This window comes from Peromyscus eremicus, chromosome 15 (assembly GCF_949786415.1).
Source record: "Peromyscus eremicus chromosome 15, PerEre_H2_v1, whole genome shotgun sequence".
In the NCBI taxonomy this organism is placed as follows: domain Eukaryota; kingdom Metazoa; phylum Chordata; class Mammalia; order Rodentia; family Cricetidae; genus Peromyscus; species Peromyscus eremicus.
This window is the reverse complement of record NC_081431.1, coordinates 57,504,491-57,646,560: the sequence shown is the minus strand read 5'-3', so window position 1 is coordinate 57,646,560 and position 142,070 is coordinate 57,504,491. Positions and strand designations below refer to the sequence as shown.

General features: G+C 48.0%; 4 protein-coding genes across 4 annotated transcripts; 1 reads left to right on the top strand and 3 right to left on the bottom strand.

Annotated features, from left to right (window-relative positions):
- Positions 1-30,150: 30,150 nt before the first annotated feature.
- Positions 30,151-35,040, bottom strand: Elf3 (E74 like ETS transcription factor 3). The gene is made up of 9 exons (XM_059280515.1): positions 34,919-35,040; positions 34,267-34,437; positions 33,632-33,853; positions 33,384-33,479; positions 33,067-33,186; positions 32,844-32,933; positions 32,576-32,692; positions 31,479-31,674; positions 30,151-30,940 (listed from the first exon to the last, which is right to left on the bottom strand). Exons 2-9 carry the CDS (start codon positions 34,427-34,429, stop codon positions 30,826-30,828), a joined length of 1,119 nt encoding a protein of 372 aa, XP_059136498.1. The 5' UTR covers positions 34,430-34,437; positions 34,919-35,040; the 3' UTR covers positions 30,151-30,825.
- Positions 35,041-39,885: 4,845 nt separating this feature from the next.
- Positions 39,886-62,082, bottom strand: Rnpep (arginyl aminopeptidase). Its single transcript, XM_059280446.1, has 11 exons — positions 61,602-62,082; positions 57,937-58,077; positions 56,090-56,238; positions 50,713-50,829; positions 49,944-50,179; positions 45,386-45,499; positions 44,467-44,579; positions 44,183-44,291; positions 42,509-42,733; positions 41,310-41,452; positions 39,886-40,318 (listed from the first exon to the last, which is right to left on the bottom strand). Exons 1-11 carry the CDS (start codon positions 62,046-62,048, stop codon positions 40,160-40,162), a joined length of 1,953 nt encoding a protein of 650 aa, XP_059136429.1. The 5' UTR covers positions 62,049-62,082; the 3' UTR covers positions 39,886-40,159.
- A 14,238-nt stretch (positions 62,083-76,320) lies between these two features.
- Positions 76,321-90,400, bottom strand: Timm17a (translocase of inner mitochondrial membrane 17A). Its single transcript, XM_059280873.1, has 6 exons — positions 90,313-90,400; positions 87,063-87,162; positions 86,419-86,482; positions 82,984-83,112; positions 80,769-80,879; positions 76,321-76,435 (listed from the first exon to the last, which is right to left on the bottom strand). Exons 1-6 carry the CDS (start codon positions 90,336-90,338, stop codon positions 76,350-76,352), a joined length of 516 nt encoding a protein of 171 aa, XP_059136856.1. The 5' UTR covers positions 90,339-90,400; the 3' UTR covers positions 76,321-76,349.
- An 8,522-nt stretch (positions 90,401-98,922) lies between these two features.
- Lmod1 (leiomodin 1) lies at positions 98,923-141,768 on the top strand. The gene is made up of 3 exons (XM_059280911.1): positions 98,923-99,441; positions 138,534-140,042; positions 141,015-141,768. The coding sequence occupies exons 1-3, from the start codon at positions 99,175-99,177 to the stop codon at positions 141,039-141,041; spliced, it is 1,803 nt and encodes a 600-aa protein (XP_059136894.1). The 5' UTR covers positions 98,923-99,174; the 3' UTR covers positions 141,042-141,768.
- The last annotated feature ends 302 nt before the right edge of the window (positions 141,769-142,070 follow it).

Sequence of the window (142,070 nt, the reverse complement as noted above, 5' to 3'; positions counted from 1 at the left end):
CTAGGAAGGCAGTAGCAGGCAGAACCCTGAGTTTGAGACCAGCCTGGTCTACAAAGAAAGTTCTAGAATAGCCAGGGCTACACAGAGAAGCCCTGTCTCGGAGGCAGGGGAGGGGGGAATTAATTAGTAAAACTAAAACAAACATACACACACGTTGTTTTCTCTTTTGAAACAGGGACTGTAGCCCAGGCTTGCCTTGGACTTGCTATGTAGCTGAGATTTACCCTGATTGCTTCTGATTGTCCTGTGTTTATCTTCCGAGTGCTGTATTTATACCGTTATGCGGTGCTGGGGACTGAACCTGAGGCTTTGTGTGTGCTGGGCACTCTACCAGCTAAGCTGCATCCCCAACCCATGTGACACGCCCCACCCCCTTTCTTTTCCCTCTGGTGCAGGGGACCTAACCCAGGTCTGTGTGATTACTAGCCAGGCATTCTACCACTGGGCTGAGTTTCCAGCCTCACCATTGCCTGTTGTTAACTCCTGTATGTGAGCCTCTGAGACTAATGGCGTCTTTGCAGCTGCCTCCCCCTCCCCCGCCTTCTCCCCCCCTCCCCCGCCTCCTCCCCCCTCTCCCACCTCCTCCCTCCCATCCCCTCCGCCCCCTCCTTTGATAGACTTTGGCTTTGTAACCCTGGCTGTTTTCCAGCCTACTGTATAATCCAGGCTGGTTTCAAATTGATGATGTTTCTTCTGCTCCAACCTCCTGAGGTCTGGGATTGGAGGGGGCACGAATCGCCCTACCTGGTGGGGTTTTCACTTCTGTTCTGTGTAGCACTCACATATATAAAATGTAAAACATCAGTTAAAGTGTCTGAGAGTCTGTCTGTCTTTTATGAGTTTAGTGTATGGTCTCCAGTAACATGTAGGGCAGAGGAGAAGCCTTGCAATGGGTCCCCTTATCTTAATGAGCTCCTTGCAGGCAGAGATCCTCCCCGCTACCACCCCCTCAGCCTAGTCCTCTGTCAGCCAGTCAGTGTCTGAGGTGCCTTCTGGAAATCCTGAAGTTCACTCAGTCACTGCCAGGCCACTAGGTGCTAGGGACAGATTCAGGTGGAGGAGGGGAAGGAAGTCTGGCGGCACAAGCCTGGGTACTCAGCAGAGCTGAGAAGAGAGACTTAATGTATGTGGGAGGGGTAGCCGAATGCCCAGTGCGGGTGACACTGTCTTGGGGGAGGGGCTCTAGACAGTGGGCCCTGGATGGAGAGCCTTGCGCAGTACCACATAGAACTGAGAGAGGGGATAGAGAGTCAGCTCAGCAGGTAAGGGTACTTGCAGAGGACTTAGGTTTGAGTCCCAGCACCCACATGGCAGCTCACAATGGTCGGTAACTCCCAGGGATCCAACGTCCCCTTCTGACCTCCAGGAGCACCAAGCTTGCATGTGATGCACATACGTACATGCAAACACTCATACACATAAGATAATAAAGTAAATAATAAAAAAAGTAAAGCTCTGAGAGACTCAAGGAACAAGGATTGTCAATGGACCGTAGGCTGTATGTCTAGGGTATGTAGCCCTGACACAACCTGGGGGTAGGAGTCCTTTCCTAGGGTTGATGGGAAACCACTGACCCAGCTGCCCAGCACCTATCGTTCCATCATAGAAAAGTCCTGTCCAGATGCCTGCTTAGGAAACCCAACATATTAGGACCCGTGGGGGTCTATGGCAAAGAACCAGTGAAGTCCTGTGTCCCCGGACACTCAGAATTGAAGTAGCAACTGCTAGGCTGTGAGAGGATGGACAAAGCCGGCACTTCCCAGCTGAGGGGACCTCAGGTCTCCCATTCCTTCAGTAGAACCCCCTAAAGGAGGCCCTCAAGGACTTTCAGAGCTGAGCCTGTATGTTGACTACCTGTCCCCAAGAGTTGAGCCGGGAAGGGACCCCCTCCTCAGCTCAGAGGTGAGGGTTGGCACTCTTCTTGGAGGGAAAAAGAAATAGGCAGCAGCAGGTGTGTTCTGCAAGGTCATTGGAGGTGTAGATGAACACGATGGACAGACAGGAGGAAAGAAATCAGGGTGTGATGGGGGGCGGGGATAAAGCTGGCCCAGACAGCCTCCACGGAGATGAATGCCAAGTACGAGTAGTCACCAGTGAACACAGACAGCCATGATCTGAGCCTTTACCCAAGGGCTGGGCACATAGTAGGCAGCCAGTACATACTTGGTGACAGAGTGACCTGTCATCACTGTACTGTTGAGAGAAACAGAGAAGAGGCAGGTGGAAAAGTCTGATGTAAGCTGGTCACTTAATCCTCTGACAGGGTGGAAGCCTCTCTTTCCCAGACTGAGTCACGCTTGTCCCGCGCTTTCTACCCTTCCCCGGTTCGGGACTATGCCCACCCCCACCCCCAAAGTAAACCTGGGGGCTGCAGATGCCCTTGATGCAGACACCAACACTTCTCCTCTAGGACAGAGGCTCTGCCCTGGCCTTTGCAGCTCTTCTGTGCCCCTTTCCTGGAGACTGCTTTCTCCCCTGGTCCCTTCCAGAGAGACAGGACAGGGTTCACTCTCAGTCACTCAACTCATCGAAGCAGAGAAGAGCCCCCAAGGATACCTCAGTTACCAAGCAGGCTAGGACCTCCTCCAAGGCAGCCAGCTCTGCCTAGGGTCTCACTTCAAGGAGCCAGGCAACCAAGCATGGGATCTGACTGCCACTCTGTCTTTCTCCAGACCTTAGTTCTCTTCTAGGAAATGCCCACCAAGGACAAAGAGCCTTTGGTCCACCCACCTCTTACTCACTGGTACAGAACTTCCTGGCTTTCTCTAGAGAAGGGAGCTCCCAGGAAGCATCCTGTCATTTTAGAATGAGCCAAGAATCCCTGGCTTAGGGCAGCAGCAAGGCCTGGCTGCCATGGGAAGGGACAGCTTGCACCCCAAGGGCCTGAACCACCTGCCAGTACCGCCACCCACTCTCCACCCACAAGATCTCAGCCCAACCTGTCCTACAGGTGTGTCTGGCTCTGGGCCACCAGGGCCCGGTGCCCAACTCATTTACGGGAAGGGAGGATGTAAACAGAGGACAAGGGGCAGCAGGCGGACAAAGGCAACAAGTCTTTTGTTTGCACCTCGCCAGGCTCAGAGTCTGTTCGCATCAGGCATCACGCTGCAGGGGGGCTGGTGTGCAGTGCAAAGAACCTTCCCTATTTGCCCTCCAAGACTCCTCCACCCCCTGTCGCCTGTTGGCAGGGCTTCCCTTGACCCGCTTGCCCTCCCTCCGAGCCATGGTCCAGGTCTTATGGTCATAGCCAACACCTAGCCTGCTCAGTCCAGGGCCAGGGCTCACTGGAGAGCTGTAGGCACCCTCGTTGGCTAGAGTCTGCGGAGTGACTGGCTGCTCAGAAGGGCAGGGCACTTAGGTTTCGTTTTCCCACTTCAAGGTGTCTGAAGTAGTAGAGGGCAGCAGGCCCTTGTCCTTTGACAGACAGGGCCTCAGTCAGGAGGAACAGAGTAAAGTGAAAACACACTACGGCCAGTCTCTCGGGGATTACCTGTGCAGAAGGCTTCCATTACTTAAGCTCCAGAAGTTCAAAACCCTCCACTGGGTCAACAAATACTCCTTGGCTCTCCACCAGATTCCAGGCACCCTTCATGGTGGGACTGGATTACACCAGAGAAGGAAGCCAACCAGCCCACCTCAGCCTCCATTCTGGGGGGGGCACCAGATGCCAGCCAAGATACATATACAAGTGGCCACGTATTAGACTCTGAGCAATGTTTGAGGAGAGAGCAAGGAGGCTCCAGAGCTTGTGCTCTTGCTTGGGGTATTTCAGTAAAAGCCTAAAGACTGGAGAAAGCCTGGGGAGATCAGGGGAGGGACATTCTGGGCAGGGCACAGACCACCTGAGGCCTGGCCCTGAAAGCATGAGGTCAAGTTAGTTATCTGTAGACCCTGTGGACTCCCCTTGCCCACCACCCACCCCCCACCGCCGTTTTTCCAGATAGGGTTTCTCTGTGTGACCCTGGCTGTCCTGGAACTCACTTTGTAGACCAGGCTGGTCTTGAAGTCACAGAGACCAGCCTGTTCCTGCCTCTTGGGTGCTGAGACTTAAAGGCAGGAACCACCACAGCCCGGCTTTATGTGTAGCCCAGGCTGGCCTCGAATTCGTGGTCCTCTGGCCTTGGCTTCCTTCAGCAAATTCTACTAGCATGCATCACCACAACTGCCTTTTTTTTTTGGTCTTTTGAGACAGGATTTTACTCTGTAGACCAGGCTGGGTGACCTGGAACTCATTATATTACCTAGGCTGACCTCAAGTCACAGCAATCTGTCTGCCTCAGCTTCCCAAGTATAAGGAAGACGGACTCGGGTTAACATCAACATACCAAGCAGATGTCTTTCCAAACTCTTGTACTCGAACCTTTGGACTCCTGCCTGCTAGTAAGCAAAGCCTGTTAGCTTTGGTGCTCACGCTCGTGATGAGAAGCAGCGGAAGCGGCACTCACTTGTGATGCCAGTGCAAGGGCCTGGTGCCGGGCTAGACACCGTATCACTACTGAGTGTTTGCTATTAGTTTGAAACTGTGGCAAAATGTACCTAAAATTATCATTGTTGCCCAGTCCAAGCGTACCCTTCAGTGGCCTTGAGCACAGTGAACACCCCTGCGCATCCACTATCACCATCTATTTCCAGAACTTTTTATCATCTCAAACTGAAATTGTGTTTATTGAACAATGCTTTCCATTCTGCCCTCCATGCTGAGTCCCTTGGAAAAAAAAAAAAACTTTCAGTTTTCTGTCTCGGGGAGTTCAACTACTCTGGGTCCTCGTGGAAGTAAATCTTTTTTCTTGAAGCTTGCTCTGTAGACCAGGCTGGCTTCAATCTCACAGGGATCCGCCTGCCTCTGCCTCCCCAGTGTTTGCATCCAAGGCGTGCGCCACGATGGCCTGCTGGAAGTGAACCTTGTATCACGTGCCTTTCTGACTTCAGCTCACTTCACTGAGGTGCGGGCTTTTTTTCTCCTCTTCTTGTAGGGATAATACTTGCTCTGCCTGCTTCCAAACTGTCACGTGAAGAGCTGACTTGGTGGCACTGGGCGTGTGTTCAGTTGGTAGAGTGCTTGCCTAGCATGCACATGGGTTTGATTCCCAGAAGTGCATAAACTAGACGTGGTAACACAGGCCCTTTAGCTCCAGCCCTTGGAAGCAGAAGCAGGAGGATCAGAAGTTCAAGTGAGGATGTCAGTGAAGACTTTCTGGACCAGGGATGTACCTCGCTCTATGAGGTAACAGCAACAGTGGCAGCACTTAGGGACAGATGCCACGTGGGGCCCTGTGTGCCTCAAGTGCACTGAACTGATACTCATCTTTTCAGTGACCTTACAGAGTGTTACAAAGTGGGGGTTTAACAACCTCAGTTTCCAGCTAAGGAAACAAAGAAGTTCTGCCATTTGCTCAAGGTCGAGCAGCTCCCAAAGGTAATTCCAGGGTGGGATCTGAGGTTTACTAACTTCTACAGTCTTTAGGGTTACCCAGGTTTGGGTAAGGATGGTTCAAGGTCATTCACAAGGTAAGTTTAGGTGATACATGGTCAAACATTTCTAAAAAATTCATAGAGGCTGGGGCATATCTCCGTTGGTAAAGCGCTTGTCTAGCATGCCCAAAGCCCCGGGGTGGCTCTGTAGCACCATATAGAGTCCAGTATTGTAGACATCCCTAGAGTCTCAGCACTCCGAAGGTGGAGGCCGGAGGATCAGAAGTTTACAGTCATCCTCAGCTCCGAAGCCAGCTGGTCTCTACGAACTGTTGTTGTTGGTTTGCTTGCTTTCATTATTTCTGAGACAGGGTCTCACAGCCCAGGCTAATCTTGACCTTCCTGTGTCTTGAACTCCTGCTTCCGGGTCTTCTGGGTCGTCCACGTGCTGAGATGACAAGCGTGTGCCCTGACACTCGGCTGCAAGCGTTTAATAGGAGGAGGAAACCAAAAGGCAGATGTGGTATACCACCTGTGCCACCAGGACTCAGAAGGCAACAGCAAGATGACCGTGAACTGGAGGCCAGCCTGGACTACACAGTGGAATCCTCTTTAAGGAAATAAGTACATGCACAAAAAAAAAAATTTTCAAAAGAAAATTTTAAGTAGCCTACCAAATTCTTTTTTTTGGGGGGGGGGGTGGTTAGAGACAGGGTTTCTCTGTGTAGCCCTGGCTGTCCTGGAACTCACAGGGATCCGCCGCCTCTACCTCTCGAGTGCTGGGATTAAAGGCGTGCGCCGCCGCCGCCGCCGCCGCCGCCGCCGCCGCCGCCACCACCACCACCACCACCGCCACCACCACCACCACCACCACCACCACCACCACCCGGCAGTCTACCAAATTCTTGATGGGACATAGAAATAGGGATTCATTTTTTAATTATATTCAGAGAATAGTTTATTTGTTTGTTTGTTTAGAGACAGGGTATTACTATACAGCCCTGGCTGTTCTAGAACTCCCTAGGTAAACCAGGCTGGCCTGGAACTCACAGAGATCTGCCTGCCTCTGCTTCTTGAGTGCTGGGATCAAAAACACAAGCCATGGGCTGGAGAGATGGCTCAGAGGTTAAGAGCACTGGCTGTTCTTCCAAAGGACCCGGGTTTAATTCCCAGCACCCACATGGCAGCTCACAATTGTCTGTAACTCCAGTTCCAGGGGTTCTGGCATCCTCACACAGATAGATATACATGCAGGCAAAACTCCAATGTACATAATAAATAAATAAATAAAATCTTAAAAAAAAGCCACAATGTCTGGCAAGGTTGTCTTTTAAATTAAACAATTTTTTTGTTGTTGTTTTGATTTTTGAGACAGGATTTCTCTACATAGCCCTGGCTATCCTGGAACTCAGAGACCTGGCTCTGCCTCCCGAGTGCTGGGATTAAATGCATGTGCCACCACCGCCCAGCAAATCAAATAATTAAAAAAAAAAAGCTATTGAGACAGTCTCTTGCTGTGCTGTGCAGGCTAACCCTCAAATGGGTTAGCTTAGATTTGTCCTGCTCAGTCTTTTTAAGACCTGGGACTATGGATAGCTAACACCACACCCAACTGAGAATCTCAAACTGCTTCTATTTGACTTTTTGTTGTTGTTGTTGTTGTTGTTTTGGTTTTTTGTTTTGTTTTGTTTTGTTTTTCTAGACAGGGTTTCTCTGTAGCTTTGAAGCCTGTCCTGGACTAGCTCTGTAGACCAGGCTGGCCTCAAACTCACAGAGATCTACCTGCCTCTGCCTCCGGAGTGCTGGGATTAAAGGTGTGCCGGCTCTGATTGACTTTTCAAGGTATCACAATAAAATAACTTCTTTTGTTTTTTGCGATATAAGGTCTTATTACGTAGCCCTTGCTGACTATGGGACTTGCTATGTAGACTAGCTATATAGTCTTAAACTCACAGAGATCTGCCTGCCTACAGAGTGCTGGAATTAAAAATGTTATTTTTATTACCTAGGTTTTTGTTCATTTGGGGTAAAGTCTTCTATGCAGACACAAACTGGCCCGAACTCAAAATCTTCCTGCCTTCACCTCTTCCTGTTTCTTTCTCTGCAGGAATTATAGGCCTGTACCCACAATGCTCAGCTTTCGCCTGTGTGCGTGCGTGCGTGCGTGCGTGCGTGCATGCATGTGTCTGTGATGCATATCTATGTGTGCAAGCACACGCACTGAGGCCAGAGGCGAGATGTTCAGATCTAGCCGTCTCTATCTGCTTCCTTTGAGACAGCATCTCTTGCTGAGCCTGGAGCTAGGCTGGTGGCCAGCAAGCCCCAGCCGTCTGCCGAGATCTCTCTGCTCCCCACAGCACTGGGGTTACATGTTCCCGTGCAGCCATGCCCAGCTTTTCACATGGGTGCTGAGGATTCCAACTCAGATCTTCATGCTTGCCCAGCAAGCCTTTTTGCCCATTCAACCATTTCTTCCCAACCCCTAACTTTTAAAATCGTGGTAAGGTTGACGCAAACATTGACATTTTAGCTGTGTCGGAGGGGCGCAGTTCTGTGCTATCCTCTACAGTCAGACTCTTGCACCATCTCCACATCCCACCTCCAGAGCTTCCCATGATCCTGTCCTGAAACATCTGGGAAGCAGTAATTCTATACCCCACTGCCCAGCCCTGAGCAACTACCGTCCTAGGGTCTGTTCCTATGCGTTTTCCTCTCTAGAAAATTCATATCCTGCTTATCCTTTTGAGTCACTTACAGTGTGAAAGGGAGCCTATTTAAAGAGAAAACACCACAACAACAGTCTCAGAGGTTGCAATGGTCTGGGGTGACCGGTGGTGGAAAATTCCACAGCTGTGGCCTGACCTGGAGATGCACACCTCTAATCCCAACAGTCAGGAGGCAGATCTCTGAGAGTCTGAGGCCTCCTGGTTGACAGAGTGAGTTGCAGGCCAGTCAGAGCTACAGAGTAAGACTGGTTTGTTGGTTTTTTTTCTAAATAATTTAATTAATAATTAATTTTAAAATGCACAGCTGTAAGAGCAGAGCCCTTCTTCCCTCCTCCTTCCTCTGGTGTCCAAGGACAAACCTAGCACCAGATCTTCCTAAATGCAGGACACGTGTTGGGAGCTGTGGAGAGGAAGGCAGGGAAGGAGGGAAGGGGCCAGGGTGAAAGCTTCCCGTCTGAAAAGTGAACCAGGTGTCACTGAGCTATTTCAGAGTCCGTATTCCTGCATCCTGGGTGCTCTCCTGCCTGCTGTCCACACAGCAAATGCCCACTGGGCTGCTGCAGGATGGTGCTGCCTGTGGGCTATGCCTGCAGAGAGGGATCTGGCTCCACGGCAAGCCTTCTGGTGCCATTTTCTCATAGCTGTTTGGGCAATACCCAAGAAAAGAGTCCAGGGGACTTCGTACAGCTGCCGGCACAGATCTGTCTCTGAGACCTAGTGGCGACCAATGACTACATGGCCCATATCTCAAGGCTCTGAGTCAACAGGTGAGATAATACACAGGGCAGGATCTGAGCAGATAGAAGGCGTGTTGGGAAATCTCCAGAGACCAGGGCTTCTGGGGCTAAAATAAAGGTGTTTGCAGAGTGGGAGGCCAGCTCTTCCCTGGGGCCTGGGGTCTGGGAAAGAACCTGGACTCTGAGCTGAAGGTCGAGGTGAGTAGCTACAGCACAGTGGTCTCTTAGCCCAAGAGCCTGAAATGTCAGGAGGGGCAATTACTTTCCCAGGAGCATATGCATCTCTCTTTTTGCTTTGGTTTGGGTTTTTATAGGGGGCGGATGGTATTTGTTTTGAGACAGAGTGGCCTCAAACTGTCAATAGCCAAGGATAACCTTGGACTTCTGAACCTCTTGCCTCTGTCTCCTTAAGTCCTGAAATTACAGCCTTGCACTGCTGAACCCAGTTTTGTGCCATGCTGGGGTTCACATCCAGGGCTTCTTGCAGAATAGGAAAGTACTCTACAAACAAAGCTATGTCCCTACCCACTCTTATTTATTCATTTTTAATAAAAATAGAGGCACCTTGTTAAGAAAGAAGAGCAGTCGGGCATGATAGCAGATACCTTTAGTTCCAGCACTCAGGAGGGAGAGGCAGGCAGATCTCTGAGTTCCAGGTCAGCCTGGTCTACAGAGTGAGTTCCAGGACATTCAGAGCTACAAAGTGAGACTCTGTCTCAAAAGAGAAAAGAAGGGCAGTCCTGAGATGGGGGAGTGGGCTAGTGAGCCTGGGAAAAACAAATCAGAAAAATCATTGTTTTCTGTTTTGCTTTTATTTCTCTGTGTAGCCCTGGCTGTCCTGAGACTCACTCTGTAGACCAGGCTGGCCTCGAACTCAGAGATCTACCTGCCTCTGCCTCCCGAGTGCTGGGATTAAAGGCGTGCACTGCCACAGCCAGGCAAAACCAGTGCTTTTATTTTTTGCCTGGGTCTCACTCTGCAAACCTCCAACTCTCTAGTTAGGCCTCCAGAATGCTGGGGTTACAGGCATGGACCATGACTTCCAAGCCTGTTTGCTTGTTGGTTAGTTCTATTTTTTAAACAGATTTATTTATTTTACTTATGTGCATGCACACGTGTGGGTGCCCTCAGAGGCCAGAAGAGAGTATTGGGTCTCCAGGCGCTGCCGTTTTCAGGCAGTTAGTTGTGAGCTATTTGATGTGGGTGCTGGAAACCAAACTCTGGTCCTCTAGAGAAAGAGCCATGTGGGGCTGGAGAGATGGCTCAGAGATTAAGAGCACTAACTGCTCTTCCAGAGGTCCTGAGTTCAATTCCCAGCACCCACGTGGTGGCTCACAACCATCTCTAATGAGATCTGGCACCCTCTTCTGTGTACATAATGAATAAATAAATAAATCTTTAAAAAAAAAGAAAAGAAAAAAGAAAAACAGCCATGCTCCTAGCCACTGAGCCATCTCTCCAGCCCAGGTTTTTGTTTTCAATGTTTTACTTTTGTATGTTTCTGTGTGTGATTATATGCCACCTATGTGCAGGTGCCCTTAGAGATGAAAAGAGGACATCAAATGTCCTGGAGCCACTGGAGCTGGAGGTTACTCCTGTTGGGAGCCACGGGCATGGGTGCAGGAACCAAACTCAGATCCTCTGCAACAGCAAATATTCTGAACTGCTGAGCCATCTTCCTGCTTCTTGGTTGCTTGTTTCTGTGTTTTGTTTTGGGGGGTGGTGTGGAGGAGGAGTGTGGAGTGGTTTTTGCTATAGAGCTCTAGCTGGGCTAGAACTCACTGTGTAGGCTAAGATGACCTCAAACTCATGGTAACCCTTCTCCCTCAGGCTCCTTCCTGAGCACTAGAATTATAACATAAGCATTAGCCACCATAGCTAGCCATTCATGAGTCTTAAGTGGCAAAAAATCAAAAAATGATTTTAAATATACATCTTCCTGGAGATGAAAATACATACTCTTTGTGTAGCACAAATCGTTAGAAGGTCTTATCAATAAAAACAAACCCAGGGCCAGGTATTAGGGTGAACACTGAAAGATCAGAGAGACAGAACAGGCCACAGCTACCTCACCTTGCCAATTCCTCAGCTGATCCTGTTTCCTCAGACTGAAAGCCTCTGAGTTCTCATCCAGAATGTATCTCAGCTGAACTGCTGCTCAAAAGCCTAAAAGCTAGTTCCTGGTCCTCATGCCTTATAAACCTTTCTACTTCCTACCATCACTTCCTGGGATTAAAGGCTCTTGTTACCACGCCTGGCTATTTCCAGTGTGGCCTTGAACTCACAGAGATCAGCCTGCTTCTGCCTCCCAAGTACTGGGATTAAAGGCATGTGCCATCAATGTCTGGCTTCTATATTTAGTGGCTGTTCTGTTCTCTGACCTCAGATAAGTTTATTAGGGTGCACAATATTTTGGGGAACACAATATCACCACACTCTTGCTAGGTGTAGTAGCACTTGGGAGGTAGAGGCAGGCCATCTGTGTAAGTTTAAGGCCAGTCTGACCTACATGTGGCATTCCAGGCCAACTGGGGCTACAGAGTAAGACCCTGCCTCAAACAACAATAGAAGAGATATTTTGTGTTTATTTCAGGTTTTTTTAGTTCATTTTTTTGTTTTTGTGTATGTGTGTTCCTTGCATTTAGACACGGTATTCAATATTTGAACAATGTATTAGGGGCTGTCTTTGTTTTTGTTTGCCAGGAGTCTCTTAGCCAACTGGGCTTCAAACTCACAGAAATCCACCTGCCTCTGACTCCCGAACTCTGAGATTAAAGGGGTGTACCATCACAGTTGACTGCTTTCTGTTTTGTTGTTGGTAGTGGGTTTTCTGTGGAGGTTGTTTTTTTTTTTTTTTTTTTTTTTGAGACAAGGGTTCATGTAGCTCAGGCTAGCCTTAAATTTGGTATGTAGCCAAGACTTTTCATCCTTCTGATTGCCCCTGTGGTATACTAGACATGTACTACCATATCTGGCAGTGGTAGAAGTACATACTTTAGACACTGCTAGCAGCCATCCAAACCTGCATTAAAAAACAAATAACCCACCGAAGGAAGACTCTACTGCCTACCACCAGGGAGCCGGCATAGCACGTGTGTATTTATTCATACTACGTTTTATTGTTATTTGGTTTGTTTTCTTTGTTTCTCAGATAATCTCATGTAGCCCAGGCTGGCCTCAAATTTGCTATGTAGCCTAGGATGACCTTAATCTCTGATCCTTCTTCCTTCACCTCTCAAATTCGGGGGTTCTAGGCATGATTCATACGATGGACAAATGTTTTTTGTTCGTTTCCATATTTGTGAGTGATAATGGAAGTAAGGAGGTAGGAGCCAATAGTGGGCCGCCACCCATTCTAACCTAGGTCTGCTCTATTCCCTGCCCTGTGGGTGTACACTCCAGGGCAGACCTGTGAGGCCCATTGCCAGGAGGCTGGTTAACCATTGGCTCTGCCCCCAGGGTGAGATAATTCAGGTCCCCAGGGAACCTGGAGGGAAACCTGCCCAGCCTGCACTATAGGGCTGAGGTCACTCTGACCCCAGTGGGAAGGGGTGAGGACCCTGGATCTGGGAGCTCTCTGCAGCTAAAGTGTATTCCCTGGGTCAGCGGGCTGGAGGAGAGAGCCCATGAGCCTATGGATCTGGTTTGGATATGTGGTGGCAGGGGCAGAGAAGAAACTCTGCAGACCATGAGAACCTGAGAAATGCTGTGGAGAAGGGATGGATCAGGTTAGGAGTCTGCAGTATCGTAGTGCTGGCCCTACTCCAGGCTGGTCAGTGTTCACGCTGCTAATTAAGATACACATAAAATAAATTTCTTGGTACCTCTCTGTTTTTGTTGTTGTTTGTTTGTTTTTTTTTGTTTTTTGTTTTTTTAGACAGGGTTTCTCTCTATAGTTTTGGAGCCTGTCCTGGATCTCACTCTGTATAGCCCAGGCTGGCCTCAAACTCATAGAGATCCGCCTGACTCTGCCTCCCGAGTGCTGGGATTAAAGGTGTGCATCACCACCCGGCTATTTTGTTTTGTTTTGTTTTTCTCCAATAGCAGATGGGATGAAGGCTGGTATACATGCTAGGGAACACACACACACACACACACACACACACACACACACACCACATACACCCCACATACACCACACACACACACCACATACACCTCACATACACCACATATACACCACACACACACACACACACACACACACACACACACATTCCCCACATACACCACATACACACACACACACACACACACACACACACAAACACACAGGACCCCTCTCTGCCTTTAGGTGCTCACCACCTACTAGCTAGGATTTTATATGGATAATCTCTTTTTTGTTGTTGTTGTTTTGTTTTTGTTTTTTCGAGACAGGGTTTCTTTGTGTAGTTTTGGTGCCTGTCCTGGATCTTGCTCTGTAGACCAGGCTGGCCTCGAACTCACAGAGATGCTCCTGGCTCTGCCTCCTGAGTGCTAGATTTAAAGGCATGTGCTACCACCGCCCACTACCACCGCCCGGTGGATAATCTCTTTTTGTTTGTTTGTTTTTCAAGACAGGGTTTCTCTGTGTAGCCCTGACCATGCTGGAGCAGGCAATGTGTTTACCTCTGCCTCCTGAGTGCTGGGGTTAAAGTGTGCACCACCATGTCCAGCTTTCCGTGGATAATCTTATGTAATCTTCAGAGGCTGGTGCTGGGGTTGGAACCCAGGACCTTGGATGTGCTAGGCAAGTGCTCTACCACTAAGCTACACCCCCAGCCCTCTTTCAGATAATCTTCACTGGCCACATTTAGAGATGGGAATCCTGAAGTGGAACAAGCTAGCTCTTCCTGGGGGTGATCTCTAGTGTCACTGTGGGTGTCGGCACAGTCAGGCTGCCCAGTACTTTGAACCACAGAGCCATCTTGCCTAAGGTCCCCCACTACCCACGTCCTTCACCCTCCTCTGCTCTACCCGCCCCCACCATACTCTCTTTCTCCCTCTATTTTTTCACACTGAGTTCCAAACAAAACCAAGGCCCAGGCAAGTCTCAGAGAGCCAATTCACAGTGTACCTATACATTCTTGTCAGCCATCAAAGAAGTCAAGTCTATCCCAGCAAAGATAACCCTTCACCCACTGGTTAGAATTTAAGGTCCCCAGCTTTGCTGAGGGTCACCACATAAGGATTCAAGGTGGTTATTAATGGCTACTGGGTTCTTTATGAAGCATGAAGTGGGCACATTTATTAATTTAACAATTTTTTTTTTTTTTAAGCTAGGCATAGTGGTGAAAGTTTGTGATCCCAGCACTTTGGAGACAGAGTTGGGAAGATGAGGAGTTCAAGGTCATCTTCAACTACATAGCAAGTTAAAAGCCAGCCTGGACTTCCACGAGAATCAAGAACCTAAAACAAATCAAAAATGTAAAATGTTCTTCTCATGTGCAGGTCCTAGCCTGTATGTATGCGTGTGTGTTTGTAAACAGGTGTGACAAAGTGTGGGCAAAGACTAAAAACCTGGAAGGGAGACCAAAAGAAGGTTTATTAGATGATAAGAAAGGATGAAGAGTGGGGAGGAAAAAAAAGGACACATAGAACATAAAAGAAGAGCCGGGAGGTGGTAGACATGCCTTTGATCCCAGAAGGCAGAGGCAGGTGGATCTCTGAGGCCAGCCTGGTCTACGCAGTGAGTAGTAGTACCAGGACAGCCAGGACTACACAGAGAAACTCTGTCTTGAGAAGAACATAGCAAACAAAAAGAACATGACAGAGCAAAGGAGTGGGAGGGGCCACAAGAGAGGATGGGGGTGGTGGGAGGTGGAGCAGAGATGGGGGAAGGAGAACCAGGAAACAAACTTTATGCCGGTGGTGCAGTCTTTTAATCTCAGTACCAGAGAGGCAGAGGCAGGGGGATTTCTGAGTTTGAGGTGAGCTTACTCTACATAGAGAGACTCTATGTCAAACAAAAAAATCATACACACACACACACACACACACACACAAAAAAAAAAAAAAATATAGCCAGGCGGTGGTGGCACACGTCTTTAATCCCAGCACTCGGGAGGCAGAGGCAGGCGGATCTCTGTGAGTTCGAGACCAGCCTGGTCTACAAAAGCGAGTTCCAGGAAAGGCGCAAAGCTACACAGGGAAACCCTGTCCCAGAAAACCAAAAAAAAAAAAAAAAAAAAGATGTGTATGAACAAGAGTGTTTACAAATAATCCCAATCATTTGACAACTCATCAATGCAAGAAACAAATAACAAATTTCACCTTAAGGAAACTTTAGGGCTGGAGAGATGGCTCCCTGGTTAACAGCACTGGCTGCTCTTCCAGAGGACCCAGGTTCAATTCCCAGCACCCATATGGCTGCTTACAACTGTCTGTAACTCCAGTTCCAGGGGATCCCACATCCCACACCCTCACACAGACAGGTGAGACACCAATGCACATAAAATAAAAATAAATCGCCCGGTGGTGGTGACGCAAGCCTTTAATCCCAGCACTCGGGAGGCAGAGCCAGGCGGATCTCTGTGCATTTGCGGCCAGCCTGGTCTACAGAGTGAGATCCACGACAGGCACCAAAACAGAGAAACCCTGTCTCCTGTCTCGAAAAACAAAAAACAAACAAAAAAATCTTAAAAATAAATAAATAAATAAAATTTTAGCTGGGTGGTGGTGGTGGTGGTGCATGCCTTTAATCCCAGTACTCAGAGGCAGAGAGAGGCAGATCTTTTTGAGTTTGAAGCCTGTTCTACAGAGGGAGTTCCAGGATAGCCAAGGCTACAGAAAGAAACCTTATCTCAAAAACAAAAAACAAACAAAAAGAACTTAAATAGGTCAATTTGTTCCTTATGGGAATGAAGACATGTTTAAAAAATAACCTGTCAATAAAATCGGTTTTCATCCTGAAATGACTGTGTATAGCTTGGTGAATGTCTTCCATGGAGAGACACAGTCAACAAAAGAGGCAAAGTGCCACACCCTAGTGGCGCTTACCTGTGGTGGGGACAGAAAGACAATGAACAAAAAGTTAAGCTGGGCATGGTGACACATGCCTGTCATCCCACACTTGGGAGGTTGATGCAGGAGGACCTTGAGTTCAGGTTAGCTTTGAGGCTGGAGACACAGCTCAGTGGTTAAAAGCACTTATTGCTCTTGCAGAGGACCTGGGTTCAGTTCCCAGCACCCACATGGTGGCTCACAGCTATGCATAACTCCAGTTCCAGGGGATCCAATGCCCTCTTCCGATCTCCACAGGCACCGGTAGACACTCACATATAAATAAATCCAAAGAAAAATTTTCTAAAGTTAACCTTGGACTATGTTCCCAGACCCTATTTCAAAAACACATACAAAAATATTCTGTTGAGGGCTGGAGAGATGGCTCAGTGGTTAAGAGCTCTGGCTGCTCTTCCAGAGGTCCTGAGTTCAATTCCCAGCACCCACATGGTAGCTCACACCATCTGTAATGGGATCTGATTCTCTCTTCAGATGTACATGAAGACAGGGTACTCATATACATGAAATAAATCAATCAATCTTTAAAAGAGTTCTGTTGGTCTTGATTAACACTATGAGATAAATAAAACTCCTGGGGAGAGTCCTCGAAGAACAGGGTTCCAATGTCCTTGTTCAGCAGTGAGGACTGCATTTAGAGCCTGGGGCGTGGCTTATGCACCTGCTATGTCCTCAGTCCCTAAGTTCTGGTAGTCCTAAACTTGTGATCCTCCTGCCTCAGCCTCTACGTAACTAGGATAATAGGCCTGGACCATCACGCCCGGCTTCCAATTTTAGTCAAGTAGATGAGGGGACTTCAAAGAGAAAAATGATGCTTAGCAACAGTTCAAAGGAAAGCACTGGGGTCTGGGGAGGACTTTTCACACTGAAGTTGAAAGTCATGGAGACCCCCCACACACACACAGACTACCATGCTACTTAATGCCACCGGGCTAAGGCTGGCCTTGGTAAGGACAGCCGTCAGACAGGTAGCCAAGGACTGAGTTCTGCTGACCTTTAGTGATGGGGGTCTAGGATACACTGAAGAAGAAGTCTAAGAAACAGTGGTTCCTGAAAGCAAGCCAGGGCGATGTGAGCACGGTGCGTATCTGCTGCTGGCTTGAACACTGTTGGACTGAACAGTGCGAAGGTCATTACTACTGTGGACAAGGACACTTTTGGTCGAGTGCTGGTTGCACAGATTGGTTGTGTGCGCTGAAACCATAAACACAGCAAGTCTGATGTAAAGGGAACTGGGGTGGGTGGGGTGGGGGTGGGTGGAGAGGTGGGCAGTGGTGGCGCACGCCTTTAATCCCAGCACTCGGGAGGCAGAGGCAGGTGGATCTTTGTGAGTTCGAGGCCAGCCTGGTCTACAGAGCGAGATCCAGGAAAGGCGCAAAGCTACACAGAGAAACCCTGTCTCGAAAAACAAAAACAAAAAAAAGAGAGAGAGAGAGAGAGAGAGAGAAAGGGGGCCAAGGGAACGTTGTAGCCTGATGCAGTACCATGTGCCTGTCACCAAGCCCTGAAGAAGACGGGGAGTTCCAGGCCAGTCTGGTCTACACAGTGAGTCTGTCACTGTCCATGAAGATTGGAAACAGTCCGCCACGGTGGCATGCCTACTTGTAATCCCAGCTGTAGGAAGGGAGCAAGAAGACAGGTTCAAGGTCACCTTGGGCTACATCAAGCTTTGGAGGCCAGCCTAGGCTATATGATACCTTGTCCCAAAACAAAAACCAAACATGGTGGGTATGATGACTCACGCTTTTGATCCCAGCAGAAGCCTGAGAATCTCTGGGAATTTAAGGCCAGCCAGGTCTACATAGTGAGTTACAGACCAGCCAGAAGTACACTGTGGGACCTTGTCTCAGAACAAAACAAATGACACCCATCAAGGAAGGGAGAGGAAGAGGAGGGAGAGAAAGGGGAGCCGGGAGGCTGGTTCTGGCTTTAGCTCAGTCGGTACAGTGCTGGGATTAAAGGTTTTTGACACCACACCCATCTTAAAAACAAACAAACAAACAAACAAGCAAAAAACCCAGAGTCGCCCTAAATTATCTAGAGGAGCTTTAACTCCCACTCTTCCCAGCTCTGCCGCCCAGCGCTGGGATGAGGAGCGTGAGCTGCCCGCACAGCCAATGATGTGTTGTTAGCACATCATTGTGTTGTTAGCAAGTGGATGGAACAACGCAGGAGAAGGTGAGAGAATCTGAACGGGAGAGAATGGGAGAATGGTTCACTGACCCAGAGGGGGGAGAGAGAACCTGCCATCTCTCCTCTGATCCACAGACCCCTTAGGACCCGAGGAAACATCTCCTGATCTGTGAACCATTCATGCATCTCCCTCTTGGTATCTGCCGTTCTTTCTGCCTGGGTGCCCTGCACCTCTGTGCCCTGGCAAGCGTCTGCCTGTTTTCCCAGCACCTGCCCACACGTGGCTCCAGAATCTGGGCCCTCTTCTGTAGTATCAATATCACTTCTTAGGGTTTTTTTGTTGCTTGTTACAACAACTGAGTTTTGGTTTTATTTATTTATGTATGTATGTATGTATGTATGTATGTATGTATGTATGTATGTATTCATTCATTTTAAGACTTTCTGAGACACGAATTTGGTATATAGCCCAGGCTGGATTCAAACTTTCAATCCTCCTGAGTAGCTGGGATCACAGGCAGGTATCAATATACCCAAGTAGACACAGCATACTAGCAACCCCAGGATCTGTTTACTAGTGTGGCTTTGTGAGGGGAGAGATCTTGGCTTCCTTTGTATTATCAATTCCTGATACAAACAGATTTTTCAATGAATCAATGTTTGAATTATTTTAGTTTTCAGGGTTTTTGTTTGTTTGGTCTTTTGAGACAGGGTTTCTCTGTGTAGTCCTGGCTGTCCTGGAACTCACTCTGGAGACCATGCTGGCCTTGAACTCACAGAGATCGGTCTGCCTCTGCCTTCTGAGATCCCGGATTAAAGGCATGGGCCACCACTGCCCAGCAGTTTTCAGGTTTGGGTTTTTGTATGTTTTTTGTTGTTGTTGATGTTTTTGTTTTTGGCTTTTCGAGACAGGATTTCCCTGTGTAACAGCTCTGGCTGTCCTGGAACTCACTCTGTAGAGCAGGCTAGCCTCAAAATCACACAGATCCACCTGTCCCTGCCTCCTGAGTGCTGGGATCAAAGGCGTGCGCCACCACTGAGGGGCTTTCTTTTTTCTAATGATTTACTGACTTTAATTTCATGTGCACTAATGCTGTACCTACACGTATGTCTGCTCCAAGGCGTCAGATCCCCTGGAGCTGTTACAGACAGTTGTGAGCAGCCATGTGGATGCTGGGAATTGAACCCTGGTCCTCTGGAGGAGCAGCCAGTGCTCTTAACCACTGAGCCATCTCTCCAGCCCCTCATTCTCTCCTTTCACCGTGTGGATCTCTGTGATCTCTGTGAGTTTAAGGTCAGCCTATAGATTATGAGAGCAGTTACATCGGCGGGATTGGTCCACATCAGCTTTCAGCAAGTCCAGGGCTCACAGTCAATTGGAACAGGTTGTAGTCAGCAGCTGACACTTGGATGTGTGAACTTAAAGGAAAATGTGTTATATTTGGAACTTTCAGGCCCATAGTTCTAGTAACTGGGAAGGAGAGGGATTCCAAGACCAGGAGAGAGAGAAATATCACCCTCAGGAATAGACAAGTGGGGAAACTTAGGCTGTATTTATTTATCTGGAGTCCTTTCGACCTGTGAGAAGTGGATCCAAGTTTTATGACTCTCTCGATTTTCTGAAGCTTATATGAATTTTTAGTTCATAAAAAGATATAAAGCCGGGCGGTGGTGGCGCATACCTTTAATTCCAGCACTCGGAAGGCTACAAAGTGAGTTCCAGGAAAGGTGCAAAACTATACAGAGAAACTCTGTCTCAAAAAACCAAAAAAAAAAATAAAAAATAAAAAAATAAAAAAATAAAAGTTTTGGATATATTGGCATTATCAATCTGTATTGAAATCCATTTTGTAGAAAAAGCAGATAACAGGTGTCTATAAAACAGCTGGAGTAGAGTCATCTTTGAGTTCTAGCAAAAGCTATAGAAGTTAAAAAGTATGAACATGTTCTTCTGTCCGGAGAGCCAGATATGGATTGGACTGAAATATTTTTAGCCCAATGAGAAGCACCTTAAAATCTATATTTAGAAGACACCCAAAAGAAATCTCAAATCTTAAGCTTGTGATTGAACAGTAAGTAGTCATTGCTCTCCCAGTTTATCAGAACTCTGTTAATGTTAAGTCCGAACTTTTATACCATAGAGAGGAAAGAAATCTGAAACACTTTTAATAACTTAAATTATTTATTTATATCTTTATAACTTGCATTTAATACATCCTAAATCATTTTTTGAGATCTTTAAAACCTATACATTTTCATATTCTCAGATCTTCATATATCTTTAAACATTCTTAGATCCTCAAAACTTAACTTTATCCCCTTTTCTTTTCTTCTAATCATTTACAGGAGACATAAGCAGTTATGGGAACAATCATTTCAAATCATGTTTCTTTAGTGGAAAGTTCCATCTGAAATCTGTCTATCTTTTAATATGAAGCCCGTTAGCAATGCAAACCTGTCTATCTTTTCTCTACAGGAGACCTAGTAGCTTTAGAAAAAGCAAGGCTCAATTTTTAGATATGAAATAAGCTAACAAGGTGGCTGAGGCCTTGGAAAGAACCTGCTTGCCTGATGTTACTGATCGGACAAAGCGATACAGCTCTATTTCCAGGCTGGCTGAAAGTGGTATGCAACTTTGGCTTTTTGTTTGTTTGTTTTGTTTTATATAAGGCCTTAGATAGGCCAGGCTGGCCTTGAACTCACTATGTAGTGAAGGGTGATCTTGGGCTCCTGATCTTCCCTCCTCTACCTAGCAAATACTGGGGTTACAGGCATGTGCCACCATGCCCAGCTTGCTTTGCTTTTGAAAGGGGATTTTATTCACGTAGTTCAGGCTAGCTTCAGACTTTAACTTGTGATATTCCTGCCTCTGCCTCTAGAGTTCTGGAGTATTCACACCATATGGAGTTCAACTACTTTTATATTGAGACAGTCTCACTCTGTAGCCGAGGCTGGCCTGAAACTGTCTTACCCAGGGTGGCTATGAACTCCCAGCAGTCCTTCTGCCTTTGCTACTGTGTGCTAGGATTACAAGATTGTGTGTGTGTGTGTGTGTGTGTGTGTGTGTGTGTGTGTGTGGTTTTTTTTTTTTTTTTTTTTTTTGTCTTTATTTTTTTGGTTTTTTGAGACAGGGTTTCTCTGTGTAATAGTCTTGTCTGTCCTGGAACTCACTCTGTAGACCAGGCTGGGCTCGCACTCACTGAGATCCACCAGCCTCTGCCTCCCAAGTGTTGAGATTAAAGGTGTGCGCCACCACCGCCAGGCTACAGGCTACAAGACTGGTTTTTTTTTTTTGGTTTTTCGAGACAGGGTTTCTCTGTGTAGCTTTGGTGCCTTTCCTGGGACTCACTTGGTAGCCCAGGCTGGCCTCGAACTCACAGATATCCGCCTGGCTCTGCCTCCCGAGTGCTGGGATTAAAGGCGTGTGCCACCACCGCCCGGCTAAGACTGGTTTTTTTTTGTTTGTTTCAAGACAGGGTCTCACTATTTAGCTGTGGCTGTCCTGGAATTCACTATGTGGACCAGGCTGGTCTTGAACTCACAGAGATCTGTTGGAAATCTCTAGCTCGAGGCCTCATTCCAAACCCCGCCCAAAGAAAGCCCACCTCCCCTGGAGCTGCTCAAAGACCAAGTCTAGAGGGTGTTTAAGGCCCCCCTCCTTGGGAGCAGCCTCGTGGACTCTCCTCTTCCCTTGAGATCACCTGGGGATGCTTTGCTCATTAAATCTGGACTTTTAATTCAGTTTGTTTTCAAAATACTTGTCAAGATCCACATGCCTTTGCCTCCCGAGTGCTGGGATCAAAGGTATGCACCACCACACATGGCTCTGGATTACAAGACTGTAAACCATGATATCCTGCTAACTTTTATTTTCTTACAATTTCATCAGAGCAGTAATAGGAAACACATCTCCTGGAGATGTATGTAGAATTCAGTGGGTAGAGTGCTTGCTCCAGATACGTAGGTGGGAAGCCCTGGATTCAATGCCTGGCACCACGGAAAAACAGTACATGGTAGTGTACACCTATGGTCAAGACCACCCTTTGGGAGGCAGAGGCAGGAGGACTGGTTTGAGTTCAAGGCCAGCTTGGGTTACATTGTGAGTACTGGGCCAGTCAGGACAACAACGGTAGCCACCTTGTCTCAAAATAAGAGTGAACCAAGGCTGAGTTTCTCCTCAGAACGCAGAAAGTTGAAAAGAGCATTGCTCATAACAAAGAAGATAAACTGTAAAATTACAGCTCTTCTTGAACCGGTCAGAGAGGTCAGAGCTGGGGTCAGAGTGCAGCAGGGTAACCTAGAACTCAAGGCAAGACAGGCGCCTGTGAGGAGAGACAGGGTGAACAGGCTCTCCAAGCCGAGCGAGGGGAGAACACAGCCTTGGGCAGGAGGAATCCTGCTAGTATCTTTGACAAAGCCTAAAGGCTTGAGTGGGGGCTGTTGTGCCCGAAGACAGTCTCTGGAACTCCCAGCCTCTTCCCCACAGGCCTCTCTTGGGGCTCAGGAGGAAGACAGCAGACTGTAGGGAACCTTCCTGGATGAGTCAGTCATGAGGAGAAGTGGATGCTAAGGAAGGCTGGAAGCCCCACCTGGACCCTCTCCCTGGAGAAGAGGAAGAGAATGGAGGAGAAGAGGGGAAGCCAGGGAAGGAAGAGTTGGGTGTCACAGGGAGAGGCGGTAACTCTAAGCTGCTGGGAGAAGGGCAGCTGTCTTTCTGTGAGACAGTGAAAAACAGAATCTTTGGCCTCTGAGAGGGCCAGCAAGTCCCGGATTCTTCTGGGATCCTATTGAGACCAGTGGTTCTGGGAGCAGTCTCTTGCCCACAGGAAGCTATTTGACAGTGGCTGGGACATTTTGTTTGGTGTATCTGGGCTGGGGGTTGCTACGCAGAGGGCCTCTGACAGTAGAGGCCTGGGAGGTTGCTATTCGTACTACATGCCCAAGACACCACACGGCCCCTTCCTTTGTAGATAAAGACTCTTCTAGTCAGGAATATCAATAGTTCCCTCGTTGATTGAAAAGGCCTGCCTTCTAGGACTCCTGCTGGGGGAGAGGCAGAAAACTGAGCCCATGACATGAGAAATTGCCACTTTGCCTAGTCTAGGCAAATCACCAAGCTCCTAATTCAGCGAGAAACACTGTTTCAAAAGATAAGGTGGGCCGGGCGGTGGTGGCGCACGCCTTTAATCCCAGCACACTCGGGAGGCAGAGCCAGGCGGATCTCTGTGAGTTCGAGGCCAGCCTGGGCTACCAAGTGAGTTCCAGGAAAGGCGCAAAGCTACACAGAGAAACCCTGTCTCGAAAAACCAAAAAAAAAAAAAAAAAAAAAAAAAGATAAGGTGGGTTGCACAGTGTGGCGGTGCCAGCTTTTAATCATATCACGCCAGAGGCAGAGGCAGGAGGATCTCTGTGAGTTTGAGGCCAGTCTGGTCTACAGAGTGAGTTCCAGGACAGCCGATACTAAATAAAGAGACTTTGTCTCAAAAAACAAAAATAAATAAGTAAACAAAGTAAAGCTCCATAGAGGAAGACATCCAAAGTCTATATCTACACATAGACACACACGTGCATGTACCTGAACACACACACACACACACACACACACACACACACACACACACACACCACAGGAACAAGTATACGTGCATATAGCACATGTGCACAAAATAAAATGCAAAGTGTTACTGGGCGGTGGTGGTGCCTTTAATGCCAGCACTTGGGAGGCAGAGGCAGGAGGATCTTTGTGAGTTGGAGGCCAGCCTGGTCTCTAGAATGAGTTTCAGGACAGACAGGACTGCTATACAGAGAAACCCAGTTTCTTCTTCTTCCCCCTGCCCCCCAAAAAACAACCAACCAAACAACAACAACAAAACCTATAGAAACCTATTCTTTCTCTCCCCTCTTCCCTCCCCCCCCTTCTCTCCTCCTCCTCTTCTTCCTCTCCCCTCCCTCTTCCTCCCCATCCCCAAGGTCTAGCTGTATAACCCTGGCCGGTCTAAAACTCTATGTAGACCTGGCAGCCAGTTTACAATTTGAAGTGATTCTCTTGCCTCTATTCCAAGTGTAGTATTATTATTGGTGTGTGCTATCATACCTGATTTTTTTTTTCTAAGTTTCTAAGCCCAAGCTGGCCTGAAACTTGCTAGGTATCCAAAGATGACCCTGAGCTTCCACCTGCAGGGTGCTGGGATCACAAGTATGTGTCACCATACCCGGCAGCATTTTATCTTGTTTTTTTTTTTTTTTTTAATTTTGTTTATTTTTTATTTTTTGAGACTGGGTCTCACTGGGTAGCTCTGGATGGCTTGCCAGGTAGCCCAGGCTGGCCTTGAATTTATTGCTACCTCCTGAGTGCTGTAATTACAGATGTAGGCCACCACACCCGCTTCAACATTCTTTTTATTCTTTGCCAATTTGATATATGAAAAGGAATATGACTGGGTGTGGTGACTCACACCTGTAGTCCTAGAACTTGGAAAGTGGAGGCAGAAGTATCAGGAGGTGTTCAGGTCATTCCGGGCAACATACTGAGTTCAAGGCCGGCCTCAGCTACACGAGATTGTGAGGCGTTGAGGGGAGGCACCCTGTGAGAGGAAGTTGATTTTCTGGAGTCTTAATCCACTTTCGTCTATTAAAGGGGAGACCTTAGATGACGGTCTGCAGTCTCCATGGTAGTGGTAGTTTTCCACTCCACCCCCCACTCCCCATTGGCCCTTCCTTGCAGGGGCTCTTGGAACCTGGCTTGAGACCGCAAGGACTCTAAATCCCAGCATGCCTTGCATGTTCAGACTTTCCCGTCAGCCCTGTAGAGTGGGTCACAGAGGCCGGCAGGTGTGGGGATGGGCAGGTGAGACTGAGTCACGCGGGGACACTGGGCGTGGCTTCTTGGATCAGCTCCATAGTTCATGTGCTGGTTCCAGTAACGGGCAGCTCTGAGCTGCCCTACTTGCTGCTGCTGCCCCAGCCTAGCTCTGCACGTAGCCGCAGTAGCAGCAGCACCAGCAGTGGGGCTGTAGGGTGAGAAGCAAGCAGCATTCCCCAGGAGCGGCCGCCTTGGGGAGCTCCCTTCATATCCTTCCCATGGGACCTTGGGTCCTTGTATAGAAGCCTTGATTGACCCTTCTGTGTTCTTGGTCTCCATCTCAAACGCGCAGAATAGAAAGAGCTGACCCTACCTCCCTCTGGCCCTCAGCACCATCATCCATGTGTTTACTGACAGCCTCAACAAGCCCATCACTTTGTCAGGTAGAGGGGCATCAAAAACAATCCCAGAGTGCAGAACCAAGTGGAAAGCAGACATGCTCCCAGGCAATGGAAGTACTGTGTACAAGTGATGCTGACAACTTGGGGCGAACAGCATGATTGTGTGTGTGCGCGTGCGTGCGTGCGTGCGTGCGTGCGTGTGTGTGTGTGTGTGTGTGTGTGTGTGTGTGTGTTAAGGCCTCTCTGCTCTATTGCCCCACCTGGGCCTGAAGATCACTCAAGTGATCTTTCTATCCTCTGGTCCTCCAGCTTCTGCCTGGCCCACCATGATTCACTCTACTTGGTCAGACTGAGGTCAGTGGCTGCAGAGGCTCAGCTTGCTGGGTCTTCTGAGCTTTGAAAGGGAAGGCATGGATTCATTTGGTTCCTGTAGTTCTGATCTCCCCCTCCCCCAATTAAAAAAAGTTAACAACTTGCTCAATGTTCGCTGACTGTTGAAAACTTACCTGCAGCAGAAGGCATGATGGGTAGTAGTGCAGTCAACAGGCCACGGGGCAGGGAGACCTGTGCAGGATGGTAGCATGTCTGAGGTCATGCTCTCAATGTGGCCTTTTAGAATTTTTTTAAAATAATGTGTTGTTTGTTTTGAGCCTGGAACTCAACAGCAGTCCATCTGCCTTACCCTCCCATGAGTTGGGGTTACAGGCTGAAGACACTTTGCCCAGCTTTAGAGAGTTTCTAAAAGAAGGCCTACATTTTCAAAAATTCAATTTTGGGTCCAGGCTGTGGTGGCACACACTTTTGATCCTAGCGCTTGGGAAGCAGAGGCAAGAGGATCTCTGTGAGTTCAAGGCCAGCTTGATACACAAAGTGAGTTCCAGGACAGCCAGGGCTACACAGAGAAACTCTGTCTCAAAAAACAAAACAAAACTAAACTAAAACTAAAGAAAACAAAAAAATTCCATTGTCAATGGAGGAAAGGGTAATCCACTTAGAGGGAGAATAGAAAACGCTCCAAAGAAGGGAGCCCTTGACCCAGGGAAGGGAGGAGCTATGTAGTCCAACCACTGAGGTAGACAGTCTGGGAGGCTGATCTCACAGCAGGGGTCTGAGTCTGATTGTGAGTGCGTGTGGCTGTGTAAGTAAAGTGTGAGTGTGTGTGAGTGTGCGTTCCTCAATGTATGGCCTCGGTGAGTGTGACTTGTAGTGCCTGCAGTGCCCGAAAGCATGCATGATGAAGGATTGTTTTGAGTGTGTGACTGTATGTAAGTGGTGTATGGAATTATGTGACGTGTGTATGTGTGCAGTGACTGTATGCTGGTGTAAGTGGTGTATGGAATTATGTGATGTGTGTATGTGTGTTGTCTTTGTGGCATGAGTCCCGTGTGTCTGAGCACCTGTACACAGGGAACTACCAGGGCGGGGACCCTCGCAAGGCAGTTTGATGGTTACCTATGAAGCACCCCTCTGTGCTAGGAGCTGGCATTGTAAGCTTCTTTAGTGGAGCTGGGACCGAAGTGTACAACAGACAGACGGGATAAAAAACAAAAACAAAAAACCACCTAGAAAAGTTCCTACTTTGAGAGAACTGAGATGCACAAGGTGTTGACTAATGCCAAAAGGCCCAGCACAGCAGTCAACAAATTCATCTTTTCTCAGGGGTGAAAATTCAGTGAAGTAGCCATCCTATCATTAATTAATGTAACAACAACAACAACACCCCAAAATCCTCTCACTTCACCTCCCTCCAGGAGTAGCTGCAAAGCCAGAATGGGAGGGTGGGGCTGTGGGATTCTGGGAACCATTCAGAGTAAGTATGACGGCCAGCCCAGCCCCCACCCCCCAGGCCTGGGCCCACTGGGCACACCCAAGCCCTGGAGTGTTGACCTCTCCGTGACCCACCCAGTAACACACATGATCCCACAGAAAGTTGATAAGAGGTGACCAGCTCAGGGCAGAATATAAACAGCCCCACCCAAGACACACCTAGAGGACCCAGGGCAGGTGGCAGAGGACAGGATGGCCCCTGGACTGGTGAGACTTGGGATAAGCGTTCTGGCTTCCACAGAGAGCTGAGAAATGCCAGCCTCCGGGTTTGCAGGACACCACATGTCCTGTTGGGTAGAGGGAAGAGAGAAATACTGAGGGAAAAGATTCGGGTAAGAGATACTTCCCAGAGGCTGGGCATGGCAACCTTCAGAGGCTGGAGCAAGAGGATCAAACAATTTGAGGCTAGCCTGCGCTTCGTGATGAACTTGGGTTGTTAGTCGGTGGGTCTACAGAGTGAGAGCCTATCTCAAATAAATAAATAAATAAATAAATAAATAAATAAATAAATAAATAAGCAAAACAAAACCCTGGAAGAAGAACCCCACCACTTGGGAAGCTGAGGCAGGAGGATCAATGCTTGTTCAAGGCAAACCTGGGCTACAACATGGAATTCTAGACAGGTTTGGTTATGGAGTGAAACTATATCCTAAAAGGCTGTCCCTGAGGACTCTGCGCCAGGCCCAGGCAGGAAGGCCGGGTTTCTGGTCCCTACACTCTCACCTGACCAGTGACAGTGAGGCACCTTTTGCTCCCATCAGTGAAATGGGACACCTGGTCTTCTTGGGGGTGCTGTGGGGTGGACCCCTTGTGATAGTGAGATGAGGGAAGCACCTTCCCAACTGAGGAGAGCAGGACAAAGGACTGGTCCGGCCTCCGGAGCAGCTGCCTCAGCAGGGTTAGAGAGAGGTTCGGCAAGCTTCTCAACCCTCTTGGCCCACACATACCTAAGAGGTGAGGCTCCCCTCAGAGGTCTCCTCTTTGGAGCTGAGAAGACTGATGCCCTAGGGAAGCATGGCAAGGACAGCCCTTCCCCCCACCCCCCCAAACCCCTCTGCTTTTCATTAGGGGAGCTTCGTCAACAAGAGATTGTGTTGTCTCTTTAAGGGAGGAAGGACTCCACAGATAGCTCAGCGGAGACTAGCAGTGTGCCGCACATACAAATGAGGTCATTGTTGGGCCAAGTGGAGCCCAAGCTTCCCCAGCTAGGTGGCCGCCACAGCATGAAGCCTGCCTTGCCAAAATGGAAGGACGTGTTCCAAAATGGCTCCAGAAGATTCTAGAGGCTTTCACCACGCCACTAGACGCTTCAGCCCACCTCCCCCACTGCTTCCCTAGAGCAAGCCCCATTTCCAGACATAACACAAGCGAGCAGACGCTCCTCTTTTCAAGATTCCTTCTTTATCTGCACTCCTCAGGGAATAGAACAGTCTGGCATTTCCAAGGCAACTAGGCATTAATTAGCTCTCTTACGGAATGGCTTGGTGGGTTTTTATGTGTGGGCGTGTGTTGGGGGTGGGGCACAGGAGTATTAAGAAAGAATCTCTCTGCATAACCCTGGCTGGCCTGGAACTTTGTGGTCACAAGGTTGACTGATGTCAAAACTCACCAGTGGCAAGGCAGTGGTGGCACACACCTTTGATCCCAGCACTCAGGCAGGCGGATCTCTATGAGTTCGAGGCCAGCCTGTTTTACGAAGTTCCAGGACAGCCAGGACTGTTAGACAGAGAAACCCTGTCTCAAAAAATGAAACCAAACAAACAAAAACAACCTCACAGCATTGTTCCCCAAGTTCTGGCCTTACAGTCAAGTGAACTACCATGCCCCACCCTCAGCACTTCACTTTGTGTGTGTGTGGCGATAGTTTAGTAGGAGGGTTATTAATGCCCTGGACAGACAGACAACAGCATGCCAGGGCTCTGAGGACAGTTCAGGTGCAAGCACCAGAGATGAGCAGCATGGCAGAGGCTCTGAAGAGATAGGGCCTCACATCGGGGTTTTTTTTTTTTTTTTTTTAGACAGAGCATCTCTGTAGTCCCAGCTGTCCTGGAACTCCCTCTGTAGACAAGACTGGCCTCGAATTCAGAGATCCACCTGCTTCTGCCTCCTCAGTGCTGGGATTAAAGGCCTGTGCCACTTTTTAAACATATAATTTTGTCCTTAACATTTCAATAAAATATTTTCTTTATTGAAAATATCCACTGAAACATTTTCTTTATTGAAATGCTACAAGGAAAAATTACATAACTCAGAGAGATCTAGGTGGTACAGTGCATGCCTTTCATCCTAGCACTGGGATGGAGGGTTGGGGATAGGGGGCCAGACTGCAGACAGATCTCTCAGCTGGAGGCCAGTCTGGTCTGTACCATGAAATCCTGTCTCCTTGTCTCTAAATAAGAACAAAACAACCAAAAACCAAGTTAGAGATGCTCCCAAGTCCAAGATAAAGGGTGGAGCCTAGAAACACCTATGGAATCTAACTCTCTGCGTTAACACTGGGATAATCTCTTTCTGAGAGAGAATGAAATGAGACTAAGTAGGGGGGCGGTGGCCTTAGCCCAGAGTCTGGCTGAAGACTTGGCTGTCAGCAATGATCAGCTCCCATTCTTTCTCATCAAGCACGCAGCTCCATTTTGTTTTGCTTTTTCACTTTACAAGATCCTATCTGTGATTTCATGTCGGTCACAAAAGCTAGGATTCAGATTACAGATCTTTAACATGCAGCCAATTTGGCTAGAACGCAAAGGCATCTGCTCACAAGGCTGGACTTGCAATTCTAGACTTCTTGGAGGACATCAGATCCAAACTCTCGTTGTACAAGAGGAAGCAGCCCTGAAGAAGGCAGATTTGGCCAAGGTCACTGAGCACGTGGTTGGTGACAGCAGGGTTTCGGAACCCATGTCCTTGCCGGTGCGAAGCCTTGGGTGCTCTCTCGGTAGTGAGAAGCCTCAGCCATTTTCTTTGCTCTCTCAGCCTCCAACCAGCCCTCCAGCTACAGAAGTCCATACCCAGCCTCCAAGCACATCTTTCTGCATGTTTATCTCTTCTCCCTCCCATCTCCATGCCGTATCCAATCCATAGCCCCAAATTTCAATACACAGTTCAGACCAAGGTTAGAAAAAGCCTAGAAGGCACTTTATTGGAGGCCTAAGCCTCCATTCACAGGAAAAGGGATCCAGGAACCCCATCTTGGGGGGTCTGGCATCACCCCACTTCTCGCTGGTCCAGTCATAGGAGCCCTAGAACAGTCGATCTGGCCACTGGCATTCAGTGGGAGAAGATCAGGGAGGGGAACGCTTTAGAAAAAATAGCTCTCTATGTACACCTGAAATATTTATAGCACATAAATTAGGGACACTCCAACCCCTGCCTGTGGAGCCCGAGTACTGAGAGGTGGAAGTCAGTTCAGGAAGAAGTGCTGGAGAACACAGCCCTGTCCCTTCTGTACTCTCTCCCTCCCACAGTCTCCCCAGCCTCCTGGGCCGAGTGTGGGCATCTGCAGGTGGCTCTCTTCTGCAGTCAGCGCTGGGACTGGAGGGAGCTGGCCTCACAGCTGTAGAGTCAGCGAGTAAGTCGCTTCAAACCCTGGGGCTTGTCATTCCAAAAGGAGGGCGAGGAGAGGCCACAGGCTGCACTTCAGGATCCAATACACCCGGCGGGTTCCTCCTCTCCACAGCAACACAGGGAACACATCCACATCAAGGGGGCCTTCCGGCCTGCCTGTCCTTCCAGGAAAGTCTCAGTTCTGAGTTCGTGTCTGAGTCAGGTCCTGGGTCCAGTCCTGACCCTTAATTCAGACTCTCGGTCACCTCTTCCTCTTTCCAGCCACTGGAGTTCTTGCCGAACTTGTAGACGAGGCGCCGGCCATCCACCCGTTCCAGGATCTCCCGTTTGTAGTAGTACCTGAGTGGGATGAAGGTGGTCAGAGAGGGCCAGGCAGGAGACGTGCCACGTACGAGGTTTCCCCTGGCTTCGACGCCCTGAGTCTTCCTTCGTCCCACCTGCTGTGGCCACACTGGTCTGTAATTGCGGCCCAGCACCTGTTTCTGCATTAATGTCTCTGTGCCTTCTAGCTATGTCCTGGGGCTTTTCATGAAGGCACAAGAACACAGGGATGGGGGGGACGTTGGTGATGCTGAACTAGCCCACCCTCTGGCAGGCAGGGCAAGGGAGCTGAGGTGCAAATACACTGCCTTTTCTATCACACTCCAAGTGTATCTTTCTTAGAACAAATCTGCAGAAAACACAGAAATGTTAGCTGAAGCGAAGGGGCTCCGATGTTCGACTAACGCTTTCTTCATGCTTCAACTGACCAAGGAACCAACTAGGCCAATCCTGCCCTGTGGGCCTCACACCTGTCATGTGTAACCTAGAAGAAGACAGTGGGGTCCAACTAGAGGCCCTGGCGTCTATCCCCACCAGATGCCAGGCACCAGCTCACCTCATGGCCCGGCTCAGCTTCTCATAGGTCATGTTGCTGTTCTTTTTCTTTTGGCCCCACAGCTGGGCCACGGCCTCTGAGCGGAGGAACTTGAAAACACCCTCATGCCGGTTCTCCCACTTCATGAGGCCTTCGTTGAGCTCAGGGTGGATGAGAATGTCCCGAATGAACTCCCACAGATGAGTACCTCTGGGGGCTACAAGGGAAAGAGCTCCTCAGTTATTAGTCTGGGGTGCCCCTCTCCTCCAGGCCCTCTGGCCTCACCCATCTCAACCATGCTAAGAGCCAAAGCTTTGTCAGCCCTTTGAGAAGCGCTGAGCAATGTCTGCTTAGTGATTGCTATAGTGACTACTTCCTTCTCTGCCCCCAAATGCAGTGTACTAGGCAGACTGCACAGAGCACACGATTCTCTCACCAGATAAGACTCAAACACCTGGTTAAGATGGACAGAGACATTACTTTCTGAGGGGCTCAGGGATCAATGGGACCAACGTTGGGGAGGACTTGGCGCACATGGGGACAGAGAGTTGGCTATAGCCCAGAGGACCAAGGAACAGCTTCGGGGGGGGGGGGGGGGGGAACAACCAACCGGATCCCCTCAGAACAAGAATGAAAACAGGCCATGAGTGCATACATGCAGGCCTGTATGTATGAAAGAGGAGGCAAGCAAGACCTTTGGGGTGACCTCCAGGTGGCTCGGTGCAGCTGGAACACACAAAGCCCGAGGCAAGACCCCTTCAGCAGGCTGTGCCTGGAGTGGCAGCCAGCCCAGCCCACGGGACTCTGAGCACCCACCAGCTGCCTCCTCACCACCAATAAGTTCCATCAGGCAAGACAGGGGCCAAGGACAAAACATTAGAGAGGGGGTATGTAGGAAGCCCGGGCTCTCTCTATGAGCATCCCCCTAGGAGCCTCAGTTTCCCCTCTTCTCTGAGTCCAAGCAGGCCTCTGTAATGGGGTGATTGCTAGTGCCATGGAGCCCCCCCAACTGTTCACAGAGGTAAGAAAGTGACCGAGGAAGCTCCAGTGGCCCCGAGAAGGGGCAGAAGGAATGGAGTCCTCCGCCCACAGGCCCGCCAGCCGCCCCGAGAACGCACCATGCTTGCTCTTCTTGCCCTCTAGGCAGTCCCAGTACTCCTTGCTCAGCTTTCGGGGACGCCCCCGTTTCCTCTTCCCATGCTTGGGTTCCCCCTTCTTACAGTCAGGAAAGCCACCTATGGGAAGGGGTCGGAAGGTCAGCAGAAGGTGAGGGCAGGGCGTCAATGGGGAGCCTTGCTATGGAAACCACAGCAGAGCAGAGGAGGATGGAAGAGAGGGGTTGGGCGGGGTGCAACGGGACCCCCGACAGACCAGCCCTCAACTCACCTCTAGGGAAGACCTTGCTGTCAGTGAGATCCAGGTCCAAGTCGCTTCCACCGGAGTCGCAGGAGTGGGAACTCTGGGGTGTAGCGGTCCCTGGGGGTGGAGAAGTCAGCTTGAGTACTGCCTAACCAGCTACTGTCTGCAGACCCAGGTGCTCGTTCTAGGGTACCTGATGCACTCTGGGGCGTTTGGAGAAGGAAGACTAAGGCAAGAACAGGACTCTTACCTGCAGTAGAGACATCGGAGCTACCAGGGGAGGGCGCTCCAGGGCCATAGCTACCGCCATAGTAGGGGCTGGCCTGGCGGCCATCATCCAACAGCTCCTGGGCAAAAGGGCTTCCTTGATCTGGGAAAAAGAAGTTGGAGCTTAGAGAGGCCCAGGGGACCAGCAAGGGACAGGTGAGACCACCCAGGGGCCCGGAGAACTGGCTATGGAGTGTTTTTCTTTCTAGTTGGGAGAGTATCTTATCTCGCACTTTGGAAAGGTCGCAGGCGGGAAAGAGAAGCTGGAGAAAGAGGGGGAAAGAAAAAATGGGTTCTCACCAAAGGGGCCCGAGTCTCCGACGCCCTCCTGGAAGGCCATGCCATCTTTCTCCAGCAGCTCGATGATCCAACTGAGTTCATCAGAAGAGCTGGAGGCTGGCGGAGGCAGGGAGGGGTCACTCAGCACCTCCGGCCAGCGGCGGGGGCTCGCTGGCTGTGCCCTCCAGCCAGGAGCTCCGAGTCCTTCCCAAGGCCCATCTTCCCTGGTCACTCTCTAGGTTCCCGTGGCTCCCCTGTCCTGGACTTACTGAGGTCCCGAAGCTGGGCATGGAGCTGGTCTCCCAGAGGCCCGAAGACCAGCCGTAGCTCCTCAAGGGCACAGCTGCAGAGGGTGGCCCCATCCATATCACATCGCGAGAAGTCGATGGAACTGGCGTCGTATTTGTTCTTCTCCACTTGGTAGCTGATCCAGTCCAAAACCTGCGTCTTCGACCAGAACTGGGGCTGCTCCCCTGACCAGCTTGCCTTCTCTGAAAGGTGGAGTACAGCCAGAGGGTCAACACAGGACCCGGTTCTGATGTCCCTTTGGGATCTTGTCCGAGGTCCTACCCTACCCCTGGGGTGCGTGTGTGGAGGGGGTAATATTCACACTCATGATACCCCTGGTTTCAGAGTTTTCCTCAGTTTATCACAGTCCCTACCCTCTATTTCCCACCACCTCAGCCACTACAGGATTCTCAGGGGCTGGGAGCACAGTCTAGCATGCATAAGCTTTTGCTTGGTTGGATTCTTTCCCCAGCACTGCTCAAATAACTAAATGAATAAATTCTCCCCAGGCCCCTAGCCCTGGGGGTTCCCTTGGAGACCTTCCTCCCTCCCCATTTATCAAAGAGCTTCTTAGACAAGTGTTCTGTCTCTCAGATACCCATTGCACAGCACTCACCTGGACCGTCCAGCGACATCTGGGGGTTGTTCAGGGTGAACACCAAGTCATCTGTGCCAAAGGTAGTCGACGGAGGAGCGGGAGCCAGGGTGGGGTCTTCTGAACTGTACATGGCGTTGAAGTAGTTACTAAAAACGTTGCTGATCTCACAGGTGGCAGCCATGAGGCCCCCTGGGAAGAGGAGACAGGTTGGTGAGGGTGCAGGTCAAGGAGCATTTCCATTACTCTGTTCTGGCCAAGCCTGGGCAGCAACAGCCAAGAGGCAGGAAGGAGTTCGGGGTTACTGTAGACATTCTCCCTTCAAAAAGCCCCTGAAGAACCAGCTATTTGGGAAGCTGAGGCTGGATGATCTCTTGAGCCTAGAAGCGCCGGGCCGGCCGGCGCCAAACTGGGAAATTCCGCTCCAAAAAAAATCTCAAGCAGGGTGGAACCACGAGACAAACTCTGCTCGGGCTCCCTCCACAAATCACCTGGGCCCTTGAACCAAACAAGCCACCCTGTCCCTCCAAGACACTGATCCGGTCTCCGACCAGTCCCGGAACACCCCCGCAGCCCTAACACTCCCAGCTAGGGAGCTCCAAGCTAAAGTAAGTTCAGAATTGTAAATCCACTGGACGGTTCCCGGGGCCGGAGTTAGGGAAGGTGACCCTACCGAGTGTCAGGGTTCGTTCGATGTGGCAGGCGGATAAGCAGGCTCCTGAGGCCACAGGAAGGGAAGAAATCTAGGTAGCTGAAGCCTCCAGCCAGGTATCAAGTGATGAGTGTGGCTAGAGCGCTCCCCCACCCGCACCTAAATAGAGCAGTGCGCGAGCTCCTCCCCGCCAGGTCTTAGTGTGCGTCCCCAGTTGTAACCTGAGCTGGTGGCTCATTGGATGCAGGGGATTTCCTTCAGACCAGGCTCCCGGTCCCAGGTGATTTGCATATTCCGTGCCACTTGGCCCAGATCCTAGCAGGCGGTGCTGGGAAATCAGGCCCGGCTTGTTTAATGATTGTCAGAGTGTCATTCCGCACCCTCTGGGGTTGGGCCCTGGGTACTGGACTGGGCAGGTGGCGGGAACATTGCTGGGGTGGGCACATGTGCTTTAGGCGGCTCTCTGGCCCGGGAAATTCTTCCTGGGGGGGCCAGGCCAGGGCTGGATTAGGGAGAGGAGAGCAAGGTGAGGAATCTGAACCGGTGTCTGGGTCAGAACTGCCATCTGTCTAGGTCTGGGGACAAAAAGGCCTATAGAACTTACAGAGGGTAAGGGATTTTCTCCACAACATCCAGAAACTGGGGAGCTGGAAGCCTCTAGGCGTTACACTGGGCCATATTCACGGTCCAGGGGTGGTTTGAATCTGCCAGTCTAGCCAGCCGCAGGGCGTTTGGTGGCACTTTGCCTGTCTGGAGCCCACCCAAGCACGAATGGTTGTTCCGCAGCAGGAAAGATCGGGCGCTACTTCAAAGATCTAACATGTTGCCTGTGGCGTTCTAGCTGCCTAGGGTCGGCTGGAGGTGCTGGAGATCACATGGGTAAGCCTTCCTCTCGTCTTCTAGTGATTACCCTTTTCTCGACCCAGTCCATCAGTATCTGCCTGCTGCCCTCTAGTGGTCAAAAGCCCAACACTTGGGTCATTACAGACAAAAAAGGAACTGTGTATGTTAATAGACTGTTGACCAGGTACTTAAAAAACAAAAACCCGGAAAGCGGTGGTACAAGCCTCTAATCTCAGCATTCGGGAGGCAGAGGCTGTCAGAGTTTGAGGTCAGCCTTGGCTACAGAGCAAGTTCCAGAACAGCCAGGGCGACATAGAGAAACCCTGTCTCAAAAACAAATAAACAAAAAAGAGGTGTTGGAAGTTGAGTCCGGAGAATCCTAGGCAAGAACTCTACAAATGGGCTCTGTATCCAGAACAGTTTGTGTTTTGAGACAGTGTCTCACTATGTATGTATAGGAGGCTGGCCTCAAACTCAAGAGATAGGCTGGAATTAAAGGTGTAAGCTGCCCTAACCGGCACAGAACATTTTAAACATAACAACCTCCATATAAAGACATTCAACAAGCAATGTAGGGCTGGAAAAACGGCTCAGTGGGTAAGGGTACCTGCTGCCAAGCCTGATGACCTGTGTCCCATCCATGATAAAGGGAGAGAACTGATTCCTGCAATGTGGCCTTCTGACCTTTATGTGTACATGTGCAAGTGTACATACACACATACACACACACACACATACACATACACTATATATATATTTGGAGACAGGGTCTCTCTACATAGTCCTGGCTATTCTGGAACTATGTAGACCAGGCTAGCTTCCAACTCAGTTCTGGGACTAAAGGCATGTGCCACTACACCTGGCTATAAATATAATTTTTAAAATACTGAAAAGCAAGCAGTGTTGGACATGTGTGGTGGTGGGTGCCTTTAGTCCCAACCCTCCCAGGGTAGGTGAATCTTGTGAGTTCGAGGTCAAGCCTGGTCTACATTAAAAAAAGAAAGAAAGAAAGAAAGAAAGAAAGAAAGAAAGAAAGAAAGAAAGAGAAAAGAAAGAAAAAATTAAAAAAATAAAAGGAAAAGGAAAAAAAATGATGTGTAGTTGTCTTCATAAGTGGTTTGTTCCGGCTACAAATTAGGAAAATGACGAGATGTTGCTAGTGCCTTTTCCCTACACGCAGTGCCTCTGGCCGCAAACATCCCACTCAGTGAGTCCCGTGTTATCAATGGCTCTTGGTTTCCTTAGCCCAAATACAAGGGACCAGCTCCGCAGATCCCTCTAACAATTCCTGAGTAGAAGCACCAGGGCGGCAAGGAGGCGGTAGGAGGTTCATACTTCAGCATCTGCATTCGGGTGGTCAAAGACAGTGGTTTCTGCACGTCAGTAAGAAGGAGGCGTCCCAGTCAGACGCATGTGCCTAGAATTCTAGCTACTCAGGATGCTGAGGCAGGCACACTGAGTTTGAGGGTAGCCTGGGCAACTTAGTGAGACTAAAGAAACGCTGTCTCAAAAACAAAGAGCTGGCGAGATGGTTCAGTGGATGAAAGTATTTGCGGCACAAACCTGACATCCTAAGTTCAATCTCTAGAATCCATGAAGAGACAGGAAAGAAATGATTCCACAAAGTTATTCTGACCTCCACATGCGTGGCTGGTAGAGTGCTTGCCTAGCGTGCACAAAGCCTTGGGTTTAATCTCCAGCACCACATAAAGACATGCGTGGTGGCCTCTGAAGTTCCTAGGCTCAGGGTCAGCCTCAGGTACACATAGAGTGTGAGGCTATCTCAGGCTACAGTAGACTGTCTCAGAAGCAAACATAAACGAGCAAAGAATGAGGGTGTGGAACTCTGTAGTCCCTCAGACCTCTTCCAGCCCCAGCTGTGCCTTGGTTTCTGTTGCCTGAGGAGCCGGCCTAGGACACTGGATGAATTCAGCAAGTTCTCCACAGTAAACCACTTTTTTCTGCATCTAAGATACAGGATCTGGCTAGGCAGTGGCGGCGGCGGCGGCGGCGGCGGCGGCAGCTCACACCTTTAATCCCAGCATGTGGGAGGCAGAGGCAGGCATATCTCTGAGTTCGAGGCCAGCCTGGTCTACAGAGTGAGTTCCAGGATAGCCAATGCTACACAGAAAGTCCCTGTCTGGAAACACACACACACACACACACACACACACACACACACACACACACGATATAGGATCTGTGTCTTCTCTCCTCTCTACCCCATTTATGGACACACAACCCCAGATGGTCTTCAAACAAAAACAAAAGGTGATTCATGTTGCTTCTAGGTATCCCATTGTTGGAGGGCCACAACCCACCCCCAGCCCCACAGGATCCACTCCCCATCTTCAAAACTACAGGCTCCTTTCCACTAGGTCAGGGCTGCTGGAAAGCCAGGGGCTCTGGGTAGGATTTTCACTGGCCCTTCAGGGGACCTCCCCCAAGCAGCCTGAGGCAGACACACCCTCTACCCAGTCACTCACCCTGGAATGTGGGAGAACCAGCTCTTAGCCTCGGGGCTGCTCATGGACTCCTTTCCCCTAAGAACACCTGGCTGGGTCTCCAGAGCAAAATGAGGAGGATTGCCGAGAATGAGGCCATCAGCTAGCAGCACCCTTGCCTTCGCACAGCTTCTTCCCAGAGAAACAGAGCTATGGAAATCTTAGAGCTGGCTCATCCCTCTGAGTGTTCATTCCTTCATCAGCCAAACGGAGAAGTGAGAAAGAATTGGATTTGAGGTCAGTGCTTTGGAAGGTTCCAAGACTACAGTGAGAGCAGCCACAGGGCAGGGGAGGCAAGGGGCCTTCGCAATAGCCTGCCTATATGCTGAACAGGGCAGGAGAGCCTTACTGACGCCTTTCCCCAGAGATCCCTAGTAGAATAGCTTCATCTCCAGGATGGGAGGGTAACAAGCACATTGTCTCCCAGTCCTGTAAGAGCACAAGCAGACCCAACAGGACTCCACAAGACGGTGAGTGAGACAGGACACACAGCTCCTGATGCCCATGCTGTGAAATGTGAGTGGACGCTGGGCAGTGGTGGCGCACATGCACTTGGGAGGCAGAGCCAGGCAGAGCTCAGTGAATTCGAGGCCAGCCTGGTCTACAAGTGAGTTTCAGGACAGCCAGGGCTACATAGAGAAACCCTGTCTCCAAAACAGACAAAACAAAACAAACAAAAAAAGATACTGACAGGTCTCAGGATCGACGGCACAGATGTGAAGGTTGGGGGTGGGGAGGCAACGGGACAGTCCTGAGAGAGATCAGCAGCAGCTTACGAGGGATTGCCAGTACTCCCTCATTCGATCTCCTGGGTCCTCGAATCCCTGTCCTGGAGCTCACAGTTGCCTCTGTTGGGGAGGCTGGACACACTGTGAGTCAGGAGCACTGTCCTGGTTTTTTGGTTGTTTTTTTTTTGTTTGTTTGTTTTTCGAGACAGGGTCTCTCTGTGTAGCCCTGGCTGTCCTTGAACTCACTCTGTAGCCCAGGCTGGCCTCGAACTCACTGAGATCTGTCTGCCTCTGTCTCCCAAGTGCTGGGATTGAAGGCGTTGGGTTTACCACCGGGCTTTGTGAAAGATGGAACCTCAGCTCTTCCCCCACCTCTGTGTAGGGAAGGCAAAGCCAAAGGCGGAGCCACGGATGGAGACACGGGTCCCTGTGCTTAGGGAAGACAACTTCAGTTCACCTTAGCATTCGCTCAGACCCTCTCGTCAGCCATCATCCGACTCTCGAGCCCTGACGCTAACTGCGTCAATCTCCATGTTGAAGCCAGGAAATAGCAGACCCGCCAATCGCAACCATTAAAATAGTGACTGAAGCTGGGGTAGAGGGGCCTAGAACGCCCCAGGGACTTGATGGAGGACACAGAAAGCATGAGGACACCCTGTGCTTGTGGGCAACCAAGCACACATGACACAGAGGGGACCCCAGCAGGAGAAGTTTAACAGTGACTTTGCCTCCTGCCTATAATCCCAGCACTCAGTAGGCAGGAGGATCTCCGCAAGTTTGAGCCTGGTGTATACAGTGAAATCCAGGCCAGAAAGGACTACATAGTGATTATCTCAAACACACACACACACCATTTCTTTAAAAAGACAACAGAAATAAAAACAAATGATCCAGTCTATAACTGCCACGTATCTACTTCTTGCTTAAAAACATTTATTTGAAAAGACAAAGAACGAAATTTTACTCCCTGCAGCCTGGGCTATAGGGAGCATGGAGAGGCCTTCTAGCCTCAGGACTCTCTGGACCAGAAAGAAGTTCCCCACTGGGGCAGAGACCCAAGTGTCCGGACACCTAAGCCCAGAGAAACAGATACTGCAGGACACTGACTTGAGAACTCAATTTTGGGAAAGAACAATTCTTCAGAAAGCCTGTGAGGCCCACGAGGCAGAGACCACCCACATGAGCCTTTAACTGCCCTTGGGCACCAGGATCTGCTTGATGTAGTTGACCACGTTGCTGTGGAGCTGGGAAGCAGTGGCCTCAAAGGTGTCCTTGGCGAGGGTCCGGGCCGTCTCGCTGCCGCTCATCATGGCGTGGTACAGTGGGAGCGTGTACTTCTGCTTCCCCTGTAAGAAGCACAGACACCTCTCCTCAGGAGCTTGCTTAGTGGGTCTGCCCAGCCCTCCTCCCCTGACAGCAGTCATGGTCTGAGGACAAAGGGGATGTGGGGGTCAGAGCTGGAATGAAGTGCCTCTCTGTCAGAAGGACTGATTTTGGCATCTTCTAGGGGGCGGAGAACGATCCTAGGGAAATAAATTTCAGCATGAACCCCAAATCATGGCAACAAGGGACCATTTACAAGAACCAAACAAATGAGCTGGGTGGACACAACGGGACTGCAAACTTTTGGAAAGCTGGAGGCAGTTATAGTCATCAAGGTGGTGACAGCCAAAGCCAGGGTCAGGTAAGGTCCATCGATAATGAAGCCAAGTCCCCACGAGTCAAATTCACATAACTGGACGGCAGCTGCATGGCAAGCTCCCGAGCCCCAGAGGCTTGGCAAGCGGTCAGAGGGCTCAAAGAACCTCCCACAGACTTCTGGTTTCCTCTTCACACAGACTGCACTATAGAGGAAGTCACCTGGGCATTGCTTTGGATCCAGTCAGTCCCTCATTGCTCTGGAGTCGGAGGATGTTCAGTTTATCACGAGAGCCTTGTGCCCTAAAGGGCTGCGCTCACAGGGATCCACTGCTACCAAGTCCCAGAACTCCTCCGGAGAGCAGGGACCTAGCCCTTCACTCACCTAATTTGTTCTTTTGCATGACCAGCCTTCACATTACCCATTTCCCTTTTCCCAGTCTCGGGTTAGCTCTAACTGCCTTCATCCCCTTCGGCTTCACCAGTTCATCTCCAAAGGGCTCCTCAAGCCTGGAAACTTCTCTTCCCCCAGGACACAGCCTCGGGGAACCACACCAACACCGGCACGATCAGGAGGTCCTTCAGAGGCCAGGCCCCACTTCCTCTGAAGGGCAGACCCACAAGCCTCTCGCAGGCCTCAGGTATGATAACAGAGGTCCACAGCCTGTCCATGAGGGGACCAGAGATGTAATTACCCACCTGGCTCTGCAAGAACTCCTTCACTTTCCAGAACTCTTCTTGGTGGTCATTCTTAAGGATGATCTGGCCCCATCGGAGCCGTAACTCAGCATTCCGGGCATTGGAGATCTTTGGGTATGTCTCTCCAAGTGTCTTCACATTCCCTAGAAAAGAGAAAGCAATGGGTTGTTAACGGCCGACTGAGGAGCCCAGAGGGCTCATTGTCAGCGCCACCGAGTGTCAGTCCTCCTGCTCTCCAGAAGCACTGGCAGGAACAGTGAGGTTCCCTTACCACCCACCTTTACCATCCATCCTGCTCCTGCATCTGGCTCAGGGATGCTCTAGCACCACATGCACCTTAATTTCTAAGGCTCTCCCATAAGACACCCCTTAATTTTACTCTGAACTTCCTGCTCTTTCCCTCAGATTCTCTCCTACCATTATGCTAATAAATTTGGATCCAACTTTGAAATGTGAGTATGTTCAGTTAATTTTTCTGAGGATGAAAGCCCCTATGTGCTAAAAGGCAACAATCACGGGGATTTGATGACTATTATTTCTGACCAAACAACAACAAAGCATCCAGTGGGTGAGATGATGGGGCTGGAGAGACGGCCCAGAGGTTCAGAGTGCCTGCTGCTTTTCCAGAGGAGCTGTGTTCAGTTACCAACATCCACACCAGATGGCTCATAACCACCTGTAACCCCAGCTCGAGGGGATCTAACACCTTTTCTGGCCTCTGCAGGTACCCACAGACATAGGACAGATAGACACACATACTCTTAAGTAAAAATACATCTTTAATTTTTAAATGAAAAAGAGTTTGGATGACTAGGCTCCAATCCTAGGCCAATCATTTACTGTTGTGCGGGTTATTGGCGCCTTTCTGATGTAATCTCTATTACCTGGGTTTAAGATCATAGCATCCCAAACACAGAGTAATCCTGAGATTAAAGGGTCCAATAGAAACAGTTTATGGAGTGCCCTGCCGGACCTGGAGCCTGATGAATGCCAGGCTTTGTTAATTTGTTCCAGTGGCACTGGTATGTATAACCTGTGCTGTTCTGATGACGTATTCTTGTGAGGTATCAGCCTCCCTTCTACACTGGAGCCACTTCGAGGCACTATCCCTTCTGAATCTTGCTCTGGCCTCTGACATGAAGCTCTGCACCCAAGAAGCCTGGCTTCAGCGTGGTAAGGAGGTAACCCACGGTCCTTACCGGGTGGGAGAGGGGACTTCTGCAGGATCTTGTCGAGGAAGTAGACAAGCTGGTAGGTCTTCCAGGTAGAGATGGATACAGCTTCAATGGCTTGCATGTCTAGCTCTGAGGTCACCCACAGCTCAGCCAGCTCTTCAGCTGGCTTCATGAGTGAGTCCCCAGGGGAGAGGTCAGGGAGGTAGGGGGGCCAGCCAGGGGTGTTCAGCCATCGATCAAACTCAAAACCTCGTGGGTAAAAGAAAAGAAGACACCATCGTGACTCTCCCACCAGTCAACGCGCTCAAGCAATTCCCGGGGCTTGCGAGCCCCATCCCCCATCCTAAATCACCCCCTACTTGGTGTCACTTGTCCCAGCAGGATGGACAGCATCTGGAGGCTGCCACAGTAAGACTGGACTATGCCTGCTTCTACTGTGAAATGCTGCTTGCTTTAAAAGTAACATTCTGTCACCAGGTGATAGACAGCTCCTAATTGGAGGCCAGTTCACGCTTTCCTCTCCATCACAGTGGCGCGGTGCATTAGCACCAGGGCCCCAAGCCTGAGCTGCCTGGCTTCCCAAACTAGCGCTGCTATAACTATCTGGGAGGCCGTGGGCCTGTATTTTCACTTCTTGGCGCCTCAGTTGTTTGTAAAATGGGGGGTTGCTCGGCCCTACCTTAGTTGACAGTCGTAGATTAAATGAGCAAATACACATTAAAAGCTTAGTGCACGGCCTGGCGCATAGTAAGCACTCAGTAATTATTAACTATTGTTCGTCAGAGTCTCATGACCTTGAAATTTGGGCCTCCAACCAATGACCCGGTGCTACCGAGACAGAAACCGACTTTACCAAACCAACCAGAGTGATTCAGAGTTCACATCCCGACAAGGGGTGTGTCTCACGGCCTGTCTGGGTCACAGCGAGGCCATCCTCTCTGTTCATGGAGGAAGCAGTCAGTGCCTTCCTTGCTGACATCAGAGCAGCTGCCAGGATTCCCCTTTGCTCCCAGGGCCTAAGGAGACCTCACCATGAGCTCAGGGCAGAGGTGACAGCCCCTGTTGCTCTCCTGCTTCTGATTTGGGCAGCAGAGGTCACAGCAACCCTCAGGCAAGAACCAAGAAGTCAGCCTGTCTCTGTTTCTCTTTCTTCCTGAGACAAGGTCTCACGTAGCGCACGCTGGCTGTGGACTCACTGTAGCCAAGGGTGGCTTCTCAACCCTGGTCCTCTTGTCCCTACCTCCCAAATGATGGGGTTACACTCACGCCCCAAATTTTTTTGACTTTCTATGTTTTGACTTAACTCACCATGTAACCCAACCTGGCTTTAAAGTTATGGCTGTCGGCTGCCTCAGGCTCTGAAGTGCTTAAGTTCAGCTTAAAAAAAGGCTTTTCATTTGCTTTTGTGTTTCAGTGCTGGGGGTCAAACCCAGGTCCTCATACATGACAAGCAAGTGCCCTACCAACTGAGCTACATTGCCAACCCCCTCTTTCTGGGGTTGAGCCAGGGCCTTGCATATACTCGGCCTGTGCACGACCATGGAACTCTACGCCAGCCCCACCGCGAGTCATTCTGGGGTCCCGGGCTGTCTCTCCAGATGCTGCTTGAACAGGAACCCATGACTTGATGGCTTCCCATCTCACCTTGCTCATTCTCTGCTGCGTCTTGGAAGCCAGCAGTCCAGTTCCCCTGCTTACCTGGAATGGAATCTACTCCCTTCTCCTTCAGCTCAGGGAAATACTCCAGGTAGAATTCCAGAAAATCTTCAGCCATGATACTTTGGAATTTAAACTCATCTACATAGGCCTGTGAGGAGGGAAGTGGTTTAGCCTCTGTGGCCACCCTGGGGAGCAGACCCCCCCCCCATCTCTCAGGCCCTCCCTGACCCTTACCTCTGGTGCCCCCTGACTCCACCCTCGCACTCTGGCCCAGCGCTTTATCTGCTCCTTGTCTCTCTCCCGTCGTGGAGAGTTGACTGTACCTTGAGAAACTTGTCAAACCGATCCTGATCGCCCACCAAGTGGGCCAGGTACGAGACAAAGCAGTACCCTTTCTCGTAGGGGGTCTCATTGTAGGTGTCATCGGGGTCAACACCTGGCAGAGGAGAGAGCAGACAGGGCTGAGTGTTCGTAAGCACCTCTTGTGTAAGCACCTCTGGCTTCCGATTACAGGCCAACTGTTGGAATTGCTCAGACTACACCTCTCCCAGGTACAGCCAAGGTTTCCTGGTCACTGATGGTCTCCCATAGCACTTCAAAGGTAATAGCGGAAGGCCAGTAACTATGGATCTAAGAAAGGGCCAGGGAGACCAGTGGTTCAAAGGGGCTGGCACATTTCCTCGGACAGGGCCTTCAACTAACTCTTAGGGCTAAACCCGCTCAGACTTTTCAAGTCCTGTTGGTCACCATTTACACAGTCAACCTCTCAGGCATAGTTTTAACAACTGTCCTAGACTAGAGCTAACTACCAGGGTACAAGAAGTTCGTTTTACAGTCAGGTGGCACCAAAGAACACAAGCTTCAGTTGCACAAAAGGGTTTTAGGTTAGTCACACATGAAACTGGAAAAAAAAATGTTAGAAAGCAGGAAGTTCTGAGCTGACAGGTGCATGACCTTGGGCAAGTCACTGGATTTGCCTGGTTCTGGGCCTGTCATCTGTAAAATGAGGCTGACACTCTTTAGAAGCCTCACTTAGGAGACAATATTAAAAGGAACGGGAGAGCTACGGGCTTGTCATTAAGTGGCTGAAATGGTTGGACTCAGCCAGCCTGCAGAACGAACATGGCCAGAGCACTCCAGTGGCCCACTTCTCCAAGAAAGCATTCCAGCATGTGGCCCGGACTAACTTGGGGCTCCAAGCGTAATTTACTGGAGGGGGGGAGACAGAGGAGCCTTCTGGACCTGGTTCGATCTTCACCCGCAGCTTGTTGAGCGGGTTTCCCTCCCCGGAGACGTCCATGTGCTGCCGAAGCAAAGCTCGTCCTGTTGCAGCCTCCAGGCACGTGTAAGCAGCTCCTGGCCAAAGACAAACCACAAACCCCGAGTTCACCATGCCCACGTTCTCCAGACAGAGGCGCTGTGCAGTCTCCTCGGGGTCTCAAAGGCGTTACCTTCCAGGGTGTCAGGGAACAAAGTGACTCAGCCTCTACTCTTGGGCTTTCTGAGCTACAGAGGTTTGGTGAACCTGACCTGTGTGTCTTTCCCACAAACACTAGGGGAGCTTTTCTTTGTCTACAGGAATTTGTTCGTTTGTTTGTTTGGTTTTGGTTTTTCGAGACAGGGTTTCTCTGAGTAGTTTTGGTGCCTGTTCTGGAGCTCGCTCTGTAGACCAGGCTGGCCTTGAACTCACAGAGACCTGCCTGGCTCTGCCTCCCAAGTCAAATGCTGGGATTAAAGGCGTGCATCACCACCGCCTGGAAAGAATGTATTTTTATTTTCAGGTAACAATTTGGTTTCTGTGAAACTTAAAATATTTTTCCTCTGATGATCCTGTCGCAGAAAAGAAACCGTCACCTTCAAAAACCTTAAGCATCTAGGCTGGGTATGGTGGCACAGACCTTTTCTCATCCAGCTCCAGGGAGACAGAGGCAAGTAGCTCTCTGTGAATTTGAGGCCAGCCTGGTCTACATAGTAGTGAGTTCCAGGCCATCCAGGGTTACATAGTGAGACCCTGTCTCAAAAAAAGAAAAGAAGCCGGGTGGTGGTGGCACATGTCTTTAATCCCAGCACTCAGGAGGCAGAGCCAGGCGGATCTCTGTGAGTTCGAGGCCAGCCAGGGCTACCAAGTGAGTTCCAGGAAAAAGCGCAAAGCTACACAGAGAAACCCTGTCTCAAAAAAACAAAAAAAAAAAGAGAGTAACTCCGGAGCCAGGGGCATGGTTCAATGGGTAAGGGTGCCTGTCACCAAACCCTATTACCTGCAATCAGTCACCAAGATTCATGACAGAGAGAACTGACTCCACAAAGCTGTCCTTTGACTTCCACACAAACACTGGGTACGTGCACACGAATGCACACACACACACACACACACACACACACTTCAACTCTGCCACTTACCACATGTTCTGACTCTGAGCCTCCCCGAGCCTCAGTTTTTTCTTCTGCATAATGGGAAAATCAAAGCTGTGCCATTGGATTCTAGTACTTGAGCTCTGGTGAGCTAAAGTCACTGTGTAGCCCATGCTGGCCTTGAAGTCAGAGGTCTGACACCCTGTCCAGATTGGTTTTTTGTTTGTCTCTCTTTCTTTTTTTTTTTAAGTATGTATGGCTACTTCATTTGCATGTAACTCTGCACACCAGAAGAAGGGGGCATCAGACAGCTGGGAGCCACCATGTGGTTGCTGGGAATTGAACTCAGGACCTCTGGAAGAACAGTCAGTGCTCTTAACCACTGAGGTATCTCTCCACCCCTCCTCCCACTTTAAAGACAGGGTCTTGCTAGACGACCCAGGCTGGCCTCAAACTTGTGACCTTCCTGCTTTAATTCCCCAATGCTGAGGGTGCAAAAGTGTGAGTCATCATGTCTGGTTCGCCACAGGATTCTTAGTGGCTGACGAAGACATTCACAAACAAAATCTTGCTCTGTATACTTTGAATAAGAACACAACTCTGTTCAAACTTTTTGGTAAGTAAAAGATAAAACACACTAAAAGTCTTCACGCCTTTAATCCCAGCACTTGGGAGGCAGAGCCAGGCAGATCTCTGTGAGTTCAAGGCCAGCCTGAGCTACAGAGCGAGATCCAGGACAGGCACCAAAACTACACGGAGAAACCCTGTCTCGAAAAACAAAAAATAAGAAAACAACAACAACAAAATACTCCTTTATTCTCTTCTTTTTGAAACAGGGTCTTGTGTAGCCCAGGCTGGCCTCACTCACTAACCTTAGCCTTCTGTCCTACCTTTTGAGTGTGGAGATTGCAGGCATGTACCATAGTGCCTAGTTTTATGCCCGGGACAGAACCCAGAGACTTGTACATATTAGGCAAGGACTCAGCCACTGAGCTATTGAACTTTATTACCTGCCCCTGCGTCCCCCACCCCCCATTGAGTGCTGAGGATCAAACCCAAGGCCTTGTGCATGTTAGGCAATCACTCCACCAAATTTATTACTAGCCCAAACTCAATTAAATTTAATGAATGTATTAAATTCTTTTTTTCTTTAATGTTTTTATTTATTTTTTGTGAATAAAAAGAATTTTTTTTTTCTTCCAAGACAGGGTTTCTCTGTATAACAGCTCTGGCTGTCCTAGAACTTGCTTTGTAGACTGGGCTGGCCTCAGACTCAGAGATCTGCCTGCCTCTGCCTCCCAAGTGCTGAGATTAAAGGCGTGGTCCACTACGCCTGGTGCAAATTAAATTTTTTAAAAATATTATTATGGGAGCTGGAGAGATGGCTCAGCGGTTAAGAGCACTGGCTGTTCTTCCAGAGGTCCTGAGTTCAGTTCCCAGCACCCACATGGTGGCTCACAACCACCTGTAATGAGATCTGGTGCCCTCTTCTGGCCTACAGGGACACATGCAGGCAGAACACTGCATACATAATAAATAAATAAATCTTAAAAAAAATCTTCCTAAAAAATATATTATTATGGTTTAAAACCATAGATGTGACTCAGGAATGATACAGCATTTGTCTTTAATTCCAGACCTCAGGAGGCAGAGGCAGGTAAATCACTGGTCTATATAGTGAGTTCCCAGGCCAGCAAAGGATGCAGAGTGAGACACTGTCCCAAAATAATAACAAACCAACAAAACCCATAGATGTTTGATCTTTCATACTTATATATGGAAAGTGAGCTGGGCATAATGGCACACATCTCTTATCCCAGCATTTAGGAGGTAGAGGCAGGAGGAATGCTGTGATCTGACCTGTTCTACATAGTGAGTTCCAGACCAGAAGAGCCTCACATAGCAAGATCTTACCTAATCTCAACTCCCATCACCACAGTTCTTGAGGTTGAACACAGGGCTTTGTGCATGCCAGGCAAGCACTTCCCCAACTGAACTAATGAACCATGTCCTCAGCCCAAGACCTGTCTCAAAAAAGCCCCAAAGTGCTGGGCATCATGGTTCACACCTTTCATCCCAGAACTCAGGAGGCAACGGCAGGCAGATAGGTGGTCTATGTGAATTCAAGATCAGCCCCCTGTGAGGTCTGTCTCAAATAACCACAACAACAACCAATAAAAACAAAACAAAAATGAAAAGGGGCGGAGAGACGACTCTGCAGTACTTTCTGGTCTTCTAGAGGACTCAGGTTTGGTTCCCAGCACCCACGTCAAGCAGCTCACAACTGACTAACTCCAGATGCCTCTGATCCCCAAGGGCACTTGTTCTTGAGTGCAGGGACCCACGGGCAGACACACATCCCTACATACAATTTTTAAAACATAAGTGAAGAAAAAAGAAAAAGAAAATAGAGAAAATGAAATAGAATCTATTTTGATTGTCCTGAACACTGAAATTACAGATGGATTTTCTTTTCCTTCCTGTGCTTTTCCACACATGCCACACAGATCTTGTTTAAAAATAATAATAAATGTTCTACCGCTTAGAGCATGTAATAGACAGTAGCCTTTTATTAATTCACTAATGAGACAGCAGAAAAGCTTTGGTCTCTTTTCTTTAAGCACATGTATGGATGGGCACATGACTCAGCAGAGGCCCAGGAAGCCTTGGGTTCAAGGCTTGTCTATGGCTACATAGGGAGTTTGAGGTCAGCCTGGAATATATGAGACCCTGTCACTAAAACAAGGAGAGCCAGAGTGCACGTGTAGCATGGCAACCATGCTTTATCATGGCTTTATGTTTCACTCATAAATCAACCAGCCATCTGGGATAAATGACGCTGGGTACTCTCACCTAGGAGCTGTGTCTCTTGGGGACACTTTGGCATCCAGTGTGACCCCAGCGTAGAGAGTATTTTCATTGTCAACTCACCCATTAGTCCAGTCAGGCAGTTTAAACCACAATGCTTGCAGTGGCACACAGTGGAATGGGAATTCTTAATTTAAAAACAGTTTCCAGGCTGGAGAGATGGCTCAGCAGTTAAGAGCACTGGCTGCCCTTCCAGAGATCCTGAGTTCAATTCCCAGCAACCACATGGTGGCTCACAAGCATCTGTAATGGGATCTGATGCCCTCTTCTGGCATAAAGAGTCCCTCCTCCCTTTAATGCCCACCTACACCATGAAATCACAGGAGCAGATGGCACTAAGAAGGGGGCCCAGAGGGGGCTGGAGAGATGGCTCAGCAGTTAAGAGCACTGGTTGTTCTTCCAGAAGACCCGGGTTCAGTTCCCAGTACCCACATGGCAGCTCACCATTGTCTGTCTATAATTCTAAAATCTGACATCCTCACACAGACATACATGCAGGCAAACATTAATGCACATAAAATTAAAAAAAGAAAAAAGAAAAAAAGAATGGGGCCAGGTACTTGGAAGGACGGCGCCTTACCAAACAGGATGGTGGAGATCCTCCTCTGGGCATACATGGTGAAGCCTTCATTGAGCCAGAATTCCCCCCAGTTGGCATTGGTGACCAGGTTCCCAAACCAACTGTGAGAGATCTCATGGATGATGACGTCCGCTAAGGAGCGGTCCCCTGCCAGGAGGCAGGGGGTGACAAAGGTCAGACAAGGGTTCTCCATTCCTCCAAACGGAAAGGACGGTGGCATGAAGAGCAAGTCATACCTGCCAAGAAACTGGAGGTCACAGGAGGCTCTGACTCCAGAGCAGACCTCACCTCCCCGGCCTCAGAGATCCAGGGCTGCGGCCGCTAAAGCGACAGAACCAACCTCAGGCCCAGCCTGGGCCTCCGGGTCCTTCCCGGGAAGCTTCCCTGCCTCCACGTCCGCCTCCATGAGCATGCTGCCTTTAAAAGTGTGAGCATGCTCTCAGCTCCCTCACACTCACCTCACTGGAGGCCAACTTGGGGTCACAAAGCCCAGCCCGTATCTAACCTCCCGCACAGGGGAAGGGCATGGACGCAGAGGTCCTGGGCTTCTCCACTCTCCTACCTCTAGCTCAGCAGCAGTTCAAAAACCATTCCTCCCGGGTCCTTTTTAACAAAGCAGCCACGTGGAGCCTGGCTCGTCCCTCCCTCGCCCTGCGTTTCTGGGATTGGAAAGCCTTGCTCTAGGAGATGGAAGGAAGGGAAGCAGCCCCAGGAATGTGGGAAACAGCTACTCAGTTTCACAAAACACATCTGCTCACTGATACCACACCTTCCCCAAACATAGGGTCCGAAAAGCTTCTCTCCCGTTGCCAGAAATTCTTCTATCACCCCATTGTACTCCTTCTTGGCAGCTTCAAGGAGGCAGGGCTCTGCCCATACCCGGCTCCTAAGCACAGAGAGGCGGAAGAATGCTTAGAGAATGCTGTGGCAGCCACATGAACCACCTGTGGACACTGTCCTTGCTCCCATATCTGAGCCAATGCAATGTGGCCACGTGGCCGGCCAGGCAGACAGGAGAGGTAAGATCACCCTTTGCTTAGCCCCAAAAGGCTGCTCATCATGCCTGGGTATGAGACTCTAAGATCGCCTTGGGGAGGTGCCAGTCAGCCCCTCTAGGCAACAGGACATGAAGTCCATGGCTTCCACGCTGAATTCAATGCTGCAAAAGTGAAGACAAAATAAAACAGAATATATATGAATCAGATCCATAATTTCAGCACTTAAGAAGCTGAAGCAGGAGGATTGCTGAGAGTTCCAAGACAGCTAGGGCTATAGAGTGAGACCCTATTAAAAAATATAGCAACTAAAAAGGGTGGAATATAAGAGGCCTTTATAACATGATACAATTACTTTCCTTCTTATTTATAGGATAGACGAAAGAATTCTGATAATAGTTGGGTGTGGTGGTGGTACACCCTTTCAATCCCAGCACTTGGGAGGCAGAGGGAGGTAGACCTCTGTGAGTTCCAGGCCAGCCTGGTCTACATGGAGAATTCCAGGGAAGCCAGACAGGGCTACACAATAAGACCTTTCTCTCTCTCTCTCTCTCTCTCTCTCTCTCTCTCTCTCTCTCTCTCTCTCTCTCTCTCACACACACACACACACACACACACACACACACACACACACACAAACCTGATAATAGAATCTCTGGAATTAAAATTTGTCTTCTGAGGGGCTGGAGAGATGGCTCAGTGGTTAAGAGCACTGGCTGCTCTTCCAGAGGACCCTGGTTCAATTCCCAGCACCCACAAGGCAGCTCACCACTGTGTGTAACTCCAGTTCAAGGGTATCTGACACCCTCACCCAGAGTATATACAGGCAAAACACCAGTGCACATTAAATAAATAAATAAATAAATAAATAAATAAATAAATAAATAAATAAATCGATCTTTAAAAAAAAAAGTCTTCTGAGAGAAACCTATCAATATTAATGGGAAAGTTGCCAGTTCTTTTAGGTGCCAATGGTATTGTGATTTTACTTCATAGCTAGAATGGGCTTTATTCCTCAGAGGGCACTATGATTTCCTCACCTTTAAAAGGTCTAGAACAGGGCCAGCGAGATGGCTCAGGGGTTAAAAGCACCTGCTGCCAAGCCTGATGAGCTGAGTTCTGAGACTCACATAGTGGAGAGAGAAAAGTGAGTCTGGCTAGTATCCTCTGATCAACACGTACACCACAGTGCTCATGCGTGCATATGTGTGCGAACATACACAAATAAATGTAAATGTAGCAGGGCAGTGGTAGTGCACGTCTTTAATCTTAGCATTCAGGAGGCAGAGGCAGGCGGATCTCTGTGAGCTCAAGGCCAGCCTGGTCTACAGAGCAAGATCCAGGACAGGAACCAAAAAGCTACATGGAGAAACCCTGTTTCGAAAAACAAACAAACAAACAAACAAACAAACAAAAGCCCAAACCAAAACAACAACAAAAGTAAATGTAATTATGTAATTTTAAAAATTAAAAATGAGCCGGGCGGTAGTGGCACACACCTTTAATCCCAGCTTAGGAGGCAGAGCCAGGTGGATCTCTGTGAGTTAGAGGCCAGCCTGGGCTACAGAGTGAGTTCTAGAACAGGCACCAAAACAACACAGAGAAACCCTGCCTCGGAAAAAAAAAAAAAAATTAAAAATGATCCAGGATAAACAAAAACAAGCCCATATATAAATAAAATTAGTATGACAAAGCAGGTGTGTTTACAATGTTCAACATATGGTCCCTTCAAGTTTTTATAATTTGAATTTTTCATAAAAAAATGAGCAATAGTGAGAAAGGTGGTATACATTTATAATACTAGCATTTACATTTTTATTATGTTTATTGACGTGAATGTATGACATGTATGTGTCATGTACACATGTGCTCCGCACAACGCGCGTGGGGGAGTCCTCAAGTTCTACCGTGGAGGTCCCAAGGATTGAGCTCAGATTATCAGGCTTGGTGGCAAGCACCATTACCCAATGAGCTATCTTGCTGGCCCTTTAATCCCAGCATTTGGGAGGCTGAGGCAGGAGGATTGAGAGCTGGAGGCCAGCTGGGCTACACAGGAAGACCCTGTCTTAAGCAACTAACCAAAGTAAAGACAGGAAAACAGGTGAGGAGCGCCATCACCATCGAGAAAACACAGTCGAGCAAAAAGTCAGGGCTGAGAGAGCCAGGGCTGAGGACAGAGCCAGGGCTGAGACCAGTTACGACTCCAAGGATGGGCTGACACCAGGATTCAGGACCCCTGAAGCCAAGGCCTGCGCCTCAACCTTGCATAAGTCTGTACTCATAGCCTCAGTTTGACTGTCCACACATGGATACAAATATTATCAGCCTCACTGAGTCTGGGTAAAGATTAGGAGGGAGCATGCAGAAAAGGGCCATTGGGGTCCACCCTCCACTTTCTTTTTTTTTTTTTTTTTGTTTTGGTTTTTCCAGACAGGGTTTCTCTGTGTAGCTTTGCGCCTTTCCTGGAACTCACTTGGTAGCCCAGGCTGGCCTCGAACTCACAGAGATCCGCCTGGCTCTGCCTCCCGAGTGCTGGGATTAAAGGTGTGCGCCACCACCGCCCGGCTCCACCCTCCACTTTCTACCCAGTATCCTCTTGTGGTGCATGGGCCCACCTGGGGTAGGAGGGATCCTGTGACAAAAGACCCTCGTGTTTAATATAGAGCATGAGATCCCTGGGATGTGAACAATGGCTGTCCACCGGACAGGGGAAGGAGATGTCACCAACATTAGCGTACTTCTTTTTGTTTTGTTTTCTGAGACAGGGTTTCATGGAGCCCAGGCTGCTCTCCAGCTCACTATATGGCTGAGGAGGACCTTGAACTTTGGATTCGCCTGCCTCCACTTTGAAAGTGCTGGGATTACAGGACTGTGCCACCATACCTGGCTTATGTAGTGTTGGGGATCAAACCCAGGGCTTCATGCATGCAAGGCAAGCATTTTATTAGCTGAGCTACATCCCCAAACCATCATCATCACTAGTTAAATGGATCGTATTACCTTGTTTGACATGCTTTTGTGTCGATTATATGATATGCTTAGAACCTGTCATATTCCCATTATGATTCGTTCATATACCTGGTTTTTTTTTTTTTTGTTTTTGTTTTAAGATTTATTTGTTATGTATACAGTGTTCTGTCTGCATGTATGCCTGCAGGCCAGAAGAGGGCACCAGATCTCACTACAGATGGTTGTGAGCCACCATGTGGTTGCTGGGAATTGAACTCAGGACCTCTGGAAGAGCAGTCAGTGTTCTTAACCTCTGAGCCATCTCTCCAGCCCTACCTGGTTTGTTTTTAAGATAGAGTCTCATTGTGTAGCACTGGATGGCCTCAAACTCACAGAGATCCTATTGCCTCTGCCTACTTCATACTTTGGTAAACAGAACATTTGTTAGGGCAAACACATCCTCAAACCACATAGCTTTCCTTATCTTTTCCCCCTGGTTGCAAAGATGACCTCCCTGTCTATTAGGAAGGGGGTAATGCCTTCTCTTTCAAGATTGGCATTGTAGTGCTGGGGCTAGCTCAGGGTTAGAGTGCTGGTCTATCTAGCATGCTCAAGGTCTTGGGTTTGACCCTCAGCACATCAAAACAACAACTATCAGGACTAACTAACACTTTTCTGAATGTGTGTGTTGGATAACCAATGGAATCCTGCTTATTATCCTACCTGACACCTAGGAGCTGATGTAATTCATGATACCACTAGCGGTGCAGAGCCTTGCCATTAAAAAAAAAAAAAAAAATGAGGCTTGTAATGAATCTTATAGAAGACACCATTACCTCCAGAGCTAAGGAACAAGAGAGCCGAAAGGGGCCTGTGCTTTGCAATCCAACCTTTGACCCTTTCACAGCAGGACTAAGCTGCAGAGGTAGATGACATGAAAATTGCGAAAACCTATTTTCTCTGTTTTAGACAGGCTGTATTATTCTATATGGCCCAGGCTGGCTTTGAACTGGAGACTTTCTGTCTCGGCATCACTAGTAGCTGGGATTACAGGTGTGTGCTACTATGCCCAGCTCATGGCCAAAGGTTTTAATCTCAAGAAACAGTACAAAAGCTGGGTGGTGGTGGCAGCGGCACATGCTTTTAATCCCAGCACTCAGGAGGCAGAGGCAGAGGGATCTCTGTGAGTTTGAGGCCAGCCTGGTCTACAGAGCAAGTTCCAGGACAGCCAGGACTACACAGAGAAACCCTGTCTCAAAAAAGAAAGAAACTGTACAAAATACTTTCTTGTCTCCATTAAATCTACCCAGTATCAGGACAACAAAACATACATCTAGACCGAGGCATCAGCAGCAGGCAGAAAGGACAGTCCTTTCCTTCTTTAAAAGAATGCAAGGAGCGGGCTGGAGAGATGGCTCAGCAGTTAAGAGCACTGACTGTTCTTCCAGAGGACCCAGGTTCAATTCCCAGCACCCACATGGTCCCACATGGCTGCTCCCAACTGTCTGTAACTCCAGTTCCAGGGGACCTGACACCCATGGCAAAATACCAATGCTCATAAAATAAAAATAAAAATTTTTTAAAAGATACAGTACAAAAAAAAAAAAAAAAAAAAAAAAAGAAAGATGCAATGAGGCCAGGCAGTGGTGGCGCACGCCTTTAATCCCAGCACTGGGGAGGCAGAGGCAGGCGGATCTCTGTGAGCTCAAGGCCAGCCTGGTCTACAGAGCAAGTTCCAGGACAGCCAGGGCTACACAGAGAAACTCTGTCTCGAAAAACAAAACCAAACAAAAAGGCAAGGAAATCAAAGCTGGAGAAAAATGGGCTTCGGCACAGAGATATAATACCGTGGCTAGAAGGGCACTCAGTACTGAAAGTTACTGGTTGAGATCAGTCTTCTGGAACTACCACGAGCAGCTACGCTCACCCATGAGCCCCTGCTCCAGCTCCAGCAGCTGCGGCTACACTAGCAGGACAGGTGGTCTCCTTGCAGACAACAGGCTTACACATGGAAGGAGGGAAAAAGGAGGAGCAGAGAGGAAGAAGAGAAAAACAAGACTGTCCGCCAGCCTCCTCATGACCAAAGACAACAGACACAGGATTCCACACTGTCCCTAGAGCCACTTCAGCGGGACCACTGGGCCAGAGTCACCCCTGCCTCTGGGGTCAAACTCCACCTTGCCCGCTGGCTGTGTTTCTTACCTGGGTCCAACCTCAGCTGAAGCCAGATCTCCAATGGCCAAAGCTATCAGATAGGAGGGGATGGGCTGGTCCATCTGGAAGAAAAACTTATTTGGACCTCTCTTCTCCCAAGTGCTCGCGCTCATCACAGCTGTGAAGCCATCTGGGACCTGGCAACAGAGAAAGCATAGGAAGCCTCACCTGGAAAGTCTCCTCCGTTCGTTTGTCTATTGCCTTGTTCTTTTTTGAGGCCAAATTTTGCTACACAGCCCTGGCTAGCCTGGAACTCGCTGTGCATACCAGGCTGACCTGGAACTCCTGACGGTTCTGGGTAACTGACCCCCCCTATCCCCACCCTCTGCATTCTGAGTGCTTGAATTAGATATATGTACTACCATGCCTGGCAAAAAGGTCCTTTGGACTGACTTGAAGAATAGTAGGATGAGAAACCTGCACAGTGATGGTAACAACTCTGAGTTCATCCCGGAGAACAGGAAGGCTTCAAAAACCTTACACTGATGGAGCTTGAACTGTGTAGAATTTCTGTCCATGGACCCGGCATGGCAGCACATGTTTTTAATACCAGCACTCAGCAGCCAGGGGTTCTCTGAGAGTCTGAACCAGCCTGGTCTACACAGTGAGCTCCAGGCCAGCCAGGGCTACATGGTGAGATGCTGTCTCAAACAACAAAAATCTGCAGATGGAAAGCTCTACAAGGGAAGAATTTTCCAGATTCTGGATTTCAGATACACTGGATCAATGTAATAACTTATCAACCAAAATGGGACCTGATGGGCCTGAAATTATAGTCTTTGTCTCTATATTTCTCTGAGACAGGGTCTGACTGGGTAGCCTAGTCTGGCATTGAACTCATGATTTTTTTTTTTTTTTTTGAGACAGGTTTCTCTGTTTAGTCCTGGCTATCCTGGAACTCACTCTGTATACCGGGATGGTCTTGAACTCAGAGATTCACCTGCCCTTACCCCATGAATGCTGGGATCAAAGGCATGCGCCACCACCACCTTGCATGAACTCATGATTCTTTTTTTTTTTTTTTTTTTTGGTTTTTCGAGACAGGGTTTCTCTGTGAAGCTTTGCGCCTTTCCTGGAACTCACTTGGTAGTCCAGGCTGGCCTCGAACTCACAGAGATCCGCCTGGCTCTGCCTCCCGAGTGCTGGGATTAAAGGCGTGCGCCACCACCGCCCGGCGAACTCATGATTCTTATGCCTTTGCCTCACAAGGCTAGGATTACAGGCATGTACTTCCATGCCTGGCTTTTTTTTTTTTTTTAAACATTAAAAACCAAAACAAACCATTTATTTTATTATGTTGTTTGGTTTTTTTTTTTGGTTTTTCGAGACAGGGTTTCTCTGTGTAGATTTGCGCCTCTCCTGGAACTCACTTGGTAGCCCAGGCTGGCCTCGAACTCACAGAGATCTGCCTGACTCTGCCTTTGTTTTTTTTTTTTAAGATTTATTTATTTATTTATTTATTTTTTTATGTGTATGGGTATTTTACCTACATGCGAATTGAACCTGGGTCCTCTGGAGGACCTAACCACTGAACCACTTTTCTAGCCCCTATTTTATTATGTTTTAATTATATGTAGATGTGTGTGTGTGTGTGTGTGTGTGTGTGTGTGTGTGTGTGTGTATGTGTGTGGATACGTGCATATAAATGAAGGTGCCTATGGAGGCCAGAGGTGCTGGGTCCTGGAGAAACAGTCATCGACAGTTGTAAGCCACCAGATGTGAGTGCTAAGAACCAAACTGGAGTCCTCTGGAGGAGCAGAAAGTGCTCTTAACTGCTGAGCCACCCCTATTCATGATCCCAAGGGCAAACACACTCAGTCAGTCAGTCATCTTACCTCAATAAGAGCCGAATACTTGCACTTCACTGCAGGAGTGTCGAAGCAAGGGAAGAAGGCTCTGTTTAACACCGCCTGGCCCTGGGTGTAGACAAAGGGTTTCTTCTTTCCCGCTGTCTGCTCAGGAGCCAACCAGCAAACCTGAGAGAACAGAGGGGCGCTTCAGAACAGACAGCTCACGAACAGAGAAAGGAGTGGGCCGACTTGGGACATTTTCAGGTAATCCTTAAGACCTTCCTGCCAGCCAGTCTGTCCCTGGCCAGAATGTCCTCTCCTATTGTGTTTAATCTACCCTGGAATATGCCATGGTCTCGTGCCCACATCACAGGGCAGACACTGCATTCCCCACCGTACCCATGGCATCTCAGGAATCCCATCCTCCTCACTGTTTCCCATCTAACAAGGATTTCGCGCTGCTGACTGAAGAGCAGCACCAGCTAAGAAGAGCTGTCCATTTGTTTTTGTTTCTGACAGAGTCTTCATGTAGCACATGCAAGCCCAGCATTCTTTTTATGAATACTTAGGAGGCAGTTGGTTCATCCGTGGAGTAAGGTGACTCCAATTCTCTCCCATATCTGGGTAGACTGGCTTTCCCCTTTAAGGTATCTCTTCCAGTGGTCCTTTAGAAAGGCCCAGAAGGGGGATGCAGACCTTAGTACAGGTGTGGTGAGGCGTCCTGGTACCTTAGTGTCTGGTCTAGCAGAACAACCCATCGGCAGCGCGAGCATATTCAATCACAAACTGGCATTCTGACCATCAGGAGACAGTTTCTAAGGCACAGCTGTAGTTTTCTTGGTTACTCCAGATCTCCTTTTTGAGTACCCAAGGTTATGATTACTGTGGCTGTCTCTTAGTTAAGAAAGCTAAGGCTTTACCATGAAAAGAGACAAACCTTACTTTCACCCTTAGCAAAAGGAAATCATACACAACATAGGTAAAACTATTCATGTATGTGTGTGTGTGTGTGTCCATTTAAGATTGAAAAATGGATTACACTATTCCAGGAAGGTATCACAGGTGAAGTAAAATTGTCTATTGTCTGCTTAGGCCTTTAAGGACAAGCAAGAGTCAGATGTTGGAAGGGAAGAGAGAAGCCTCTCCAGCAGGTGAGTGGGGAAAGGCAGGTCTGGATGCAGGCTCTGGGAACTGCTTAGGCTCTGAATAGGCTGGTAGGAGGGAGGCCTGAGCAGGAGGGAGGCCTAAGCAGGCAGAAGGGAGGGCTTTGAAAACAAGGATCTGAGACGTTTTAAAGATGCAGAGGAAAGCCACATTGGATGTTGGGTTTTTCTCTGCCTGCTTTTGTCCAAGTACAATAAATTTAACCAGTCTTCCTGTAAACACGGTGCAGCGTGGAAGGCAGGATAGGAGACATGGTAGAAAAGCTGATGTAGGTAACAGAGGCCAGCACAGTCAGTCAGGTGGCACATTAATACTGACCCGATACAATGTGATCCAAGTGGCACTTTGCCTCTGAATTTCCCCTCTACAATGCACAATTCCTACCTAGTCACAGGGAAAACATCGGAAAAATTCCAGTAGAAGGGCATTCTATAACATACCTGAACAGCACCCTTCCAAATTGTTAAGGTCATAAAAAAACAAGGGAAAGCCTGAGAAACTGTCACAGTGCTAAGACAAGCCCAAAGATGCACAGCCGAGCATAGTGGCACAGGCCTGTAATCCCAGCACTGGGGAGGCAGAGACAGGTGGATCTCTGAGTTCGAGTCCAGCCTGGTCTGTAGATCGAGTTCCAGGACAGCCAGGGCTACACAGAATATACAGAAACACTGTCTCAAAACAGGTCAAACCCTACCTCCGCCCCCCCACAACAACAAGAACAAAGATGCACAGCTAGCTACAATGTGCTGCTTTGGCCGAGATCAGGAAGCAGAAAAAGAAGTAGGTTAAAAAACAAAACAAAACAAGAAACTAAGATGCCGGTAAAGCCTGTGGAGCCTGGTTAGTACTGTCAGCTAGTATATATCAGTACTGACTTAACTGAGCTAATGGGGAACGGAAACTGTGGAGGGCATGTATAAGAGCTGTGCACTATCTGCTCAGTTATGCTATTAATCTGCCTTTTATTGTTATTTTGAACTTGCAGTCCTCTTGCCTCAGCTTCCTGAGTACTGGGCCTCCTGGCATGTGCCATCATGCCTGGCTGGTATCAGGCACTTATAAGAAGAAAATTCACCCAGGTTTGTCGAGAATTTATACAAGTGCCTAGCACATCTTTATCATACATATTATAAGCAAAGATGGTGGAGGGATAATGTATGTGTATATATATATATATATATATATATATATATATATATATATCTTAATACACACATATATGAATATATGCATATATATACATATATATAGTTTTGTTTGTTCTTAAATGATGAGAAGAAAACAATGATGTAATGAAGAAACCTGGTGGTGTGCGCACTACAGACCAGGTGAATTCTGGGAGAAGATGCTGCAGTGCTTGGTGAGAACTCTCATCAGAATGGTTGCAAAGGACAGGAACGCCCGCTAACGCCTTAGGTGAAGACCCTCATGTCCGAAGGACAATCCTTTGTAGAGAGCAGCCTCAGCTGTGATGTCTGTTTAACCTTGGGTGCCATCTTTAGAATGGGCAGATTCAGGGAGGGTCTAACTTTCCCATCCTGTGTGATTTCTAGCTCCCAGTGAAAATTAGGAATCAAGATACAGCAGAGGAGCTGAAGATGCGCCCTCCAGGCACCGAAGGAGACTTCCCTTTGTCTTTGGGACTAGGTTGCACCATGCGATTTTGACTTTCAGTTTCCCTAACAAGTTCTAGCACGAGGCTCTTTTATTCCTCCAGCCTTAGAAGGAGGAAGTGGAACTTCTCCTTGGGTCAGTTCTAAGAGGAAAGGGGAACTGCTAGCTGGATAAGCAAGTTCCAACAGTCTGCAGAAAGCTTTGGTGAACTTTGTAACCCAGCCAGAGACTGTCACTCTTACAGATGTCCACTGAGTACTCTTAACCTTACCTTCCAATATCTCTGTCTTACTCCGAAAATCTTAAGACTTAAGAACCGATCAACAGAGAAGATTAAATTATAATAAAGCCTAGACTACTCTAATTACACATTCTCATTCTTGCTCGGATTCTTTTAAGTCCAAGGCAGGATTTCAAAGGAGGAAGCAAAAATAATTCTCTAGGCTTCAGGGCAGTTTGAACTTGTGCAACCTGAACGGCAGGATAATAAAGGACCGTGTCAGCATCTACCTAACTAACCAACATCGTCCAGACTCCATCAAGGATAACTATATATAAAAAACAAACAAACATAAAGTTTGTGTGTGAAGTTTCTCATCCGGGAAAGACACACAGGATAGCGGATGAGTTGGTTTAACACGTGTGTGACAGAGGCACTTTAAGACAAATCCACAGACAGAGGCCAGGAAGGCAAAAGGAGAGGCAGGAGGAACACAGCACCGGCTGGAGAGGTCCGAGCCCAGGGTGGGGATCCGGGGGCCTTGATCCAGAGCGGGCCACCGAGGGAGGAGAGTCGGCGCCTGGGGATCTCCTGCGGAAGCTGCAGAACAGGGCCAGGTTTCCTGCTCTGGGACTCTGGGAGACTCAGGGGCCACAGGCTGGCCAGGAGGGTTGGGAAAGGCCTGTGGCCCCGGCGCACCGCGCGCACTCACCCCGGGTCCCTCCCCGACGCGGTAGGTGAGCTCCAGCTGGAAGCGCTCGGCGGCGCGGCAGGGCTGCGGGAAGGCCACGCACAGGGCCTGGCCATAGTGCGAGAAGGGCTGCGTGTGGAAAGGCACGGGCTCCGCGATCGGCTGTTGGTCTCCGGGCTGCCCCCGCCGCAGCGTCGCCGCCGTCACCTCCAGGCAGCTGTGCGAGTCGAGCCGTAGCTCCGAGGCGCCCTCGGGCAGCAAGCAGCGCAGCTCCAGCACCACCGTGCCGCTCAACCCGCGGCTGCCCGGGCCCGGGCCCGGAGGCCCGAACTCGGCCCGCAGGTCCAGGTGCAGGTGCAGGATCTCGAAGGCGCGGAAGCTGGAGGCCGAGGCCACGTCCACCGCCTGTGCCGAGTGCAGCGGCCGCCGCACCGCGCCGCCGCGGCTGCCGGGTCCACAGCTCTCCATGGCTCCGGAGCGGTTGCTCACCCGCCGGGAAGACAAGCGGCTCCGCGGGCCCCCGCAGGCTCCGCCTCGAGGCGACGCGCCACCGTGGGCCCCGCCCCCCAGGACTGCGGGCGGCCACCGCCCCTGGCAAATCTGAGCCACACCGACTGTCCCCTCCCTTGCAGCGCACAAGCCCTCTTTCACATGAGTTCCTAAGCCACCTGGCCGAGGACGGTGGCGTGGTGGGTCGTCCTTTGCCCAGGTCCCCCTTGCGGATTCCCCCATCCTCTGAACAATCAGTAGGATGCGGAGGACGGAACCTGGATTGGAAGGGTCTGTGTTTGAAATTTCACTCACTCTCTCCACTGGGCCAGTTATTAGGACGATGTGTGACATCTTGGACAAATTGCCTGTAAAACAGGAGTTGCAATGCTATTTCTCTTTCGCCTCGTAAACAGTCATCTGTGACCCGAGGCATGCTGATCTTTACAGTTTTGTGCCAGCACACACACACAAAAACTGTTCTGTTTTACATATAACAGACATAGATATATCTGTCTATACCTACTTTACATTTGTACTTGTTGCTGTTTTTTAAAGATTTATTTATTACGTATACAGTGTTCTGCCTGCATGTATGCCTGCACACCAGAAGAGGGCGCCAGATCTCATTATAGATGGTTGTGAACCACCATGTGGTTGCTGGGAATTGAACTCAGGACCTCTGGAAGAACAATCAGTGCTCTTAACCTCTGAGCCATCTCTCCAGTCCCTCTTTTTTTTAAGTTTGTATGTGTATGGGTGTTTTGCCAGTGTGTATGTGTGCCTAGTACCTGCAGAGGCCAGAAGAGAGAGTTGGGTCTCCTGGAACTGGAGTTATAGGCCTTGTAAATTACCATTTGGGTGCTGGGAACCAAACCAGGTCCTCGCCAAGTGCTCTTAGTGGCCTTATTTTATGTGTATTGGCATCAGAGCCCCTGGAACTGGAGTTACAGGAAGTTGTGAGTCGCCATGTGGGTGCTAGGAATTGAACCTGGGTCCTCTGGAAGAGCAGCCAGTGCTCTTAACCACTGAGCTCATAAAGTTTATATTTTTAAATGAGTTCATTAAGGCGGGGCTAGTTAGTCCTCACTAGCTATTGAAATAATCTGTAACTTTTTTTTTAAATTTATGGTACTATGTAGTCCAGGGTGGTTTCAAACTGACAACCCCTGACTCAGCCTGAGGAGCTCTGAGATTATACCACTCTTTAATAACATTTGTTTATCCATGCTAGATCAAGTCTTACGTATCCCAGCCTGCCATGGAGCTATACCCTCATCCCTGCACTCAAAGCTTAGGGCTCATTACACGTCACTTGTATTCTCCTTGTGTGTCTCAGTGTATTGACCTAGCCGCATCTCCACATTTTCTCTTCTGTGCCGGTGCCTTGCAGGAGCCACATATGAAGAAATGATGCACAGCTATTTCCTAGAGATGGAAACCTTCCGTCCCAGAGGAAGAGAGAAGGTCATACAATTTAGGTAGCTCAGAAAGTAACAAGGTTCACAATGTTATAAAAACAGGAGTCCAGTGGTGGCGCGCACCTTTAATCCCAGCACTCGGGAGGCAGAGGCAGGCGGATCTCTGTGAGTTCCAGGTCAGTCTGCTCTACAAATTGAGTTCCATGACAGCGAGAGCAGTTACACAGAAAAACCCTGTCTTAAAAAACCAAAAAGAAATAGTAACCATGTTAGGGGGAGGATACTGTCTTGTGGAGCTGTGGGTAAGTTTCTTTGGCCAGGCCACGGTGTACTAGCCATACTAAACAGACGCTTGTTTATGTCTCTCCAGGAAAACGAAAACAATGGTTAGAAAGTTGTCTATCTCCGTTATCTACCTGAAGATAAAACTTCCCCCAGTACTTTGCGACGGAGCCTAGAGCTCACACACACTGGGCACATGATTTACCACTGAACGATACTCCCAGGCCCCCTCCTTTCTCCTTTGAGACAAGGCCTCATTAATGCAGCCCTGGCTGACCTAGACCTCTCCATGCAGACCAGCAGGCCTCGATCTCAGAGATGCATCTGCCTCTGCCTCTTGACTGCTGTGACTCAGGTCTTACATGCTTGGATCTTTTTTTCCTAACTTAAGGCAGTGTAAGGTCTGAGTAGCAGGGACACCCCAGTAACAACAGAGCACCTGTGTATTATTTTTTTTTTTCCTTTTTTTCTTTTTTGGTTTTTCGAGACAGGGTTTCTCTGTGTAGCTTTGCGCCTTTTCCTGGAACTCACTTGGTAGTCCAGGCTGGCCTCGAACTCACAGAGATCCGCCTGGCTCTGCCTCCCGAGTGCTGGGATTAAAGGCGTGTGCCACCACCGCCCGGCCTGTGTATTATTATATTGGTAAAGTGTTACATGCTGTTTAAGCTTACCAAAAAGTTGGCTCAAGAAACCTGGCCCCTCCACTTCAAATCCAAATGTGTTAAAATGTCCTCCAGACTTCCTCTGTCCACCACCCCACCCCATCCCCAACTACATAAAGGGGAGAAGGAAAAACATCAAGCAGCCAAGAGTACTGAACATCTAGTCCTTTACTATTGTTTATCCCACCTGATAGGAATTCCTGTGGTAGGGTAGGGAAACTTACCCAGGGAAAGCAGCCAGATCAGGAATTGCAGCTGATTCCTGACCTCCCCAGCCACTTCTGGCTGGATATAAGTCTTCATTTGATGGTATCATTGCTTTCTGACCCCACTACTCCGGTCATCACGGCTGAATTTGTAAAAGCCTGACCTGATGATGATCTGCTGTCCGTCCGCTACTTGCTATCGGTTCTTTTATTTTGCTGTCGACATCAACTCACCCACCCGAAACACAGCATGGCCATCACGACTCTTCAGACTGTACAGAACAACATGTCACCTAGACTTTGGATTCTCTATTTAGTCTCCAATAAAAGGCACTAGTGCTTTTCAAAGTAGAGACAGATTCCAGGGTTTGGGTCAGGGAATATACAAAATGATCCTAGAGCAGTGCTTCTCAACCTGTGGGTCGGGACTCCTCTAGGGGTTGAATGACCTTTTCATAGGGGTCACCTAAGAACATCAGGAAATCACAGAGATTTACATTATGATTCATAACAGTGAATAATTTTATGGTTGGGAGGGTCACCACATGAGGAACTGTATTAAAGGGCCATAGCATTAGTAAGGTTCAGAACCACTGTTCTAGAGCATCTTGTGGTCAAGAAAGTAAGAAAGCTAAAATCCAGAATAATAATAGGAAAAATTGAGGGCTGTGTGGTGGTTTGAATAAAAATGGCTCATATATTCGGATGCTTACTCATCAGGGAGTGGAACTCTTTGAAAAGATTAGAAGGATTAGGAGGTGTATTGTATTGAGTCTTTCTCTGTCCCACCAGCCAGCTCTCAAATAATGACACAGAGACTTACTAATTATGAAAGCTTGGCTTTAACTTAGACTTGTCCCACTAGCTCTTATAACTTAAATTAACCCATTTATTTTAATCTACATTCTGTCACATGGCTTGTTACCTCATCTCTCCATGTTGCTTCCCGAGTCTGACTGGTGTCTCTGCCTTCTTCTTCCCAGAGTTCTCTCTCTGCCCAGAAGTCCCACCCATCCATCCCTCCTGCCTAGCTATTGGCCATTTAGCTTTTTATTTCACCAATCACAGCACATATTTTCACACAGTGTACAAATATCCCACAAGTGTGTCCCGTGTCACTGGGGTGTGCTTCGAGTTATCAACATCTCATGCCAGGCTCAGTGGCTCTCTTTCTGCTGCCTGTGGATCAGGATGTAGAACTCTCAGCTACTTCTCCATGACTGCCGTCTGTGCCACCCTGCGCCCCACCATGATGATAATGGAAGCTGGGAAACCATGAGCAAGTCTCTAGTTAAATGTTTTTTCTTCAAAGAATTGCCTCCTGGTGTCATGGTGTCTCTTCACAGAAGTAGACCAGTGAATGAGACAGCTGGGAATACAGCTAAGTGGTAGAGTGCTTATTTGTTATGTGTGAAGTCCAAAATTCAAATCCCGTCACTAAAAAGGAAAAAAATTATGTTAAGTTAGGCGTGGTGGGGCACTGTCTTTAATCCCAGCACTCAGGATGCAGAGACAGTTTGAAATCAGCCTGGTCTAGAGAGTGAGTCTCAGGACAGCTAGGGCTACACAGAGAAACCCCTTCTTGTTGCAGGATATTTGACCACATTGTGAACCCCAAGACTGCATTATATACCGGGAAAACCTGTTTCTAGTTGTAGTGTGGCTCAGCCCTAGCACACACCTTTAATCCAAGAGCTTTCTGCTGGAATACTGCAAGCAACCAGTTGACAGGAAATGAACATAAGATTATTTAAAAAAAACATAGAGAGTAAGAGGGAGTCAGGAGGATGGATAGAGAGACACAGAGGAAGCAGAAGGGAGTTTGAAGAAGAACTGGTTTGGGACAGGAGGAGAGAGGAGAGGATTCAGGAACAATGGTGACTGGGGAGGAGGAAGGTCAGCTGGGTGCTTTCTCTGCCTTTCTGAGCTAGCAGGCTCTCACCCCAGAATCTGGCTCCCAAGCCTTTATTGGTAAAATCAAATGATTGAGATTCTTTTTCTTTTTCTTTTTCGTGTGTTTGTTTGTTTGTTTGTTTGTTTGTTTGTTTTGGGACAGGGTTTCTCTGTGTAGTTTTGGTGCCTGTCCTGGATCTCACTCTGTATCCCAGGCTGGCCTCGAACTCACAGAGATCTGCCTGGCTCTGCCTCCCAGTGCTGGGTTTAAAGGCGTGTGCCATCACCGCCCGGCTGAGATTTTCTTAAAAACACTTTCTCAAAAACCAAAACAAACAAACAAACAGTCATGTTGAGAGGATGTAAGAGCCGACCAGGGGCAGGTATCGCTGCCAAGCTGCACAACGTAACTCTGGTCCCAGGAACCCGCCTGGAAGCAGAAGAGAACTGACTCCCAGGTTACCCTCTGACCTCCACGCTCACCTCCCCATGCCTATAACCCAGACAGAAACAGATCTAACCATGTTTTTAAAAGAGTCAACCAGGAGTTCCTAACAGCCAAAGTCAGAACAACCTGCACAAATAAATGATAGTATTGGATCACAGCCCCCAATGAAATACATGTCCATTAGCTGATGCAGGTAAAAATGGGAAAGTAAATGGGAACCAACGCTTCCTTAAAAGAGAATTCCAATTAGTACATTAGAAGAAACGAGATAAACAGAAAACTGTATTTATAACAGCACATATCAAAATTAATAGACAAAGGTTAAAAACAATATATTCACATCTCAAATAACCTTCCTCTCATCAGTTACAAGGAAAAGCCAGTGCTTACGAACTATAGGTGGCTGGAAGAGGCCTGTATAAGCAAACAACTACCACAGGTACCACTGCCCCCGATGTGCCCTGAGAAAAGGGGTGTCATCTCTACACTGTCCTTCCCAGTAACCTGAGAACACACCAAGTCCAAGCAGAGTTGCCTTCTAACAACCATTCTTCAGAAGCATAAAGGTCAGGCCTGGAGAGATGGCTCAGTGGTTAAGAGTACTTGCCGTACTTGCGGAGGGTGTGGTGCGGTTCCCAGCACAGATATGGTGACTTCACAACCATCTGTCACTACAGTTTCGAGGGGTCTAATGCCTGCTTCTTACCCCTGATGGCACTAGACAGTAGTGCACACACACATGCGCCTAGGCAAAACACTCATACACATAAAATTAATCTAAGAAAAAGAAACATTTCAAACATAAAGCAGCTGGGCATGGTGCCACATGCCCTTAGCCCCAGCACTTGGGAGGCAGAGGCGGGAGTTCCTGGTCTATACAGTGAGTTCTAGAAGAGCCAGGGTTACACAGATCCTGTCCCAAACAAGCAAACAAATAAACCAAAATAAATAAATCAAGCATAAAGATCAGTGTAGTTGTTTTCTTACTCTTTTGGCTCTTTGCTTCTTTGGGGGGGCCTGCCACCCAGCTCCCCAATAAATACTCATGGAGGCCTATTCTTTCTTATATATATGGCTGGCTTTAGCTTGGCTAATTTCTAGCCAGCTTTTCTTAACTTATCCCGTCTACCTTTTGCCTCTGGGCTTTTACCTTTCTCTGTTTCTGTCTATCTTTTCTTTCCTTCTTATTCTATGTCTGGCTGTGTGGCTGTGCGCGGCTGGCCCCTTCTTGTCTCACTCCTTGATCTTTCTCTCCCCAGATTTCTCTTCCTATTTATCCTCTCTGCCTGCTAGCCCCTCCTATCCTTTCTCCTGCCTTGCTATTGGCTGTTCAGTTCTTTATTAGACCAATCACGTGTTTTAGACAGGCAAAGTATCACAGCTTCACAGAGTTAAACAAACGCAACATAAAATAATGCAACACATCTTTGCATCATTAAAGAAATGTTCCACAGCATACACGAATGTAACACTTCTTAAATTAATATCCCACAACAGGCCAGGGCTGGAGAAATGTTTCACTGGCTAAGAGCGTTTGCTGTTCTTACAGAGGATCTAGGTTTGGTTACCAGCACCCACATGATGAATTATAACTGTTGGTAATTCCAGTTCCAGGGGATCCAATGTCCTTTTCTGGCCTCTGCAGACAGCAGGCACAAACATGGTACATATACATACATGCAAACAAATACACACACATTATTCAAAAAAAAATTGTAAAGCATTGGAGCTGGAGAGATGACTCAGAGGATAGAGCCCTTCCAGAGGACCCAGGTTCAGTTTCCAGGACCCACATGGCAGCTCACAACCATCTCTAACCCCAGTTCTAAGGGGTCACAAATGACGCCCTCTTCTGGCCTCCACAGGCATAGGTGCAGGCTAACACTCACACATATGAAATAAAACAAGTCAGTCATTAAAAACATTTTTTTCAAGGCATCAAGGTCACAAAAGACAAAGAAAGACTAAGAAACAGACTCTAGACTAAGGAACCATGACATGAATTAATTGAATTTGGGGTCCTGTATTTGATCTTGATGAAGGAAAAGACATTATAGGAAAAAGAGAGAGAGAGAGAGAGAGAGAGAGAGAGAGAGAGAGAGAGAGACCCAAAAAAGTCCATAGTTGAATAACTATAATGTGAATTTTGTTTTTGATCATTGCTTTATGGTTACATAAGATATTAACATAACTGAATCTGAATGAAAGACATACTGGAAGCTTTTAGCTTTACAACCTTTTAAGTTTATAGTTATCTAAAATAAAACTATTTTCTTAGAGTTACTGACCTCTTGTCAATTTGACACACAAACTTATCACTCTTCAATTAGAATCTTTCTTGTCTCCGAGATGGCACATTTATTTTAATATCACAATATAAGACATATATAACTTTAAAAGTCCCACAGTCCTCCAAATTCAAACACTCTAAAACTTCCGCCTCTTTAAAATATCCAATCTCCCCCCAAAAAATCCAAAATCTCTTTTAAAAGTTCAGTCTTTCAGCTGTGGGCTCCTATAAAAAACAAAATTAGGGCCAGGTGGTGGTGGTGGTGGTGGTGGTGGTGGTGGTGGTGGCGGCGGCGGCGCACACTTTTAATCCCAGCACTTGGGAGGCAGAGGCAGGCGGATCTCTGTGAGTTCGAGGCCAGCCTGGTCTACAGAGTGAGTTCCAGAAAAGGCTCCAAAGCTACACAGAGAAACCCTGTCTCAAACCCCCCCCCCCAAAAAAAAGAAAGAAATTATTTATTTTATGCCGGGCGGTGGTGGCGCATGCCTTTAATACTAGCACTCGGGAGGCAGAGCCAGAAGGATCTTTGTGAGTTCAAGGCCAGCCTGGTCTACAGAGTGAATTCCAAGAAAGGTGCAAAGCTATACAGAGAAACCCTGTCTCAAAAAAAAAAAAAAAAAAAAAAAAAAAAAAAAAGGCTAGTGGAGGCTGGAGAGACAGCCAGCAGTTAAGAGCACTTGACTGCTCTTTCACAGGTCCTGAATTCAATGCCCAGAAACCACATGGTGACTCACAACCATCTGTAATGGGATCAGAATCCTTCTGGTGTGCATGAAGACAGAGCAGTCATATACATGAAATATATGAATAAATAATTCTTTAAAAAAACAAAAGCTAGTGGGACAAGTCCAAGCTATTGGCCAAGCTTTCATAATTAATAAGTCTCAGTTTTGTCTTTTGTGAGCTGGTGGCCCAGAAGAAAAAATCCATCCAGTGTGCCAACAAACCCAGATTGCTGGGCTCTTCTTACTCAGCACTAACTTCTCAGCTCCAGGCAACCAGCAGTGAGTATCCCAGCCAAGCAAAGGTTTCACTTTAATAGTCTGGTATCTTGTTGATCACGGCTGATTCTTCAGCTCCAGCTACCCAGAACCACAGAATCTTTTTGTTTGTTTGTTTTTGAGACAGGGTTTCTTTGTGTAGCCCTGGCTGTCCTGGAACTCACTTTGTAGACCAAGTTGGCCTCAAACTCACAGAGATCTGCCTGCCTCCCAAGTGCTAGGATTAAAGGAATGTCGTATGCCCCTCCACCCCCACCCTGGAACCACAGAATTTTAATTCAAATTAACAAATGGCCCTGATAAGAATCTTTGAACTTCCTCTGAAACTCCACAAACCAGGCCTCCATTGTCTGCATGACCCTCAACATCCTTATCTCCCAAGCTTCCACAGAACAGCTCACCAAGCATTGAATACTTACTGTCTTTTCTTGCACAAAGTTCCAAAGTCCTTCCACAATCCTTCCCCAAATAACATGGTCAGGTCTGTCACAGCAATACCTCACAATCCCGGTACCAACTTGTCTTAGTTAGGGTTACTATTGCTGTGATGAAACACCATGACCAAAGCAACTTGGGGAGGAAAGGGTTTGTTTGGTTCACACTTCCATTATTGCTGTTCATCCCTGAAGAAAATCAGAACAGGAACTCTAGCAGGGCAGGGACCTGAGGCAGGAGCTGATGCAAAGGCCAGGTGGGTGCTGCTTCCTGGCTAGTTCTCATGGCTTGCTCAGCCTGCTTTTTTTTTATTTTTCCCTTGGTTTTTCCAAGACAACGTTTCTCTGTGTAACAGCCCTGGAACTCGCCTTGTAGACCAGGCTGGCCTTGAACTCACAGAGATCTGACTGCCTCTGGCTCAGCCTGCTTTTTTATAGAAGATAGGACCACCAGCCTCGGATGGCAGCACACACAGTGGGCTGGGCCCTCCTCCATCAATCACTTATTAAAGTGTCCTCCAGGCATTTTCTCAGTTGAGGCCTTCCTCCCATCTGATGACTCTTGCTCATGTCAAGTTAACAAAAATCCAGCCAGTACAACTATTAACAAAAACACAGAAACACATGTGAATGATGAACATCAAATTCAGAATAGTAAACCCTTAAGGAAAGATAAACTCAAAAATTCAAGAAGTTACACGTAAGAAATTCAACTCTATGATGGACTTACATTTTTTTGTTTTTAAATTCATTTGTTGTGTGTGTGTGGAAGTCAAAAGACAACCCACAGGAGTTGGTTCTTTTACCACGTGTGTTCCAGGCATCAAACACTGGTCAAGCTTGGAGGCAGAGTGCTCTCACTTGCTGAGCCGTCTTGCCAGTCCAGAATATTTCATTTTGTATGTTTATATGGATATTTATTATTACATTGTTGACCCAAATATATTTTCTTCTAAAAGCTTCAGACTTTTTCATTCTGTAGTGACATATCTGCCTATATTGTTTACTTAATATTTATCAAATATCTGTTATTAAATGTAGTTCCTGCCAAGAGTGGTGGCTCAGACCTATAATTCCAGCAACTGTAATGCTGAGGCAAGAGAACTGTATACCCTTCCCACTGAAAAATGGCTTCTACTGTCAAGATACTCGATTTCAACACCAACTATTATTAATACTGTCTCCTTTCTGTGTAGCTGTGGGATGGGATTGCTGAGCTCTGTCACGAGAGCAAGAAAACAGTCACTGACCAGAGGTAACCCTGTGTTCCAACATGTTAACACCAAGTCTGCTCCATCCCCTCTGCTGTGACAGATTGACGACTGAAAACGAGTTTATTTTGTTTTTATGTCTGCGTATTTGCGCATAGTTATGTAGATGCCAGAGGTTGATGTCTGGGGCCTTCTATTGCTCTCCACTTGTTTTCTTTTACAGGGTATAATTTTAAGATACTTATTTAGGCAGGGCGGTGGTGGCCCACGCCTTTAATCCCAGCACTTGGGAGGCAGAGGCAGGCGGATCTCTGTGAGTTCGAGGCCAGCCTGGTCTACAGAGCGAGTTCCAGGAAAGGCACAAAGATACACAGAGAAACCCTGTCTCGAAAAAGCCAAAAAAAAAAAAAAAAAAAAAACCTATTTAGTGCATGCATACATGGGTATGGGTATGGGTGCAAGTATCAAGGCCCAAGGCAACTTTGGGGAGTCGGTTCTTGCCTTCCACCTTGTTGAGGCACAGGCACTTTATTATACTGCATATTTCAGGCAAGCTGGTCTGAGGGCGTCTGGATGATTCTCTTGTTGTATCTGTCCTTAGGAGTGCTGAGATTACAGATGTGCACATCTGGCTTTTTATGTGTCATGGAGAGCAGACTAGGATTGTTACATTTGTACGGCTGGCACTTCCCCCTGCTGAGACACCTTTTTTTTGAGGCAGAATCTCTCACCAGCTGGCTAGACTAGCTGGCAGAGCTCCGGGGATCCTGTCTGTGGCTACCAGCAGCATGTCACCATAATGGAGATCTGAACTCAGGCCTCACACCTCCTTGGCACACTTGACCAATTAAGCCATCTCTCCAGCCCTTCAATGAGTTATTACACCACCACACTTGCAGTCTCCATTTGCAATAGCAGGTGAAGCTGTACTTACAGCTTCCAAACTGACTCACAATCCAGTTAAAGGCCAACTCTAGTCAAGACAGGTAGTAGAAAATGGGAAAACAGATGGGCATTTTGACTAGGAATCTAATTCCACTACTCCAGCGAAGACCTAGAGAGACTCCCTGATCATGTGTTTATTTCTGATTTATTAAAATAATTTTTTTTTTTTTTTTTTGGTTTTTCGAGACAGGGTTTCTTTGTGTAGCTTTGCGCCTTTCCTGGATCTCTCTCTGTGGACCAGGCTGGCCTCGAACTCACAAAGATCCACCTGCCTCTGCCTCCCAAGTGCTGGGATTAAAGGCATGCGCCACCACCGCCCGGCTATTAAAATGATTTTATGTCTTAGCTTTTATCTTGGGCTCTACCAACTTTAGCTTTAGAATAGCTACCAAAAGTGTCATAACAGTATTTCGTTTTTGAAAAAGGGCCTCATGTATTCTAGGCTGGACTTGAACTCACTATGTAGTAAAGACCCTGAACTCCTGATCTTCCTGCTTCTTACAGATGCAGGCATCTGTGGTTGGGACTGCAGGCATATGGCCCCACGCCTAGCTTTATGCAGTGCTCAGAAGGAATCTTGAACTTAGTATGCTAGGCAAGTATGCTGCCAGTCTTTATAAAGGTTGGTGGTAAATCTAAGTTACCTGTTCCCCTGTCCATGGGGCACTGGGATGGAAAGCCTTTGTTGACTATAGGATGGAAGAAAAAGGAGGCCATTTTCCAAGCAGAGACAGGAAGCCTTGGAAACACCACTGGCTTCACCCAGTTTCCCATCTCATGCTGGTAGAAGGAAATATAATTTCAAAGAAACCAAAACAAACCGGTTATCTTTCTTTTACCTCTCAACTACCCATAATTCTTTCCAGAAAATTTATTGTAGTCAAGAACTGTCTCAGGGGCTAGGGATGGCTCAGTGATAGAGTGCTGGATCAGGACGAGCAAGGCCCTAGCTAGGCTGGTTCGCCAGTACCACAAAGGAAAGAAAAACAAAGCTTAGCGGGCTAGGCCTCCAATCTCAGGACTCAGGAAGTTGAGGCAGAAGGCTCCCAAGTTCGAGGACAGCCCAGATTACATAGCAAAACTATTTCAAAAAAATAAATAAAAATAAATCAAGTATGCTAGATTGAAGACCCCAGAGTTACCCGATAAAGTGACAAAAATGTCAGCATTACATGTGAATCAACATCAAAGAGCTGGAATTCACATGAAAGGAACTTACTGACACGCCATTTAAAGATGTGCTACCTAAATGCTCTGATACACATTTCCTCATATTAAGATGGAAAGCTTGAAGGCTGTACATCTAACAGATTATGCCCCAAATCCATTTCATTACATTTTTAGGGGAATGCAAATCAAAGCCAATGAACTAGACTCTCAAAAAACCAAACCAAACCAAACCAAACCTAACTTCAAATACAATGGCATATTACTTCACACGTGATGGAGGGCTAGAAAGTCCCTTTAAAGGGAGAGGGGTGGGGATATTGGCTTGGTAGCCAAGAGGGCCTGGGTTTAATCCTAGCATGGGGTGGGGAGGGTAACAGCACTGTTTGGCAAGGAAGCGGAGACAGAGAATCCTCTTGCATTGCTCCTGGGAATAGTAAAATGGTGCAGTCCTGTGGAAAACTGTTTGGCAGCTCCTCAGAGTTAAAGATAGAACGATCACATGACCAGCAATCTTAGCCTTAGGTAAATAGCCAAGAGAACTTAAAGTAGGGACTCAAATAGATACTTGCACTCCAGGGTATAATTCACCATAGCTGGGGATGGTAACAGCTTGTTACCATCAAGAGCTGAATAAGTAAAATCAGTTGGTATATGTACACAAGGAAATATTCAGACACAAAATTAAAGAATTAGAATTCCCAGGATGAATGGACCTGCAAACATTATGCTAAGTGAATTAAGACAGGTGCAAAATGAATCTGTATGATTCCATGCATATGAGGTACCTCAGATAGGAAAATTCAGACAGTGGATTACTGTCTGAATACAGGGGCTAAGGGGAGGGATGAAGGGAAGAAGATATTATTTAATGGTATAGCATTTATATCAGTGATGATAGCTTTCACTGTTTTGAGACAGGCTGGCATTGCACTCACCATCCTCCTGCCTCTGCCTTTCAGGTGCTAAGATTACAACCATCAGGCCAGTAACACTCTGAGCACAGAGAATGCTAGCAGTTAAACATTGTGCTTGTGTTCCCAAGCCACTGAAACACATGTACAAATGTCTACACAGACAAATACTATTTTATATATTGTCACATACACACACACAAAAACCAAAAGAACCCCCCCCCCCCCGGAAAAAAACAAAACAACCCACACATAATCAAAGTACAAGGAGTAGTTAAGCACTTACTATGTGTACACCCTTGAGCTGAAAGGCAGATGTGTTTGTTCACAACATGCCTTCTGAAGGCCACGGCACCCCTAACGCAAGCAGGAAACTGCTCTGCTTTGTGAGACTGAGTGAGTTCTAGCCCCACCAGACCCCACAGCACAGCTTGAAAATCAGCTGCAGGGGACTTGAAACAATCCAAGCAAGCATTTTCTTCTTTCTCTTTGATTTTTTGAGACTGCTGTCAAGTTTGGCCTTAAATTTGGACCCTCCTGCCTCAGCCTCAGCCTCTCAAGTGATGGGATTATATAGGTGTGAACCATCATATCTGTCCTTTATTTTCAAGCACACACTATACCCTAACCCGCCCTTCTAAGAGTTATTCTCATACAGAGTTGGGTATATTGGAAGCAAGTTGTTCTGATGACTAGGAATCCAGAGATGGCAGTCCTAAAAGAGTTTTATATCTAGTATCTTCTTTTTTTGAGACAGGGTCTCTCCATGTAGCCCAGGTGGCCTGGAACTCACAGAGATTCACTTGCCTCTGCCTCTGGTAGCACTACGCCCAGCTACCCAGCATCTGCTAAACCAAGACATCATTTTGTTTTCAAAGCAAAGGATGAACACGTAGGCATATCTTTCAATTCTTTCCCTGTGAAATGATTCATGCTGATTACATAATCCTTCTCATATATAATTCATTTCAAGTAAGATGAGGAGTTGGCATAAACATGCATTATCTGAAGTATGCTCAGTATGAAAGGCAGAACTCTCTAACTTTAAAAGGAAATGTTAAGTCTCAGGAACCTTTTATTGTCTGAATAACTGTACACAAAACACCAGGCAGAGAAGTCCTGAAGGAAATGATGGTCGAGTTTCACTGTTATTTGCCCTTTGGTCCTTCATCTTCTAAGCATATATATGCTCTTTAAATGGTATTAAACATTTATTTGATCACAAATGCAATCCGAGTGTGAATAAATAAACTCAGTATCTTTCTCCCCTGAGTCTCTTTTAAATAGAAAAATGTGCTAAATGTCTCTTCATGGCCCACTGGGCCACCGCTGCCCACCTACGGCTTTAAAGACTGTAACTTCATCTTCTGAAGCCCACCCAGTTAGAGGATCCTGGGAAAGATGTCCTACTGATACTGTCGGTAGTCTCCGAAGGGTGAGGGTGGTAACTGGCTCGAAGGCAGCTGGGAGTGGTCTTCAGCAAACTGAGGGCCTGCAATGGAGACAGAAAAGGAGTTTAAAAGAACGGCATCCCATTAAAAAGCATGCCTCTGTAGAAAAGAAATGAATCAGCTTCAGAGTTACTGCTACACTGCAACTGTGGTTGGAATTTCTTTATAAGGATCTTGTGAGTTCCCACCAGAGGTCTGGAGACCTTTCAGATTTATCACAGGACAGACTGGCTTCCCAGGTGTTCCAGAATGGATAGCCAGGAAATTCAGATGGATTCATAACAGAAAAATTAGTGTTTTGTTTTGTTTGAGACGTGGTCTCCCTCAGATTAGGCTGGCCATGAACTTGCTATATAGAAATGAGCTGGATCTCCTGATCCTCCTGCCTCCACTCCCAAGTGCTAGGATTACAGGTGTGCCTATCACCCTAGTTTATGCGTTGCTGAAGAGTGAACCCAGGGCTTTGTGTATGCTACTCAAACACTCTACCAACTGAGCTATGTCTTCAGCCCCAGAGGCAGCAGTGTTTAAAGCACCTGCTATAGTAAGTTTCCCTGGATCAAGACAGGCAGAAAACAACAACAAAACTCTGCTGTTTCTTAGTACAGTTAGAAAAATTTACGAGTATGTGTGCACATGTATGTGTGCACCAGTGTGCAGAAGCCTACAGAAGTCAGAAAGACTGGAGTTCCAGACAGTTGTGAGCTGCCATGTGTGTACTGAGAACTGAACCTTGGTCTTCTGCAAAAGCAGTAAAGGGCTCTTAATCACTGAGCCTTCAGCTCCTCTGGATACATTTCTAAAAAAGCTTAAAAATGTTAAATGTATCTGCACATGTATCAATGCACGTGCATGCGAGTACCATGGAGGCCAGAAGAGGGTGCTGGATTCCCTGGAGCTGGAATTAGAGAACGTTGTGAGCTCCCCAATGTGAAGGCTAGGAACTGAACCTGGGTCCTCTGAAAGAGCAGCCAGTACTCTTAAGCACGGAACCGTCTCTCCAGCCCCTCTTGACACCTATTTTAGTACCCATTGAAAATTATGTTGCCAAAACTTAAATGACCTTAGGTATGTTTTTGTTCTTTGGCAGTAATAGGGGTAAATCCAGGGCCTCTGCAAAGCTATGAAAGCCCTAAGTTTACCACTAAATTACAACCCCTTAGTTATGTTTAAAATAACTCACTAATCCAACTTAAATAACAACTGTGTGAGGACCATCCTGAAAACCAAATAAAGAAGTTTAAAAAAAGACAAAGAACAAAACCAATAAAACAAGATCTGAAATGGGAAGCTGCCCCATAGCTTGTTATACAATAAAATTTACAGTTTTATTTCCAAAAGAGAGCCCAGGAACAACAATAACAACAAAAAACATTTTTTTGAGACTCCCACATAGCCCTGGCTAGCTTCAAAATTTGCTGTGTAGCTGTCTTGGCTGGTTTTACGTCCACTTGACACAGCCAGAGTCATCTGAAAGGAAGTGTTCTGGTTGAACATCAGGACCAAAAGACACTTGGGGGAGGCAAGGGTTTATGTGGCTTACACTTCCACATCACTGTCATCATCTAAAGATCATCTTCTCAACAGGTCCCTCGGCTTTGCTTATGGTGTTCCATCACATCAATGTAACCTTAACTAAGACAGTAGCCAAAGAAAGATGACCTTGAACTTTAAATTATTTACTTATTTATTATTATGAGTGTTTTGCCTGTATGTATGTCTGTGTATTATATGTATGCCTCACACCCTCCAAGGCTAGAAGAGGGCACTGGATTCCCTGGAACAGGAGTTACAGACAGTTGTGCACTGCCATGTGGTGCTAGGAATCGAACTCTGATCCTCTGGAAGAGCAGTCAATGCTCTTAAGAGCTAAACCATGTCTCCAGTGCCCCTTGTTCAATTCTTAAAAGCACCCCCCCACACACACATCTCTTAAAGTCTCACGTAGCCCTAGTTGGTTTTGAATTTGTTATGTAGCAGAGGCTAGCCTTGAGTCTTTATCCCTCTACCTCCACCTCCTAAGTGTGAGATTACTGGCTTGTGTCATTCCTGGCCAAAAGTCCATCTCTCGTCTAAAAATAACATGCACCATGTTTAGGGGAAGTCTCTATAAATGGTGAGATTTGATTATTAGAAAGGCGACTCTCAGTGGAATAAAACTAAGTTTTTGTTACATATAGTTCTGAATGTCTAAAACTATGAAACTCTGTTTTATACTAAATCAAAAACTGAACAGCAAAATTAGAACGTGACCAGTGTAAGAGTGCAAACTCAGAACAAAGTACTATAAAACAGGATGTAACATGAGTAGGGCATCTAGATCAATCCACTAACATCTACTGAGCAGTGTGCTCAGAAATCGTGCCAAGATCATAGCTCTCCCTTGGTGCCTCAGGGAAATCAAATCAAGAACGGTCTGTTTCGAACTCTATGCTGAGTTTTATCCAAGCTCCAAATAATTTTCAACATGTCTTATCCCTCCTATTCTCTTCCTCAAATGCCAGGTCAAGTTTTTTTTTGTTTTGTTTTGTGTGTGTGTGTGTGTGTGTGTGTGTGTGTGTGTGTGTGTGTGTGTGTGTGTATGCATGTGTGACATTGCATACATGTAGAAACTACAGGGAAACCCCACCTGTGGCTTCTCAGAAGCCCTCTACTTCGTTTTATTTTAAGACTTGTTTTATTATTACTATTTTTTTTTTTTTTTTTTTTTGAGATGGGTCCTATTGTGTGGTCTTGTCTGTGTGGAACTCACTAGATAGAGCAGGCTGGCCTGGAACTCAAATTATCTGTCTAGCTTCCAAGTGCTGATATTAAAGGCGTGTGCCATCATGCCCAGCTTTAAGATTTATTTGTGTGTGTGTGTGTGTGTGTGTGTGTGTGTGTGTAGGTGCCCTCAGAGTCCAGAAGAGGCTGTTGGAGCCCCTGGAGCTGGAGTTACAGGTAGTTGTGAGATGCCTGGTGTGAATGCCGGAAACTGAGTCAGGTCATATAAGAACAGGAGGAACTCCTAACAACTGGGTTGATCTCTTCAGCCCCTATCTTGTTTTTTGAGACAGGGTCTCCCAATGTCCTGGAACTTTTAACCTACCATGAGATCCAGAGTGCTGGGATTATAAGCATGTGTTACCATGCCTGACTTTTTTTTTTTTTTAACATGTATTACGGGGATTAAGCTCATGTGAAGGTGAGTTAATAGCTAATATCCAAGGGATGTTTCCATTTATACACTGAACGCTTAGATAAGAAACTCTGAAAGCTAATGAGCAGATAGCCACCCACACCATCAAATGATTAGCAAGTCCATAAGTTAACTCTCACCTTTCCAGTAACTCTAATGTGATCCCCACCCTAACTCCAGTCACTCTCTGTCAGTCTATTTTATACTCTTTTCTTTTACTTTGGCTTTTCAGGACAAGGCTTCTCCTGAGTGCTGGGATTTAAGGCCTTCGCCACCATGCCCAGCCTATTTTATACTCTTGAAAGCAGTACTATTTGGGTAGGATAATCTCATGACTCTGCTGTCGGTCTTAGCTCCCTAGAATGTAAGTCCCTGAGGTCAGGAACCGTCTTCCTCACCCCTCTACTGTCAGGAACTGTAACAGTCCTGCTACATATACAAAGCAAGAAGTGGTCAACTACCATCATATTACATATCTGAGTATCTTTCAATGACCAGAAACTTCTCAAAGTAAGTAAATGAACACTGATAAATCTTGATGTCTGCAAAGAAAGATGAACACCAAATTAGGTCACCAAACAATCAAGTAGCCAAAACATCTTGTCACCTATTGATTATAAACATGATGATTATAGGCCTATTACTTTAAAATTTAGTTTTTGTTTATGTGCATTGTCTGTTTGTATGTGTCCCACACACGTGTAGTGCCTGTGGAGGCCAGAAGAGGTCATCAGATCTGCTTGGAACTAGAGAGGCATTACAGGTAGTTGTGAATGAAGGAGTGGGCATAGAACACAGAACCTGGATCCTCTGCAAATGCAGCAGGAGCTGGTAACTGCTGAGCCAGCCCTCTAGCCACACCTATTATTTTTTAAACTAGCATTTGAGCTTATCGTAGGTTCAAATAATATGCATAACATGTTAATACCTAAAGTAAGAATCACAAACCAATTCTTTCACCAGGCGGTGGTGACGCACGCCTTTAATCCCAGCACTCTGGGAGGCAGAGCCAGGCGGTTCTCTGTGAGTTTGAGGCCAGCCTGGTCTACAGAGCGAGATTCAGGACAGGCACCAAAACTACACAGAGAAACTGTGTATGGAAAAAACAAACAAACAAAAACACATTTTTTTTCTTAATATCAGGAAACCATTCCCACGTGTATGAACTTAGAGCATTAAGGAGAAAAAGGACTTACCATTAGGAAACTGTGCAGAGGCGAACCTTGTCAACAAGATACCAGCTCCTTCAATCAAAGCCAGGAGAATGCCTCCCATCGCAGCTGACCCAACCATGGCTACCGGCCCATCTGAAGACATTCATAACAAAGATGACTTTAAAGGAAAGGGCTATCCATATAAGTGTCATGTTTCTCTCATTCTCAAACTCTTCCACTGTCCAAGACCCACAGTCAGCAAACAATGGCTGAGAGGTCAACTCCAGCCCACAGCCTGCTTTTTTAAACAAAGCTGTGGTGGTTTGAACGAGATGGCCCCCTTAGGCTCATGTGTTTAAATACTCGGTCCCCAGGTAGTGGAACCCCTTGGAAAGGATTAGGTGGTGTGGTCTTGTTGGAGGTGTGTCACTGAGGGTGGGCTTGTCCCCAGGTAGTGGAACCCCTTGGAAAGGACTAGGTGGTGTGGTCTTGTTGGAGGTGTCTTACTGAGGGTGAGCTTTGAGATTTCAGAAGACTTGTGCCATCCTCTGCCTCCTGCTTGTGGATGGAGATGTAAGCTCTTGGATGCTGCTCCAGCCACCTGCCACCTGCTACCCCTGCTCCACCATCAAATATTCTAACCCTCTGAAACTGGGAACCCTAAATAAACTTTCTTCTTTGTATTGCCTTGGTTATGGTGTCTTATTACCGCAATAGAAAAGTAATCAATATAAAAGCTATATTAGGCTGGGCGGTGGTGGCGCAGGCCTTTAATCCCAGCCCTCGGGAGGCAGAGCCAGGCAGATCTCTGTGAGTTTGAGGCCAGCCTGGTCTAACAGAGCGAGATCCAGGACAGGCACCAAAGCTACACAGAGAAACCCTGTGCACTGGTGGGGTGGTTCACACCTTTGATTCCATCCCTCAGAAGTAGAGGCAGGCTAGCCTACTAAGTTCCAGACAAGCCAAGATTAAACAGTAAGACCCTGTCTCAAAACCAACAACAAACAAACAAACAAAAACAAAACAAAAAGCCAACCAAAACAACAACAAAAACCAAATCAAACAAAACAAAACAACAACAACAAAAAACAACCAACAAACCAGATCACATAGTCCATAAGTATAAAATATTTATCTCTGGCATAGCCAAATGGCTCATTAGGTAAAGGTGCTTGCTGCCGAGCCTAATGACCTGAGTTCAACACTGGGACCCACAAGACAGAAGAAGAACCAGTCCACAAGCTGTCCTCTCACTTCCACATGCAGCACGCGCAAACACACACACACACTCTCTCTCTTACACACACACACACACACACACACACGAAATTAAATTAATATAATAGAGGAAACAACTTTACTATTAATGCCCGACTTTTACAAGAAAAAGTTTAAAACTTCTAGCCTAAGCCCAAAGGAATTCTGGTTTGCGCTGTCCTGAAGGTCCAGAGGACGATCTTTATGCCATCTGAACAGTTGGATGCGGCAGTACTGTTAAGTCAAGAGATCTTATGAAACTACAGCATAGAGACTTTAGCGTTCTACCAGTCACACAAGCAATAAATGGCCAGTGTTCTTAACCACTGTAATACACCAGCAAAAACTTATGCCCTCCAAGGGCCACACACCTGTAATTCCCAAACTTGAGGAGCACGGGCAAAAAGAGAAGGTATCCAAGGTCATTCTGAGCTATAGAGGAAGTTCAAGGCCATTCTGGATTACATGAGACCCTGTCACCAGACAAACAAGCAGTGGGCTGGTCAGATGGAATCAGTAGGTAGAGGCACTGAATTCAGTTCCTAGAAGCCAAGTGGTAGGAGAAGCAGCTCCTGTCATTGTCCTTTGTCCTCATCTGGCACATGTGCCCACCCACCCACAAATAAATAATGTACTACTAATAAATTTTAACAACCTCGTCCTTCACTGCTTTACCCTTACTTTCAGATCACCATAAATATTCATTCTGTACCACATCAGGCAAGTCTCAGTTTCATACATTACAGGTTTCATTAATTTTGGTTTGGTTTTTTGAGACAGGTTTCTCTGTGTAGTCCTGGCCATCCTGGAACTCACTCTGTAGACCCCGCCTGCCTCCGCCTCCCGAGTGCTGGGATTAAAGACAGGTCTTACTGACTGACTGAAGGCAGACGAGGTGGCTCTAAACCCTGACTCCCCGTAGTATGCCAGTGATGGTTTACTCAGTGGCCAGTGGAGGCCCGCCCACCATGTCCAATCCCAGTGTCGAGCGCTCACTCACTTCTCGCGGCCAGGATGGCTCCTGTCAAGGCACCGCTAGTGATGGAGTTCCAGGGATCTTCTTTGCCTCTTATCTGAACCATGCTGCAGTCGATCATGGAAAACAGCCCTCCCCAAACTGCAAAGCTGCCTGTTTCATAAAACAAAACAAAACAAACAAAAAAAGCAACTCGCTTAAATTTCTCTCTTGTCTTACTTTTATATTATTATTACTATCATAGTCAAGTAAGTGTGCTTTGAAGCCGGCCCTGGTTATCCAATGAGCACGTCTGGCAGAGAGAAGAGAAAGCATCTGCCTCTCAGAGCCGACACCCACGCTTAGTGTGCCTCTCTTTCTACTAACTTGTGCTTCCAGCTAATAGTGAAGAGTCTTGGGGCTGGAGACAGGACTGACTCAGTGGTGGACAGCGCGTGCCACTCCTGCACAAGACTTGGGCTCAGGCCCCATCACCCATGTCAGATAGCTCACAATCACCGGAACCCCAGCTCCAGGGATCTGATACCCTCTTCTGGCCTCCATGGGACCTACATACATGTGGCAGACACACAGAAACGCACAAATACAACATAAACAAAAATAAATCTTAAGAAAAATTGTAATAAGATCTCCAACTCTTCTGAAAGGGGATGGGGGCAAGGAGAGAAAAAACAAAATCCAGGGGCTGGATTAGGTCAGTGGTGGAGCTCTTGCCCAGCATGTACAGAGGCCTGGCTTCAATCCCCAGCACCATAAAACAAGCTAGAAGGAACAGATAAGCTGCATGAAGCTGCAAATGTCTAAAAACTTGTAAATCACTCTTTTAGAGTAGCACACCTTTGTTTACACAATACTCCAAACCAAATGCTCCTGTTTCCTTCTGCTCATAATTTAGTTTTTCATCTTTCCTTTCTTCACCAAGTGTCACGGAGCACCTGCTCTGACAATCACCAAAAGGAACACAGAGAAAGCACGCTATTCTGGACCACATTACAGCACATGCTGAAGAGGCAAATGAGCAAGCTAGCTGGAGCCAGGGAATGCCAAGGAGTTAAGACACAGGAGGCCTAATTGCGTTTTATTTACCCTCTAAATCAGTGGGTTCTCAACGGTGGTCGAGACCCCTTTGGTGGTTATGTATCAGATAGTTACATCACAATTCATAACAGCAGCAAAATTACAGTTCTGAAGTAGCGAGGAAAACAGTTTTATGGCTGGGGTCAGCACACCATGAGGAACTGTATTAAAGGGTCACAGTAACATTAGGAAGGTTGAGAACCACTGCTCTACAGTCTCAGTGTGGTGGGAAACAGGATGCTACAAGAACAACAAACTGGGCTTCAACAATGTCTGAACCACATCACTCCACGGGCTGTCTCCAGTTCTCACATGTTCAGGACCAGCTGAGCACAGAAGTCGTCCCTCATTTCTGGTCCAGCTGGAGAGATGGCTTAGGGGTTGAGAGCACTGGCTGCTTTTCCAGGACTCAGGGTCCATTTCCAGCACACACATGGCAGCTCACACCCATTTATATCTAGTTCTAGGAGATCTAGACCTGCTTCTGGCCTCTGTGGGCACCAGGCACACAGTTGGTGTATGTACACATGCCAGCAAACCACAACATTTGTTCCTGAGAAACAGGGCCAGTGAGATGGTCCAGGGGCTAAGAATATCAAGCATGATGACCTGGGTACCCACATGGTAGAAAGAGAACAGAGTCTTACAAGTTGCTCTCTGAACTACACACACACACACACACACCCCAAACAAGTAAAATGCCTGGTGCCAGAGGCCAGAAGCAGGCCTAGATTCCCTAGAGCTGGAAACAGAGATGGTGTACAGATACCATGTGGATGTGGGAATCGAACTCAAGTCCTCTGAAAGAGTAGCCAATGCTCTTAACCCCTAAGCCATCTCTCTAGCCCAAGTGTTGAGTATTTACCATGACTTATGAAAAATAGTCAGCTCTTGATCTGATGTTGTATCTTTGTATGTGAACATAATTTCCACACTTAAAAAAACTGTGAAATTTAAAAAAGGTCATCTCTTTTCTTCCAGCTGCTGAGTAACGAAGCTTTAAAAGTGCTGTGTTTTTATAATCTTCTGATATTTTGCACTGGTTTCTGCACAATTCTTTTTTTTTCGGAGCTGAGGACTGAATCCAGGGCCTTGCACTTGCTAGGCAAACTCTACCACTGAGCTAAATCCCCACCCCCTTCTGTACAATTCTTTTTTTTTTTTTTTTTTTTTTTTTTTTGGTTTTTCGAGACAGGGTTTCTCTGTGTAGCTTTGTGCCTTTTCCTGGAACTCACTTGGTAGCCCGGGCTGGCCTCGAACTCACAGAGATCTGCCTGGCTCTGCCTCCCGAGTGCTGGGATTAAAGGCGTGCGCCACCACCGCCTGGCCCCTTCTGTACAATTCTTAATGTCAACCTTGGAAACCCAGTTTAACTGGTCTCTCTGATCCTTTACATCACATTTCTCTTTAGCATTATGCTATCCTAGAAACTACCATTTCTGCCTCTCCAAGACTGGGCTTTGAACACAGTCCTTCTGGAAAGGGGGTTTTTGCTGGCTAGTTTTATGTCAACTTGACACAAGCTAGTTATCTGAAAGGAGGGAATCTCAATTGACAAAAAGGCCTCCAGAAGACTCAGATGTAATGTGTTTTCTTAATTAGTGATTGATGGGGGAGAGCCCAGCCCACTAAGAAAACAGGATGAAAAAGCTATGGGAAGCAAGCCAGTAAGCAGCACTCTTCCATGGCCTTGGCATCAGCTCCTGCCTCCAGATTCCTGCCCTGTTTGAGTTCCTGTCCTGACTTCCTTTGATGATGAATAGTGATATGGAAGTGTAAGCCAAATAAACTTGCTTTCTGGTCATGGTGTTTTGCTGCAGCAATAGAAATCCTAACAGCTGGGCGGTAGTGGTGCACACCTTGAGTCCCAGCATTCAGGGACCAGAGGCAGGTGGATCTCTGTGAGTTCGAGACCAGCCTGATCTACAGAGCCAGTTCCAGGACAGCCAGGGCTACACAGAGAAACCCTGTCTCAGAAAAAAAAAAAAAAAAAAGAAAGAAAAAAAGAAAAGAAAAGAAACCCTAACTAAGACAAGTTAAAACAAAACAAACATTGAATACCTGAATGACAGAAACAAGATTTTTAAAACAATAATCCAACTTAACTTTCCAAACAAAGCATCAATCAAAAAGAACTTACAGGATACTAGACAAGCAGAGTAAATGAAAATCACTAATATAAAAAGAAAAAAGATAAAGAATTTGCTGGCTGAACTCCTGTAATCTTAGCACACAGGACGCTGGGGCAGGAAGACTGTGAGTTTGAGTTCTGTATGGGGATGAATGAAGAGAGGTGAAGAGAGGGAAGGAGGACAGACAGGTACAGGCAGCCTCACGTTCAGGTAAGCAGGAAGTCTGTATAAACGGAAATATTCTCCTTACCTCCCAACTGTGGAGCCCTGGTTTTAATAGCTGTCAAACTCCCCCGGAGTCTGTGGTTTACTCCCTATAACAAAAACAAAAGGAAGTGGTTCTAAAATGTAACAGATTGGGGGCTGCAGAGATGGCTCAGTGGTTGGGAGCACTTGCTGCTCTTCCAGAGGACCCAGGTTTGATTCCCAGCATCTACATGGTTAATTCACAACAGTCTCTAACTCCAGTCCCAGAAGATCCCATGCCTTCTTCTGGCCTCTGTGGGCACCAGGCATGCACATGGTATGCAGACAGACATGCAGGTAAAACATCCACATACATAAAACAAATAGGGCCGGAGAGATGACTCAGTGGTTAAGAGCACTGACTGCTCTTCCAGAGGTCCTGAGTTCAATTCCCAGCACCCACATGGTGGCTCACAACTCTGTGTAACTCCAGTCCCAGGGGATCTGATCCACGGGCACCAGGCACCAAGCAGTGCATAAACATACATGCAGACAAAACACCCATATACACAAAAAGTAATAATAAGATAAAAATATATGTAATAGATTATAAGTGTAATATATTTCTAACCCACTGATGGGACCATCAATATCATCAACCAGCCCTGGCTTCCAGTGAAGATAAAATAAAACCAATCACCCACTTACCACTGGAGAATTTCGAAAACCTTTGAAGGCTTGAAAGATACCGCCACCTATGGTACCCATGGTAAAGGCACCACCACAGTCGTCCACAATTCGCCAGGGGCTAAAAACAGGGGGAAGAGGGAAAAAGATGACCTTATTTCTCATAAACCATACAAACCAGAAAACTTTCTTTGCTTAATAAATGAAGGGATACAACAGATTCCAGTGTGGGATCCACTACAGCCAATAAACTTTTAGATTGTAAAATAGGGGCAAAGATACTAAACACATCCATAGCTATCCTGTCTCAAGTCCGCGAAGGCAGAAGGATTGAACATCACATCTTTTTTTAAAGAATGGTAGTATGGTGTGGTCTATGCCTTGCTAAATTGTCTGGCCTCAAGCTGGTGCTTCATCCTCCCGAGTGTTGGTATTACAGGTCCGTAACATCACACTCAGGGTTTTATTCACTCACAGTAATTTGTCAGAAGTCTGTTCCAAGTTAGGCACTATAAGTTTATAGAAATTAGGGTACTCGGCTGAGCAGTGGTGGCGCACGCCTTTTATCCCAGCACTCAAGAGGCAGAGCCAGGAGGAACTTTGTGAGTTCGAGGCCAGCCTGGGCTACAGAGTGAGGTCCAGGAAAGGTGCAAAGCTACACAAAGAAACCCTGTCTTGAAAAAACAAAAACAAACAAACAAACAAACAAAAAAGAAATTAGGGTATGCTCCCATTGGCATTAAGGGTTTTTTTTGTTTTTTTTTCGAGACAGGGTTTCTCTGTGTAACAGCCCCGCTGTCCTGGATCTCACTTTGTAGACCAGGCTGGCTTCGAACTTACAGAGATCCACCTGCCTCTGCCTCCTGAGTGCTGGGATTAAAAGCGTTCGGCACCATGGTCCAGCATAAGTTTTTTTTTTTTTTTTTTTTTTTTTTTTTTTAAAGATTTATTTATTATATATACAGTGTTCTGCTTGCATGTATGCCTGCATGCCAGAAGAGGACACCAGATCTCATTATAGATGGTTGTGAGCCATCATGTGGTTGCTGGGAATTGAACTCTGGACCTCTGGAAGAGCAGCCTGTGCTCTTAACCTCTGAGCCATCTCTCCAGCCCCAGCATAAGTTTTAAAGCAGGAACCCAATGAAGATTCAGTAGCTGCAGACACATTTTTAAGTCTGAAGTCCTTTCAGGATAACTAAGTTCAAGACAGCATTTTAAACTTTAATTTGCATCCGATCCACTTAATACTAGAAAAATATCTTATAATTAGAAGTTAAATTTGTAAACCCAACATCCAAATGTGGCACCCTAACTTATACAACACTGAAATCTGAGTAATTTGATCAGGAGATCAGAACGACTACTCTAGGGACCTGGCTAATCAAAGTCTGTCTCGAACCCAGGACCTGACATATAACATCTGCAGCCTTACTAACTGTATTACTGTAAAGATTTATGTAAGTTTCTCTTTAGTGTATCATACAAAGCCTATTTACGCATGCATGCACACACACACACACACACACACACACACACACACACACACGGCACAGGGTAAATTCTGTTTCAGCCGACTCTCAGTGGAGTTATCACTCTTCCACCACCATCTCTTCCAAATAAAAAGCTGGTAGTTCACTGCTGGCACACATCATCCACCATGTTTCAAATCTAAACGAATTCTGTGAAACAAACACTGAGACTACTGTCTCTATAGTGTTCATATGCTATCTGGGCAGGCACAGAGAGGCTTACTCAGGCTTATAAACAATTTCACGACGAAATCTAAAGTTAGCAAAGTAACAGAAATTTCTCAATCTATCAGACAGTCTCAAAAGATAAGCAGAGAGCTGGGAGTGGTGGCACACACTAGTAATCCCAGCACTTGGAAGAGGCAGACAGATCAAGAGTCAGAGGCTAGCCTGGGCTACATGGCAAACCTTGTCTTAACCCCCAACCTATGGTCCCTCCCTACAAAAAGACAAGCATTACAGTGAGCAGCCCATGGACATCAGTATAAGAACGAGTATGCTTTTAAACTTACCATTATTGCCCACAAGAATCTGAATAATTTTCCTTTAGAGCTCATAATCTTTTAACTTGACAAAAAGATTATGACTATCTCCTCTGAATTTTACAAATGAACAAAGGCTCAGACAGAAATTAAGCAGCTTGCCCCAAAACGAATAAGGAACTATAGAGCCAACTAAAAGCACAATTTTGGTACTCCAAACTCTTCCACTGTATTTATACAGTATAAAGAATTCAGAGAGAACAAATGGTAAAAGGAAGTATTAAGATGATGATTAAACCCACATACTGTTTTAGATAGTGCTGGTAACCCTCTCTGAGTGTGGAGACAGAAGGCTGAAACATATCTTTGGGGATGGGAGCACAGAGACTGCCACCAAATAATAATTTAAAGTCCCAGGAAGGCACATAATCTGAGGTTACCGATTCTTTCTCATTATAAACAGAAACAAAACCAGATTAATCTAAATATCAAAGTTTAATTACTTGCTTGTGACCCCTGAGGCTTTACTCTGACAACTTGAGATTCAATAACTATTATTACGCCCATTTATAGCTATTTTGCTATGCCTGATTTACTCATGTTTGGTCCTTGAGCCAAGCACAGAGCCCTCGCTTAATAAACGCTTACTGAACGAATTTACTTCTGTTTATGGCTCTTCTGAGAACACATGCAGCTCATCTCTTCCTATTTCCCACATATGCACTTATGTCTCTTTTTCTCCAGGAATTGCACGCCGCAGGAAATGCCGCTGCAGCCTACAAGGAGCTCATCCAGACCCCTTGGACTTTGGGTGAAACCTATGATCTTTTGAAATGCTTCTTCGTGGGGGCCCTTTTTAACCATACAAATAAGGCCTCAAGCATGGCACTCAGAGATCTACACTCCCTTCGTTGACGGAGGACCCGAGCAAAGCGAGGCCTAGGGCCGTGTCCAAGGTCACCTCAGCGGGCAAAGGGGATCACTATTATCCCCGCACCAGATCGAGAGCACCTGCCACAGGGAGGAGCTTCCAAGGCTCCGCGAAGCCCAGCACTGGACCTCCGCGCTAGGCACAAGGTCACAGGGGTGCTGGCTCCCGGCACACAGCGCCGAAAAGCCACCCGGTCACTCTCGTCCGCACCACCCAGAGCTGCCCACTCTCGGTGCCGAGCCGCGCAGAGCTCTGCTTGCACCTCGGACCCCGACCACGGCGGGCGGAGCGGGGAAGGGACAGGAAGGGCGGCTGCGGCAGCTCACCACGGCTCTCTGGCGTACTCCTCCATCTTGGCTCCAGCCCGCGCGAGATTGCCGGGCACGCTGGACTTCCGGAAACTGATCCCCGTGGCGGAAGTGATCCCGAGAGAGGGCGGGTTACTGGGCGGGGATTGGGTCGTCGTTTCCTGCCGCAGCCAATAGCAATCGAAGCTCCGTGTAGTCAACGAGCGTGCAGTTCCTGCTGCCCCACCGAGTCATGGAAGGTTGCGAGGATTGGGGTACTGAGCGAGGGTTCAGGTTGCCTAAGCTTCTTAAATGCTTTACTTTCCATCTATCTATCTATCTATCTATCTATCTATCTATCTATCTATCTATCTATCTATCTATCTATCTATCTATCTATCTATCTATCATCTGTCTATTCTCTCTGTCTCTCTCTCTGTCTCTGTCTGTCTGTCTCTCTCTCGTCTATCTGTCTATCTCTCTGACTGTTTATCTATTTAATTTTGAGACAGTGTTTCTCTGTATAGCCCTGGATGTTCAGGAACCAACTCTGTAGACTAGGCTAGCCTTGATTTCACAGAGAGCCGCTTGCCTCTGCCTCCTGAGTGTGATTAAAGGAGTGCGCTACCACTGCCCAGCGGCTTTTGTTGTTGTTGTTGTTGTTGTTTTTTAAAGTACTTTTGCTGTTAACTATTATTGATAGTGCTACTTAATTTGCCGTGGAACGGTGAATTTTTAACAAATCTATGTAGCTCTTGTAGGACAGAGTGCTTTTATAGTCATAGTGCCTGGAATGTAATAGATAAGTGTTTTGTTTTTTTTTTAAATAAAAATTCCTTTTATTACATTTACTTATATATTTGTGTATGGGAGCTAGTGGAAGCATGGAGGTCTGAGGACAAACTACAGAAATCGGTTCTCATTTTCCACCCTGTGGGTCCTAAGGAGCAAACTGAAGTTGTCAGACTTGACAGCAAGCGTCGCTTTAACCACTGAGCCATCGCGACAGCCCGAAATAAGTGGTCATGTAATTGAGCTACGTGGACCGTTTCAGGGGCCATACCAATTTGAGACCATTGATTTTGGGGGTCATTGATATAAGATCCTCTTCTGGGCCTCCCTCACAAAGGATACCAGAAATCATGAGATGTATTTAGCCCAGAGAAAAGAGACTAGAAACAAGACTAGATGGTAGAAGTTTTGCCTCGCATGCACAAAACCCTACGTCAGGTCCCCAGCATCACATAAACTGGTATGCTGGCAAATAGTGAAGAGAGCTGGTCAGTGTTCCATCCTCAGCCATTTTTATTTTATTTTATTTTTGAGACAGAGTTTCTCTGTGTAGCCTAGACCAGGCTGGCCTGGAACTCATAGAGATCCACCTGCCTCTGCCTCCTGAGTGCTGGGAGTAAAAAGGCGTGTGCCACCACCGCCTGGCCCACATCAGGCATTTTATCACTGACTGTAACTTCAGTTACAAGAGGTCCAATGACTTCTGGCATCCTTAGGCACCCTCATGCTCATGATACATGTAAACTCATGCAGGCACAAACATACACATAAGCAAAAAAATAAATGAAATTTTAGAAAATCAAACAAACCAAACTAGGGTCAGCAAGACGGTTCAGACAGTAAAGGCACTGGCTGCCAAGTCTGACAACCTGAGTTTGATCCCCAGAACCCACCTGGTGGGAGGAGAGGACTGAGTTCAAGTTCTGACCTCCACACATGTGTGACCACCTGTACACATAACTCATACATACAAACAAAATGAATAAATGTTTTTAAACTAATAACGATGATGATGGTGAAGAAGAAAGGGGGCTGGAGTTACATCTCAGTGGTAAAGCCCTTCCTATCATACACAAAGCCCTGAATCCAGTTCTCAGTACCACATGAACAAAAAAGGAAATATAATTAACTCCATAACTGTCAGGTAGATCCTCATTTTTTTCCCCTAAAGGAAAAAGGTACATACTGTAGCACGCACACTTTCCATTTCCAAAGGCTCGGAGAGGTTAAACAAGCTACACACGGTTACACGTCTCAGATTTGAGCCCAGTGTCACTTGACTCCAGAACCTGCAGCTTTATCTGCCATACTATACTGGCACTCTGTATTCATGAGAAGGTGACTTGCTTGGGGTCATCCACTCTCTTCAAGGGCCACTTAAGGGCCGGCGTGGTAGTGTACATCTTTTATATCAGCACTAAAGAGGCAGAGGCAGGTGGATTTCTGAGTTTTTGCTTTTTTTAATGATTTATTTATTTATTTTTATTTCATGTGCATTGAAGTTTTGCCTGGGTGGGGGTGTTAGACCCCTTGAAAGTGGAGTTACAGACAGCTGTGAGCTGCCATGTGGGTGCTGGGAATTGAACCTGGGTCCTCTGGAAGAGCAGCTGGTGCTGTTAACCACTGAGCCATCTCTACACCACCACCTCTCCCTCTCCCCCTCCCCCTCCCTCTCTCCCTCTCCCCCTCCCCCTCCCCCTTCTCCTCCCCCCTCCCCCTCCCTCTCCCTCTCTCTCTCTCTCTCTCTCTCTCTCTCTGTCCTGGAACTCACTCTGTAGACCAGGCTAGCCTTAAACTCATTTGGATCTCTGAGTTCAAACCTAGCCTGGCTAGCAAGTTTCAGGAAGGCCAGAGGTATCTAGTGAGACCTGTCTCCATAAATTTTTAAAAAAGACATTAAAGTATTGGTTCTAGATACTAAATGTCCCTTGCTCATCCTACTACTTTTCGACTAGTCTTTGAAGCTACACCCCCCACCCCCACCCACAGCCACAGCAATGCTCACCTTCTTCTGAGGACTCAGCCAAGCCAGAATGCACTCATCCCTGAATGAATTTGTTTTAGCTGGAAGGAGCTTCTGAGCTTGGACAATAATTGTGTCTTATACTCGTCCTTGGCTCCAGAGACTGAAGGAGGCTATATATTCTGGGTTCCAGCATACTCTGGCCACAGCTGTAGCATCTCTCAAGAAAAGATGCTCAATCCAGTATTGGGAGCCTGGGTTTCCAGGGATCCAAAGATTTCAGTTTGAGCCATACTAAAAGAGCCACAGTTTGGAACTGTGGAGCCTAAGGCAGAGAAGTTACAGGAACTTTTGTGTAGACCCACCATTAGTTAGGAGGCCATAAGTCCTCCCACTTGAGTCTGGAAGCTGTAGATTTAGGGTGAATATATGTATTTTAGTGTATTCCTAGAGCAAAGTCAGAACTCAGAAGAGATGGTCACCAAACAATGTGCCAAGGCTGGCCCTGGAGCTGAAGGGGATTTTTGCATCAGGCCTGGCCTCTTCTTCAGAGAACAGCAGACATTTTTGTCACAGAGTCCCAGGAAGCTACAAAGGGGGATCTTTCAAGTAATAGAGGGGCAGGTTGAGGATGCCTAAGGGGGAGTCTGGGGTCCCAGAAAATATTCTTTTTTGTTGTTTGTTTTGGTTTTTGGTTTTTCGAGACAGGGTTTCTCTGTGTAGCCCTGGCTGTCTTGGAACTCACTATGTAGACTAGGCTGGCCTCGAACTGAGAGATCTGCCTGCCTCTGCCTCGTGAGTGTTGGGATTAAAGGTGTGCCACTATACCCAGCTTCAGAAGATACTGTTTTAGGCAACAGTGAGTGTGAAGACTGACAAGCATGACTTGAGGGGATGTCAGGGAGAGCAGGAGACTTAGTGGGAGGGCTGGGCATGGTGGCACACATCTTTAATCCCAGCACTTGGGAGGCAGGTAGATCTCTAGGAGGTCCAGGCTAGCAGGGTCCATATAGCAAGTTCCAGGCCAGCCAAGGATGTATAGTGAGACCTGGTCGCAAATGGGGGGGGGGGGAGGAGGGAGGGAGGAAGAGAGGAGGAGCTTGGGAGGAGCAAGGAATAGCATGTTTACCAACATGTTTAGCCCATCTGAGTCTTTGTGTACCCTGGAATATACCCAGTGACTCCTTCCCACACACTTAATGTGTCTTCTGTTGACTCCAAACAATTCCCTTTGCCTCTTTTTATTTTTCCTATAGTAGAATTTTTGTTTTGTTTTTTCAAGACAGGATTTCTTTGTGTACCAGTCCTTGGCTATCCTGGAACTTGCTTTGTAGACCAGGCTGTCCTCGAACTCACAGAGACTCACCTGCCTCTGCCTCCTGAGTGCTGAGATTAGATTAAAGGCATGCGGCATCACCACCCAGCTACACTAGAATTTTAAAAACATATTAAATGATACATTTTCAAGAGAAGGATAATATTATAATTATCTTTGTATCTCTCTTTACACAATACCTGACAAAGTACTATATATATGTATATGGTGGAACCTAGATAAATTATTGAATGAATGAGAATCAGGCAAGAGGGAATATGTGTGTTTACTGAAGGTCGTTATTGCTGAAGGAAAGAGAACTAAGGAGAAAAGTGGTAGGCTAGAGAGAGAAGAACCCAGAACAAGGGTGAGTATAAGTAACATAGGCCTGGTGTGGTTTTCTTGAAGTTCCAACTTCTCAAGAGGCTAAGGCAGAAGGATCACAAAGTCTAGGCCTGCCTGGGCCCTGGAGTGAGTCAAGGCCAATCTGGGAAACTTGGTGAGTTCAATTTTAAAATAAAAAGTCAAAAGAGGGCTTGAGCGATGGCTCAGTGGTAAAGAGCTTGTGCGGCTCTTACAAAGGACCTGAGTTCTGTTCCCAGCACTGATGTTGGGTGGCTCACAACTGCCTATAACTTCAGATCCAGTGGATCCAACACCTCTGACCACTATGGGCACTGCATTCGTGTGTACATACACATGCACAGATGTATACACATAGTTAAAAATAAATCATTTAGAAAGAAAACCGTTTTAAAAAGGTAGTTGGTTAGGGTGGCACTCTTTAATCCCAGCATCTCAGAGGCAGAGAGGCAGGAGGATCTCTGTGAGTTCAAGGCCAAACTGGTTTACATAGTTACTAGCAAGTAAAGCTACATAATGAGACCCTCTTATAAAAAGAAAAAATAATAAATAGTGTGCATCAAATGTAATAGTGCATGACTATAATCCTAGCACTCAGAAAGTGGAGCCAGGTGGATCTCTGATTTTTTTTTTCTTTAACAGTGATATAGAGTTAAATCACACACCATGGGTCATAGTTTGTACTCTATATCACTGTTAAGATTTATTTATTTATTATGTATACAGCATGTATGACTGCAGGCCAGAAGAGGGCATCTGATCTGATTACAGATGGTTGTGAGCCACCATGTGGTTGCTGGGAATTGAACTCAGGACCTCTGGAAGAGCAGTCAGTGCTCTTAACTTCTGAGCCATCTCTCCAGCCCCTGGATCTCTGATTTTTGAGGCCAGCCTGGTCTACACAGTGAGTTCCAAGCCTGCCAAGGCTACATAGTGAGACCTTGTCTTACAAATGGCCTGGGAGTATGTCTCAGTGATAGAAAATTTACCTAGTAGATGCAAAGTCCCGGTCCAGGCCAGGTTCTGGTCCCACCATTACAAAAGAAAGAGTGCAAATTATGGAGCTGGAAAGATGCTTCAGAGGTTCAAAGCACTGGCTGCTCTTTGGTGGACCCTGGGTCAGTTCCTAGAACCCATACGGTGGTACACAACTCTGTAACTCCAGTTCCGGGGCACCAGGCACAAGTGTGGTGCACATACATAATACAGGCAAAACACTCATATGCATAAAATAAAAATAAATCTTTTTGACAAAGAAGGCAATGCCGGGTGGTGGTGGGGGCGGTGGCGGCGGCGGCAGCAGCGGCGGCGCACGCCTTTAAATCCCAGCACTTGGGAGGCAGAGGCAGGCGGATCTCTGTGAGTTCGAGGCCAGCCTGGTCTACAGAGTGAGATCCAGGAAAGGCGCAAAGCTACACAGAGAAACCCTGTCTCGAAAAACCAAAAAAAAAAAAGCAAATACAAATAGCCATAATCACTGCTAATGAATATTGTGCTTACCATGTTTCAGGTTACTGTTTTCTCGTATCTTACAATTTCATGTTCACCTTACTTTGCCTTGTAATAGAAATTTTAATTTTTAATTTTTAATTTTAAAACTCCATTAAATGATACAACATCCTAAATTTTCAAAATTGCATTTATTTATTCTGGTGGAGGCAGACTCTACTTTCCCCACCCTGCTGGGGGAAGACCCTCTGAAACTGAGTCAAAACAAACCTCTTCTCCCACAGCTGTTCCTGTCAGGTATTTTTGTCACCTCGATGGGAGAGTAACTAATACAGGCAGGTGCTGCAACTGTGTCTCTCAAGGAGATGGACATTTCCTCAGAGTCATGTGGTCAGGAGGTGACAATTACAGGACCAAATGCAGGTCTGTCGGCCTAAAGAGCATCATTCTTGTTTAACTGTATTGTTCAGTACCTCTTCCCCACTCCCACCCTACTTTTCAAGGCAGGGTTTCCCTGGCTATCCTAGAACTTACTGTATAGACCAGGCTGGCCTTGAACTCAGAGATCTGCCTGCCTCTGCCTCCTGCATGCTGGGACTAAAGGCGTGCACCACCACGCCCTGCTTCTACACTTACATTTTGAGGCATTTTGCAGACTCTTAATTATGTAATGGTTTATTTGACGTCATTTGTTGAATAACAGTCATGTGATTCAGCTTGTATATCAACTGACAAAATACTCGGCATAAAGACTGCAAGGGAAGAAGTATTGATCTTGGCTCACAGTTTCAGTCCACAGTCTTGGCTTCTTGGCTTTGGAGCTTGTGGTGAGGCAGAGCATGTGACAATGAGAGCATGTGACAATGAGAGCATGTGGCAGTGAGAGCATGTGACAATGAGAGCATGTGGCAGTGAGAGCATGTGGCGGTGAGAGCATGGTGGAGGTGAGAGCATGTGGCAGTGAGAGCGTGTGGCAGTGAGAGCATGTGGTAGGAGCTGCTCACTTCATGCCAACCAGGAAGCAGAGAGAAGGCAAGGAACCTGGAACCGACTGGGCAGAACTTTTAAAAGCTTCACCTTGGTGATTCATTTCCTCCAGCTAGGTCTCACTTCCTAAAGTTTCTGGAACATTCCAAATAGAGCTAGGAACCAAGCATGAAATCCGTGTGGCTGTGAGGGACAGTTCATACTCAGACCACGGCAGTCATTGCCACTGACTGTGGGCTCCACAGTGCCAGGTTCCCACTGGCTGGTACCTTCAGTTACATCACCTGCCCTCACAGCAGAGCCTGACAAGTACTATTAACTGATGCCCACGTGACTGAAGGACAACAGCCAGGGTTCTCGCATCCCCTCTTCCGCTCTCCCTCTGTGGTTCGTCTGCCTCACTTCTACCAGTCCCAGCAGCCAGCACCAGCCCCTCTCTCAGCCTGAAGCTAACGCTGAACTAGCAGGCATTAAATGCCAAGTTCTAGATGATCCTTGGACTCAGCAAACGCTGATCAAGTGACTGCCTCTCTCTGGCTTAGGATGGAGAGATGCCAGGAAAGATCGAAGCATCTACTCTGATGGGTTACACCAGGGCTTCTCGAAGGGATTCTGTGGCAGGGAGGAGGGGGGCAGGGGATTGAATGTCTCTGAGGCTTGCACAGGGCAGCGTGATGGATGAGCAGTGGAAAGCCCTTCTGTGAAACAAGCCAGACCTGTTGCAACAGTATCTCCCAGTGGCCCAGAATTGCGTTTCCCTTAAGACATGCTAACTTATGTTCTGGATTTACATGTGGGTGGTGCCTGCCGGCTCCTCCTCAGTGTGCCCAGAGGTTGCCTACAGATGCCCCTGAAGAAGAAGGCACCGAGGCAGGCTAGAGCCCTCTTCCCAAGAGCCTCCGGGCCCCGGAAACTGATAGCACTCTAAAAGTCTCCTTGTTCCTGCAGATCCCACCTCTTCCTCCAACAGCCTTCACATTTTCAGTTTGGAGCAGGCTTGGTGACACTCGCCTTTAATCCCAGCACTTGGGAGGCAGAGGCAGGCAGATCTCTGTGAGTTTGAGGCCAGCCTGGTCAACAGAGGGAGTTCCAGGTCGGCCAGGGCTACACAGAGAAACCCTGTCTCGAAAAACCAAAAACAAAACCAAAAACCAAAAACCACCACCAAAACATTTTCAGTTTGTGTGTACAGTGAGGATATCACCCCCCAACACACACACACTCTCTCCCCCACCCTCCACCATGTCTCCCATTCTCTTGTTCTCTTGAGAAGTGGGGAAATGGTGTCAGAGCAACTGATGCTCAGCTTTCAGGTCCTTGGCAAAAAAATAAAAAAATAAAAAAAAATGGTATAGCTGGGTTGGTTATGAGAACTGCCCCTCATCTTGAATTAGTGTCTTTTCTGGGATCGTAAACGCCTGGGAGTTCCCCCCCAAACATTACCAAATACAGTAGAAAGGTAGCTGTGGCCACCCAGCGATAGAAAAGTAACAGCGATTCTCGAACGGGGCTTGCTTCAGGCTGGTCAGTTAATGAACCCTCATGGCCCGGTCCCTGCTTTCCTGGCTTCCAGTGGCTTGGTCTGCTTCTGCCAGCCTTTGCATTTTTCGATCTTTTTCTCATTGCGTGGCCCCCTTGTCTTTAAAAGGCTAAACTGCTCTGTACTAAATTTGGTCACACAGCGCTCCAAGATTCCCTGGAATGTCCTCAAGTTTCAAACAGCTCTGACAGTGAGGCAGGCCCGCCCCCTGGCTTGGGGATTGGCTTCTCCTCTCTGGCTGGGCAGCTGTCAGGTCTTATTGGTTGCTGGTTAGACCAAGCAGGGTCCACTAGCCTTGGGCTGCAGGGAGACTGCGTGTCCCCTGAGCACCTGTGGCACATCGGGGGGGCCCCACGAGCTGCAATCCTCACCTAGCCGGGGTTTCACACCCAAGCCCACTCAGCTCGACCCAGACCAGCGCCCCCTCTCCCTTTCCTGCATACCACCAGCACACCCACAGACTTGGAAAGAGTCGTTGCCCACTTTGCCAAGATGTCCAAGTCCAAGGTAGCCAAGTATCGGCGGCAGGTGAGTGAAGACCCTGACATCGATAGCCTGCTGTCCACCCTCTCCCCTGAGGAGATGGAAGAGCTGGAGAAGGAGCTGGATGTGGTGGACCCAGATGGGAGCATTCCTGTGGGGCTGCGGCAGAGGAACCAGACAGACAGACAGCCCTCGGGCACATTCAACCGGGAAGCCATGCTCAACTTCTGTGAAAAGGAGACCAAGAAACTCATCCAGAGGGAGATGTCTATAGATGTGAGTGATACACCCTGGAGGAAAATAGGGTGGGGAGGGAGGGCTGGGGCCCCCCACTCCGTGACTAGAACCCTTCTTTTCTTAGAAGATTAAGTCTTACTGGCAGGGGACTAGAATATGCTTCAGAATAGGTTATTATGCATTATTATGTCAGCGTTAACCTCTGCCCTCAATTTGCTTCATAAGCAGAGGTTGGATTTGTTGGAGACACAACATCTCCAAAATCAAATAGTGTCCTTGAGGAGTGCATTGCTGAGCTGATGCCGTCCTGGTCTCTCGGCTTGTTTCTTCCATCACCTCCATCCTGTGCTAGTGAGGAGGGAGAAAGAATAGAGTGATGTTTGGAGCCTCCAGCCACTCAAGAAGAGAAAGCCGAGCTGCTCAAATGTCCTGGAGGACACAGCCCAACCCTGGGAGCAGGGATGGGAAAGTAGGGAGACGCGGTGAAGAGCTGGAACATCGTCCCCTGGGCCCATGTTCAAGACTCTACCGGAAAGTGAGGAGTGTGTGGGAAGCCAGGGGACTCAGGAATTCTTGCCCTCTGGGGAAGGTGGTTATTTCTTTTACAGCTTTGATAATAATGAATAAATATCAAAACAGATATGGGGGAAATAATCAGCTCTCCTTTGAGAGGCTGGTGATCCAGGACAGGAAACAGAGAAAAGAAACTCAGTCAAAGTCTTGACACTTTTGGGCCCTCCCAACCCCCTCCCTTTCTCTGGACCCTAAGACTCACTCTGGAGTTGGGCTCTGTTCTTCTCTTCCATCCCCTGGGCGCTGAGCCCAATGACTGCCTTGTCTACAGTGGCTTCTGGAAGATGAGCACAAACAAACCCAGGGCCTCTCACATGCCATGTACGTGTGCTGCTACCTTTGCACTACCCACCAACCCCTAAAACTAAAGCCCTTATTTAATTATAAAGCAAGAGGTTTAGGTCAAAGAACAGCTGAGGAACTCTTGTACTCCTGGGACTTTGATTCTCCAACATTTCTGCTCTTAGTAAATACTGTGCTCCACCTCTCTCGTCTGTCCCCCAGTTCCCTGGCCCCGTCTATGGATGTACTTATTTCTTCAGATGAAGCCAAGTCAAGGAATAGAGGGTGAGACAGTATGCATCCTCGGAGGAGATGCTGCCCTTAGGACCACTTTTTCGTATGAAGATAATCTGTTACAATCCACTGCTCCTCAAGCCGGTAAAGGGCATGTGTTAGCATAATGGCCCGCTGGAGTTTGAAATGGACACTGAGTAGTGGTCAGGAGTCTCTGCAAACTGGGGGGATGTGAATGAGCCCTAACATGTAGCCTCTTTAGCATTATCAACAGATTGAGTGTGAAGTCAAGGCCCAACATTTAAGTACCAGAAAAACTGTGTGTGAGTACCAGCAGCTCTTACTGTCCTGTCTGTATAACTCCCAAGACACTCCAGGTCACCTAGATCTTGAGAACAGTACCCACTCCAGGGGCTGTGGAGGTGACTAAGAGGGGGGTCACCTCTGCTTGGCACAGAACCTGGCAGCATAAGCACTCAATAAACAGCAGCAGGGGAATCACTGATTCATTTTAGTAAAGGAACTCAGAAATTGGTGAAATTAGTTGAAAGCAAATCTCTACCCTTGTCCGGCCCTGCCCACCCTTCGGTCTAGGGACTTGTCTCTTTAATTAGCGGCCAGAGCGAGCAAGTACAGCATGGGTGCTCAAGTGTAGCTGGAGAGTGTGCGCACCGCTCCAGGCTGGGGAAGTAGCTCCAGCTCTCGCTGTCTGAGCCTCCTCTCTTCCCGAAGACCTGCAGGTAACAAGCCAGTCGATTGGATAGTGAGCCAACCAATGAACTGGACCCGCGGAAGCAAGATGGCCTATAGAGACCCTTCTACATGCCCATCTCCCCAACCATCTTCTTTTTTTCTTTTTTTAGTTTTAGTTTGTGCTTTTTTGAGACAGGATTTCTCTGTGTAGCCCTGGCTGTCTTTGAACTCACTCTGTAGACTAGGCTGGCCTTGAACTCAGAGATCTGCCTGCCTCTGCCTCCCCAGTGCTGGGATTAAAGGCGTGCACTAGCACCGCCCAGCTTCAACCTTCTCTTTCAAAACTTTACCAGTCTTAGGAGATGGTATTTTTATCCCCAGCATAAGAAAAAGTCTCAATGAGGTTAAATACCTGTCCCAAAGCAACACTGCTAATAAGTCAGGCAGCTGCCTTTGAAGTTTGTATTTCCATCCTTTTTCCTGTTACATTAGGGTATCAGAGTATGAAGGGGAGAGAATGTGAACCCTTCTTTATTTTTTTGTCTTTTTTTTTTTTTTCAGAGCTGAGGACCGAACCCAGGGCCTTGCCCTTGCTAGGCAAGCGCTCTACCACTGAGCTAAATCCCCGACCCCAACCCTCCCTACTTTATTTTTAAGACAGGTAGCTCAGGCTTGCATCAAACTCGACAGCTAGTGAGGGTGACTCTGAACTCCTGATCCTGCTTCTGCCTCTGAAGCAGTGGGATTACAGACACATGCCACCATGCCCAGTTTACACAGTTGAACTCGGAGTCTTGGTACCAACTGAGTTCCATTAGGGTCATACAGCAGCTGCTTACGAGAGCCCTGGAGAGATGCTTGAGATCCATGTGCTTGTGTGTTTTTGGAAGGCTGGTCTCCCCGCTTTCTGAGGAGTACCTTTAACTATTAAATCAACTGTCAACGAGGGAAAGATACTGGGCAGCATCAAGGAACTCTCCCTAAATCCTGTCGATAGGACGATGGCATCGTGAACATTCTTTTAAAAGAATGTTTATGTTTTAGACATATGTAATAAACTATTCTTGGGAAGATCGATCGAATTGGGGGATTTGCTTTGAAAGGACAGGGATGGACGAGACAGTGCTGGTCTGGAGTTGGCCTGTAGAAGCTGGATGTCGGGTCCACATGAGTGTTTATTACATTGTTCTCCACTTCCATTTGAAACTTACCATACTGAGAAAAAGTTTAATCAAAACTAAGAGTGGTAAGCAGGCCATTCAGCTTTTCCTGGGAGGGGAACCCTAAGACTCATGCTGTGGCTGGAGTGCCAGGGTCTAGACCATGAAACAGACTGGGACTACATCTTCCTCACTGGGCTGGAATGTTCCAGGGATCCTTTGGACTGGTTAGCATGGTTTTCACAAATATTCCTCCCAGACCTCTTCCAGGTCACCACCTCCAGGTAGTCATCCCAGTAGGCAAAGCTGGGCACCTTGATCGAGCATCCCGGTATTATAAGGTTCAGGACATTTATCATTAGAGAAGGGGGCGCTCATGTGTGTCGTGGTGTGCATGTGGAAGTCACGGGACAGTTTTCAGGAGTCAGTTCTCGGCTTCCCCTGGAGCTTCCAAAGGATGTAACTCATGTTGTCAGATCTGCACGGCAAGCGCTTTTCCTCTTGCTGACTCATTTTTTCTCATGGTGATGGAGACCAAATCCAGGGCCTGGAGCATGGCAAGTGTCCGCCCTGCTGTGGAGGTGCAGACCCCTGCCCCTCTTTTTTTATTTAATTTAATTTAATTTTTTTTTTTTTTTTTTTTGTAATTTTCTGCTTTCTTGGCTGTTTCCCTCACCACCACATACGATTCAGGAGGCAAATACTTACATAAGGCCTCCACACGGAAGATCCCCAGCTGCTTATGAAATGAAGTTCAGTTAGCAGGGGATTCAGGCTGGAGGTTCTTGTCCTGCCTGTAAATGGGGAGGATCTGGCACCAACCTTCTCTCTGGTCCTCTGGGAGTTCTCCCTCAGCCCAGGTGGAAGACAGAGCCTGGAGCCAGTGCATTAGCCAGCAGTGGAGTGAAACAGTCCTTGTCTCGTGTTTCAGGGACCAGATCCCAACAGGCCAGTTCTTATTCTCTCTCCTTCCCAAGTGTGTGTGTGTGGGAGGGACCCCACAGCCTACCTCCCTTGTCCTTCTCTCTAGGGTGGCAGGGACCCAGGATTAGCACCTGTGTGAAACCGGGGTCAGGGGCCAGGGCAGCTGGGCTAAGGGGCGGAGGAAGCTCTTTTAGGTTTTCCCCAGAGGTTAACTTGAGACTCTGAGCAACCCACTGCTGGCCCTGAGCTTCCGACTGCCACTTCTCCTCCACAGCCCCTTCCTCCAGCCTCGGTTCAACTCCATGCCCCTGGGCTCCCTGCATGAATGGGAAGGCCGGAGGAGGCCGTGGCGCCAACCCCCAGAATGCCCTTTGCAGATAGCTGGGCTCTTGGGAACACACCAGAAAGCACGGCTCAACGATTAAGGAGATTAACCCCCACTGGTACACACTCAAAATAGCCTGAGTAGAGGGGGAAGAAGAGGTGATGGGAGCCTGGTGACCCAGGTAGGCACAAGCACACACCTAGAAAAGGCTGGACAAGTTTAAAAACCACCGCCATCTGTAGTTTGGAAAAGCGACTGACTGTCTTCAGCTAGGAGGTGGGACCTACGGGTGTTTGTTTAAAAACAATGTGTTGTTTTTAAATCTTTCGTTCAGTTGCTGTGTATGTAATATTTAGAGAATTTTTTTTGCAAGCGAGACAGGTACCAGAGCTGGATCCCACCTGCAGCACGACCTCTGATGCTCGTCCCTTCTTGGGACAGCAGGTCTGAGAACTTGAGGCCTTGGCTAGATGGGAAACGGGAGAGGGGGAGCAAGCCGGATGGGCAGGAGTGAGGAGAACTTCCACCAGTGAGAGGGGGGTGGGGATGGTTTCAAAGTCTGCCTGAGTGCTGCTGCTCAAGAGAGCCCAGCAACACGGACAGTCGGGAGCATCTGGGTTTCAAGGACTTTGTGGTCCCCAGGCCTGGGTGAACGAGGAAGATAAAGCTTTCATCTAGCCTGTCTACCCTCCCCAGCCTTTCTCTCTCCTCCAAGAGACTATGGAGTTAGGGTGTCAGCTCATGCCAGCATGACCACAGCTAGCCCAGAGTAGGCAAGCCTGGAGCGATAGGGGCTAAGAGAGATTTGCAACCTCTCTGTCTGTCTGTCTGTCTCTCTCTGTCTCTCTGTCTCTCTCTCTCTCTCTCTCTCTGTCTCTGTCTCTCTCTGTCTCTGTCTCTCTCTCTCCCCCCCACCCTGTGTGTGTGTGTGTGTGTGTGTGTGTGTGTGTGTGTGTGTGTGCCCTCAAAGCAAAAAGGGCCACAGCATAGGGGTGGAGGGAGGAAGAAACTGAAATTCATGTGCCTGCCAAGTTGGATAAGCAGGAATATCCTGATCCATAGAGGCATCCACGCTAGGCATAAGAAGAGAAAAAGGTGGCTGACGTCCAGGGTGTAAATCCTTGTTCAGGGCTTCTCAGCAGCAGGTCCAGGCATGGGATGGAAAAACGTAGATGCCTGGACTCAGCTGGACCCAGATTTGGGTTCTGCTTCTGCCCCTTCCAGCCCCAGTGAAGAAAGGGAGATCAGTAATTTATTTAGCGTGTTCTGGTGCCAAGGGCATTACCAATACCATCTCATCGGCTTAGCTTCTTCAGCTCCATTACTTGTCAGGTAGAAACGATAAAATCAGCCTTAAAGGGCTATTGGAGGATTAAACAGGACAAGGTATTGAGAGTTTAGTTCATCAGGAAAGAGACTTTCTCCAGTCTCAATTCATCAGGCTTTGTATCTTTACAGATGCCAAAACAACGTTACAAAAATTCTGTCCTTAGGAGTGAGGTGATGGCAAGAAGGGGTGAAGGGGGGGAGGAGAAAAGCAAGGAACTAGTTAAGGAGGGAGGCAAGGGTTATTTGTTGCTTACCGCCTGGCTCCCGTCACCTGATTTCTCCGAGCAACTTTATTTTGCTCCGCCACCCCCACCCCAGGCTTACAGACCCATACTGATTTACTGGTTTTGACAAATGGCAGGAAAGAGAGAGCCGAGGAACCTTTCAGGCAGGGAGAGCTCTCCTCGTTAGCCATGTTCCATCCCAGCATGATCTCGGAAAAGCCAGGGCTGCTTTGGGAGTTTTGGCTTCAGCTCTCTCTGGGGTCCACTACAGAGGCCGGGCCAGGTCGTCAGGACACTGTTTACAAACAGCTAGGAATAGAAAGGCCTCCTGCTCCTCAGCTCCGCCCTCTCCTCCCCTCACTTCTTCCCCGTTCAGGATCCCCAGGCTCCGTGAGTTCAGCAGCCCTGACTCCCAAGTCTGGTGGCAGGACCAGCAGAATGCCTGCCTCCTGTGCCAAGGGGTGCTGTGTCCTCCGATCAGGGCTTCAGGGGGCACTGTGGGTACGGACGGTGTGGAGTCCAGTGGCTGGAATCGTCTCTTCAGAGGCCAAGCAGATCTGGATTCCCATCCTGCTCTGCTGAGTGCATGATCTGGACAAGTTACTGTACCTGCCAGAGCATCTGTCACGTGGGAGTGGAGATGCCTGGTCCTGGGGTAACCTACAAAGGGCCCCAAAAAATGTCCTGGGCTGGAAATCTGGTACTGAAGGCTCATGAACGTTTGTTTCCTCCTTTCCCTTCGCTCCAACTCAGCGCACTCATTTCCCTTCCCACACTTATGCCTCCTTCTCCCTCATCCCCTTCTCTTTTAGTGAAGGATGGATGGTACCCAGAGCCTCACACATTTGAAGCCTAGGCGCTGACCTACACCCCAGCCTCTTCACTCCCTTTACACCCAGTATTCATGAATCATGCTTTATGCTTATAAGAACAAGGAGAACGCTACTAAATCATTAATTCCCCAACTGTCCATTGAGCTTCTGCTATATTGGGCATTTTCTAATTGCTAGGACAGAGTGGGTAATACAGGGACTGTCCTTGTTACCACAAAGATTATATTTATTCTTTTTTTATTTTTATTTTCTGTATACTAGTGTTTTGCCTACATGTATTTCTAGTTACAGACAGTTATGAGCCACCATGTGGGTGCTGAAAATTGAACCCAGGTCCTCTGGAAGAGCAGCCAGTGCTCTTAACTGCTGAGTCATCTCTCCAGCCCCTTATATTTATTCCTACGGTCAAAATAGATATCATACTTTGCTTTCTGATGCTATAATAAAGACCACGACCAAAAGCAACTTGGGGAGGAAAGGGTTTATTTGGTTTGTATGTCCGGATCACAGTCCATCACTGAGGGTCGCCAAGGTGAGACCTCAAACAGGGCAGGAACCAGGAGGCAGGAACCAACGCCGAGCCTGTGGAGGAGGGCTGTTTCCTGGCGTGCTCTCTGTGGCCTGCTCGGCCTGCTTATTTATACAACCTGCCCAGGGGTGGCACTACCTACAGTGTGCTGGGCCCTTCCATATCAACCATTGATCAAGAAAATGACCCCATAGACTTGCCTACAGACCAATCTGATGAAGATGTTTTTTCAATTGAGGTTCCCCTTCCCAGATAACCCCAGCTTGTATGTCAAGCTGACAAAAAAAAAAACAAAAAAACCTAATCAGCACAATAGACACTATATATGTGTGTACATATGCGTGTATATATGTCACATACAACATACACATATGTAATATGTATCTTGTATATGATAAAAAAAAGTGTAAATCTGTTTAAGGAAAGAGTATATGATCAACTATAGGAGGGGCCCATTTCCAACAGGGTCATCGGAGGCTTCAGCACCATAAAGATGACAGTCGTTCAGTCTGGGACAAAGTCGGCACTGGGAAGGCCTGGAGAGGCAGCTTCCAAGAGGAGAGCATACAAAGGCCTGGAGCGGAAGCAGCTGACTGTGTCAGAGGAAACTGGCTATGGAAACTGGAGCAGAGCTGGGGGACATGAAGAAGGCCCGAGGAGGCAAGGTTCAGTTAGTGCAAGGCCTTTTAGGGAAACAGGAGTTTGGTTTGTCTCTTAGTTTATTTATGTGGTGATGAGGATCAAACCCAGAGTTCTGCATGCGCTAACCAAGTTCTCCACCACTAATGTACACCCCAGCCAGAAATCTCCAATTTTTTTTTTTTTTTCGAGACAGGGTTTCTCTGTGTAACAGCTCTGGCTATTCTGGAACTCACCAGGCTGGCCTTGAACTCACAGAGATCCCCCTGCTTCTGCCTTCCAAGTGCTGGGATTAAAGGCCTGTGCCAGCCAGCCCAATGAGATTTTTTTTTTTTTTTTTGAGATGAGGTCTCATGTGGCCCAGCCTACTCTCACACTTGCTATATAACCAAGGATCATCTTGAACTTCTGATCCTCCTGCATCCATCTCCCAAGTGCTGAGATTAAAAACATGTACTCCTCCACCCGCTTTTATGAGGTTCTCAGCCTCCAACCCGAGGCTTCGCAGACACTTCGCAGACACTCTCAGAGCTGAGCCCCATCCCCCCCGCTGCTGAAGTTTGGATTTTCGTTCCACTTGCAGAGTCCCTGGAGGGTTTCCGAGCAGAAGAGACCCGTGATCAGAGCTGCACCTGGAGAGGCCCACCTGGCAGCTTTCAGATGAGCAGAGTGGAGGGGAGCAGGAGAGGAGAGGGGAGAGCGGCAGAGCGTGTAGCAGTCACCTGGGGAAGGATGGTTTGCTGAGGCAGAGTCCAGACACCCGTCTCAAGGTAGCATAGGACTGGCTGATGTGCTGAGGGAAAGAGGAGCTGTGGAGTCAGATGACGTTTGTGTGTTTTGAGACAGGGTCTCAGTCTGTAACTGGCTGTCTTTAAAGTCACCGTCCTCTGTCTCCCTAGTGCTGGGATTTAAGTGTGCACCACCACAGCTGGCCCTCTGGATTAATTTGATGCCACTTACGGAGATGGCAAACGGCAGAGGAGTGGTTTGGGAAGTGCCAGAATTCATATTTGAGCCCATTAGATAAGTTCACTTGCTAATAAGATCCCCAAGTGGAAATGCCTGGTTGTCAGGGGGTATGTAAGTCTTAGGCTGGAGGAGCCATGAGCATGTGAATGATATTTAACTTATTTAAAACAGTTTTTCTGATTTATGTATTTTATGTTTGTGAATGTTTTGCTTTTACGTATGTGTGTGCACCACCTGTGTGCCTGGTACCCACAGAGGCCAGAAGAAGGCACTGGATTCCCTGAAACGGAAGTTGTAGATGGTTGTGAGCTAGGTGCTGGGAACCGCTTTCTACAAGACAGCAAGTGCTCTTAACCACTGAGACATCTGTCCACCCCTGTGAATACTATTTAAAACCCTGAGCCTAGAAGGTATCGCTTGGGAGTGGGTGTGGGTGGAGAAGAACAGAGGGCTAAGGGCAGAGTCCTTCATTATATCAACATTTAGGCATCGGAAAAGGAGAGAGAGCTAATGGAGGGACTGAGAGGTAGAAGGGAACCTGGCGCTCTCATAGACTCCATGGGAAAAGAGGATTCAAGGAAGAGAGCTCGCCACTCCCCACATTGTCCTTGTTGCCTTGTTGCTGAGAGGTTCAACAAGATGAAGACAGAGGATCAGCCACAGTGCCTGCAAGATGGCAGCCACTGGAACCTAATGGAATTATTGCACTGAGGCAATCTCTCTCTGTCTCTGTCTCTGTCTCTGTCTCTCTCTCTCTCTCTCTCTGTTTTAATGCTAATCAAAAGAGCCAAAGTAAATGTGGCATCAGGGAGGACTTATGAGTCAGGGAACCTTGTTGCCCATCTGTGTGCTGTTGGAAATAATTCAACAGGAAGGAAAACTTTGATGACCCCGGGAAAGGAGTGAGGAAGGGGTGGAGCTCATGGCAGCTGGCAGCCAGGCAGTCTCTCTTCTGCACGGGGTGGGGTGGGACGGGAGTGGGGGGTGGGGGGAGGGGGGAGAGCCAAGGAGATAGCGGTGATGCGTCCAGATTGACAGGTGTGCGGAGCGAGTGGTGTGGCTGATCTCTGATACGTTGACATGTGCACAGCGTGATCTGGGAAGACGGCACCGGCAGCCATATATAGGCTGGACTGAAGCAGGCAGAATTTTAGGAGGCTGTGCAATAGTCAGAGGTCAAGGCCTAGGTCACCAGAAGAATGCTCAGCGCTTCCTGGGAGAGGTGGGGAAAACATGGAAACACTTCTGGTCAAGAAACCTGGCATGCACGCTGTCACCCGACAACAGCCAGCACCAGAGATGCTTAAAGGCCCAGTAGCCCCTCTACCTTCATGTGCATCTGTCTGTCTTCAAGGCCACCCACGCCCAGGCAGGGGGAGCACACAGGTCCTATCCCGGGACCCAGTTGACAGCCGAGTGGGGGGATTTGGTTAATCCCCTGCTGACTGCTGACCAACTGTGTGGCCTCAGACAAGCGCTTAACATTTATAAGCCTTACCTTCTTTCCTTTTTATTCTTTAATGTCTTTTTAGTAGTGCATTTGCTCTTCACTAAGTGGGTTTCCCCCACCCCCCCATACATGTTTTCCTGCAACATAAAACACATGCAGGAGTGTGCATGAATTGTAAGTGTAGAAGGAGTTGAGTGACTGACCAGAGTGACCGAGAAATTGAACATCAGCAGGGCAGTACCACAGTACCCACCCAAGCTCCCTCCCCAACGGTAACTCCTCTCTTGACTTCCAACCATATAGGTTAGTTTTGTCTGTTTTTAGGGACTCGTACAGGAAGAGTTTTCTGTCTGGAGTCTTTCACTCCACTGTCTGTTGGTAAAGTTCAGTTGTGGTGGTGTCCACAGCATTTTTAAACCTCCATCCTATTCAGTAGTCGACAACATGAATCTATCACAACTTAATTACTCTGTCTTCCTGTTAATGGGAATGTGGTTGTTTCCAGGCTTGGATTATTAATTATAACTGATGATGCTAACGAAGAACATGTTTCTCGCACTCATGACTTCCTTTCTGTATGGTATGTATCTAGGTGTAGAATTTATGGTTCATAGGAGACACATAGGACACTTGACTTACTTCAAGGGACGATGTTACTGATTTGAAGAGTCTTTGTGGAGATGAGCTGCAAAAAGATTGAGATGTCTAACACCATGCTTTGCAAATAGCAGGTGCTTGCTGGACAGCCACTGTGGTCCTTTCCAGTTGACCCAGTCTCTGAGGGCGGCTAGCGTGCAGGTGTGTTCTTTGGACATAATCGGCCTCCGTCTTCCTAACCCAACCTGCTAAGAGTCGGACACTCCCCTAAAGCTCAGGCTAGGTTCTTTTACTCCGGACTCTCCAGTTTTTTCCAAAAGTTGGTGACTCAGATGGTATCTTCTGACTGGGCACGGAGGCAGAAGCAGGTGGTTCGAGACCAGCCTGGATTACATAGCGAATTCTAGCACAGCCAGAGCTATGTGGCAGAGAAACCCTGTCTTGAAAACCCATAAGTAAACAAAAGAAAAGTAAAAAGAAAGGCGTCTTCTACTTCATGCCTCCTCCGGAGCTCCTTGGCGTTGCTCACTCCAGCGTGGTCCGCTGTCCCTTCAGCTAAGTTTTCAGGCCCTTCTTAGTTTACTTAGTTTCCTCTTTAGTTTATGTCTGAGTTTTGGGTCATTCTAAACATCGTTCTCAGTTCTCAGATTTAATCTTCTCCCGCCTGTCATCATCCTGTGTGGGTAAGACTGTTCGTATTTCTACTCCACATCCAAACCTCCAGTCACACCTGGAGAAGACGGTGATGTGATAGCCGTGTTCATCGGCACCTCTGAATTAAGACCTCAGAACCTCAGCTGAGCCTTCGAGGTTGCCCAGGGCGAATCGCCGTGTGCCTCTCACTCCCCTAAGAGGTTATTTCAAAGGCCAGCTGTTCTCTACGAACACTGTTATCCACCATCTCTCTTTCCATTCTAAACAGATGACCCAGCCCGTATTTCACAGAGAAACACAAGGCCAACAGGAAAGATGCTTGAAAACCCTCCAGCATTCCCGAATGCAAGCCTTCTCTCTCATCCCATCTAGATGGCGTCTGTTCTCCTGTCCCTGTCCCTTTTGGGTTCCACTCACTCCTGCCCCCACAAAGACCTCTGCACCCCTCCTTCCGTCTTCAGCATCCCTGACTACTGTCTCCAGGCCTCCTTTGCTTCCTAGCCAGGCCATAGAAGAAGCATCACCACTGAGCATCCCCTGTCAGCATCTGCCTCACCACCACGATGCTACCAGCTTTGATGGGGCAGCCTAGGACCTCTCTGTTGCTGGGTCCATGGAATACGCTTTGGTCTTTATCCTACTTCATTTATTATGGCATTCAGTCATTCTATTGTTCTTAAAACCCCGACTTCTGTGACACCAAGACACCACATTCACCTGGTTCCCCCCTTTTCCTCCCTAATTACTCCTTCCTGGTTGCTGAGAAAGGCAATGCTTCTTGAAATGGCTGCGTATCACCCTGTCCTCTGCAGGCTTCCCCAGGAGCCTTCCAGCCCTACAGACGCTGCCTACCACCCTATGCTCAGTCTCTATCTATGGCCTAGATCTCTAGTTTGGGTTCTAGATCATCCAGTTGCCTCTTGGATACCTCGGGTGTCTCAAATTCAACCAGTCTAAAAATAAATTAGTCATTGACACCCCACCTTACCCCTAAACCTGCTTTTCCTCGACTTTCTGTACTTTGGCAACTACAAGTACCATCTAACCCGGAACCAAGGTCATCCCCCTGGGGGTTAAGCAGCCCTGGTCTCTCTCCCAGTTTCCAGACCTCACTAGTGATAGAATCCTGCCTGTTCTATCCCTGGGGTCTCTTAGCTCCTCCTCTCTACTCTACGAGCAACTGGCCATCGCCTCCAGCCGTATCACATATCAACTAGACGCATGCCACGGCTCCTGACTGCTCTCCCTGTCTCTCTTCTCTTGACATTACAACCCGCCCTCCTCTCAGCTGCCAGAGTCTCAGGAGAAGACGAAATCATGATCTTAGCCACTCCCTGCAGAAAAGCCTTCGGTTGCTCAACAGAGCTTCCGTGATCAAATTCACCCTCCTTAGCGTGGCTTAAGAGGTCCTTGGTGAGCCAGCACCCCGTCAAGCCTCTGATGCTCTTCTCCTTCACCTCCACCCTTCGCTGGCTGCAGTGGGGGACTATTCATTGGCTCTTCCTAGCTGCCAAGCCTTGTCATGCCCCCTCAGTGCCTTTAAAGGTTCCATCGTCTAAGTGGGACGCTAGGTCTCTGTAGCCTTACTCCACAGTCACCTTCTTTAGAAAGATTTCCTGGCTGAGCAGTGGTGGCAGTGCCTTTAATCCCAGCACTTGAGAAGCAGAGGCAGGCAGATTTCTGCGAGTTCGAGGCCAGACTGGTCTACAGAGTGAGTTCCAGGACAGCCAAGACTACACAGGAAAATCCTGTCTTGGAAAAAACAAAACAACAACAACAACAAAAAACACTAAACTAAAAAACAAAAACCACCACCACCAACAGCAACAAACAACTCCAACCAACCAATCAGAAACCAAAGATTTCCTGAATTCCAATCTGGGATTGCATGCTCCATTCCTATGTTCAGAAATGCCCACTGCAGTGTCTGGCCCTGCACATCCCAGGTATACTCGGCTCTGGCCCTGCACACCCCAGGTACACTCGGCTCTGGCCCTGCACACCCCAGGTACACATGGCACATCATTTCAGTGTTGTCTGTCTCCTTCTGTTCTTTCCCAAACTCCTCTTCCTCCTCCTTCTTCTCCTTTTCTTCCTCTTCCCCCATTACTACTTCTTCCTCTTTAATTTTGAAAACTTTATTATTGTGTGTGTATGACTCTACATGTGTATGTTCATACACACGAGTGTGGGCTTGCATATGTCACACAGCTGTGTGGAGGTCAGGGGACAATTCTGAGGAGTCTGTTCTCTTCTTCCACCACAGATTCTGAGGGGTGACTGAGGTCACCAGGCTCCAGGGTCAAAATGCTGACTGCAAGCCCGAGGAGAGAGGGGGACAAGGGAAGTTTGTAAATGCTGTTTTTATTTTATTTTACTTATTAGGGTGGGGTTCACATGCCACAGCACACTTGGGGAGGACAGAGGACAGCTTGCAGAAGTTGGTTCTCTCCTTCCAGCCTCAGATCATCAGGCTTGGTAACAGGCCCTCTCACCCACTGATCCATCCTGCCCACCCCAAATGCTAGTCTTACAAAAAGTCTTATAAAACCCGATTGAATCTACAGAAATTGTGAATTGTGCTACACTCTTCTGAGACTTTTTGAAAAATACCATTTTGAGCCCAAATTCTCAAATGCAGAGGCATTTGGCAGTGACCCCCCACCCTACCCCAGTTTCTGGAAGCAGTCAACAAAATCAGTTCAGAATTCACACTCTGGGGTAGGTGGTTGTCGGGGAAGGTCTGTCATTCACTCCGATCTCCTCCTTCTCTTGGTCCTCTCTTTCCCAGCTCTGTAGGGGTGTGGAGTCACAGACTGACATTTTCAGCCAAGCCCAGTTGAGTTCGTCCATGATCCCTGTATCACTTAGAGCCACTGAGGAGTTAGGAAGCTGAGGCCTCAGCTCCTGCCATCTGGGTTCCTCCTTAATTGTCTGGTGTTTGGTCTGCAGAGCTAGAAAAAAACAGGATTGCTTCCCTGGAGACCTTGTTAACAAGTGAGCATGTATCCCTCTGGACCTCCCATCCCCCCAACAAAGAATCAGAGAGGGAGCTGCCTTCCCCCACAGCACTCACAGAACCTCCTCTCGGGAAGCCCAAGGCTTAGATGTGTAGAGCTGGTATCTGGAAAGGTCTGGGTAGGACCATTTCTGTAACTATGGAAACGTGTATCAGAGTAGCAAAGGAGGGCAGAGCTAAGATTAGGTCCTCATAGGGTCTGCAATGTATGTACTATAGACAATTCTCTCTCTCTCTCTCTCTCTCTCTCTCTCTCTCTCTCTCTCTCTCTCTCTCCTCCCTGTATCCCTCCCTCCCTCTCTCCCTCCCTTCCTTCCATATTTGCTGCCAAGCCTGACAACTTGATAATTTTTATTTTATGTGCCTTGGTGTTTTGCCTGCACGTGCGTCTGTGTGTGAGGGTGTCAGATCCCCTGGAACTGGAGTTACAGACAGTTGTGAGCTACCATGTGGGTGCTGGGAATTGAACCCAGGTCCTCTGGAAGAGCACCCAGCACTCTTAACCACTGAGCCATCTCTCCAGCCCCTGGCGATCCTCTTTCCTATCCAGACATCTACAAGAGAATTAAACCTACAAAAAAAGAAACGGAACGACTATCCCTTCAGCTCCCCTTGTGTTACTACAACAGGATACCAGACTGGAAATTATTGCTTATCTTACTTTTTTGAGACAGGATTTCATGTAGCCTGGGCTGGCTTTAAGCTTGTTATGAAGTGAAGGATAACCTTGGGCATCACATTCTCCTGCCTTCTCCTAAGTGATGGGATCGGAAGCATGTTACCAGCATGTCTGGCTGGCTGTGTGATATTTAATGATCAGAAATATATTTGGTTCATAGTTCTGAAGGCAGTGAGATCTGCGATGGGAGAATTTCATTAAGGAGGGCCTTTTTGCTGTGTCATAGCGTGGCAGAAAGAGGGAGGGGGGAGGCAGGAATGGAGAGAGGCAGTCAGCAGGTATGCGAGGGTGCAAAAGGCACTGTCACAGAGACAACAGCAGCATTAATCCACTCGGTGCCTCCGAGACCCAGGACCTCCCATGTGACCCCACCTTCCAACACCAGCAGACTGAGAAAGAAGTCCCTAACAAATGAATTTAGGAAGTCTGTTTCAACTATAGCTCTCACAAAGATGCAAAACAGTTAGCCCCATCCTCAATCCATAAGGAAGAAACTGATTCATTATATATAATGGATGCCTTGAGGAACTAATGGTTGGTATTTCTTGCTCAAATTCCACCAGCCAAAGACTGGCATTAGGCCATTTTGCTTATATCAACTTTTCCAAAAAAGTAGATCATCTCACCTATCCCATTGGAAACGGCTCTTCCGCTGAGTGATGCCACACCTGCCCCGTGTCTTCTTCTGCACTCAGCCTTAACTTAACCTCAGAATCACCAGGAGAGTGTTAGTAAGGACCACTGAGTACCAAAGATGCAACTGTCTCATTGCTCAAGGGGCTTTTGGGTGAGAGGCTTCAGATTTGCTTCCAGGTCCAGCCAGGCTTTAAAGAACAGTGTGAGCCAGGCATGGTGGCTCAAGTCTCCTTTGTTTGTTCACAACAGGGCTTCTCTGTGTAGCCCTGGCTGTCCTGGAACTTTCTCTGTAGACCAGGCTGGCCTCGAACTCGCAGAGATCCACCTGCCTCTGCCTCCCGAGTGCTGGGACTAAAGATGTGCGCCACCATGCCCGCTTTATGTGGCTTAAATCCCAGCAGAGGCAAGCTAATCTCTGTAAATTCAAGGCCAGTGTGGTCTACATATCCAGGCTAGCCAAGGCAGCAGAGTTGACACTGTCTCACCAAAATAAAAAACAACAAAAAAGAGCAGTGTGCTACTTCTGGCTTGGCTTTCTCTAAAATACAATTTATGGCAAGTGGTGGTGGCACATCCCTTTAATCCCAGCCCTCGAGAGGCAAAGGCAGGCTGATCTCTGAGTCTGGGGCCAGCCTGGGTTACAGAGTGAGTTCTAGGACAACCACGACTACACAGGTCAACCGTGTCCTGAAAAAACAATAAATAAATAAAATAAAAAATGTATAATTTACAGTGTATTTAGAAAGTGCGAACCTCCCTCCGTCTGTCTTCAAGTTAGCACACAATAAATACAATGTGCTTCCTTATGTCGTTTTTTGGACCCAATCATCCTTTTTCTTTGTTCTTATTCTTCTCCCCCCGCCCCCGTACCCTCACCCCCACTTCCCTCAGTGCAGAGGAGGACCCTCCTCCCCACAAATAGTCCTCCTGCTCTCGTGCATGTCACATGCATCCCGTGCTCTCCACGCCCCCACTCTACCTCCCCACCCCCCTTAAGATCTCTCGCTCCTGTGAGCACAGGCTTCTTTCTATGCTTTCCATTTTGTGCCTGAGATCATTCTATGCTCGTATAAATTCCATAAGTTTTCTCTCCGGCCTTTTTTGGGGGGGCGGGGGATTTGGCATATTAGTCATTTTCTCATTTCATTAAAAATTCTTCCCGAACATCATTTCCAGTGGATGTCATCACAGTCCATTGTATGCCTGTATGGAACCATTTGCCTATATTTGGACATTCACAAGGTTCCCAATAAATACACTTTCCAAGGCCCCAAACAGATCCCCAGAGGCTCAACACAAGCTCCTTCCCTTGGCCTCTGGCACCCATCCCCAGAGATGGAGCTGGCCAAACCAGATGATAAATAGAACCATTAACACACTGTTCTCCCAGCTGAGTCTCGAATGAAACAAAACTCCCAGAGGAGAGCAAAGACTCCCTGGGTGCTGGAGACTATGGGCAGCTTGCAGGGCGGGCACTCCGTAGCCTGGGGAAACCTGAGGCCATGAATGTTATTTTTCAGAGGATCAAGTTCCTGATGCTGGGTCATCTGCCAAGCAGAGCACTCTCCCTCTTTCTTCAGCCCCCTGGCATATGCCAGAGTGTATGTGCCATAGATAGAGCGGGTGCACCGAGTTTCCCTCTGTCTTGGAAGGAAGACTTGTTACTACTTCAAAACAACCAGGGCCTTGGGATGTGGCGCAGTTGCTATAATGCTTCCCTCTGGTACATGAGGCCCTGAGTTTGATCCCAAGGACTGCAAAACAAAACAAAACAAAACCCTACTAACAACAATACAAACACACAAAACCAAAACCCTACCAACAGCAGCACAAACACACAAAACCAAAACCCTACCAACAACAACACAAACACACAAAACCAAAAGGCAATCAAGGCTCTAGCCTTGAAAAATTTCAAGTCTAGGGAGGATGTGAGGAAGGGGTAATGGCTGGTCCATCTTTCTGCTCCACAGGAGGCCCTGCCCTAAACACACACTTAAGTACTATACCAAATACGCACAACACCAAGGAGAGCAAACTAATTTCTCTTCGCACACCCACAAGCACACATGGAGTGCCTGGTTGCTATCTTAGGAATTGTATTCATGGCCAAGTTCAATCAGCCACAATGACAATGAGTCTCACACCTCCTGTCTGTGTCAAGCTTTGTGGGCTCCACACATGTCATTCATGTGAGTCTCCAGTGTGCCTGGTAAGGCAGATGACCTTTAACCTGCCTGACCGATGAGGAAACTGAGCCTTCCTCAGGTCACACAGCCGGCATCCAAGAAAGGTCTGAGTTCTTTCTTTTGTTCTCAACTTGAAACAAATCATGTATAACTTAAAACCAAAAGCCCCACACTGCTTTGTTATTTGCTTATATCTATGTGCATGTGATGTGTGTGCATATGATGTATGTGCATATGTGTGTGAATGTGTGTGCATATGATGTGTGTGCATGTGATGTGTGTGCATATGATGTGTGTGCATGTGATGTGTGTGCATATGGATGTGTATATGATGTGTGTGCATATGGGTGTGCATATGATGTGTGTGTATATGATGTGTGTGCTTATGATGTGTGTGCATATGTGTGTGAATATGTGTGCGCATATGATGTGTGTGCTTATGATGTGTGTGCATATGGATGTGCATATGATGTGTGTACATATGATGTGAGTGCATATGATGTGTGTGCATATGATGTATGTGCATATGATGTGTGTGCATATGATGTGTGTGCATATGATGTGTGTGCACACGTGCTGAAATCAGAAGACAATTTTATGGAGTCATTTTTCTCCTTTCGCCTTTATGTGGGTTCCAGTAATCTAACCCAGGTCGTTAGGCTTGTATGAGGAGCCCCTTTGCCCACTGAGCCACACTGCTGGCTCAAATTGTGTAGAACTCAACAGAAAAGTAGAAACAATCAACCCTGGCCCTCCACTAGAATGGAGAGTGCATTTCCTCATTTGCATTTGTTAAGCACAGACAGCAAATCCCAGGCTAGGTGCTGCTGAGTCCTGGTGGCTGCCTCAGTTTCCTAGCCCTGTGCACACCCTGAAAACCCAGTGCACTCTGAGATGGCCCTGGCCTGGTCTGCAGCCCTCTGACATGTTGGGAAGGTGGTGGCTGAGAGGCACTCCTGGCCTCTTGCGGTAATTCCTTCTTCTGCTGCCCCGGGAGAGCCCGGTGTCCTGACTCCCTTTCCCCCACTTCTCCCTCACCATAGACTTTAGACTTGTGAAACTTCTGTCCTTTCTTCAAAGCAGCTGCCTTGTCTCTCTTGAGGCTTTTCTCCACAAACTTTGCTTTGGAAGAGGCCATGATCTCCCCGACTTCCATCTTGCTAAGGACATTGGAGCAGCCACACAAGCCTAGGGTTTTTGTGGTTAATCACAAACAGAAATAAACACAGAAGGGAAAAAATAGGTCCCCATGGGAAGTGGCAGCCATCCCTAGGCTCAGACCTTTCCATACAGCCACCACTGGCCACATGCTTTAGTCAGTAAGGATTGCTGTACAAGCATGGGAACTTGAGTTCAGTCCCCAGGACCCACATAAAAAAGCCAGGGACAGCGGTGTGTGCTTGTAATCCTAGGGTGGAAGAGGCAGAGCCAGATGTATTCCTGGAGCTTGTTTGTGGCCAGCCAGATGTTGGCTTACAGTTCCAGAGAGACAGGAGTCCATCATGGGGGAAAGAGGGGTGTAGCGGTAAGTGGCAGAAGCAGGAAGCTGAGAGATCACATCTTGAACCGAAATCAGGAAGCAGAGAAATTGAACTGGAAGTGGGGTAAGGGTTGAAACTCTCCAAGCCAGCCCCCAGTGACGTACTTCCTCTAGCACGGCTAACTGCTTCACATAGTGAAACCAACGGAGGACTAAATATTCAGATGCCTGGGCCTATAGGGGACATTCCTCATTCAAACCATCCCCCCACGTACAAAAAAAAATGTTATTATATAGCTATATACTTATTATACAATAGATGGTTATTGTATAAATTATTATATAATTATATTACATATTAAAATGGTAATTTTGAGTGGGTTCAAAGCATGTATTGTTAAAGTTAATTTTATCTTTTTTTTTTTTAAAGATTTTATTTATTTATTATGTATACAGTGTTCTGCCTGCATGTATGCCTGCAGGCCAGATGAGGGCACCAGATCTCATTACAGATGGTTGTGAGCCACCATGTGGTTGCTGGGAATTGAACTCAGGACCTCTGGAAGAACAGTCAGTGCTCTTAACCTCTGAGCCATCTCTCCAGCCCCCTAATTTTATCTTTTATGTTTTATTTTTTTGTGATGTGGATACCAGAACATTTCAAGTCACATTATATTTCCTTTGGCCTGTACGATATGGGTGTTTTTGTTTTTTTTTAAATTGCTTTACAAGTTAATGATAATTAGAAACATGGAGTGTCTGTATTCTCAAATGGAATTAGAGAACAGAATTCATTCCTTGCTTAAATTGGATTTGTAAAGGTAAAATTTCAAACCAGGAGTAGTGGTGCATGCCTTTAATCCCAGCACTCGGGAGGCAGAGGCAGGTGGAGCTCTGTGAGTTCGAGGCCAGCCTGGTCTACAGAGTGAGTTCTAGGACAGCAAGGACTACACAGAGAAACCCTGTTTTAAAGAGTTAAAAAAAAAAAAAAAAAAAGATAAAAATTCAAGCCCAGCACAGGCCTATGGTCTCTGGTGCCTAGGAGACCGAGCATTGCCTGAGCCAATCAATGTTCATAACCACAGTGCGTGGCCATCTTTGTTTTATTGGTTGGTTGGTTGGGCTTTATGTTTGTATTTCCAAATCTTTATTTAATCTTTAACCTTTAGAAGTTTATGCATTTGTGAGAAATGACTCAGTGGTTAAAAACGCTTGCTCTGCAGTCATGAAGACTGGCACCCGTGTAACAAGTTGAGTGACCCCGCAAAAGCCTGTAACCCCAGCTCCAAGTGGGACAGAGACAGGATGGTGGCTGGAGCTAGCTGGCTTCCAGTCTAGCCAAGGAAATGTGAGCCCCAGGCTCAGGGAGAGACCCTGCCTCAAAGGAATGAATGGAGAGTGATAGGAAAGGATGCTTGATTCCCTCTTCTGGCCTCCGTGAATGCACACAGGTGTACACACATACACATAAGCTCATATTGGCAAATACATGTATACAAGTACATTCATAAAAAAGTGAATACAGGTAAATACAGTCATTTACACCAATGTAAGATAAGAAATGAATCAAGTGTGCTGGAGGCCGAGGCAGGAGTAGCATCAACAGTTCTAGGGCAGCCTGGCTCAAAAGACGAAATCAAAAGAAACGAAGGGAGAAGGAAAGATGCGAGAAGGAAGAAGAGAGGAAGAAAGGAAAGGAGAGAAGGAATAGGAACAAGAAAGGCTTTGCTTTTGTTTGCTATTTTTCTATTATTTATGTATATTTAAGGCCAAGATTGCTTTCAATTTTCTTTCTATTGAGATATATTTCATATACTCTAAGATTTACCCTTCTGAAGTGTGCAGTTCAGGGCTATAGCTCAGTGGCTTGCCTTGTAGCACTTGCCTCGCCTGTCTGAAGTACCAGGTTCAATTCCTAGTGCTGCCCCCAAGACGGGGTATAGTTCAATGGACTTTTTTCCCCCATAGAATTATGCAATCAACACTACTACCTAAATCTGAACTGTTTTTTGATACCCTCCAAACCCTTTAGCAAGCTAGCAAGATGGCTCAGCTTGTAAAGGCCCATAGCACTAAGCCTGGTGGCCTGAATTTGATCCCTAAGTCCCACATGGTGGAAGGAGAGAGTGGCCTCTCGCAAGGTGTCCTCTGACTTCCACATGTGCACCGTGGCACATGTGCCCTGTGTCCACCACTGACCACTTATCACCCCTTCCCCAGTCTCTGGAAAACAAATCCATTTCTGCCTCTTTGGCTTTGCATTCTGGACACTTCGTCTAAGTGGGATCATGCTATATATAGTCTTTGGGGTCTAGTTTCTTTAAATTGTTCTCAAGCTTCCATAATTTGGAACGGTACTTTGTCCTTTTTTTTTTTTTTTTTTTTTTTTTAACGGCTGAGTATTTTTCCATTCCATGGCTAACCCACATTTTGTTTGTCTGTACATGGGTTGAGTGGTGTCCATTTTGAGGCTGATATAAATGATACCATTCTAGGCATTTGCATGTGAGTTTTCCTGTGGCCTCTTCTAGTTCTCTCGGGATGGACTTGCTGGTTCTGCGGTAACTTTGTGTTCAGCTTTCTGAGCTCCTCACTGCTTTCCAGTATGGCAGCATCATTTATATTTTTGTCGGCAGTGTGTGAGAATTCCAGCTTCTCCTCATTGTTATTGACAGTTAATATTGTCTGACACAGTGTGGTGGATATCTCACTGTGATTTTCCAGTTTCTAGGGATATGAGTTTTATCAACTTTGAGATCGTTTGTCTGAGTCTTCCTGAAGGTTCACTGCTGCCAAGGTCTCCTTGCTTATTCTCCTGGTTTTCATTTCTGCTTTCTCACCAGGGACTCCCAAATTTATAATTTAGGCCCACATGCCTCTCCTGAGCCTCAGATCCGATTTAATGCTGATGTGCCTGGCATTTAAACTGTTACGACCCGAACAATTCCTCATCCCTGTTGCCATTGGAGTCATGTTCCACTCCTCATTGCCCCCCACTTTACTGCATCTTATCAGCTGTACCTCAGAAATGCCTGTGGGATGCACCTCCTCTTTAGGTACCCACTGCTCATCCTTGGTCCAGGATCGCCCTGTCACATCTCCCTAGTCACAGTGAGGATACTGTGACTATTGCAGTAGCCTGCTAGTGGCCTGCTTCTTAGTTTCTCTTAGCTTCAACTCCATTCTCTAAGCAGCTGCTATAGCTTAAAAACAACAACAACAAACCAACCCACATATATGATTGTTGCTTCTTTATTAGGAGAGTGCATGTGGGGTGGGCATGGTGGCCCGTGACCATAATCCAAGCACTTCTCTTGACTCTAATTCTAAATGGCTTCCCCTAAGGAGGCTACCTCCAACTTTTTTTTTTTTTTTAAGATTTATGTATTTATTATGTATACAGTGTTTTGTCTGCATTCATGCCTGCACTCCAGAAGAAAGCATCAGAGATCATTATAGATGGTTGTGAGCTGCCATGTGGTTGCTGGGAATTGAACTCAGGACCTCTGGAAGAACAGCTAGTGCTCTTAACCACTGAGCCATCTCTCCAACCCTACCTCTAACTCTTTACTCTGGTTCCCCCTCCCCCTGAGCGTTCATATTGTGCTGAGGCCACTTAGCATCCTTGATTATAATGCCCCTTGGCCTGTTTGATGCCCCCCTCCCTCAGTCTTGACTTCGTAGCTGGGGCACCTCTGCCAGGCTAGGGATAAAAGCCTATTTGGTTAAGGTTAGATAGAATAGCGAAGGGAATTGCTACTGTTAATTGTTTAGGTATGATAATGATTCCACACTTTTTTTTTTTTTTTTTAAGTTTCTGTCTTATGTTGTAGGTACTTGTCTGTTATGGTGGTGCTCTGGAGGCAGAGGCAGGAGGATCACTACTAATTCAAGTACAGCCTGGTCTACATAATGAGTTCCAGGCTAGTCAGATCTTTGCTGTGAGGTCCTGTCTTCAAAAACAAACAAACAAAAAACCCAAACCAAACTCAAACAGACAGTAGGGCTGAAGAGCTCCCAATGCCCTTGTTCTTCACTTTGACCCGAGTGGGTGCAGGGCAGTAGCAGGCCAGGCCACAAGGGGCCTGTGTGCCAGCAGGAAGTCTGGACTTCATCCTAAGGACATGGGTGCTGTGAAGCAGATTCGGCTTTGCAGCCATTGCTCTGGGTACTGTGTTTGGATGGCTCCGAAGGAAGGAATGCAGGAGGCAGGGAGGCTAGATGGGAGGTGAGAAACGACAATAGTCCCAACTGCAGCGTGGCCGCGGGGATGGTGATGGGGTGAATGGAGTGTATAGGAAGGAGATATGGTGAGAAGGGAGAGTTGAGACTGCTTCCCGTGCATGGGTCTGGGCACGCCATTCCCTAAAATGGCCACGGTAGGAGGGTGGTGCTCTCTCCTGACATCCAGTCTTCTCGTTTTAATTCTTCTTCCCTCCCCTCTCCCTCTATCAGGCCTAAGGCTGGTTACAGTATTTGCAGGACCCAATGATGCACATGAGACTTGTTCAGAATTAGGACTTTCAGGCGGAGGCAGGAGAATCTCAAGTTTGAGGTTGGCAGGGGCTACATACATAATGTGGCGCGCGCCTTTAATCCCAGCACTCAGGAGGCAGAGGCAGGTGGACGTCTGAGTTTGAGGCCAGCTTGGTCTACAGAGCGAGTTCCAGGACAGCCAGGGCTACACAGAGAGACCCCGTCTCGAAAAACAACAACAATGATGACAAAAAGACTTCCGAGATAGTAAAAGGACTGTCTTAGAACAAGCGCAGTTCCTTCTGTGCTGGTGTGCTGCAGAGGCCGATGTCTGTGGAGCTGGTCCCAATTAGGCCATTGTAGCTTCTTTGTTTAGAAAAGGCAGGAGGGGTGGCTGGGTGTGAGCCAGGGCTCTGCTCACAGCTCCAGGCAGCAAGAGGACAGCATGTTCCTCCCGCCACCCCCCCAGGACTCAAGAGGGACCCAGCGCTCTGGGACAAATAGCTTACTTTTAAGTAAATCTTTACAATATTTTCCAAGCTTGCTCCCGTTTGCATCTTAGCTGGAGCAAAACGGAGAGGCAGAAAGTAGCTGGCGAGCTTTCTGAGAGCAGAGTGCTAAAGTGGTTGGTTTGTCTCTCCGAAGAGATTTCCTGGTTTCTCCAAAAAAAACGGGGGCTCGCTACAAGCTTCCCAGTGTGACTCACCAAACCAGTTGGCAAAACAATGGAGCCGCCCCTCCAAGGGCCCAGGATGCAGCCCTTTCATGAATCCCAAATGGAACCCAGAATGGCTGGCTTGAGAGGTGGCCAGTCCAGCCATAGGCAATGCCTCACCTTGAGGATCTGTGGAAGGAGAAAGGCCAGGGAGAGCAGTCTTCTGGTGCCTTTGGCAGAACTGTTCTTCCAAGCCAGGTCACCTCCCCTCCTCAATACTCCCTGACAGGAAACCCCGGCTCTTGAAGACTCAAGCAGGCAAGGGTCCCCAGCCTCCTTGACAGAATGTGCCAACAGATCACGAGTTTTAAGAGCCTGACTATCCAAGCTTGTACCGAGTCTCTCCTAAGCTGCCTCTACTCCCATCACTCACAAAGGTAGAGTAGACACATCTGTCTACATCTGGTCTCTCGTCCATGTGGCCAATGAAGACCATTTTCTCCCCCAGGATCCCATAGCAACATGTACCAGGAGATTGTCTGGGAGGTAAAAGCAAGCCGACTTTATGTTTTCACCAACTCCAATTTTTGTTTTTTGAGACAGAGTCACCCTATGTAGTCCAGGCTAGCCTCAGAATTGTGATCCTCCTGCCTCTCAAGTATTAAGAACAAAGGCATGTGCTATCATACCTAGTAGGCTTTAGTTTTTAGATTTATGTTTGTTTATTTATTTTTGGATTTTTCACGACAGGGTTTCTCTGTGTAGCCCTGGATGTCCTGGAACTCGCTCTGTAGACCAGGCTGGCTTTGAAATCAGAGATCCTCCTGCTTCTGCCTCCCAAGTGGTGGGATTAATGGCATGTGCCACCGCTGCCAGGACCACCACCACCACCACCTGGCTCCTTATTATTTTTAATTATGTGTATGTGTGTGTGTGTTTGTGCACATGAGTTCAGATGCCTTTAAATGTAGATACCCTGGACCTGGAGTCACAGACAGTGTGAACTGGCTGCCTAATGTGAGTACTGGGATCTGAACTCTTAACTACTAAGCCATTTCTCCAACCTTGGAATTTTATTTTTTCTATCAATTAAGTTATTCAAGCCGTGTGGTGGTGGCGCATGCCTTTAATCCCAGCACTTGGGAGGTAGAGGCAGGAGGATCTCTGTGAGTTTGAGGCCAGCCTGGTCTATAGAGCAAGATCCAGGACAGGCACCAAAACTACAGAAAGAAACCCTGCTTCGGAAGAAAGAAAAAAAAAAAAAAAGTTATTCAATGATAATTTTCTGTTTTAGCAAATAACCCAACTTTTTGTTGTCTGTCGGGGATCATAAAAGTACTTCAGATATTAAACATCTGTTGGAAAAGAAACAGTGAAGTTGTTACCTTGTATCATACGCCAAAGTACACTCCCCCCCCCCCCCCAATGACTGGTCTAAACGAAAACCCTCTCCTTGCCAGCCAGAGCTCACCAGGCAGAAAAGGGAAGAACTACTGAAAGGGAGGGAACAGCCCCACCAAGATGGAGGGTCCACTGCCTCCATGCAAGGGCAGAGCAGAGCTGGGGAATTGTATGTTCAGGAAGGAAGGACCAGCAGGCCTTGAGAGAGGGCCTGGCCAGCAGCCAGGTGAAGAGAAGCCTGGGCATCTCGTCTGATCCTGAGGGTTCTGAGGGGCTGCTGACATGTTTAAGCAAAGAGGTGACCTCAGAGGTGTGTACCTCAGAAAGGCCTAGTGGCTGTAGTACCCTGAAAGAAGTTGGTTTTTGTATGTTTGTTTGTTTTTGTTTTTCAAGACAGGGTTTCTCGGTGTAGCTTTGGAGCCTGTCCTGGAACTTGCTCTGTAAACCAGGCTGGCCTCGAACTCACAGAGATCCGCCTGGCTCTGCCTCTCGAGTACTGAGACTAAAGGTGTGCGCCACCACCGCCCAGCTTGAAGGGAGTTGTTAAATCCAGGGACAAAGTTGTCACCCTAACCCTTTGAGAGGAGGTATGGCCTGGACCAAGAGAGGTGTTAAGGGAACATATCATGGTGGGGGGTGGTGGGGTGGTGGTGGGAGTTGGATGATCACGGAACACTGATTAGTATGTCCAGTGGAGGAAGAGGTACCTTGAGGGAGGCTGAAAGTGACCTGCTCATGCAGAAGAAAAGCACGGTGGAGACAAAGGGAAGCATGCCACAGGGAGGGCCTGGTCCCTGGCCACATGCTCCCTAAGCAATTAAGCAAGACTAGGGATAACAGACAGATATGTTGGGGCCAGTAAGATGGTGCCACAGGCCAAGGTGCTTGTCACGTGACCCCAGCAACTGAATTTCATCCCTGGAGCCCACGTAAAGGCGGAAGGAGAAAACTCACCCCTGAAAGTTGTGTCTGACCTCTACATGTGTGCCACAGCACATGTGCCCACACACATCATTCGTATGTGTGCACACTGATAATAATATTTAAATAAATAAAATAAAATTTACAAGATGGGAACTTGCTTTGGCAGCAAGAGAGGGCGAACAATCTGGATAAAACGAACTCCTGTTGTGTGCTGAGAGTGAGGCAGGATTGTGTTGGTTGAGGAATGGTCTGAGGTGAAAACACGGGACTTTTTGAGAAGCTAAGGGCCTCAGACCATGGTCTGAGTGGATCGTGGATAGTAACATGGGTTGGAAATAGAAATCTGACTTACAGGGGGAATGTGAGCATGTAGAAAGAGCAAGTGAGCGCGCCAGGAAAGGAAGGATCCAGGTCTAAGGAGACGGAGGAGCTGAGTCTAGGCCTCAGGAGAAGGAGGGAGGAAAGGAGAGGGGCAAGGAGGGAGTTCGTAGGTGTGACATTAGAAAATCCTAGCCAGGTGGTGATGGCGCAGGGCTTTAACCCCAGAACTCTAGAGGCAGAGGCAGGCAGATCTTTGAGTTCCAGGACAGCCAGGACTGCACAGAGAAACCCTGTCTTGAAAAACAAAACAAAACAAAAAAAACTACTTTAAAAAGTCCTCTCCCCCCACCACGGGCTTTTTGATCCTTTCTAGAAGTAGAGGAGATTCTCCGCAGAGGGTGGAGAGATGAGGAGGGAGAGGATTCCCACACCTGTCGGGGGCTGCAGGAGACCCCAGATGGAAACTGGACCAGAAGTGACGGCTGAGTGGCCCTATAGGTGCCTCACTGAAGCCTTAGTGAATGAACTGGTCGACAAAACGGGTCATGTACGTCCAATCCGATATTATTTTGCCTTGAAAGGGAAAGGAAATGGTGAGTGGACACTTATGAGATGTCTCCATTTCCTGGGTGGTGTCCTTCTTTTCATGTGGGTCTTAGAGACAGGGTCTTCCTGTGGAGCCCTGGCTGACTCGGAACTTGCTGTGTAGACCAAGCTGGCCTTGAACTTATGTTGATCCCCCTGCTTCCCCAGTGTTGGGGTTACAGCTGTGTGCCTGGCTTTTAAGTGTCACTCTAGTCCATGTATCTTCCTCAGCAGCTAGAGTGCTGGTGATGCTCTGGATGAGAACTGAGATCGAGAAAAATAAGCCTTCTTTGGAAAGATGAAGTTTATATAGTAGTGGCCCAGAGAAAAGCCACTAGAGAAAGCCACGAACGGAGGACAGAGCTAGGTCCAAGAGCTTAACCTGAAGCTGGAAAGCCTCTGGTTTGGGAAACAAACTTGGTCTCTTTCCAGCTGCTCAGTCCTTTGGGATAAAGTGATGAAATGGAGAATAAAATGGCCGCCAGTCCCTCCAGTCTCCCACTTCCGGCCCAGTGGGACAGGCTTCCTTGTTTATTGCGTTCCTTTAAGGTGTACCAGCAGTGGGCGGTCTCTGGGGACTGGCCTGCCTGGCCTGGCTTACCTCTTGGCTTCCACATCTTTCCTCTGCTTGAGATGTCTTCAAGGTTGCAGGAGATGGAAAAAGAGAAGCCACAGGTCCAAGAGGGTTTCTCCCTGTGGACTCCAGAAAGTCTAACTCATGGATGTGTTATACACTCCACCTGGCCTTAGGCTGGCCTGATCTGAACCGAGATCCAGTGGTCTAGCAGAGGGTACAGAATGATCAAGGCCTTTAGACCCTGGGCCCTGAATATACCTCTCTTGGGCCTGGGCTTCTTTGGAGAGAGTGTGGCTAGCTAGGCAAAGCCCTGAGTATCTCTCTAAGGCAGAGTGGGGTTCCATGCATCCATTTTCCCCTGACCCCTGTGCCAGATGTCCTCCATTCTTACCCCTGGCTCAGATCGCCCTGGGCAGATATCTGCCCTACCAGCAGGTCACCTCTACTGGGCCTAACCAGTACCAGAGAGGCATGGGGACTGTGGCTCTGAGCCAGGACTGGCGATACACACTGTGTTCCCAGCATTTGGAAGGCTAAAGAAGGAGGACTTTGCATTTGAGGTTAGTCGGGGCTACGTTTCAAGGCTCTGGACCAGACTGAGAGAGCTAATGAGCACGTTTCTCAGATCTGCAGCCTCTCTAGGCACAGAGTCCAGCAGCATTCCACAGCTTTTGATATTCATTGACTTGAATTCAGGTTCTGGGTTTTAAAAACATTTACTTGTTTGTTTGTTTATTTGTATGAGTTCTTTAAGAATCCCATTCAGTGAGTTTTAACCATATCCACTCCTTCCCTAACTCCTGTCCACTCCCCTTCCTTCCCAACTCTGTCCTCTTTTTTTTTTTTTTAACCCACCCTTCAAGTGGAGAAAATTTGTGCTGAAGATTTTGCTTGTTTTATTTTATTTGTATGTATGTGTACCACGTGCATGCCTGGTGTCCAAGGAAGCCAGAGAGGGTGTTGGATCCCTGGAACTGGGGTTACAGATGGTTGTGAGCCTCCATGTGGGTGCTGGGAACTGAACCCTGGGTCCTTTGCAAAAGCAATCACTTACCACTTAACTGCTTAGCCATCTCTCCAGCCCCCAAACCTTTAAAAAATCCTTTACTACATTTTGTGTTTTCTGTGTGAACAAGTGTGCTACACACGGTACACATACGGAGACCCAAGGACTGCTTGTAGGAGTTGGCTCTCTCTACCATGTGGGTCATGAAAATCAAACTCAGGTCACCAGGTTCATGGTGGGTACCTTTACTTACTGAGCTGTCTTGCTGGCCTCAGTTTTTGTTGTTTGCTTGCTTGCTTTCCAGACAGGATTTCTCTGTGGGCCACTGTCTGGCCTAGGGGTTCTGTTGGCCTCCATCATGCTACACTAATATTTGGCTTCAGTTAGTGGACATCATGCTCTCAACAATTCATTCACTTCGCCGCTATTAGGCATCTCCTCTGTGCTGGGATGGATGCTGTGTGCTCCACGCTGTGTGCTGGGCAGCCAGTGACAAAAATACTTGGTGCCCCTGCTCCCCTGGGGGAGACAGAGAGACAGTGAAAGGGGCTGAGACAAAGAAGAGGAGAAAGGGGTCTGTGGGGCAGCGGCCCAGGGGGTAGGGTTTGGCTGGGGTGACTTGGTCAGGGCTCATACTGACTCTGGGTAGTGGAGAGACTGAGACTCAGCAAAGGTGAGCTGGGAAATGCCCGTGCCCAGGCACAAAGTTGTAGGAAGAGCTGGGAAGGAGCAAAAAGGCGAGGCCCACAGTGGGATGTGCCCTGGATCCATTTGCCAGGCTCCTTTCTCCTTCAGGAGTCAGCCTCCCATTCCCTGCCAGCACGGAGCCTCCCCAGTCGTGTTCATCCCTTCTACAGCTCGGCTCTGTGCATGTCACCACCTTGAAGGCCTGTCTCAGGCTTAGTTCTACCAGGCCATGCTGTCCCACCAGCCTCTTCTTCAGCTTACTGCTGAGCCATCCACATTTCCTTTGGGTCTCCTCTTGCAAGTCTGGTTTTCTCATTTGCATTCCATTTTTAGCACCAACATGAAGGATAGGCCTTTTAAATATAAGCGTCTCCTGGAGAAATGGCAGGAAACAAACACAGCATGTGACAAACTGAGGCAGCCTACGGTGTCGTCCTTGGGCTGTAGCTTCATTCCTGATGGCGGGGAATTTGAAACACATGTACCTCTGACCTTGGTCTCCATCTCTGATGATGTCTGCTCCCTCACCCTTTCCTCCTGCAGGCCCCTCCTCTCATCTCGATATGAAATCCAAAGGAAGGCTGGGTATCTGTCTTAGGGTTTCTATTGCTGGGATGAAACACCATGACCAAAAAGCAAGTTGGGGAGGAAAGGGTTGATTTGGCTTACACTTCAGCATTGCTGTTTATCACTGAAGGAAGTCAGGATAGGAACTCAAACAGGGCAGGATCCTGGAGGCAGGAGCTGATGCAGAGGCCGTGGAGGGGTGCTGCTTACTGGCTTGCATCCCTTGGCTTGCTCAGCCTTCCATCTTATAGAACCCAGGACCAGCAGCCCAGGGACGGCAGCACCCACCATGGGCTGGGCTCTCCCCCATAGATCACTAAATGAGAAAATGTCTTACAGCTGGATCGCAAGGCATTTCCTCAGCTGAGGCTCCTTCCTCTCTGATGACTCTAGCTTGTGTCAAGTTGACACACAAAACCATCCAATACAGTGCCCCCGCCTCCCAGAGCATCTGAGGGTCACATTCATGCAGCATCCCAACTCTCTACAGAGATTTGTGCCTCATTTACCTCCATCCACAGAGCTGAGACCCTGTTGCTCAGGTGGGCTGACCACAGCAGTACACTGGGATTCCAGAAGAGTCACAGCTTTTCTTAGCTGTGATTGCCCTGGGCAGGTGGTGGTTTGATCTGGACTGCGGTAGTAGCTCAGTGATAAAGTGTTTACCTTTTAAACCCCTGGGTTCCATTCCCAGAACCTTAAAAAAGATGGATAATACAGTCTCCTTACCACTCACTCATTCCATATATACCATGCCTGGCTTCTTAGCTCAAAGCTTATCAGGTAGGCAGGCTTCCCTGGGTCCAACATGATCCTTCTGAAGCCCTGAGCATTTGAAAAGCTATATTCAATGGCTTGATGCCTTTGGGGATGAGGGAGATGACCCTCCCAGTGTTTGTATGTCTCCCAACCAGGTGCCCAGGGTGGGAACAGGGATGGCAAGGGTATCAGATAATCTCTGATGTGGAAGGGTCATGTGCGGGGAGGGTCTGTCTGAGCCCGACACCTCCATTCCTGACAGTCTCTTGAGGACCCTCTGAGGATGGTGCACTGGGTTGTCACCACCAAGAAGTACTCAAGGAGCTTTTAGGCTGTGCAAGGGCCTTGCTGGGTATCTCATACCCCTTCCTGTCTTGGCCCGGGGCTGAGAACTCCAGAGGCACAGAGTCCTCTGTATGCTCAGAAAGTACTGGGAGGGGCTGGGGCTGTAGTTCAGTTGATAGAGTGCTTGCCCCGTATGCGCAAGACCCTGGATTTGATCCACACCATACCATGAGCCAGATGTGGCAAAGCACTCCAGCAACTCTAGCATTCCGGAGATAGAGGCGAGGGGCAAGGCGGGGGGGTGGGTGGGGGTGGGTGGGGTGGGGGTGGGTGGTGGGTGTCAGAAGTTCAAGGTTATCCTCAGCTGCACTGTGAGTTGAGATCAACCTGGGCCTCCATGAGACACTGTGAGAAAAAAACCTGTGAGAAGAAAAAGACACTGTGAGAAAATCGCATATCAGAGGATGACAAAGCCTTCAGGTCAATGTGAGGAATTCTGTTTTAGGCCCTGATTCTCACAGGGCTTGCTGTACAGTTGGGGTGCGATAGGGCTGGGAGTGCCTTCCCCAAGAAGCCTGGTCCCCTGCCAGCTTCGTTTCCTCCAGGTAGGCTCGGGTCATCTGAGATATAGTCGTTTCTTTTTCCATGGAAAAGTTCAAATTGTCATTCTCCTGGCCATTGAGGAAGTGCTCAACTTTACCTACTCTGTACATCCTAAAACACTAAGTAAATTGGACAAAAGGTCTCAAGAAGGACAAGGAACAGGACCCTAATGACACCATCATTCTTTCTTTTTTCTTCTTAATTTGAGACAGGGGTTCTTGACACTCACTCTGTAGACCAGGCTGACCTTAAACTCACAGAGATCCACCTGCCTCTGTCTCCTGAGTGCCGGGATTAAAGGCTTACACCACCACACTTGACTCCAGTAAGCACTTTTCCTAAGGGTCCCAGAGCAGTCACATTGTGTCTCCTATTCCAGCCCTTCTTGATCTGAGTCCTGGCCCCAGCATACAGCTAGGTGAGGAACCCCAAGAGGTCAGCTCTGTTGTGCATGGGGCAGTAGGTCCAGAGGGGCACACAAGTCTGTAGAAGCATGGCTGGGGTTTGCACACAGGCCAACTGTGTGTAGAACCGATGGGCTTCCACATCTCTAAAGACAGAACATTTCTAGAACAATCTGGAGTTTTCCTGACAGTGCTGAAGGGAGCCAGAGGCTTTCTAGACAGTAGCAATACTTGACAGATCTGTGTCACGAGCTGCCTCAGAGCAGGGCCATTCCCCACAGACCACCAAGGCACAGAGGCGTTGCTATGGGCCCGGAATGCTATGGTCCCCAAATGGCAGTCTCCCTTCAGGAGAATCTGGAATCTTTATTGTCACTCCAGGCAGATTGAGGCAGGAACCCGGAGGGAGTTCATTCCCTGCATCCCCACTAGCCCTGGCTGGGCTGTCTGTTCTGCCCCCTCACCACAGCTTGACAAGGAGCTGTCCTCCCAAGGGACTTGTGGCCAGTTCCTCTCTGCCCTCCCTTCTGCAAACAGATGACACAGGCAGCTTTGAGGGCTTCTACTGGGAGGTCATGGGGCATCTCGGGGGAGTAGGGCAGGGTGGTGGCTTCCTAGGAAAAGCAAGGGACCGAGATTTGGGGTTCTGAGAATTCAGCATGGATAGGTGGGGAGGGGGTTGCACTCTGGAAGCAGGACCAGGAGACACCTGCTTCTCTTGCTTTCCTGGTAAAGACCAGCCTCGATCCTGGAGGAAGCCTGCCCAGCTCTAGATCCCCACGCACTGAGGCTGCTTGGGCCGTGCATGAAACCCCACAGACCACCAAGGTCAACACCAACATTGCGAAGGCCGGGAAAGAATGTCCAACAAAAACAAAATGGAGGACCCAGAGTCACCGCCCCAATCTGGAGCTCAGGCTGGGGCAATCTGGTTGCCTCCAGTTGGAAAGGCTTCTGGGGCCTTCCAGACTCTAGAGATGCAGTAAGAGTGGCATTGCACCTCCGAACCAGGGTCACCTCAGACTTGCTTTGGGGAAGAAACAAATGCGCCTGAATTGGGGGCAGTGGGATCACAGCTGAGGAGGACCGTCATTACAGGCGTCCCATAAGCAAAGACAATTAATTCCCTTCCAGTCTTCCTATGAGCAGCTCTCCAGGGCCATCTACAAACTAGCTCCTCACTCCTCACAGCTGTCTGGGGCCCAGGAGACTTCAGGGGAGTCTGCTCATCATCAGGTGAAGAAAGAGACGCTTAGGATAGGCTGAGCCTGACTAACGGGTCCACAGCACACAGCCCTTGGCTCTTGCCTTCAGTGAGCTCTTATGTCTATGGGACTTCGAACTAGACAAACCTCTTCTCCTCTCCCCTCCCCTCTTCTCCTTTCTCATTTGTTGGCACTGGAAATGAGTTGGAGGCAGTGGATCACAGCTAAGGATCTCTCTTCCTCTCCCTCTCCCCTCCCGCCCCACCCCCTCCCCTTTTCTCTTTTTTCCTCTGTTGGCACTGGAACTGTTGACATGGCGGCTTCTTTGGGATCAGATATGACCTCACAGGAAGTAGCTTCAAGAGGGTCTGGTCTGGTGATGGAGACAATGCTGTGTTTTGGTCACTGAAGTCCCTAGGGCTTTTAGCAAGTAGGACACCATCACATGACCATAGGCCTGGAGGAAACAGGTGAGGAGTTGCTTCTCACCTCTGACCCCGGGAGGGGTCCTGGTCATGTGTCACAGGCCACCGGAGGTTCTCCACGGGTCATTCTTTCCATAGCCTAGTCTCTGTGCAGGACTCTAGACTCCAGGCCCAGCCCGCTGGGCTTCCTGTAACCTTTAAGCTCTTCCCAGAGGGAACAATCCCATTAGCTAGATCTCTCATCTGAAGGCTGATGGACCTTCGTCCTCTCGTTCTTTGTTACATTTAACCTAAACTCCTTTTGCTATAAATGATGAAAGGTCAAGTAAGGTCTAGTGCTGGCAAAAATAACCCGGGGAGGCCATTAGGACACACACCACTAATCCCAAAACAAAAGCAAGCAGGCAACCCAGACTCCCTCTAGATAAGCACAGAGGAGGAGGCTTGGCTATGTGCAAGGAGCTGGATTCTGCAAAATCCCAGGCCTGGGAGCAGTCTGTGCTCCGTCTCCTTTTAAGGCAAGGTCTGAGCTCCTTGGGCTGCGCTTGCTCCGACACGCCACAGCCCCATTCATTCCTGGCTATTTGGAGGAAAGCAGTGATTAATCAACGTTTTCCCCGCCCCCACCCAGCCTCTTTTACATTCGGTTCTTTTTAAAGTGTTGGCACACCTCTAGGTAGATCTTAGCCAACCTAGACCCCCCAGCTCAGGGCTATAACTGGAGGGTAACACTGGAGGAGTGGCAGCTGGTGCCTGAGGAGGTCAAAGGGGAGAGGTCGGGATGTGAGGTCTGGGAAGAGAGAAGGTTAAAATGTAAAGATCAATTTTCGATGGGGGGTTTCGGAGTAGGAGCCTGGGTCTATAGGGGTGGGAGGTGGGGGTGATGTGTGTGAGGGGCTCTGTGGGTGGTGTGGTACTCAGGCAAGGCGAGTATGGATGGAGTCGGCAGGGCAGGAAGCCTTGATCGCTAACGGGAAAGGCCAGATACTGTTGCAGGGACCTGATGGCTGCTAATGAGACCGTTGGGCCTGAGCCGGTTTGCCTAAGCCTGCCCAGTGCAGTTGGTTGCTGTCTCTGTGGATCTCAGCCTCCTTTGAGCCAAGCCTGTGAGCCAAGCCGTTTGGGCATTCTGGAGAGGTGGTTGAGCAGTGTGCAATGGATGGGCACATCTGGGGACTAGAGGAAGAAAGGAAGGAAACCGGCCTGTCCTGGGCCTGACCTCCAGAGCTTTGCTCAAGACTGACCTCCAGAGCTTTGCTCAAGACGCTGTCTCAGCCAGTGCTCTCCACCGCCAGGGAGGCATTATGGGCCTGGTGAGACAGGATGGGTGAAGTGATTCCCAGGCTAATCTAAAGAGGTGTTTATAAAAGAAAGCTGCTCCAGGTAAACTGATGGAGCAAACCCAGCTTCCTAGGAAGCAGGGGCTCTCTGTCTCAGTTCCAGCAACAGCTCCATGGACACTCAGTACAGTAGTACCCTCTGGGCTTAAGGTTGAAAGGGGCGCAGTCCAAGGCCTTGTCTTCCAGGCCTCAAGCCCTGGCCTGCCTATTGTGACTGTGGCAGAGAGAGAAGCCAAGGAAGCCAGGGCTGGTCCCTAGTGTGGTGTTTGTAAAGTAGGCACGAACTGTTTCTGTAGGATCAACTTCTTCTCTATCCCCTCTGGGGAGGGTGGGGGTAAGGAAGGCTGCATGGCCAAAGGGTACCATGGAGTGCTGCTCTTCCAAACCCTGCCTTCCCTTCTTCCTATACCCAGTTGGACTCACCTGAAAGAAAGCAGCCCTTCCTGGTCTCTTCATATTAAAAATGAAAAGAAAAACTGCAGGAGGTCGGGCGGTGGTGGCGCACACCTTTAATCCCAGCACTCGGAAGACAGAGCCAGGTGGATCTCTGTGAGTTCGAGGCCAGCCTGGACTACAGAGCGAGATCCAGGAAAGGCGCAAAGCTACACAGAGAAACCCCGTCTCAAAAAACAAAAACAAAACAAACAAACAAACTGCAGGAAAGGACCTCACAAGCATCCCTTAGCAGCCCAGGTGCTCCGTGCTCTCCACTCCAGGTGCTAGCCAAACGGCCTGTTCCTCCTGTCAGTCTGCTGCTGCTTCTCTTACTCCGGTAGGACTGAAAAACAAGTACTGTGCAAATAGGTACAGACTTACAACTCTGCAGAGCAGCGGTCTTGAGCTCTGGGGGTAAACAACCCCTTCACAGGGGTCAACAAAGACCATCAGAAAATGCAGATATTTACATTACGATTCATAACAGTAGCAAAATTACAGTTATGAAGTAGCAGTGAAACTAACTTTATGGTTGGGAGTCACACAACATGGGGAGCTGTATTAAAGGGTCACAGCATTAGGAAGGGTGAGAACCACTGCTCTGGAGGGAAAAAGAGGGCTCTGTGGAGGTGCTGGGTGGCCTGTGCTGCCCGGAACACTCCAGCCTCCGCCATCTTCAGCTGATTCCATCCTCTCCAAGCGACATCACAGCATCTGCAGTCACAGTGGAGTCACGGAATCCTAGATTCCACTGTGGCAGGCTGCCCACAGTGGGCTGTCCCTGGCAAAGATTTTTTGTTTGTTTGGCTTTTTTTTTGTTTGTTTGTTTTAAATACAGGGTCTCACTATGTAGCCCTGGCTAGCCTGGAATTCACTACGTAGACCAGGCTGGCCTCAAACTCAGATTTGCCTGCCTCTGCCTCCCTAGTACTGAAACCAGGCATGTGCCACCATGCTTGGCCCTATCAAAGTTCTTACTAAACAATAAAAACAACAAAACTGTGAATTGTTGAAGAAGACGCACATTTGATGGAAAGGTACAGCTATTATGTCTAGCAAATTAGTTCCTTTTTATTTCAAGGGTATATACACACACACACACACACATATGTATGTGCATATATATTCATTTAATGGTAGAGAGAATAAAATTTAGAAATATCCTTTGTTGGTAAAATAAAATGTTAGCAACACTATGTTGATCATTCCAAAATTCCCCCCCTTTTGCAAATGTATTGGCTTTGGCTGAGGGTGTAGCTTGGTGGTAAGAGCACTCATCTAGCATGCAGAAGGCCCTAGGTTTGATCTTTAGCAACACACGTACATACTCGCGCACACACACTTACAAAATTCACTATCCAAAGCTCTTGACTCCCCTAGGGAGCAGGGCTGGATTAGAATGAAGGACATGAAGCATTCATCATAAATGCAGAATAAATACAAGGGCTGCCAAACACTCCAGGAGACAGGTAACTGTAGTTGGAGGGTTTCTCCGGTTCTGCCCAGCCCTGCGGTTCTGCAGCCACTTATAAAATAATCACTCAAAGGCTTAACATTATTTACCAATTATGTGGCCTATGGAGGGCTTCTCGCTAGCTAGCTCTTATAACTTAACCCATTTCTATTAGTCTTTGTTTTGCCACATGTTCCATGGCTTACCGGTCTGCTGGCATGTTATTCCTTGGGTGGCAGGCTGGTTATCTCTCCAGACTCTGCCTTTCTCTTTCTTTCTCTCTCCTTGAATTTTTTTTTTTGTGGGACCAGAGAAACCTTCCATCTGCAGATAACTGATATTTCAATGTATTTAATTTATTACTATTATTATTATTACTATTATTATTGTGTGTGTGTGCACATGGTCAGAGAACAACTTTTGGGAACAGGTTTTCTTCACCATGGGATCTGGGGATTAAAACATTATCAGGCTTGCATGGCAAGTCCCTTTGCCTACTGAGCCATCTTGCTGGCCTCCTTAATGTATATTATAAAATAAAATTGGGGCTGGAGAAATGGTTCAGTAGTTAAGGGCACTTGGTGTTCTTGGCCACGCATGGTGGTGCATATTTTTAGTCCTAGCACCTGGGAAGCAGTAGCAGGTGGATCTTTATGAGTTCAAGGCCAGTCTGATCTACATGGCAAGTTCCAGGCCAGCTAGAGCTACATAGTGAGACTCTATCTCAAAATCCAACCCCTGCTCCTGTCAAAAGGAAAAAAAAAAAAAAAAAGGCACTTGCTGTTCTTGCAAAGGAGCCAGGTTGGGTTCCCAGCACCCACATATATACTCACAATCATCTTTGACTCCAGTTCCAGGGGATCTGATGCCCTCTTCTGGCCACTGTGAAAACTGCAGGCATGTGGTGTACATACAAACGTGCAGGCAAACACACATAGAAAAGACAAAAACAAATCTCTGACAAAAATATTTCATTGTAATTTATGTGTATAGGCATTTTGCCTGCATGTATGTCTGGGTACCACTCGCATGCCTGGTACCCAAGGAAACCAGAGGAGAGCATCTGAAGTTATGGTTGTTAGCCTCCATGTGGGTGCTGAGAATTCAACCTAGGTCTTCTGGAAGAACAATCAGTGTTTTAAACCCCCAAGCCATCTCTCCAGCCCAACAAATAAGTCTTAAAAGAACAAAATGGAAACAAATCTATACTGATAAGCATTCAACACTGTAAAGAAAACAGTCCTAAAAAGTGCGGTTTTTCTCCTTTGCTTCAGTTTACCATGTGTGTAGCAGGAAGCTCTAAATTATTCACCCATGACAGAAAAGGTCTAAGAATGTTCTGTGGAGGAGCTGGACTCTCTCTGCAGGTGTTCATTCACACACGGAGGCCAGGAGTCTGACATCAGTCCATTCTCTGAGGCCAGAACCCAGTCTTGCCACTGCAGAACTCAACAGAGGCAGGGCTGTGGATCTCCCCAGCATCAAACGTCCTTCAGAGACTCAAGGGCACTTACACAAGCCCTCCTGGCTGGTCCCCGCAGCCCCTCCCCTCCCCTCCCTCTGTAGCCAGCTCGGCATGTTTATTTTTCTTTTCTGAATTCTTAGGACAGCAAGCAAGTAGAGAGGAAGACGGATACCAAGAACGGAGAGGGAAAGGGTAGCGATGCCAACCGAAAGGCCCCGGGCCCCAGACAGGACTCAGACCTGGGCAAGGAGCCCAAGAAGGGTGTTTTGAAGAAAAGCTTCTCCAGGGACCGAGAGGAGGCTGATGGCAGAGCGGGTGAGAAGCCCAAAGAGGAGAAGATCATCAGGGGCATTGACAAGGGCCGGGTCAGGGCTGCGGTGGACAGGAAGGAGGCTGGGAAGGATGGCAGAGAAGAGAGGACCCCAGTCCCGAGGAAGGAAGAGGAGAAGAGCGGGAGTGTCAGGAACGCAGTCCTGAGCAGAGACAAAGACAAGAAGAGAGAGGAGGTGGAGGAGCCCAGGAAGAAAGAGGAGGAGAAGCTGACCACAGGGAGCAGGAGTGCAGGCTCCGGAAAGGAGGACGGGAGGCCGAAAAGGCCGAGTGAGAGCACAGACCAGAAACCAGAGGATGAGGGGGGACAGAAAGGAAGTGGGGACAGAGACTCGAGAAAGGAAGATGAAAAGGTTCAGAAGGAAGAGAACCGACCTGATAAGGAAGTCAGGGAAGAGAGCAAGACCAAAGCCCCAGAGAAGCAGGCCCCTAGTGGCCCCGGCAAGCCCTCTGAAGGGCCAGCCCGAGCGGAGGAGGAGGCGACTCCCAGCATATTTGATGAACCTCTGGAGCGAGTGAAGAACAACGACCCGGAGATGACCGAGGTGAATGTCAACAACTCAGACTGCATCACCAATGAAATCCTGGTCCGCTTCACCGAGGCCTTGGAGTTCAACACTGTGGTCAAGGTGTTCGCCTTGGCCAACACTCGGGCCGACGACCACGTGGCCTTCGCCATTGCCATCATGCTCAAGGCCAATAAGACCATCACCAGCCTCAACCTGGACTCCAATCACATCACTGGCAAAGGCATCCTGGCCATCTTCCGGGCCCTCCTCCAGAACAACACACTGACTGAGCTGCGTTTTCACAACCAGAGGCACATCTGCGGAGGAAAGACTGAGATGGAGATCGCCAAGCTGCTCAAGGAGAACACGACCCTGCTCAAGCTGGGCTACCATTTTGAGCTGGCCGGGCCCCGGATGACGGTCACCAATCTGCTTAGCCGCAACATGGACAAGCAGCGGCAGAAACGTCTGCAGGAGCAAAAACAGGCCCAGGAAGCCAGCGGAGAGAAGAGAGACCGACTCGAGGTACCCAAGGTTGGGGCTCTGGCCAAGGGCTCCCCCAAACCTTCACCCCAGCCATCTCCAAAGCCGGCTCCAAAGAACTCGCCCAAGAAAGGGGGTGCTCCAGCAGCCCCGCCTCCCCCTCCCCCTCCCTTGGCCCCACCTCTTATCATGGAGAACCTAAAGAACTCACTCTCACCAGCTACGCAGAGGAAGATGGGAGACAAAGGGCTCCCCGCCCAGGAGAAGAACTCACGTGACCAGCTCCTGGCTGCCATCCGTTCCAGCAACCTTAAGCAGCTGAAGAAGGCGAGTTGATGGTGGGCACGGTTGTGGGGCCAGGACAGTCCTAGGCTTGTAGGAGGTGGGAGGGTACGGAGGCAACACGAGCTGAGGAGTCCATGTACGGCGGCAGGGCCTCAGACCACTTCACCTCTCTTAGAGGCAAGGCCCTTGCTTCCTCTGAGACTCTTCCTCTGGCCTCCCACTTCATACTCCTGCCTCTTCCACCTGTGGTCAAACCTGCATTCCCCTAGGGATGAAGGAGATGTGGCCTCCATTTTTTCCCCCCAGTTTTGGTTCTATTCACGCTCGGGATCAACCCAAGTCCACAGGCTAGTCTATCCTAGAGATCACCCTTGGGAGAGTCTACTTTAAATGACCTGTGTCTTAGACACATGACTGCCTCTGGATCTCTCTCTCTCTCTCTCTCTCTCTCTCTCTCTCTCTCTCTAAGACTTAATTACTTATTATTTATACAGTGTTCTGTCTGCAGGCCAGAAGAGGGCACCAGATCTCATTACAGATGGTTGTGAGATGCCATGTGGTTGCTGGGAATTGAACTCAGGATCTCTGGAAGAACAGCCAGGGCTCTTAACTGCTGAGCCATCTCTCCAGTCCCCAGTCTCTGGATCTCTTGATTCTCACATCCCTATCTCTTTGGAAGTCCCACTTGAGTGACAGAGTCCAGAGTCATTTGTCTTCCTGACTGGATACCCTAATCAGGATACCCTGACTGAATATCCTAATCAGGATACCCTGATACCTCCATTATCATGTGTGACTAAAGGCTAAACATAAAAAGAACCCGGCTGTAATCCAGAGGCCACTTGCTGACACCTGGTTTTTACAGAAAGGGAAAACGTTCCCTTGCTGTCAACGGCTCATACATTCACACCGAGAGGTTTGGGATGCACCCTTTTGCAAGAAAGGAAAGCGAGTTAAACTCTAGGGTACCCTGTTGGACTCTCCGAGCTAACCCATCTCTGCCTTGCCTTACAGGTGGAGGTGCCCAAGCTGCTTCAATAGGACCAGGCAGCCAGGCACTGGTGCCAACGCCATGTCTGCCCGGACTGTCGTACCAGGGCTACACCGACCCCCACCACCCCACCCTGGCTGAGCTGTTACAGTTGCCTCTGTCCACCATGGGAGAGCTCGAGACCTGGGCCACGCTCGAGGGAAGACACCTCGGTCTCTTCTCACTTTCCTTTTCTCGTCTCTGGGGCTCTCCAAAAATTGCTTTTGAAACCTGGAGCTGAGGTTTCTGGACAAGAGGAGTTCTTTAGGCATGTCAGAGAAGACGGCACCGGCGGAGCCCATGTAGGAGGCATGCCGCCAAAGGCTTATGATGCGGAAAAGATGTCTCCCGGGGACCACACAGCCACCCCAGCCTTACCGCCTCCAGGGCCAGGATTCAGGCCTCTGAGGAGCCCTTGGGGGGACGCTGCTGGGCCAGTGGCAGTGGCGCTCTCTGGGACAGTGGTCGAAGGACAGAGGGCATGAGGGTTCCAAGGGCAGAGCAGGAGAGCTGAGGATGCTACACACCCCTTCACCTGCTGTGCCTAGGCAGCAGGCATGGCTGGAGGTGCCTGATAGAGTAGGTTCCAGATGGGAGTGGAGAGACAGACAGCAGCTGGGCATGAAGGGTTGATGCCAAAGCAGACATTTTCTTCACACCACCTGCTGCTGTATAAATAGCTCTATATCTGTTTTTTTCCATAAGATTTTGATAATATATTCAAACCTTTAGCTGCGAGTGGTTAGGCCTCGCCTTTTTTTTTTTTTTTCCATGTGTTAATGCTTCTACTGTTTACTCCAGGTTCCCCAGCCCTCCAAAAGCTCAGGGTCTCTGCCAAAGCATTCAAGGTATTCGTGGACATCAGCCTGGAGTCTGTGTACCACTGCAGAAAGGGCAGTATGGGGGAATGCTTGAACTCCTGAGGAGACAACCTCCTGACCTGGTGTTCCAGGTCTCTTCCTCAGCCAGTCTCTCTGCCTCGTATCTATGCCCAGAGCTGTTCTCGGGGGTGACGGGGCAGAGAGGCGCCCAGGGCCCTG

Bases quoted from the DNA above. Each gene is read 5' to 3' on its own strand.
- Elf3 (XM_059280515.1), bottom strand. From the start codon at position 34,429: ATGGCTGCCACCTGTGAGATCAGCAACGTTTTTAGTAACTACTTCAAC. The intron at 33,854-34,266 runs GTGAGTGCTGTG...TCCACCTTTCAG, and splicing joins GATGTCGCTGGACGGTCCAG to AGAAGGCAAGCTGGTCAGGG. The intron at 30,941-31,478 runs GTGAGCTGGTGC...CATCCCACTCAG, and splicing joins AAGCTGAGCCGGGCCATGAG to GTACTACTACAAACGGGAGA.
- Rnpep (XM_059280446.1), bottom strand. From the start codon at position 62,048: ATGGAGAGCTGTGGACCCGGCAGCCGCGGCGGCGCGGTGCGGCGGCCG. The intron at 41,453-42,508 runs GTAAGGACCGTG...TCTCTTTTCTAG, and splicing joins GAAGTCCCCTCTCCCACCCG to GGAATGTGAAGACACTTGGA. The intron at 40,319-41,309 runs GTGGGTAATTAC...TGCTTCTTACAG, and splicing joins AGGAGTTCTTGCAGAGCCAG to GGGAAGCAGAAGTACACGCT.
- Timm17a (XM_059280873.1), bottom strand. From the start codon at position 90,338: ATGGAGGAGTACGCCAGAGAGCCGTG. The intron at 86,483-87,062 runs GTAAGTGGGTGA...TTTTTGTTATAG, and splicing joins GTTTTCGAAATTCTCCAGTG to GGAGTAAACCACAGACTCCG. The intron at 76,436-80,768 runs GTAAGTCCTTTT...TCTCCATTGCAG, and splicing joins CTCTGCACAGTTTCCTAATG to GCCCTCAGTTTGCTGAAGAC.
- Lmod1 (XM_059280911.1), top strand. From the start codon at position 99,175: ATGTCCAAGTCCAAGGTAGCCAAGTATCGGCGGCAGGTGAGTGAAGAC. The intron at 99,442-138,533 runs GTGAGTGATACA...CTGAATTCTTAG, and splicing joins AGAGGGAGATGTCTATAGAT to GACAGCAAGCAAGTAGAGAG. The intron at 140,043-141,014 runs GCGAGTTGATGG...CTTGCCTTACAG, and splicing joins ACCTTAAGCAGCTGAAGAAG to GTGGAGGTGCCCAAGCTGCT.